At 43.9% G+C, this 107,273-nt stretch overlaps 2 protein-coding genes and 1 pseudogene across 8 annotated transcripts; 2 read left to right on the forward strand and 1 right to left on the reverse strand.

Annotated features, from left to right (window-relative positions):
* Window positions 1–31,761: 31,761 nt before the first annotated feature.
* LOC141514760 (methionine aminopeptidase 2 pseudogene) lies at window positions 31,762–33,253 on the forward strand (annotated as a pseudogene).
* Window positions 33,254–37,087: 3,834 nt separating this feature from the next.
* SPRYD3 (SPRY domain containing 3) lies at window positions 37,088–54,717 on the forward strand. Of its 3 annotated transcripts, none has more exons than XM_074225844.1 (11): window positions 37,088–37,178; window positions 39,327–39,473; window positions 40,476–40,551; window positions 40,994–41,118; window positions 41,505–41,640; window positions 42,566–42,754; window positions 51,188–51,337; window positions 51,738–51,795; window positions 52,758–52,877; window positions 52,958–53,130; window positions 53,390–54,717. In XM_074225844.1, the coding sequence occupies exons 2-11, from the start codon at window positions 39,346–39,348 to the stop codon at window positions 53,522–53,524; spliced, it is 1,290 nt and encodes a 429-aa protein (XP_074081945.1). In that variant the 5' UTR covers window positions 37,088–37,178; window positions 39,327–39,345; the 3' UTR covers window positions 53,525–54,717. The 3 variants fall into 3 exon arrangements, with proteins under 3 accessions (XP_074081945.1, XP_074081947.1, XP_074081946.1); XM_074225846.1 differs by lacking the exon at window positions 37,088–37,178 and adding an exon at window positions 37,291–37,310; XM_074225845.1 differs by lacking the exon at window positions 37,088–37,178 and adding an exon at window positions 38,084–38,634.
* Window positions 54,432–80,634, reverse strand: TNS2 (tensin 2). Of its 5 annotated transcripts, none has more exons than XM_074225842.1 (29): window positions 80,433–80,634; window positions 68,091–68,199; window positions 67,533–67,570; window positions 66,588–66,626; window positions 66,202–66,240; window positions 66,020–66,069; window positions 65,199–65,370; window positions 64,473–64,523; window positions 63,732–63,854; window positions 63,567–63,631; window positions 63,256–63,339; window positions 62,303–62,415; window positions 62,154–62,214; window positions 61,763–61,838; window positions 61,406–61,535; window positions 61,179–61,244; window positions 60,955–61,071; window positions 58,877–60,091; window positions 58,508–58,664; window positions 57,754–58,343; window positions 57,440–57,529; window positions 57,110–57,235; window positions 56,847–56,939; window positions 56,618–56,695; window positions 56,367–56,444; window positions 55,983–56,151; window positions 55,792–55,860; window positions 55,657–55,686; window positions 54,432–55,482 (listed from the first exon to the last, which is right to left on the reverse strand). In XM_074225842.1, exons 1-29 carry the CDS (start codon window positions 80,487–80,489, stop codon window positions 55,344–55,346), a joined length of 4,224 nt encoding a protein of 1,407 aa, XP_074081943.1. In that variant the 5' UTR covers window positions 80,490–80,634; the 3' UTR covers window positions 54,432–55,343. The 5 variants fall into 5 exon arrangements, with proteins under 5 accessions (XP_074081943.1, XP_074081941.1, XP_074081942.1 ...); XM_074225840.1 differs by lacking the exon at window positions 80,433–80,634 and adding an exon at window positions 74,811–74,912; XM_074225841.1 differs by lacking the exon at window positions 80,433–80,634 and adding an exon at window positions 72,367–72,385.
* Window positions 80,635–107,273: the final 26,639 nt, after the last annotated feature.

Consider the following 107,273-nt stretch of genomic DNA (forward strand, 5'->3'; position numbering starts at 1 on the left):
TTGATCATCACCCCCATGTTGCTGTTAGGGTGTACAATGTTTTTCTGGTTCTGCTCATCTCACTCAGCATCAGTTCATGTAAATCCTTCCAGGCTTCTGTGAATTCCCATCCCTCTTAGTTTCTAATAGAACAATAGTGTTGTTCTATGACATACATATACCAAAGTTTGTTAAACCATTCCCCAATTGATGGACATTCACCCAATTTCCAATTTTTTGTCATCACAAACAGGGCTGCTATAAATATTTTTGTACAGGTGATGTTTTTTACTCTTTTTTTATCATCTCTTCAGGGTATAGACTCAGTAGTGGTATTGTTGGATCAAAGGGTATCCACTTTTTTGTTGCCCTTTGGCCATAATCCCAAATTGCTCTTCAGAAAGGTTGGGATGAGTTCACAGCTCTACCAACAATGTATTAGTGTCCCAGATTTGATCATTGTCCTTTCTGATCATATTGGCCAGTCTGAGAGGTGTGAGGTGGTATCTCAGAGATGCTTAATTTTCATTTCCCTAATAAGTAATGATTTGGAGCAATTTTTCATGTGACAATGGATTACTTTGATTTCCTCAGCTGTAAATTACCTTTGCATATCCTTTGACCATTTGTCAATTGGGGAATGGCTTGTTTTTTTGAAGATTTGACTCAGTTCTTCTGTATATTCTAGAAATGAGTTCTTTGTCAGAAATACTAGCTGCAAAAATTGATTCCCAATTTTTTACATTTCTTTTGATCTTGGTTACAGTGGTTTTATCTGTGCAAAAGCTTTTTAATTTAATGTAGTCAAAATTATTTAGTTTGTTTTGAATGATGTTCTCTATCTCTTGGTCATAAACTGTTTCCCTTTCCATAGATCTGACAGGTAAACTACTCCTTGATCTTCTAGTTTGCTTATAATATTGCTTCTTATGTCTGAATCTTGTATCCATTTGGATCTTATCTTGGTATAGGGTGTGAAGTGTTGGTCTAATCTAAATTTCTTCCATACTAACTTCCAATTTTCTCAACAGTGTTTATAAAAGAGAGAGTTTTTATCCCAATAGCTGGACTCTTTGGGTTTATCAAATAGCAGATTATTATAATCATTTCCTGATATTGCACCTAGTCTATTCCACTGATCCATGACTCTTTTCAATACCAGACAGTTTTGATGACTGATTCTTTATAATATAATTTTAGATCTGGTAAGGCTAAATCACCTTCTTTTGTACTTTTTTTCATTGAATCCCTGGAAATTCTTGACTTTTTATTTCTCCATATGAATTCACTTACAACTTTTTCTAACTCATTAAAGTAAATTTTTGGAATTTTGATTGGTAGGGCACTAAACAGGTAGTTTAGTTTTGCTAGAATTGTCATTTTTATTATATTAGCTCGACCTATCCATGAACAGTTGATGTTTGCCCAGGTATTTAAATCTGATTTTATTTGCATGAGAAGAGTTTTGTAATTGTTTTCAAAAAGTTTTTGAGTCTGCCTTGGCAGGTAGATTCCCAGGTATTTTATTTTGTCTGAGATTACTTTGAATGGGATTTCTCTTTCTAGCTCTTTCTGCTGAATCTTGTTAGTCATATATAGAAATGTTGAGGATTTATGAAGGTTTATTTTATATTCTGCTACTTTGCTAAAGTTGCTAATTATTTCTAGTAGTTTTTTAGATGACTTTATGGGATTCTCTAGGAATACCATCATGTCATCTGCAAAGAGTGAGAGTTTGTCTCCTCCTTCCCTATTCTAATTCCTTCAATTTCTTTTTCCTTCTCTTATTGCTGAGGCTAACATTTCTAATACGATATTGAATAGTAGTGGTGATAATGGGCATCCTTATTTCATCCCTGATTTTATTGGGAATGCCTCAAGCCTATCCCCATTGCATGTAATTCTTGTTGATGATTTCAGATAGATACTGCTTATCATTCTAAGGAACAAACCACTTATTCCTACACTCGCTAGTGTTTTTAGTAGGAATGGGTGCTATATTATATCGAAAGCTTTTTCAGGGGCAGCTAGGTGGCGCAGTGGATAAAGCACCGGCCCTGGAGTCAGGAGTACCTGGGTTCAAATCCTGTCTCAGACACTTAATATTTACCTAGCTGTGTGGCCTTGAGCAAGCCACTTAACCCCATTTGCCTTGCAAAAAAAGAACCTTAAAAAAAAGAAAAAGAAAGCTTTTTCAGCATCTATTGATATGATCATATGATTTCTCATAGGTATGTTATTGATATAATTAATTCCACTAACAGTTTTCCTAATATTGAACCAACCCTGCATTCCTGGGATAAATTCTACTTGATCATAATGTATTATCCTAGCGATAACTTGTAATCATTTTGCTAAGATTTTATTTAAGATTTTTGCGTCTATACTCATTGGGGAGATAGGTCTATAATTTTCTTTCTCTGTTTTAACTCTTCCTGGTTTAGGTATCAGCACCATACTGGTGTCATAGAAAGAGTTAGGCAGAGTTCTGTCTTCACCTATTTTTCCAAAGAGTTTATAAAGAATTGAAACCAATTGTTCCCTAAATGTTTGATAGAATTCACTTGTGAATCCATCTGGCCCTGGAGATTTTTTCTTAGGGAGTTCAATAATGGCTTGTTGAATTTCTTTTTCTGAGATAGGGTTATTTAAGTTTTTAATTTCCTCTTCATTTAACCTGGGCAACTTATATTTTTGTAAATATTCATCCATTTCACTTAGATTGTCAAATTTATTGGCATAGAGTTGGGCAAAATAATTCCAAATTGTTACTTTAATTTCTTCCTCATTGGTGGTGAGTTCACCGTTTTCATTTATGATACTAGCAATTTGATTTTCTTCTTTCTTTTTTTTTAATCAAGTTGACCAGAGGTCTAACAATTTTATTGACTTTTTCATAAGACCAGCTTTTGGTTTTATTTATTAGTTCAATAGTTTTCTTGCTTTTGATTTTATTAATTTCTCCTTTCATTTTTAGAATTTCTAATTTCATATTTAATTGGGGTCTTTAATTTGTTGTTTCTCTAGTATTTTTTGTTGCATTCTTAGTTCATTGACTTCTTCTTTCTCTAATTTATTCATGTAATCATTTAAAGATATAATATCTCCCCTGACAGCCACCTTGAGTGTATCCCATAGATTTTGGTATGTTGTATCATTATTGTCATTATCTAGGATGAAATAATTAATTCTGTCTAGGTTCTTTTTTGATCATGGTTTTCAAGTAGCCCATTAATTTTTAAAATATCTCTTCTGGATCTATTTTCAAGGTCAGTTATTTTTCCAGTGAGATATTTCACATTTTCTTCTAGTTTTTCATTCTTTTAGTTTTGTTTTACTGTTTATTTCTCACAAAATCAGTTTCCCTTTGCTCAATTCTATATTTTAAGTAATTATTTTCTTCAGTGAGCTTATGAATCTCCTTTTTTTTTGACCAATTCTACTTTTTAAGGTATTCCTCTCCTCATTGACTTTTTTGGACTTTTATTCATTTGGCCCAGTATGGCTTTTAATGTTATTTTCTTCAGTATTTTTTTTTTATTTCTCCACTTAGCATCTGACTTGATTTTTATGGTTTTTCTACATCACTCTCATTTTTCTTCCCATTTTTTCCTCTATCTCCCTTACCTGATTTTCAAAATCCTTGTTGAGCTCTTCCAATGAGACCAATTCCTATTTTTCTTGGAGGCTTTGGATGTAGAGTTTGACTGTTATCTTCTTCTAGATGTGTATTTTGAGCTTCCTTATCCATATAGTAGATGTCTAAGTTCAGATTTTTTTTCCTTCTCTTTTTTGCCCATTTCTCCAGGCTATGACTTGATTTTAACTCTTTGTTAAGGTGGAGCTCTGCTTCCAGGGTGGAGGACACACTATGCCAAGCTTTTGAGAGTTTTTGCAGCTGTTTTCAGAGATATTTCAAGTTTTCCATTCTTTCTAGGTCTTATGATCTAAGGAGAGTTTTTTATTTTTTAGGTTTTTGCAAGGCAAATGGGGTTAAGTGGCTTGCCTAAGGCCACACAGCTAGGTAATTATTAAGTGTCTGAGACCAAATTTGAATCCAGGTACTCCTGACTCCAGGGCTGGTGCTTTATCCACTGCACTACCTACCTGCCCCTTAAGGAGAGGTTTTGACTACATTCCTGGTCTGTGTTCTGGTCTGTAGGTGACCATAAGCACCCCTTTCTTCCCTGGAATTGTGAGGAGGGGCACTAAATTCCTCTTCTTGGGACTGGGATCCAAGACTGTGACCCATATCTGAATGTGGGCAAAGCAACAGGGTCCTGACTCAGGGACAGCAAAGAGATCCCTGTAATCTCATTCTGACCCACTTACCATCTGTGGCCTGAGAGCCTGAAGCAACTGTCCTCTCTGCTGATTCTGTAGCTCCCAATGCTTGCTCATGATCTGCTAGGGTTGGGTCTGGATTAGACTGTACTCCAATCTCACCCTGGTATGGCAGAGTTTTCTTGCAGCACTTTCAAGTTGTCCTCAGCAATTTCTGGGCTGAAAAGTCTGAAAATTCCTGCTGCTACCACTGACCCAGTCTCCCAGCTACCTGTTCCTGAATTGCTGGGGCTGGTCTGCAAAGGTCAACCATGCCACCCTAAATTCTTCTCACCTCCATGCAACAGACTCTTCCTCTGGATCTTCCAAGATGTCTTGGGCTGGTCAATTGTTTCACTCAATCTTTTTGTCAGTTCAGAGTCATTATTTAAAAGTATTTGGAGTGGTTTGGGGGAGAGCTTAGGTGTGTCCCTGCCTTTACTCCACCATCTGGATTCTGCTTCTCCAGAAGCTTAGATAAAATAAATCCAAGGGGAGACCATCAGGACATTTCAAATGTGCACAGTTTACCAACCTTTGTTTATCTGTTCAAACCAGCCAAAACTTTGAGGACATTATGAGGTATAGAATCCAGGTGTGTCACCAAGATAACAATATGTTTAAGAGAATAGAATTAATGAAAGGAGACCATTTATGTCAATGCATATAGGTAGACTATATCAGGACATAATTTTTTTTTTGGATTTTTTTCAAGGCAATGGGGTCAAGTGGCTTGCCCAAGGCCACACGGCTAAGTATTTATTAAGTGTCTGAGGTCGGATTTGAAGCCAGGTACTCCTGACCCCAAGGCTGGTGCTCTATTCACTGCGCCACCTAGCCACCCCCCTGGACATAATTTTCTTGATGAGAATTTTGGTAACAAAAACAGTTATGGCTTTAGAACTAGGGAATGCCTCAACCCACTAAGTCAACTGGTCAAAGACAAGAAGACAGTGTTTATAAAGACTTGCCCTGGGCATATATACAAAATCAATTTGTAAATGTTCAAAAAGGATGCAAACTTAAGGACAGCCTGCAAAGGTTGTGACTCAAAATGCATGCTGATTGATAGCCCTACAAGGTGGATCAGTGGCTTTTATGTGAGCTCCCAATGGCATGATACCTGAAGCAATTCATCCATGCCTAATTAAATCTATTATCCCTTGTGTGCCATTATGACTCCTTATGAATGAAAAGGCATATCTGGTGATAAAAACTCTGGGGGGGGGGGGGGAGTGGCCTACCTTCTTTAGTCACCAGACTCCAGAGATCCATTTAGCCTTGTTTTTCTGTTTCTACTTTTCAATGTCGGCATCACTTGTGGGGAACAGGGTACCATTGATTTATAACAGAGCTACTGGAAAAGAGAATGCTCAGTAGATGATGGAGAGTCATTGAGATGAAAGATTTAAGAAGGATTTTCTAGAGTAGCTAACTTTGCAGCAGCATCTGTCCAAGCATTCCCAAGAGAGAAAGGATCAGTTCTGTCTGTATGAGCAGAATAATGGATAATCACCAAGGTCTTACGAAGCTGATTGGCAGAATAAAGAAGATCTTTAATAAAATCTGTATTTGTAATACCTGTACTCGAGAAGGTTAAGAACCCATTTTGTAATCACAATGCCATGATGAGCAAACCATTCAATTTGCAAGAAAGTCATTGAATTTCCTAGAGTCACAGTTAAACTCCTTAATTCTAGAAATAGATGAATGTTGAGGTTCTCTGCCTGCATATGATTTTACTTAATTAAGTTCTTCAGATGTAATTAACTACTTAAAGTCTTCATGACCTAGCTGATATTATTATTAGTATTTGTTTTTTTGCAAGGCAATGGGGTTAAGAAATTTGCCCAAGGTCACACAGTTAATTAATTATTAAGTGTCTCAGGTTGGATTTGAACTCAGATCCTATTGACTCTGCAGTTGATGTTCTATACACAGCATCACCTAGCTGCTCCAACTGATGTTATTTTTTTTTTACAAGAAGCATGTTGAAATATCACTACTAGTGGTATCCCAAAGTAATCATAAAAAAAGGAAAAGACCCAAATATATTTTTATATTTATAGCAGCTATTTCTGTAGTGGCAAAGAACTGGAAAATGAAAGGATGCCTACCAATTGGGAAATGGCTGAAAAATTGTGAAATATGAATATGATGGAATATTATTGTTCTGTAAGAAGTTATGAATAGGCAGACTTCAGAGAAGCCTAGAAAGATTTGCATGAACTGATGCTAAATGAAGTGAGCAGAACCAGAAGAACTTATTTTATTTTATTTTTTTATTCTCATTTTGTACAAATGAATGTAGAGTATTCTTGTTTAAGAGTAAACGAAATACCCCCCCCCAAGAATATAGACTTGCTTGAGCAATAAAGTAAAGGGGAGAGAAAAAAATTAAAATTAAAATAGTAATAATTGTAGGTATGGCCAGGTGGCACAATGGACGAAGCACCAGCCCTGGAGCCATGAGCACCCAAGCTCACGTCCAGCCCTGTAGACCCAACAATCACCCAGCCATGTGATGTGCAAGCCACCTGATCCCCACTACCCTGCAAAAACCAAAAAGAAGAAAAAAAAGACCCAAAATAAAATAAAATAGTAATAATAGTGGGGGGGCTGGGTGGCCGACAGAGCATTGGCCCTTGAGCCAGGAGCACCTGGGTCCAAATCCAGCCTCAGACACCCAAAGATCACCCTGATATGCGGCCCCAGGCAGGCCACCCAGCCCCATTTGCCCTGCACCCCCCCAAATAATAATAATAATAAAAAATGTGCTTCAGTCTTTGTTCCAACACCAACAACTCTGTCATGGGTGGATCACATTCTTTATGGTAAGTCCATTGCAAAAGTTACTTCCATATTTTTCCAACGTTGCCATTGCTGATCGCAACTCCCTCCTTTCTTATTTCTCCACTACCAGGTACCATATTTTCTCTCTCCTTTTACTCTGACTCTGCTGTAGGGTAGCTGAGTGGTGCAGTAGACAGATCCCTGGTCCTGGGGCCAAGAGGCCCTGAGCCCCCATACTAACCCTTAGGCCCAGAATCCACCTGGCCCTATGGTCCTGGACAGGCCTTCCAATCCCAGCCCCTTGCAAGAAGTAAAAAAGAAAATGTGTTATATCTGACCATTCTCCCCCATGGTCCATCCTCTCCTCCTTTATTCACATCCCCACCCCCTTCCCCCTGCTCCCCGCTCCTTCTTGCTCCAGAGGCCTATACCCCATTGAGTATATATGCTGTTTCCTCTCCTAGTCACCTCTGACGAGAGCAAAGGTTCCCTCATTCCCCCTTGCCTCCCCCCTTCCATATCATTGCAATAGCTCATTGTAATAAAAAAATCTTATTATATGAAATATCTTGGCCTATTCCCCCTCTCCTTTTTCTTTCTCCCATTACATTTCCCTTTTTTTCTATTGACTCCATTTTTACACCATATTTTATCTTTGAATTCAGCTTACTCCTGTGCTTCAACTATAAAAGCTCCCTCTACCTGCTCTATTAACTGAGAAGGTTCATATGAGTTTTATCAGTGTCATTTTTCTATACAGGAATACATGCAGTTCATCATCATTAAGTCCCTCATATTTTCCCCCTTTCCTCCAATCTCCATGCTTCACCTGATTCCTGTATCTGAAGATCCAACCTTCTGTTCAGCTCTGGCCATTCCAAAAGGAACATTTGAAATTCCCCTGGTTCATTGAAAGTCCATCTTTTTCCCTGGAAGAGGACATTCTGCCTTGCTGGGTAGTTGATTCTGGGATGCATTCTAAGCTCTTTTGCCTTCCAGTATATTATATTCCAAGCCCTACGAGCTTCCAATGTAGTTGCTTCTAAGTCCTGTGTGATCCTGACTGCAGTGCCACGATATTTGAACTGTGTCCTTCTGGCTGCTTGTAATATTTTCTCTTTGACTTGGGAGTTCTGGAACTTGGCTATAATATTCCTAGGGATTGGTTTTTTGGGATCTCTTTCTCAGGGGGGATCGGTGGATTCTCTCCATTTCTATTTTGCCCTCTGCATTCCTGGAGTAATTCTTTGAAAATGATGTCAAGGCTCTTTTCCTGATCATGACTTTTAGGTATTCCAATAATTTTTAAATTATCTTTCCTAAGTCTTTTTTCCATATCAGTTGTTTTTTCACTGAGATATTTCACATTTTCTTCTAATTTTTCATTTTTTTGGTTTTGCAGTATTGATTCCTGATTTCTGGTAAATTCATCAATCTCCCTGAATTCTATTCTTTGTCTGAAGGATTTGTTCTCCTCAGAGAGTTTTCTTATCTCTTTTTCCATCTGTCCAATTTTGCTTTTTAAGGCATTCTTCTCCTCAATAACTTTTTCAACTGTTTTATCCATTTGACCTAAGCTGGTTTTTTAGCATGCTATTTTCTTCAGCATTTTTTTGGATTTCCTTGACTAAGCTGCTGACTTCATTTTCATGGTTTTCCTGCATCTCTCTCCTTTCTTTTCCCAATTTTTCTTCTAACTCCCTCATTTGATTTTCAAAGTCTTTTTTGAGCTCTGTCATAGCCTGAGCCCAATTTCTGTTTTTCTTGGAGTCTTTAGATGCAAGAGCTTGTGCTTCCTCATCTTCAGACTGAGTATTTTGATCCTTCTTGGGCTCATTTGCAAAGTATTTCTCAATGGTGTTCCTCTTATTTCTCTGCTTGCTCATTTTCCCAGCCTGGGCCTGGTTTTGGGGTGCTTCCTGAGCTTTTGGGACACTCCCACAAGGGTCTCAGTGTGTGAGGCTCTGTCCTCCCTCCTGGTCTGTGAATGACCATAAGCGTCCCCTTTGCCACGGGGCTGAGGTGGGGGGGTCCCTGCTGTTCTATGGGGGGGCCTAGACTGCGATCAGGATCTGAATGTGGTCAGAGCCCCAGAGTCCTGTTCCAGGGGCAGAAGACAGAGCTCTGCAGTCTCTCTTCACTCCCCTCCCTCACCTCAATGGGCTCATGCCCTGGAGGCTCCTGCTTACCTCCGCCTGTTTCTGTTTCTGGATCTGGGCTGCAGAAGGACCAAGCTGCTCGCTGTGTGCCCTGAGGGCTGGGCTCCACATGCTCTGGCAGAGGTCCCCCGCTGTTCCCCCACTTTGTGCCCGGTGCTCCCCGGGGCATAAGTCAGTAGACTCCCCCGCTGCTGTGAGCTGGGGCTCCCAGCGCCCTGGGGCTGCCTCTGGGAGGCTGGAGTTCTTTCGCTCTGGAGGCTGTCCCTCTGGTGGGCCGCCCCTCTGACCCCGGGGAGCAGAGCCTTTCTGCTCCTTTCCAGGTTACCTTGAGTAAAACTGCCTCTCTGGGTCCCTTTGTGAGATCTGTCTCTCAAAAATTTAGTTAGAGTCCTTAGTTTAGAAGTTTTATCAGAGAGTGCCTAACACTGGACCCTTTCTTGTTGCCATCTTGGCTCTGCCCCCCCCCCTTCAATTCCAGAAGAACTTTATATATATTAAGAGCAACATTGTATGATGATCGACTATGATGGATTTAGCTCCTCTCAGTAGTTCAGTGATGGAGGACAATTCTAAAAGATGAAACATGCCACCCTCATCCAGAGAAGGAACTAAGGAGTCTGAATATAGAGCAAAGCTATGTTCTCTTTTTAACACTTCGATGTAGTTTGTTTCTCATGTGTTTTTTTCTCTTTAGTTCTGATTCTTCTTTTACAATGTAACTAATAAGGAAATATGCTTAATATAGTTTTACCATGTATAACCTATATCAGATTACTTGCTGTCGTGGGGAAGGGGTGGGAAGCAAGGGAGGTAGAAAAAGCGTGGAATTCAAAATCTTTCAAAAAGATGAAAGTTGTGACAGCTAGGTGGCATAGTGAATAAAGCACTGGCCCTGGAGTAGGAGGACCAGAGTTCAAATCTGACCTCAGACACTTAATAATATTTGTGTTACCTTGGGTGAGTCACTTAATCCCATTGCCTTAAATAAATAAAAAAGTTTAAAAAAAAGATGAAAGTTGAAAACCATCTTTGTATGTAATTGAAAAAATACAATAATATTAAAAAACCAAGTGGCATGCTGAGCACTTCTTCTGGTTACTCTTATAGTGCAATTACCAGTCCAGTAGTACAGCTCTGCTAAAAACCACTTTACAACTGTCACAAATTAAAGTTCTATAATGATACCCAAAAGCAAACTCTCCATAATCAAGACAGGAAAAGCTTGAGGGTAAGGGAAAGATAGATGCAGAAGTTGTAGGGTGAAGTTTCATGGGAGACTGAAGAAGAGGGTTAACTCCTCTCAGATACTGAAGAGTTGAAGAGATGCTCATTGTCCCCTTTTAAAAGAAGCATCCATAGCTGAAAGTATGTCTTGATTTCTGAAGTGAGGTTCCTGCTATTGAGAACAATATGAAATGTGGAATTTAACAAAGGCAACAACTAGTCAAAATACAAAGAAGTCAAATATAATTAACAAAATCACACAGTCCTCTTTTTTGGAATATAAGGATTGTAAAAAAGGTAAGGAAAGAAAATCAATACATTGAATTGTACCTGCACAAATGAAGAAATAAATCTCACTCTCCCTTGATAAAGAAACTGGATTTCTGGCTGAAGAACCATCAGATGCTTTTTAGAGTTTTGGGGAGTCATTCCAATTTGATAACACTATGACAGCAAGTTTGACAATATCATCTGATGCATTTGGTAATTTTACGATTATTGTAGAAGTCTTACCAGTCTAACTTTTTTCATTTCTTTTTGAGGTGTGGTTTCCAAAGAAGCATGTACAAAAACCACAGGCAGGCTCTTATTTGTTACCACAAGCCACTCAATGGTCCTGCTGGAGCAACTCAAAAATCCTTATGCATGAACTTGGAAAAAAAACAGCAATTAGGTGAGGAAATCCAATCAAATGTGGGTAAGACAAACAGCCCATGAACTTGTGGGTTCCAACATTGGAGAAGAGAGTCCTAAGGAGGTAGAATTCAAATAGCTGAAACTCTACACAATCTATGGTCAAAGTGGTCAAGATCATAACGAATAATAGATAAAATTTTTGGAGAAAAAAAGAAATACTCAGTATTCACAGTTGAATTTTGAAATGAAACCTGAGGTCAATATAGAGGTACATGTAGTTAAGTAGCACAACCAGAAAAGAATGATTTTGCACAAAACAAATTACTGTCTCTCTGAAAATAAAGGAGAAAATTACATCACCATGGAGTAGAGAGGGAGCCAAGAAAACAAAGATGAAGGTTCTCACCAATTTCCAGTACTTGGAGTTACATGGTTTCATGTTCTATTTGTTGAGTATCATTCAAAATTCTTTGAAGTTCATGGATGTTTGTGATAATGTCACCAGAACAGTTGATGTAGAAACAAAAGGATTGGTTAATAGTTCAGGATCCTTCTTCTACAGCATTTAGAATAATTAGTGCCATTAGATTTTTCTCTAGCAAAGGAGTTAGAGTTGATTTCTGCCTGTCAGTCAAAGATGGCTTTTTGTGGTATGCTGAATGACTGAAGATGAATCCTGAAGGTTCCAGCAAAGTGCTGACCATCTTTCATGGAGAAAGAGCCTTCAGTATAGAACACAGTCTAGATTCTCCAGAGGCAGAGATCATTATGAGGCTTCTCAGCCAAGTCAACAACTGAGGTATAGTCATATAAAGGCTCCTGAGAGCACTATTGGCAGGATTGAGAATAGAAAATCATTTTAAGATGAGAGTCTTTTTTCCAAACAAAGTAAGTAAACTCATATTTTGCAAGCCTCTGGTCAGAAAAGGCTTGAATAGGATGGAATAACAACAGAGGTTCAACTTCATGTGGGTACTTTACCATAAAGGCAAATGCTAAGACCAGGTCCCAGGTCCTCTCTGCTAACCTATATCAGATTACTTGATGTTGTGGGGAGGAGGATGGTAAGGGAGGTCGAAAAATGTGGAATTCAAAAATCTTTCAAAAAGATGAAAGTAGGGGCAGCTAGGTGGCATAGTGAATAGAACACTAGCCCTGGAGTAAGGAGAACCAGAGTTCAAATCTGACCTCAGACAGCAGTGGTGGCTACTGCCCACAGGCAAGGTAGAACATCTGCAGGTACATTATTCACATTATCCTGTAAGCCACAACATGCAGTGAGGTCATAATGGTTGAGTTAGGATCCTTCAATCCACTCTCCTTCATTCATGTAAAAAATATTAATTTAATCTGGGAATCCTAGGGCAGGAGCAGATAGTAATGCTTTCTTAAGTTGGTCAACGTCACAAGATGTTCAAGATCAAACTCCAAAGGTTCAATAATTATGAGGGGGAAAATGGTTATTTCTCTCATATTTCCATGAATTTGGGATTGGGACTAGGGTTTTTCTGTTGTACGTGTTAATGGCAACATTGTTTTTCCATTGGCAATATTGTGTGATGTTCATCTATAATGGACTTAACTCCTCTCAGTAGTTCAATTAACAGAGACAATTCCAAAAGACTTGTGATAGAAAATGCCATCCACATCCAGAGAACGAACTATGGAGTCTGAATGCAGACCAAAGCATACTATTTCCACTTTTAAAAATTTGCTTTCTATTTTTTCCCTCATTTTTCTTTTTTGTTTTAATCTTTCTTTTGCAGCATGATTAATATGGAAATATATCAAATATGATTTTGCATGTATGATCTATATCAGATTTCTTGCTGTCATATGGAAGGGGAGGGAAGAAAGGGAGGTAGAAAAATGCGGAACTCAGAATCTTAAAAAAATGAATGTTGAAAACTATCTTTTCATTTAATTGAAAAAAGTAAAAATAAAAGTAACAACAAATAAACAGCCAAACAACCAACCAAATAAATAAATAAATAAAAGGACTAGAATTTTTCCCCCTTTCTACTTCTGTATTGAAGAGGACCACACTAAACAACCAAATTGTTGGAGGCATGAGATAAATGATTATTATTTTTTTTTTTACAGTGAGGGGTTTGCTGTGCAAGGCAACTTCTCACTTGCCTTTACCAGAGTCATTTCACCCCATAGCCTGATTTAGAGGAAATAAAACTATTGGAAATGATTTGGCTGCTGTGGAAATCACTTTGACTTAAATTAGTTTTGCTTCCTCTCTTGTCAGAGAGGCACCATGGGGCTTCATCAATGCTGGGCAAGCACTACCCTGTGCTATCTGGTGACAGAATGTAGCTACCAGGTACATCCTAACCTGTCTCTCCATGGGCTAATCATCAGTTTGGCTTTTAATCAGCCCCTATAGGTTACTCAGGTAGCTTTTGGATTACAGGACTGATAATGAGAAAGGAAAACTCAGGTCTGTTCAAAAGGTAAACAAATTTCTGTTTAGGTGAATTGGTTGATTCTGGGCCCATTGTGTTTTGCTCAGACAGTCTGGGGAAAAAGTGGATTCTCCCTTTTGTTTAGATTATCCTAGATGGTAATATGGGTATAGATAAGTTTCTTTGATGAAGCCTGTGTTATCAGTCCCAATCTACCAGACCATCACTACAACCAGTCCACTTCTTATTATTCTATTCATTCTCTCATTACTTGTTAACCAATCAAAGTTGATTTCCATCCTCCCGTTCACCCTCTTTGCCAAAGGCTTTATAAGTATTGAAGGTTAGAAAGATTAGGCCTTTTTGTTTGTTGAGAGAACAAATGACTTTGTGTTGATTGTAGTTGATAAAATTAATTATAATTTACTTAGAAACTTAAAAAGTTCTATTTACCACAATTGGATCTTTGGTCAAAGCAATAAGGTTTAGTAATCTCACTAAATGAGGGGGTTCATCATGTCCTGCTGTTCTGAGAATGGCATGTAGCTACTTCTTAGTTTTTGAAATAGACAATTGTTGAAGAGCCTATATATGCTTTTTGGAAACAGAATGTTTCCCAGAAGATAGGACTAACCTAAGATGTCATGCCTCAGGTTGACACTCCAAGTTAATCTGGAGACCTTATGGCTGCTTTAATGAAGCTAAAGAAGAAGATAGTGGTAATTACTTTGATAGATTTTGATGGTAGGTGATACTAACAGAAGGTCTTCAACATTAAGGTCTGTAAAAACAAACAAATCTAGATCTTGCTGCAAAATTTGGGAGAATGAAGTTGATCTTTTGACATGTCCTTGAGGCATTTGTCTACTGTTGATTGTTCAAAAGCAGGTTGGATGGGTATTGGAAATCTGGGTGAATGAGGAATGTTAGAAAAATGCAGAGCACAAATCTATGACAGAAAAGCATGTTGACTCATAAGGAATACAAAAAGCAAAGTGCTTCAAGATGTCTAGAATATAAGATCCATGAACCAAGGTAAGCTGGATATGGTCAAACAGGAGACAGATTAAACATTGACATCTTGGATGTCAGTGAACTTAAATGGATGGGAATAGATGAGTTTAATTCAGATGATCACTATATATACCAATGTGGACAAGAATCCGTTAAAAGAGATAGAGTAACTCTCATAGTCATTAAAAGGGTAAGAAAAGCAGTGAGAAAAGGTATAATCTCAAAAATGACCCCATGATATCTGTTTAAATTCAAGTCAAACCATTCAATATCACAGTTCTATGCTTTCAACCACTAATGAAGAGGTCAAAGCTGATCAGTTCTATAAAGATCTGCAACATCGTCTAGAAATAACATAAAAAGATATTACATTCTTCATAGAAGATTAAAATGAGAAAGTAGAAAATCAAAAGAAAATTGGAATAACAAATTAGGGGGGCAAATGTGGGGGCTGGAAGCCTATTATACCTTTTTCTCAGAATACATGGGACCTACATAAAAACTGACAATGAAGGAGAACAGAAAATGCAGAATCAAATGCAAAAAAGAGAAACATTAAATTTATTCTTTTCAGATCATAATGAGATTAAAATGACATTTAATAAAGAGCCATTGAAATGCAGATTGAAAATTAATTGGAAATTAAATAATCTAATCCTAAAGAATGAGTAGGTAGAACAATTCATGGAGATTTGGATGTTACAATAATACTTTGTTTCTTAAAAGAGTCAACAATAGGTTTAATACTTTTAATACTTCCTCAGTAGCAATAGCTGGTTCAAAAATTCACTTCAATACATAATAATTATTAACAGATACAAACTTTCAAATGATGTTAAGTGAAACTCACTTATTATTCAAAGTTTAACTTGTAAATATTTTTAATTTGGTTGGAAGATTCTTTAAAGTACAGTGCTTCAGAGTTTCAAAAAATACAATCAGCAAGGTTTTTAAGATTGAATTTCTCACATGGACCTCCTGAGAAAATTTTTCTACTCTTTTCTTTCAACAGTGAGGTATTATTATTACTAATTTCTAATTTAAAACAAAATATACCTCATATACAATTAGCAGTTTTCAAACATGTAGTAATATTATATAATGGATATATTTATAATCTCCCAGCATTGTTTAAAAGGATAACTTACCTTAACAGCTTTTCCTAGCTTTTGTTACACAAGAGAAATTTTTGATACCCAATAAATTCTCTTACAGAGAAATAACTCATCCTATCTCCTTTGGTAGTTTACTAATTATTTCCAGTGATATCTAAAGTCCAGTTTACAGTTATCCAATTTTAAGTAACCAAAGTCAATTAAAGAAGCAACAATAGTTCATTTACATAATATTTAATATATGCCAAGCTTTTTTCTTAGTATGTGAAGTTAGAGTTTCAGAGTTGTGTCTTCTGCAATATATCAGAATGTTTAGTTTTGATTTTTTTAAGTTATAATTTGAATTTCTGAAATATAACGGCAACTTGGTTAACTTTGGATACCACTTAGAGAAAGTATTTTTTTAAGATTTTATTTATTTTGAGTTTTTACAATTTTCCCCCAATCTTACTTCCCTCCCCCCCCACCTCCCCACAGAAAGTAATTTGCCAGTCTTTACATTGTTTTCATGGTATACATTGATCCAAATTGAATGTGATGAGAGGGAAACCATATCCTTAAGGAAGAAACATAAAGTATAAGAGATAGCAAGATCAGACAATAAGATATCAATTTTTTTCTAAACTCCATAATTCTTTCTCTGGATACAGATGGTATTCTCCACCACAGACAGCCCCAAATTGTCCCTGATTATTGCACTGATGGAATGAGCAAGTCCATCAAGGTCGATCATCACCTCCATATTGTTGTTAGGGTGTACAATGTTTTTCTGGCTATGCTCATCTCACTCAGCATCAGTTCATGCAGATCCCTCCAGGCTTCCCTGAATTCCCATCCCTCCTAATTTCTTTTTTTTTTCTTTTTTTTTTTTTAGTTTTTTGCAAGGCAAACGGGGTTAAGTGTCTTGCCCAAGGCTACATGGCTAGGTAATTATTAAGTGTCTGAGACCGGATTTGAACCCAGGTACTCCTGACTCCAAGGCTGGTACTTATCCACTACGTCACCTAGTCGCACCCCCCTCCTAATTTCTAATAGAACAATAGCGTTCCATGACATATATATACCAGAATTTGCTAAGCCATTCCCCAATTGAAGGACATTTACCTGATTTCCAGTTCTTTGCCACCAGGGCTGCTATGAATATTTTTGTACAAGTGATGTTTTTACCCTTTTTCATCATCTCTTCAGGTTACAGACCCAGTAGTGGGATTGCTGGATCAAAGGGTATGCACATTTCTGTTGCCCTTTGGGTGTAGTTCTAGACTGTTCTCCAGAAAGGTTGGAGTTCACAGCTCTACCACCAATGTATTAGTGTCCCAGATTTCCCACAACCCTTCCAACTATGATCATTGTCGTTTCTGGTCATATTGGTCAGTCTGAGAGGTGTGAGGTGGTACCTCAGAGATATTTTAATTTGCATTTTAGAGTAAGTATTTTAAAAGTGGCAGAGTATTTTGCCCTACTGAATTCCCATATGGTCTGAATACTAGTGCTCATCCTTGGCCAAAAGCCAGGTTTATGTTAAACACTTCATAATAATGTGCTTCTCCCAATATTCCTGGGAGGAAGTTGGAAATATTTGTTATCTTCTTTTATATAAAAAGACTGGTTAAATTCTTTAATATGTGACAATTATAATGTAGTTTTAGAATAAAATTTTCAATCAAATCTTGATTTGACTTGATTTGATTCAAATCACTAATTGACAATATTTAAACCTCATTTTTCACAAGGGTCCACTGTATTACAGAAAAAAAAATGCATGGTGGCACTCCTAGATCAGCATAAAAGTTTCTTCATTTCCTTAAATCACCCAAAGAGTCAAATCAGTTCATTTTATTTTCCTAACTTAACCCTACCAGTGTGCCCCAAGAAGACAGATCAAGGACACATCTTTCCTTACTCAGAGGCTTTTTCCCCTTTTGGTTGCAACCCCAGTAGGAAAAACTAGACCTTTTCAGTATAACTATTTAAATCAGAGAAAAGGGAAAATATTTTCTCTATCAATTTTTTGGTTAATTTGGATTTGCCAAACTTTCACTTGACCATCTAATGTCTAATGAAGTGAAGCGTTAAAGTAACAGATAAGATATGATATTTTGCTTTTCATTTACAAATGTGTGATCTGAAGGATGAGTACATTCATGGCAAACATAGTTTGGTGACAGTATTAAAACTAAAATCATAGTATAATAGAATCCTAGTCATCTAATATCATTGTAAAATGGAGAGGTATAAGTCTAATGAATGATAAAAAAATAAAAATACTTAGAAATAAAATATATTTAGATATAAAATATAGATATAGATAGATATGGAAAATCTTTTATATCTCTAAAAGAATCTTATTAAGAAAACCTTCAATGGAATCTCCAGGAACAATGATCAGAAAATGGCTCAGGTTTTACCTGTGAACAGTGGATTCATGAGTCTTTTTCACCTACCTTGATAGTTGTTAGAATAATCAGCAGGACTTTCTACTTCTGAGGAACAGAACCAAACTCATTTCAAATGAGTTTCAGAACACATCAAAGAGGGATTTCAATTCCGTATTCATATGTTCAACCTGATCAGAACTTTGGGGATGATATGGAGTGTGAAATTTGGGAGAGATTCCAGGATTAGAATACACATGGGAAAGGAAGAGTCAGTAAAATGAGATCTTTTATCAAGTCAATTCAAGACTCTGGCAAAATTTACTTAATCAACATCCTAGTTACAAAAGCAGCAGTGACTTTTAAAGTAGGGAAAGCTTCTACCTAGCAAGTCAGTTGATCAACTATAACCAGACAATGTTTTAGATGTCCTAACAAGGCTGTGTGTGTGTGTGTGTGTGTGTGTGTGTGTGTGCGCATGCATGTGCGTGCCACCCCCCATTTAGTTTTTGTAAGGCAATGGGATTAAGTGACTTGCCCAAGGTCATATAACAAGGTAATTATTAAGTGTCTGAGACTGGATTTGAACTCAGATCCTCCTGACTCCAGGGCCAGTGCTCTATCTACTAGCATCACCTACCTGCCCCTATAAAATCTGCTTTTTTTATTAAAGATTTTATTTATTTTGAGTTTTATAATTTCCCCCCCATCTTACTTCCCTCCCCACCCCCCACAGAAAACAATTTGTCAGTCTTTACTTTGTTTCCATGTTGTACATTGATCCAAGTTTTGTGTGATGAGAGAGAAATCATATCTTTAAGGAAGAAACAAAAAGTATAAGAGATAACAAGATCAGACAATAAGATATCTTTTTTTTTCTAAATTAAAGGGAATAGTCCTTAAACTTTGTTCAAACTCTACGTTCTTTCTCTGGATACAGATGGTATTCTCCATTGCAGACAGCCCCAAATTGTCCCTGATTGTTGCACTGATGGAACGAGCAAGTCCATCAAGGTTGATCATCACCCCCATGTTGCTGTTAGGGCATACAGTGTTTTTCTGGTTCTGCTCATCTCACTCAGCATCAGTTCATGCAGATCCTTCCAGGCTTCCCTGAATTCTCGTCCCTCCTGGTTTCTAATAGAACAATAGTGTTCCATGACATACATATACCACAGTTTGCTAAGCCATATAAAATCTATTTATAAGTGCTCAAAAGTATAACCAAGGGGAAAGCCATCAAAAGCTTTGGTCTTGAAGTTATATTGATTAAAGGCTAAACAACTGGGGCAATTTGAAGTTATACAGTCAGTTATACTGATTGAAGTGATACCATAACAGAATACTCCACCCACATCTAATTGAATCAATTATTCCCCCTGTGACATAATGACCACCAGAATGACCTGAAAGACATGTTTCCTGATAAAAACTCCAGGGATAGAGTGGTTTATCTCCACAAGTAACCCTGTCCCCAGAAAACTGTTTTGCATTGTAATGCTGCTTCCATTTCTCTATCATTGTAGGGAAGATGAAGCTAGTAAATATTATCAGGTTTGCCTGAAAATAACAAAGAATCATCAAGATAGAAAGCAAGTGGCTCTTGGTAGCTACATCCACATGGGCATTTCTAAGAGAAATGGGATCAGTTCCATTAATATGAGCAGAGCTCTGGGCAATTTTATGACAGAAAGAGGATCTCTAAGTCATAATTGGCAATAATTTCCCAGAGAAAATAAAAAAAATCCTTATTGCAACCACAATATCCCAATTACATGACATACTCTAAAAGAATAATGAGAGTCAGTAGCAAGATGGCAGGCCTGGGTGAAGGCAATCAGTTCAGTGCCCTGGGCATTGAAGTTAGAAGGGAATGAGGCTGCCTATATTACCCTATGATCAGAAACAACAGTGGTTCCTTTAAAGAATTCTCCATCATTCATAAAGGAGGAGACATCAGTATAGAGGATCAAATCTGGATTGTCTAGATGGATATCAATAAGGTCACTATGAGGCTTTTCAATGAAGTCAGCAATTGAGGAAAGGTAGGAAGATCAGGAAGCAATGTTGCAGGATTAACCTTAGGAGCACATTTTCCCTTCCAAATAAAGTCACTTCATATTTAGTAAGCCTTTATTCAGAAAAGGCTTGGGTTTGGTGATATAGCAGCAAGATCTCAACTTCATGAGGGCACTGAATGGTTAATGGATTTCCCAGAACCAGGTCAGCAGCTTTCTCCACTGAGGGCAATGACTGCAACAGCCCAGAGGCAAGATGGTGCCTCCACAGTGACAAAGACCCAGTGAGTTGAATAACAAGCTACAGGTACATGATAGGTCCCAATGATTGTGTGAGGATACATGAATTTACCCCTCCAAAAGAGTGAAGGGTTTACTGTAGTCTGGGAATCCTAGAACTGGAGGAGACACCAGTGCTTTCTTAATATTTTATGAGAAAGGGCAGCTGGGTGGTGTAATTGATAGAGCACTGATCTTGGAGTCAGGAGTACCTGAGTTCAAATCCAACCTCAGACATTCAATAATTACCTAGCTGTGTGGCCTTGGGCAAGTCACTTAACCCCATTGCCTTGCAAAATTTTTTTTTAAAAAAGCATTTTATGAGAGCAGTGACTTGCTCATGTTTAAGATTTAGAGGTTTAAGAATTTGTTCTTTGGTCAATGAAACAAGAGGGTTAGTTACTTCATGAAATGGACTTAACTGCTTCTTTGTCATAGAAACTTCCAGGTGTTTCTGAGAGAGGATCTGTATTCCGGAAGATAAAACAAAGCCAAGACACTCTATCTGAGTGTGACAGTAGCCCTATCTACACTGTACCTTTGATCTAGAGACTGTGTGTTCACAGTGTAGAGCTGAAGGAGAAGATAATGACTATTTCTCTGATAGATGTTAGTACTAGATGAGACTAGTAGAAGGCCATCAATAAATTGGACTCAAACTGAGTCTGTGAAGACAATAGAACTTAAATCTTGCTTTAAAAATTGAGAGAAGGGGGGGTGGCTAGGTGGTACAGTGGATAGAGCACTGGCCTTGGAGTCAGGAGTACCTGAGTTCAAATCCGGTCTCAGACACTTGATAATTACATAGCTGTGTGGCCTTGGGCAAACCACTTAACCCCATTGCCTTACAAAAAAAAAAACCTAACAAAAAAAATTGTGAGAACAGAGTAGAAGACAATATAGTTTTGAGGTAAATGAATCCAGGTCAATGTGGAAGTTGATTATTCCACATTGATATGAATAGGTATCTGGATTTGGGACTTAAAAGAACACTAAAAAATGCAGCACAAAGCAGATGACATCATGAGGAATGGAAGACACAATTATGGCAGGTATAGAGACCACATGCATCAATGACATGTAAATACTGAACAAACCTGGATAGAGGTCTGCCTGGTCTAAATTTTTTTTTTAGGTTTTTGCAAGGCAAATGGGGTTAAGTGGCTTGCCCAAGGCCACACAGCTAGGTAATTATTAAGTGTCTGAGACCGGATTTGAACCCAGGTACTCCTGACTCCAGGGTCAGTGCTCTATCCACTGTGCCACCTAGTGCCCCTAGATTTCTTAATAGGTAGTATAGGAGTATTGGAGAGAGATTTGCATGGACTCATAAACCCTTCCTCTATTAAAAGAATTAATGATGGGTACAATTTCTTCAATGGCCTCCCTAGAGAGGAGATATTGAGGCATTGATAGTGGCTTTCCCCCCTTTGTTGACTGGAACTGCTGAATTTAAAAGGCCTATATCAGTAGAAGTAGCTGACAAATATCATGGGGGAATACCAGGGCTACTGGTATTCATCTTGGATTGGGGCAACAGGAAAAAGTTAAAGGAGCTCATCAGAAAAATCATAAAGTAAATCAATCAAAAATGGAAATAAAGGGCTCAAATTATTTGAGAATTGTACAGTTAAAGCATTATCTAGGAGACTTGAAATAGTGGTAAATAATTTACACAGGACAACTCTTCTCAACAAGTTAGTAGATATACCAGATACCCCTAAGAAGGAATGCAAAACAGGGAGCCTACTTCACCTCTTGTGGGGCTAAGAAAAAAGCTTCACAAGGTGTTCCCTCTATGTTTATAGACTGAATAATAGTACAGTTGGAACTTGTATTTTTTTTTAAATCAGAATTGAGAGAATGGCTCTAGTATCAATAAGGCAAGTATATGAGACTCTGGCAATTTTCAGTGTTATACTCAGTTCTCTAGTGGGGCAGAGGCAGGGATAACAGAGGCAAGGATATTGGAAATAATACTATTCCCTCCCTCTCTCCAACATCTTCGTGCAAAGAAGTTTCCCTGTTGTTCATATTCTTTCATGTTTTGTTCCTGGACCCTTCTGTGCCCTTTGTTCACTTCAATTTGATTTCGAAACTGCCTGAATTGGTTCTTCCTTAATGAAGGATAATCTTGCCTTTGAGATCAATTTAGGTCTTTTCCTTTGATTCTAGTAACCTGAGGGGGCCCTAAGGGTTTTTCATGCCAGCCTGGGCAGTACTTGAGAAAGCAGTCCTTGATTTTATGCAATAATTGATTAACCAAGACCACATTCATAATCCTTGCATCCTTCTGATTTAAGGGATCTAATGTAGAACACTTTCCATTATTACATAATAGATTCTCTTGAGATTTTCACACTTTCCCTCAATTGTCTCCTGAAACTTAATGAAATTAACAGGACTCTCTGCAAAAAAATTCTATACCCCCTGAATAGCCTATTGGATCTGGGCAGGTTGATTAGGATCCTGGCGGGGGTGTTGCAGATCTTAAGGTAGTATATTTCTTTGATCTCTTATACCCACAATTTTTCCATTTTATAACTTCAATAACACCTGCTTTTTTTCTCCTGGAGATAATAGGGTCTACATGAGATCAGTCACATCACTCCATATTGGGGTATTGGCTTGAAAGATAGCTTTAAATTGATCATTAACACATCAGGATCTTCATCACATGTAGGAGCACTTTTCCTTCAATTAGAAAGGTCTGATAGTCTAAAAGGATGATGCTCTTAAATATATATAAAATCATTCCCCCTGCTGCTTAGTGAACTTTATCTATAAGAAAAAAATAGCAACAACTTGTTCTGTTCTTTGGACTTTCATTAAGGGAGGCAGTGCTTCAGAAAAAGCACAAACAGAAGGGGCAGAAGGAGGAGGAAGACAATGGTTTGGTAAAGCTCAATAGATAGATGAGCGCTATTTGTCTTAGAAAGCACCTCCCTGGGGCAGCTAGGTGGTACAGTGGATAGAGCAATGGCCCTCAGGAGGATCTGAGTTCAAATCCCACCTCAGACATTTAATAATTACATAGCTGTGTGACCTGCGTCAAATCACTTAAACCCACTTTTTTGCCATGGGGAAAAAAATCAGCACCTCCTGGCAATACCAGTAATTTATCTGCTCTATGTTAATTTTGGAAGACTGTTCAATAAAATTCTTTAACTCTTTAAGATTAGGATAGTTGGGGCAGCTAGGTGGCATAATGGATAAAGCACTGGCCCTGGAGTCAGGAGTACCTGGGTTCAAATCTGGTCTCAGATACTTAATAATTACATAGCTGTGTGGCCTTGGGCAAGCCACTTAACCCCATTTGCCTTTCAAAAACCTAAAAAACAAAACACACACACACACACACACACACACACACACACACACACACACACACACAGATTAGGATAGTCAAAAGTTCCATACTTTGCCTAGAATCATTCCCTCAAACCTTTGTAGCTTCATACCAAAACTATATCCTCTGTTGGAGAGGGAGTCCACCCTTATCCCAGGCTGTTAAAAGTCTGCCTAATGGGAATCCTGTAGCTTATACTTGACCCCATCTGTCCTGTGAGCATCTCCAAACAGGAGTGGCACTCCTCAGAGGAACTTTTCCTGAGAGAACTAGACCTTTGACTTATTCTATCTGAGCTGTTTCCCACTGAAGGAGCTAGGGATGCATCCTGTTCTCAATTATGGATTGTAGTTCTTATTATGGAAGTTTTGCCTACATAGAAGTTCTTTCCTATAACTTACACTCAAGCATTTTAGGGCAATTTCTCAAAAGCTCTCAATTTTTTATTTTTAGGACCAAACTTCTAAGCCTAAAGGACCTTTCTCAGGGCCTAGAACCAAGTGGCTGATCTAGAGTCGTAAAGCTAAACTGTTCCCTAAATCCTTAAAGGTTTGAGAAACAGGAGTGAGTTCCTGAAACTAAGAGACTGCCAAGGAGGCCCTACCTGGTGGCATCTTATGGTCATTTATGATTATTCATTGTTTTCAGACTAATCACCCTTCTTTTCTTTTTTTAAATTTATTTATTTTTGCAAGGCAATGGGGTTAAGTGACTTGCCCAAGGTCACACAGCTAGGTAATTATTAAGTATATGAGGTCAGATTTGAACACAAGTCTTCCTGACCCTAGGGCTAGTGCTCTGTCTACCTAGCTGCTCTCATCCTTGCTTTCAAAGTTGGTATCACCAAGAGCTGCTCAAGACAGTCTTGATATGGATGTAACCAGCCCTGGGACCATAAAAACTGCTTAGGATCTTTTCTCCAATTAAAGGGTTACAGGGTTGCACTACCAGTCCTTGCTTTCTGTAACTGGAATCATGATGCCCTGTGCCTCCCATCACAGGTGCAGCTACCAGCAGTGTTGCCCTTTCTCCTTCATGGAGTGCTTATCTGTGCTGAAGCAATCCAGAAACCAAGTTTACAAACTACCTTTAGTTTAGCGCCAATTATACTTCAACCAGATTGATGTCAATTTCTCAAAGAAAAACTTCTAAATATCCAATTTTACTTACAAAAGGAAAAAGTAATCTATTTCAACTTTACTGAAAAAAGAAAGCCTTTTAGCTAGTTGGCTAGACAAAAAAGAAATATTCTCATTGCTGGTTTCTGAAGCAATATTTCTTTTAGAAAAGTGAAGAAAGTAAAGAAAAATTGGGAAGAAAAAAACTGGTTTATGTTTTTAAAATAAGATTATGGCCATTAGATATTTTTAAGTGCTCTGGAAGCTTAAACACTCAAAAAAATCAATTATAAATTTGAACTTCCCCTTTTAACTCAATTAGGGATCTTAAAGGAGAAGAATTTGGAAATAAATCAAGGCAGACTCATCAATCTGTAGCTTGGAGAGACTTACCTCAGACTCAGAGAATTTAGGTACAAACAGCAAGGGGAATCCAACCTTCCAGGACTAGAATCAGTTAGGGAGCCAGCATGAAAATTCCTCCAATGCATGTTCTTTTTTGGTTCCCTTCTGGTAGGAGAGCCTATGGCGATGGAAGTCCTGTCCTCAGGGATACCTTCATGGTTGCCAAGTATATGGGGATAATAACACCCAAACTCTAAAAAGAAAAACTGAGGCAGAGATCAAAAAGAGACCTGGACCCCTAATGACGTGGACTCCAGACCTTCCTCATGGTCTGAGGTGTCTCTGATCCCTAGGATCTTGTTTTTATTGGGTTTGATACCAGTTTTGATTCCTGAACACTCTGTAGGGATTACACAAAATATAGAATCTCATTGGTTGGGATCTTGCTTCAAGGGCCAAAAATGATTCATCAGCTAGAAATGGTATGTTGGGGGTGGGGGGAGTCTTGGGCTGGGTGAAGCATGGAATATTTCCACTGACTATCAGATGAATATGTTCTTCCTTATGTTAAGCAAGAGAAGATGATATAAGTCATAGAGAGGTATCAAAAATAAATTGGGGGACTTTAGGTATCACACTGCCCATGTGTGGTTTGGTCATGGAATTTGAACAAAACAGGATGAAGATATCTTTGTCAGGAAAAGAACAAAAAACATGGATGGTATTATTAGAAAGTTGACTAACCCTTCTGCTCTTTTCCTTGAACTTTCTGGTATTCTTGGTCCTGTTTCTTTAGTTTATCCTTCCCCCACCCTAGAGTTCTTTTCCTTCCTTTTTTTTTTTTTTTTTTTTTTTTTAGGTTTTTGCAAGGCAAATGGGGTTAAATGGCTTGCCAAGGCCACACAGCTAGGCAATTATTAAGTGTCTGAGACCAGATTTGAAACCAGGTACTCCTGACTCCAGGGGAGGTGCTTTATGCACTGCACCACCTAGCCACCCCTTCCTTTTTTTTTAATTTTAGAATTTTTTGATTGGTTTCAGAAAAACCAAAGAATTTAATAATTTATTTAGAAATTGTATTTAAGAATTCCTTAATCATTTCAAATATGTAATCAATGGGATAAGCATACTTCTTTTTAAAAAAGATAATATAAATAATTATTTTTTGGAAAGTTCATGACTCTATTTCTGGATAATAATATGTATAACCCTTGTTTCAAAGAGCAATTTGCATAATACATTCCTCATTAGTCCATAGTGATTACAAAATGTTCCTAACTTGCTTGAGGGTAGAACTAGATCTCTTTTTTTCCTACCTCTTAAGAATTCTACTCTCAAACAAGTGGGGAAGCATTGAGTAGTGTCCACCAATGAAGAGATTCTTATACAAATGACCCATTGGGCCAATGGTTATATTCACAGTATAGAAAAGTATCTGTCTAGAGATTAAACTCATTTCTTTTTATTCAAAGTTGACTTGCTCTCCTCATACTCTCAGGATGCATTCTCTCTGTTACAGTAATAATACAAGTGTTGAAGATAATAATCTTAAGAGCCTAAACCTCCATAGCTTCCAGGACACACCTAATTAAAGATCTTTTTCTATCTCAAAGAAAACTGAATCATGGGTCCTATCTTACAAATTTTTTTGTTAAACAAAAAGACAAAAAACACCAAATCATATCTGGGCTCATGAAGAGAAGAAAACAAATTCTTTCAAAAATGCTTTTTTAAAAAACTCAAGAACAGACAAAAACTTCCTTAAAAGTCTAATTTGGCCATCTCATGTCAGTAATTGCCACCTGTATTTGACAGGTTGATAAGACTAAAAAAGTGAATGAAAGTAGAATTACAAGTAGAATGCTATTCAGCAAAATTCCAAAAAATCTTTACAGATAATTGCTATCAGAAGAATAAGCTTAATTTTTCTCTGCAATATAACTACCAGAGCTACCTCTATAATTACCATATTGTTGCTGTTTCTGTAATAATCTCTGGAACCTTTATATCCCCTACTTTTAAATTCAAATTTGTCCCCTTCCCCCATAATCTTAATTTCTCTACACCTCCTCTAGAGAGTCCCAGTCTGTCTCCACAGATTTAAAAAAGTTTCAGTCAATGGATAGTATTCATGGAACTTGAATATTTTTGATTTACCTTCCCTGTATAATCAACTTCAGACCCTCAAGAAACTTTGCAATCTTGACCTTTAGTATCATCTATGTCCTTAAATGTAATAAGGTCAAAATTTTTGAGTTGTTCTATACTTCACAACCACTTTGGCAATTTTTCCAAACTTCAAAAAGACAGTCTACTATCTACCTGATACCATCTATCTGACTGCCATATCAGGTGAGGCAGGAAGGATAAGCTGCTCAGAGCAATCTGTGCCTCCTAATTGGGAAATCAATTCATTTCACTTTTAAATGTGTAAAGGTGGAGTTGAAACTACCTCACCCCATTTTAGGGAGATGAGAACACATCTCAACCAATCAATAATAGTGAGAAAAGTCTTTTGAAAAGCCATTGCATAAAGTGAACTGAACAGACTGAAAAATCTAAGTAACTAAGGGATTTCAAGCCCTTTGCATCCAATATAAAGGCATTCAGTCAAATGGAGTTAACTTAAACTCTTGGAAAGAGATCTCCTGGGAGGGAAGGAGAGGCCTCAGCTTTTACCTTGAGCATCTTTCCCTCTCTATTCCTGCCATCCTCTCTCCCCAACTTTGGGCATAGAAAGATCTTGGGAACTTTAAAGGACCTAAAGGATTTTGCTCTTATCTTTGAAAAAAATTAATTAGTATTGATTTATTTTATTTATATTAATTTAATTATAGGAGTTAGCCTTAATAGCTAAGTTGGACTAAAATAGTCTCTTGTCTAGGTTACTTAAAGGTTTAGTGAATAGATAGATAAGATTTTATCATTTAATAATAGATAATTTAGAGGAATAGAATAATCATAGGATAATAAAATGTTTTGCTGATGTGAGGCAATCGGGGTTAAGTGACTTTCCTAGAATCATACAAATAAGTAAATGTCAAGATAATCAGAGTCTGAGTTCTTCTTTCTGGCAAGTGGAGAAAGACTAGCTACAGATTAAGTTCTTCTTTCCAATTCTATAGGATAAATTCTTTTTTCCTTTAGTTAAAGTCCATTGTTATCCAAGATTACTAGAATCTTTTAAGAAAGATTGTGGTAATGAATGGTCATAGGATATGCACAGGCAGTTTTAAAGGGAAAAAAAATCGAAGCAATCTGTTAACATATGAATAAATACTCTAAATTACTAATAATTAGGAGAATTCTAATTAAAAAAAAAGACACAGTGGCATGTGTATGTGTGTGTGCGGGAGGGGTGGTTGTGTGTGACTGCTAACTGCTGACCACAAGTTCCTTTTTCTCTGTATACTTTCTGGTTTCAAAAAGTGTACCACCTGTTAGGCAAGGTCTTCTGGGGTAGAATTAAGAAAGCCTGGGGTAAGCTAACTGGTCAGGTGATCTGCCTTGTCCAATTGAATTATACTCAAAATAAGATTCTTTCATTTTATTTTTCTTTTGTGTTATAAAAATCAGCTCTGTAAATCATTCAGGTTCCTTGACCTCTAAGGAGTCCAATGACAGGTTCCAGGTTCCAGGTAGGTTCCAGGTAATTTTGTCCTCAGTTTTCTTTTATTTCAGATAATTAATTTTAATATCTTCCTATTCATATTCTACCATTGGTCCTCTAGGACAGTAGAGACTGGAGGCTGATGGTAGTGTCAGCATTGGGAGTAAAAGACCTGGACAGGCATTGACCATGGTTAAGTGGACCTTAAGCCCTGCAGAAAAGACTTCTAGCAATCCTTAGTGGTGTTACCCCTTTGGTATATGTGCCTTCTAGGCTTGGACCCACTCTCCTCTTGTCCCTGTACGTATTTGTGTTTTGTACCAATTATTTTTACTACATCATCTTAGAAATTGTTGTGGTTCAATCGTTCTTCAGCTGTGTCTGACTCTTCGTGACCCCTATTTGGGGCTTTCTTGACAAAGATACTGGAGTGGTTTGCCATTCCTTCTCTAGCTCATTTGACAGATGAGGAAACTCAAAGCAACTAGGGTTAAGTGACTTGCCCAGGGTCACACAAATGTATGAGCTAATAAATGTGTGAGACCAGATTATGAATTTAGGAAGTTGAGACTTCCTGACTTCGGGTGTGGCACCCTATATTCTTCACCATTTAACTTGCCACCTTAGTAAATACCTTTTTCTAAAATTAAGCTGCTTGACTAATTGATTTTCAACTGGTAATCTTGGAAGGAAGCATACTGGTGGGGGTTGAATGAATGACATTAGGTTACAAAGAAAACATCAGCAACTACTGCCATGTACCCACTTTCTCATTTTTGAAAAATCTTAATGAGGATGGTTTACATACATATTAAGGAGACCCTTACTGAAACTATGAGAAGTAAACAGGTAGATTATACAGATTTTTTTTTGTAGCAAATCACATCTTTTTATTGAACTTTTTTCAAATCACATGTAAAGATAGTTTTCAACATTCATTTTTGGTGTTTTTTTTTTTTTTTAGGTTTTTGCAAGGCTATGGGGTTAAGTGGCTTGCCCAAAGCCACACAGCTAAATAATTATTAAGTGTCTGAGGCTAGATTTGAATTCAGGTACTCCTGACTCCAGGGCTGTTGCTCAATCCACTATGCCACCTAGCTGCCCCTCAACATTCATTTTTATAAGATTTTGAGTTCCAAAATTTTTCCCCTCCCTATTAGACAACAAGAAATCTGATAAAGGTTATATAAGTATAATGATATTAATCATATTTCCACATTAGTAATGTTGTAAAAGTAATATTGGAACAAAAAGGAAAACTACAAGAAAGGAAAAACACAAAAAACCCAAAGAAAAAAAGTGAAAATAGTATTTTTTGATGACTCCATAGTACTTTTTTGGGATGTAGATAGCATTTTTCCAACAGGAGTCTTTGAAATTGGATTGGATCATTGTATCTCTAAGAAGAGTTAAGTCTATGACAGTTGATCACACAATGTTGCAACTACTGTATACAATGTTCTTCTCCCCCCATTATGCATTTGTGTTCCAATTCTTCCACATCTTCTCCAATATTTAAACAGATCACACATCTTTACAGTTACCCAACTGCCTAAAAGGCACAGAAAAAAAAGATCTTGTGTTTATTGACTACAAAAAGTCAAGCACAATCTTACCTCAAAGTTTCTCCTATGTATGTGGTAAAATGCTTTTGGATATCTGATATTGCAACCATGGAGGTTACTATTCATCCTTACTCCATTAATATAAAATGAATATCAAAATAAATTATGCAAGAAAGTAACTAAAATGTAAAATGTTCATAGTATTTGACCCTATTTGGCATCTTACCCAAGAAAGTCAAAGGTGGAAAGAAATAATTTATACTAAAATGTTCATAGTAGTACTTTTGTGGTAGTATAAAAGCTGGAAACAATGTAGGTGTCTATCAACTGGGCAGTTAGCATGGTATAAAGGATAGAGAGTTAAGCTTGGAACTAGGAAGACCTGAGATCAAAACACTGCTTCACAACTTTACTACCCATGTAATGCTGAGCAAGTTTAACCTTCCTATGCCTTGGTTTCAATATCTGTATATAGCACATGATTTAGACCTACTCTCCTAAATCCTTCTTGAAATGGCAGTTTGACTCTCCAGATTGGGGCTACTGCGTGTCATTCCAGAGTTCTAAGGATAGCTTTCTAATGCTATGTAGTTCATGAGCTTTTACAATTATGCTCCCTCACTGTTTATTAATTCATTTCAATTAGTCAGCCTAAATTAGCTTTTAGAAAGGACTTCACACTAAGGTCTAACTAATTTTTATACCACCTAATCTTAAGTGGGTACAAAACATCCCCAACCCCAAATCTGTGACACACTTTCCCACAAGTACCTACAGAGTCTAGGGGAAAGTTAGTTTGAGTTTAGAGAACTTGCCACAAAGGGGTAATTCATAACCCCTGAAAGTCATTTTGTTGGAGTCCTCAAAATGTTTCCATCAGTAAGGGCGTGGCTTTCCACTAGGCTTCTGTTTAGAGTCCTGAAGATGTTTTTCATAATTTGTTTAGTTTGTATACAAATCCTTCAATCCTCCAAACTTCGCACGATAGGCACAGGTCAGGAGGGGAAGAAGGTCATAAGGAAGGATTCAGAAGCTTGGCTAGAATTGCTCTCTTTTTCCGTCTACCAGATGCTCAAGTGTTCAGGTGAAGATCCACAGGGTATAACTGAGTTTCTTCAACCAATACAATTCTGCTGTGTGGCCATCATTCAGTTTCTTCCAGTAGCTTTCAAGGACTTTTAAAAGTTGCCTTAATGCCTTTGATTGGTTGATTCAGTAGGAGTTGCCCCTAGTAAAGGTAGTGTCTTAAGCAGGTTGGGACAATTGCCTTGTTCATACTTTGGTCATATTGCAGATTGATTAAATAGAGAAATCAGGGTGCCCCCTATCCTTACATTTAAATGAGACTGCATTGGATGGCCTCTGAGATCCCTTCTAGATCTAAAATCCATGATTTTATGATTTATAATAGCCAGCGGCGGCAGCGGCGCGGCGAGGCTCCGGGGGCGGCGGCCTCGCGCTCTCTCCGGTAACATGGCGGGCGTGGAGGCGGCGCGGGCGGCGGCCCCGGAGCCGCACCTGAACGGCGAGCTGGAGCCGGACGACAGGGACGACGGCGCGGCCGCGGCGGCCGAGGACACTGCCAAGAAGAGGCGGCGCAAGAAGAGGCAGGGGAAGGCTGGGGCCACGGGACAACAGGAAACGGAGGGAGAATCTGGGACTTCAGTGGATGAGGTAGCCAAACAGCTGGAAAAACAGGCCCTGGAGGACAAAGAAAATGAGGATGATGGAGATGGTGATGGAGATGGAGCAGCAGGAAAGAAAAAAAAAAGAAGAAAAAGAAGAAAGGACCGAAGGTACAGACAGACCCGCCCTCAGTTCCTATATGTGACCTGTATCCCAGTGGTGTATTTCCAAAGAGTCAAGAATGCGAGTACCCCTCCACACAAGATGGGCGGACGGCAGCTTGGAGAACCACAAGTGAAGAAAAAAAAGCATTAGACCAGGCCAGTGAAGAGATCTGGAATGATTTTCGGGAAGCTGCAGAGGCACATAGACAAGTGAGGAAGTATGTGATGAGCTGGATCAAGCCTGGGATGACTATGATAGAAATCTGTGAAAAATTGGAAGACTGTTCCCGGAAGCTCATAAAAGAGAATGGCCTCAATGCTGGCCTTGCCTTCCCCACAGGCTGCTCCCTCAATAACTGTGCAGCCCACTACACTCCCAATGCTGGGGACCCCACGGTCTTGCAGTATGATGACATCTGCAAGATAGACTTTGGAACACACGTCAGTGGTAGAATTATCGATTGTGCTTTTACTGTCACTTTCAACCCCAAATATGACACATTGTTGAAGGCTGTAAAAGATGCTACTAACACTGGAATAAAGTGTGCTGGAATTGATGTTGTCTTTTAGATGTTGGTGAGGCCATCCAGGAAGTCATGGAGTCTTATGAAGTGGAAATTGATGGGAAAACATATCAAGTGAAACCCATTCGAAATCTTAATGGACATTCAATTGGGCCATATAGAATACATGCTGGTGCCCATTGTGAAAGGAGGAGAAGCAACAAGAATGGAGGAAGGTGAAGTATATGCCATAGAAACCTTTGGTAGTACAGGAAAAGGTGTGGTGGTGCATGATGATATGGAATGTTCACATTATATGAAAAATTTTGATGTTGGACACGTGCCAATAAGACTTCCAAGAGCAAAACACTTGTTAAATGTCATCAATGAAAACTTTGGCACCCTGGCCTTCTGCCGCAGGTGGTTAGATCGCCTTGGAGAAAGTAAATATCTCATGGCTCTCAAGAACCTGTGTGACTTGGGGATTGTGGATCCCTACCCCCCCCCTTATGTGACATCAAAGGCTCCTATACAGCACAATTTGAGCACACCATTCTCTTACGCCCAACATGTAAAGAAGTTGTCAGCAGAGGAGATGACTATTAAACCTAGCCCCGAGGCCACCTCAGCAGCTTTCCCTAGGCTTTGTTGTAATACATTATACCAGAATTAATTTGCAACAAACATATTGTCTGTTTTTAACAGTGGACCTCTGTAATACTTTCCCATGTGTGAAAAGGAAGGAATTCAGTCAAAGGCAAGTCTTCTCATGTAACTAAGGCAAAAAGCTTTCAGGGGCTTTTAGAGAGATTTCACAAATGCTAAAACTGTTCACTATTTTCTGTTGAGGAGAACATACTATGATGCTCAATTTTTAGTTTGGAATGAGTTCTATACATTTTGTTTTGAACATTTAATCTATAAAAGATGCTTTTCAGATTTATAATTGATTTATTCCAATTTTGGTATATAAATATTTAGGATATTATTGATTAGGAACAAATAATTCAGAGAAAAACAGAGAAAAAAACTTTTATGAACTGATACAAATGCAGCAGAGCCAGTAGAACAAAATACACAATAAGTAAAATAATGTAAATGAAAAGAACACAAAAAGTTGAATTATGAGCAATTATAGTGATTAGTTATGGTTCCAAGAAGAAAAGTGGGATAACAGTGATGATACTACTGAGCTCATGAGCCCCAAGCTGAAGCACTGAGGTCAAGTTTGAGGGTCCCACCATAAGGAGATGACCCAAATAAAATATATTTTAAGTAGGTAGGATTAAAGGGGTGGTTACTTACACTGTGTCAATTGGTTTGCTAAACTGTTTTTCTTTTTTATTAGGAAGAACTCAGTGTGTGGGGAGCATATCCCAAAATAACAATGATTATTTCAGTTAAATAATATATATATATATATAATATATAAAACAAAAAGTTTTAATAAAATTTATTTATAAAATCAAGGTATAAAGCAGGAGACATATTCATTCACTAAATGTTTACCATTTTCATGGAAAAAGTCCAATGCAAGGGGTATTCCCTCTACTCGTCATAATTCTACTTGCTGATGATACTGAGTTAACTTCAAATCAATCCTAGAGATTTTTCTCAATGAGATCCACATCTGCTCAAGTAATCCACACAGCAAAAAAAACAAATGGATGAAAACTAGATCCTGCCATAGCGTCCCATATAATAACATGAGTATTCCCCTGAATCCATTAATAAATGCACAGACATATTATTCCTGAAACTGAGTATACAGAAGAGAGAAGATTGAACAGCTTAAGTAAAAATTGCAAAGCTCTTTCCATATACCCATCCATAGTCTTGACATGAAAATCTACCTTTAAAATAGTTTTATTGATGTCTGGCTGTTTTTACAGATCAATGTCTTGGCTACCATTAATTTCCTATACTGCCCTGAAATTGAACCCTCTTTTTTTTTTTGCATTTAAACAAAGAAAAGCAGTTAACTGAAAACAATCAATAGCTAACTGCATCTGAAAAATACCTGCAACATTCTGCTTCTATCTCTCTACTGACAAGATGAAAATAATTTCTCCAGAATCAATATTAGGAAAACCTAATTTAAAAAACAAAATAAAACACCAACAGTCTATCAATGATTGCTTTGAATCATGGAATATCATAGTCACTGAAAAATTAAAAATACTGGTCAAAAGATCAATGGAGTGGTATATACAGTAGGAATAAAAAAAATAGTGATATTTTTTTCCTCTTCCAATTCTGTGATTCTTTGAGGACCAAGAAGAGTATAAGAGGAATTAGAAGGGTAACTCTAGGGATAAGGTAGTGGGATATGTGTAAGTATACAGAGAATCACAAAATATTAAGGGCATTAGAAGAAGTAATGTAAGGGGCAGCTAGTCGGCATAGTGGATAAAGCAATGGCCCGGGATTCAGGAGGACCTGAGTTCAAATCCAGTCTCAGACACTTAATTACCTAGTTGTGTGACCTTGGGCAAGTCACTTAACCCCATTTGCCATACCAACCCTCCCCCCCAAAAAAGCAATGTAAAATGGAACTAGAGAGAGAGGAGGGACCTGGTCCCTCTGACAGCTCTGTAAAGTGTTTACTTATCTAGCTTATCTAGCCCTTCTACTTTTAACTATGAATGCTGGTTGATTGCTTAACTTCCCTGGTTAAGTCCAAGGGGGTATTACAGTACAGTACATGCAGTAATTAAAGGGGGTAGTTCTGTATGTAGAAAATACCTACAGAATCTATCTGCCCTACAGGAGATCTGATGTCAGTCCTTTAGTCTCAAAGAAAAAAAAAAGACCACAACATCAGAAGGTGATGCAGTGACTAGAATTGGATTTGCGTGAGGGGGTGCTATGCTAGGAAGCTAGTTTCACCTTCTCCTCCCCAGTCATCTGGGTCCAAAGGCCAGATATGAATCAGGAGATAGTCCTGGATTTGAGATAATCAGGTCTAAGAGACTTGTCCACTAAGCATCTGAAACTAGATTTGAACTCCCATCTTCAGGGTTAGAGTTCTCTATCCAGTTCACCATCTAGCTGCCCTTTACCATAGGGGATAATACAGGGTGTCCCACCTATGCTTAACCTAAGTTTAAAAACTAGACAGACTTTTTGGTATGCTCTGCATATGTAAGAGATGCTGCTGCTGTTAGCAGCAACCACAGTGACCACAGCAACCACAGCAACCACAACAACCACAGTAAACAACAACAGCGACCACAGTGACCACAGCAACCACAACAACCACAACAACCACAGCAGCCACAGTAAACAACAACCACAGAGACCACAGCAACCACAATAACCACAGCGACCATAGCAACTAGAGAAGCCACAATAACCACAGCAGCCACAACAACCACAGGAACCACAGTGACCACAGCGACCACAGCGACCACAGCAACCACAAGCACAGTGATCATAACGACCAAAACAACCACAATGAACACAATGACCACAGCAACCACAGAGACCACAGCGACCACAACCACAGCGGCCACAGCAACCAGAGCAACCACAATAACCACAGTAAACAATGACCATGGCTACTACAGCAACCACAGAGACCACAGCCTTGGGTTAGGGCGCAGATGTGTGGCTTTACTTGTAGAGCGACTCCCAGTCTGTAACTCAGTCTTAGGAAGTTTCCTAGAGGCCTCAGTATGGCACCAGTCAGACACGAACCCCGCTTTTCCTGGCTACTCTGCCACAGGCTATTAGGAATGTTACGATATGACTAAACCACGAAACTCCCATTAATTACATGATTAATGATAGATTTATTAATAAAATAATACTTACAGGGCCTGGAGTCAGGGAGTCTCTGTCACTACTAGCTGTGGAACCCTGAGTAAACCACTAAACCTTGCCTGCCTCAGTTTCCCCATTTGTAAAATGGGCTGGAAAAGGAAACGGCAAACCAGAGCCAAGTAAACCCTAAATGATGTTTTGGGCACTACTGGAAATGACTAAAAAAAAGGTTTCTAGCCTTCATTTTTCCCACGAGACGGGTGAATCGTGCTGGCTGAAGGCAGGGAGAGACTTGGGTCTACACCGCCGGCCCCGCGGCTCGCCACGTGCCGGCAGGAGGAGCGGGCTGGGTGTGAGCGCGCTTAGTAAAAAGCCTTACAAATGCTGGGGGAGGGGGCGTTGGGTCTGGCCCCGCCCCGGCCCCGCCCTCGGGCTCCGCCCCTGCCACCTCCTCCCGTCCGGCCCCCGGAGCTAGCGACTAACCCTGGCTGTGACGTCACCTCACACCGGCCCGCCGGTTCCTCGTCACGTGACAAAGGCCCAGCCTCTTTAAACCACGGCGGCGGGAGCGCCAGCTCAAGGCCCCGCCTTCGTTTCCCGCCCCTTTCAATCTGGCGTTTCCGGTTGGCCGCTTCAGGCGCCCGTCAGCGCCGTCTCGCTGATTGGCTGAGGTGGGTGGGCTGAGGGCGGGGCGGGCGCCGGGCCCCGTAGGAAGGGTGGGGACCCGGATGTCGGTGGTGACGGCCTGTAGCCGTGTGGCTGCGAGGGTCTGGCAGGCCCATGGAGGAGGACGGGGCTGCTGGGGTAGGCGGGGACCAGGGGGCGGGCTGCCTGCGGGACTGGTGGGCGGGTACTCGGCACCCCCGGCTCCGGACCGGGCCCCGCGGGCTGGGCGAGGAGGAAGCTGCCCTGGGCTCTGGGGGCCCTGCTGAGAGAGTGAGGGAGCCGGCCCGGTGTCTGGGGCGGTGAAGCCCGGGGGGAAGCGGGGCTCAACTGCTGCGATCGGGGTGCGGAAGTCCCGGGGCCCCAGAAGTGGGGGAGCCCCCATCTGCTGGGGTCAGGGTGCTGAAGCCCCGGGGCCCCAGAAGTGGGGGAGCCCCCATCTGCTGGGGTCAGGGTGCTGAAGCCCCGGGGCCCCAGAAGTGGGGGAGCCCCCATCTGCTGGGGTCACGGTGCTGAAGTCCGGGGGCCCCAGATGTGGGGGAGCCCCCATCTGCTGGGGTCAGGGTGCTGAAGCCCCGGGGTTCCAGATGTGGGGGAGCCCCCATCTGCTGGGGTCAGGGTGCTGAAGCCCCGGGGCCCCAGATGTGGGGGAGCCCCCATCTGCTGGGGTCAGGGTGCTGAAGCCCCGGGGCCCCAGAAGTGGGGGAGCCCCCATCTGCTGGGGTCAGGGTGCTGAAGCCCCGGGGCCCCAGATGTGGGGGAGCCCCCATCTGCTGGGGTCAGGGTGCTGAAGCCCCGGGGCCCCAGAAGTGGGGGAGCCCCCATCTGCTGGGGTCAGGGTGCTGAAGCCCCGGGGCCCCAGAAGTGGGGGAGCCCCCATCTGCTGGGGTCAGGGTGCTGAAGCCCCGGGGTTCCAGATGTGGGGGAGCCCCCATCTGCTGGGGTCAGGGTGCTGAAGCCCCGGGGCCCCAGATGTGGGGGAGCCCCCATCTGCTGGGGTCAGGGTGCTGAAGCCCCGGGGCCCCAGAAGTGGGGGAGCCCCCATCTGCTGGGGTCAGGGTGCTGAAGTCCCGGGGTTCCAGATGTGGGGAAGCCTCCATCTGCTGGGGTCAGGGTGCTGAAGTCCTGGGAAAAATGTAGGAGAGTAGATGATTTAGGGAACTTTTCCAGGGTCTAAGAATTTGGCTCTTAATATCCTGAGGGCCTAGATTTACAAGAGTGGGGGAGTCAGGGACTCTTAGTCCCTAGCACTGGAGTGTTTAAAACCTGATGTCTGATGTATTACAGAGATGAAAGAATGGGTGATTTAGGTTCTTTTAGTCCCAGGTACTCAGATTCTTAGGGACCTACCAGATATGGGGCAATGTAGTCCTGAAAATTGAGGTTGTTATCAGGACCCAGACGTGGAGACTTTGAAACTGAATAACCAGATATATGGGAGTAGGTCAGTCAAAGATCTTTGTTCTCTAGGGCTGAGGTAACTGCACCTTTGGGTCCTGGGTGATCAGAATAGACCAGATGTGGATAAGTCAGAGGCTCCATTCATTAGGACCAAGTATCTCAACTTTTGATTCCTGGGTATCCAAATATTAGGCAGGTAGGTGAGTTAGGGAACTTTGTTCTCCAAACCAAAGTATCTGAACTGTGAAGGCCTTGATGCTAATATTCCAGGGGAATGGGAAAAGGGGCCTCATTCTTTCAGGATAGGGCATCTGGGCCTGCTGTCCATATTTTGTGAATGCATGTGCTGACAGATCCTAAGTATTCTGTTCCCGAGTCCTGGCTGAGGTACCTCAGAAGTATAGTTTCAGGGATGGCCTAGAGTGCTCAGACTTTTGGCTGGATGTTACCAGAATCTAGTATAGGATCATAGGATTTCAAGCTGGGAGGGACCTTAGAGATCATTTAGGAAGTCTGCACCTACATTTGACAGATGCAGGTGTTGGGGATTTCTGTGGTCAGCACTGACCATACTCTTTAGGGGTTTGGGATATGAGGAGCAAGGTGATTTCCCTTTTCTTCTGCCCTGATAGTGAATGGGTTCATGTGGTTTGCATAGTAGAGTGTGGGACTTAGAGAACACAGCTTATTCCAGGAGCCCTGTGCATCCAGGCATTGGGATCATGCCAACTTATGCCCATTCTGCCTTGGCTACCTACTCTACAGTGAAATCCTGACTGGATCAAACCTTCTAAAGAGGTCTCAGTGAGAAAGCAGACCCCGTGCCTTCTTTTCACAGCCCCCCTCCCTGAGTCTCCTTCTCCCTCTTGATTCTTTGCTACCCCACAGGCTGGCTCACCTGAACAAGATGGATGACCTCAACCTGCACTACCGGTTCTTGAATTGGCGTCGGCGAATCAGAGAGATCCGAGAGGTTCGGGCTGTCCGCTACCAGGAGAGATTCAAACACATTTTGGTAGAGGGAGACACATTGAGGTGTGTTTCCATCCTTGATTTCTTGCCCCAGTTTTGGAAATGGAATAGAAACAGGGAAGTTTGCTTTCAGAGGGGATCCCTGAAGGATCAGTTTCATTGGGTGGGACTCCTGTTACATGTGTTACATGGTTTCTCTGGACCCTGCGTCCCTGCCTGATCTCAAAGGATAGGAAAGCATTGATCCAGAATCAGGATGCTTCCTACATTGAAAAGATCTTAACTTTTCTTGCTGATTAGATACCTGGTGTCAGGCAACCCCAACCTATCCCTGAGTCTCTCTGTCAGTGTCTCAAGGGTGAGGGAGAATGAGGTTTAACACCTTAGAGATGAGAGACTTCCTGATTTGGACAATTCTGTCTGTACCCAGAAGACATTGTTAGGTAGAACTCAGATGTATTCTTTCCCCTCCTCATGTCTTTCCTTTACCTTCTGCTCCTGTGTGTTTGTACGTGCTTTCTCTTTCTTTCCCTGCTTGAGTCCCTTCTATGTCCCTTTACCCAGCCCTAAGTTCTCTCCTAAAGTTGTTGCTGAAGGGGGGAAGGAAATAGGGTTATTTAGCCTGGAGAAGAGAAGGCTGAGGAAAGGGGACTGAATAACCATCTTCAAATCCTCGAAGGGCTTTGGTACAGAGGATAGAGACCAGCTGTTCTCCAGATCTACTGAGGATGGAGCCAAAGGAAAAGGGCTGAAGCTACAACATGAGGGATTGAGGTTAGATAGGGTTGTGAGATCTCAAGTGGGCCACTAAGGAAGACGTCAAATTCTGCTTCCCTAGAAACATGGAAGAAACCAGATCTCTTCTGATCTGGTCTGGGTTAGATCCTGAATGGGAGGGATGGGATGACTTCTAAAATATCCTGTAGTATACATCATGCTACATATGATCCAGGATTGAGGGGTTGATTTTTCAGTTCTTCCCCCTTTCTTTGTGTGAATTTTCCTTCCCCATAGAGTTGGGAGGGTAACTAAACTAATGGGTGTCCTCTTATTTTCTCTCCACAGTTACCATGGCAATTCTGGTGAAGTTGGCTGTTATGTGGCTCCCCGACCCTTGACCAAGGACAGCAATTACTTTGAGGTGATGGAGACAGTGGGTAGGGGTTGGTTGACCTTCAGTGGACTCCTTTTACCAAGTTCCAGGCCTAGTCCTACTAGGCTATTGTTTCAGGTCACAGGCTGTTGTGGTCCCTAAATCTGAGAAGAAGGTGACCTGGGCTCTTGCCATTTTTTCTCTTTTGACCCTCTGCTTCTCTCCCCCTCAGCTAAGCATATCATCTTGTAATCTTCCTCTCCATCCATCTTATTTCCAACCCATTTCCTGGATCCCCTACATCTTATCTCAGTATCTCTCCCTAGTTCCTTCCCCTTAGTGGACCATGTTTCTTCTTTAGCCCTTACAGTTTCCATTTCTCCTCACCTAAGCTCCTGTTGATCCCCTGATGCTTTTACTCACCTCATATCTAGTTCTTCTAACCCTTGGGTATCCTTAGCACTTGCTGATTATATTCTTTTTCTGTTAGGTGTCAATTGTGGACAGTGGGGTGCGGGGCACCATTGCTGTGGGGCTGGTCCCTCAGTACTATAGCCTGGACCACCAGCCTGGCTGGCTGCCCGATTCAGTTGCCTACCATGCTGATGATGGCAAGTGAGTAACTTACTTGGGGCATCAGACCTCTCTGCTAGGAACAGGGATGGTGGGGGATTTTGTGCTATGGGATGCTCTTTGAGGTGGGTGTGTTACCATCCCTGGAACATTGTAGAATGAGACTTCTCTTTTGGATACTGAGAGGGATCATTAAAAGGAATGGAGAGGAGATAGGATTTTTTCCCCCTGGGAACTGCCAATATAGACAGAAAGACAGGACACTGAAGGTTACCAAGATCAACATGGAAACTAGTGGCTGTGGATCTAGCAGAGTTGGGGTATGAGGAGAAGCTAGGGATAATGGACAAAGGGTGAGCCTGGGAAGGGTTCCCCTTGCTTCATGACTCAGCTCTTGCCTTTCTTTTTATTTATCCATCTGTTTGTAGGTTGTATAGTGGCCGAGCCAAAGGCCGCCAGTTTGGGACAAAGTGTAGCTCTGGGGACCGGATTGGCTGTGGCATCGAGCCCGTCTCTTTTGATGTGCAGACAGCTCAGATCTTCTTTACTAAGAATGGGAAGCGGGTGAGTGAGAGTCAATGCCCCTGGAGCCGGGGTGGGGGGAGTTTAACCAGGGCTTGTGGCTACCCAAGGTGGTATGGAACTATAGGTAGAGCCAGGAGTCAGCCTCTCCTAGTGACCCATAATGCAGCTTTGAGGGAATTGTTTGATCCTGCAGCTGGTTATCTCACCAAAGTCTTGAATTGCTTCTTAGTCCTCAGGCCCTTTTCCAGCCAGAGCTTTTTCCGCTGTAGGCTCAGATGGTAAGCCTGGGCTTTCATCCCAGTTTATAGGTGCCCATCTCTGTCTTAATTTTGGGTGAGACATCCAGCCTTTTTTGTGCCTCATCTGTAAAATGCAGATGATGTGTTTCTAACCCATCTCATGAGGGACAGAGATGTGTGTGGAAATATAGAGTATGATGTCAGGGAAATGGTGTTTGATTTGATTTCAGTAGATCTGGGCTTGGGTGGCAACCGATGTGTTTCATCCTCATTGGAAAATTGAGCCCAACACTGGCCCTGCCTGCTTCATAGGGTTATTGTGAGGAAAGTGTTTTGCAAAACCCTTAGCCCTGGAGAAATGTGACTGATTGATACTCCCTACAAAAGCAAGGCAATATTTCCTTTGCCTTAAACCTTGTGGACCTGGCCTCCTCTCTCTCTCTCTCTCTCTCTCTCTCTCTCTCTCTCTCTCTCTCTCTCTCTCTCTCTCTCTTAATATTTTATTTGTTTTCCAATTATATACAATAGTAATTTCTACCTATCATTTCTTTGGTGGGGTTTTGAATTTTACACATTTTCCCCCACCCTCCTTTCCTTCCCCCTTTTTCCCACAGAAGGTAGTTTGATAATCTTTATATTATTTTCATGCTATACATTGATCAAAATTGAATGTGTGGAGAAAAAAATCATATCCTTGATATCCTTGCTGGCCTCATCTCTTGCAGGTGGGCTCTACTATCATGCCTGTATCCCCTGATGGGCTGTTCCCTGCAGTGGGCATGCATTCCCTGGGTGAAGAAGTGCGGTTACACTTGAATGCTGAACTGGGCAGTGAGGAGGATGACAGTGTGATGATGGTGGACAGCTATGAGGATGAGTGGGGACGGTTGCATGATGTCAAAGTGTGTGGGACGGTGAGTTGGCGGACTACCTGTGGGGAGAGGGTATGGAGCAGTGGAATGAGGAAGGATTTGGTTATCCACTTGTGTCTTGTATGCTCCTCATTGTTAAGTCCTTTTTTTTTGTTAGCCCAGACTTTTTGTATGTCAGGTAGAGGTGAATGAATGTCCCTAGGTTGAAAGAGCAAGAAAGATCTTTCTATTTGGGATATTGGCAAAAGAATTTAAGGATCTTTGGATGATCGGGGGATTAATGTCAAATTATTCCATGTCCCAAAGTGCAATGCACCAAGCTGAATTCTCTGCCTCCTTCCTAAGACATACACTTATTTTAGGAGCAGGGTGAGTGTAAGAACTTGATTCGATTATTTTAAATAAATTTATTTATTTATTTATTTTTCCAATTACATGTAAATAGTTTTCAACAATCTAATATAGGTTATACATGTGTAACTATATTAAGCATATTTCCATATTAATCATGCTTTGAAAGAATCAGAACAAAAAGGAAAAACTATAAGAGGAGAGAAAAACATAAAACAAATGTTAAAAATTGAAAATAATATACCTTGATCTATATTCAGATTTTCCTTCACAAGTCCTTTAGAATTGTCTTGATTATTGGTACTGCAAAGAAGAGCTAGTCCATCCTAGTTGATTGTCACCCAATGTTACTGTTACTGTGAAAAAATTCTTTTGCTTCTCTCACTTCCCTCAGTCTTAACAGGTTTTTCTGAAGTTCCATCCCTTATGATTTCTTACAGAACAACAGTGTCCCATCACATTCTTATATCACAATTTGTTCAGCCATTCCCCAGTTGATGAATGTCCCCTCCATTTCCAAATCTTTGCCTCTCCAAATAAGAGTTACTATGAATGGTTTTGTGCCTGTGGGTTTTTTACCCTTTTGATATCTGTGGGATACAGACACAGTTGTGGTATGCATGGTTTGATTGTTCTTTGGGCACAGAGGAACTTGATTCAGTTCTTTGGCTCCTGAAATCAGTCCCATTTCTTTATATATGTCTTTCTTGGAACCTGCAGCATTAGGTTACCCAAGTCCCTCATTTATCTTGTCTGTGCTTAGAGGAGTATTTTATTGCTTATTTGGAGACAGAATACCTGGATTCCAGCTTATGGTTGTTGGCTTGGCTTTCCCTACTTAGTTCTGTCAGACTGTTCTGATCACCATTCTTCTAGACACAGAAATTCATATTGCTTTAAGATAATTTTGCATGGTTTTATATGCCTTTCTTCCTTCATATAGAATTCTTTCAATCACTTTCTAGATTTTAGATTGCTCTAGGAAACACATGGACTCTTGGAAATTATTAAATTTTTTTCCTCCTATCTAGATGCAATCTTTTTGCTGAGATGAGAGTAAACAGAGGTTGAACTCAAGGTCCCAGGTACTGGGTGGCTGCTCAGGACTCCCGTGGTGGCTTTTCCACTGTCTGAGAATAGGTGGAGGGATGTGACCTTCCACACAATTTAGCCTCACCTAGAAGCCTCCTCAGAAACCATGATGAACTCAGGATAATGTTATGTGATTGAAAGCATAGTAGAAGCAAAATAGAGTGTCCACTGTAAGAAAAGTCCCTTGCATATTCGAGTTCTAAGTGAATTGGGCCTAGGATAGATGAGAGGGCAGGGGATGCCTTTGCTGTATTGGGAATGGTACTGTCCATCTGGGACTAGAGGTTCTATGCTCTTCTAAGATGACCCCTTTGACCCTCATCGTTTTCCTTTCTTCCCCTCCCACCCTCATTTTGACAACATCTGCAAAACTGAATTTGGTACAAAGCCAGGGAGATATTTTCAAGTTTCCACCCCTGACCTTTCCTTAGGAAGTTTTTTTCCTGGCAACCTCTTGCTGCCCTCTCCTGCCTGGTCCTGTCCCTACTCCCCTCCCAAAGTACTCTAGCTCCTCCTAACCAATCCTTTCTAATTGATGAAGATCCTGTCCAGGTTTATAAATAGCCTTCTCTCCTTCCTGCCTTCAGCCCCTCCCCTTTTTCCCCCAACACCCCTGCAGGCTCAGGAACGCTTCCCTTCTGTTGTAGGCTGTTGAGCTTGGCTCTTCTCTCCTATTCCCACCCCTTCTTTGGGAACAGCAGTGCTAGAGTCCTATTTCTGATTAATTTTTTTCTTTCTGGCATTCACTGATGCCCAAGGCATCCCTCTCCAGGACCTTGGGCCACCACAGAATTCTTAACTGTCCTAATTCTTGAATTGCAGAGACTCTTTATTTTTCTCCCTGATCCTCACTATGATTACTTTCTTTCCTTTTGACTTGTACCACAGTGAGTTGTTAGTCTGTAAGGACCTGGGAGGAGTCTTCTTGGATATATTCTTGCCTCCTGTTTCTAAGGTCTTCAGAAGAAGAAAACACCATTAGTCTGCCTGTCTCTTTTATAACTTTTGCTGTCAGTAAATCCATATTGATATCAGCTCTAGAAGAAATGTTCTTTGAGACCTTGTTGCTATTTACTCTTGGTAGAGATAGAGAACAAGCACCTTTCCTCTATCAAATATCCTTTCATAGCAGAGATTCAGAACCCAAAGTCCACAGACCCCCAAGGAGCACTGAGAGAGGTTTCAGGAAGTCTTTAAACTTGATAGGCAATCCAACCCTAACTTGTCCATCCATCTGAGAAGTGTTCAGAGCTTTTTTTTGAGACCATGGAAGAGAACCCTATGATTGAAATCATGGAATAGGAAGGGAGTTTGGAGCTTAGGAGAAGGTGAGACTTGACCAGAGAAGGTAAAGGGACAGAGCCAGGAAGAGCTTTCAGCCCTGATTCTCCTGTCAGACTTGGAACTCAGAATTTTTGTACCTGCAATGTTAACATTTTAGTTCCACAGTTGCTATGTATAGCGAGTACTGCTAGTGTGTTGTTCCAGCTTCAGGTTTCTGCTCAGCTGCTTCATAAGATAAAGCCCAAGTCCTGTAGCTGAGTCCTTTCTTCCTTTCAGCAGCTGGGTTCACCTGAGAGAGAGCCTCTGCATTCTCTCTTCCCTCCAGCTCATTTTTGGGGGCTCCTCCCAACAGAATTTGAAACATTCCTCTTTCTCTTTTCCCCTATCTAGGGTTCTTTTATTAAATCCTTCAATTGTTGAGTACCTATTTTGTTTCTAGTTTGTTGCTATGACTATTTTGGCATATTAGTGATCATTTTTCCCTATCTTGCAGAAGTGGTGAGGTTGCTGGGTCAAAGGGAATGGTTGGATAATTTAATCTCTTTTTCTTGCCTAATTCTAAATTGTATTCTGGAAAAATTCCACGGACAGAGTATTAGTGTGTGTCTCTTCCCTCAACCTATCCGACATTGACTGTAAGAGCTAAAACCTTGGGGTTGAGTTAAATTGCATTATCTTGCTGTTTTTTGATTTGACCCAAATCTTCATCTGTTCCTGTTCAGGGTGAATCCTTTTGAAACTGTTTATTCCTATCTTTTGCTTAGTCAGTGATTCTTGCCCCCTGAAGTGAGTTTCAGTTTTTCCTCCTACAAAACCATGGCCCTAAGCTCTAATTTGGTCTGAGAATTACTGTGTTAAGTGGTAGCAAAAGACAGACACACCTGCCTTCTCCTTGCCTCCAGGCCAGTACTATAATGAGGTAATGCATGGGGAGGGGAGGGCTGCACAGTGCAGTGCTGGGGGATTAGGCTCATTTCATTCTTTCTTCCTGTTTGAAGGTCCTTTTGGCAACTCCTTAGCGACAAGGCAGTTGCTTCCATATACAAAGTGGGGTGAGCAGTGGCCCTACCCTGGGGTTGTGGGGTGTGGGGAGGGGTCCTCTCTGGAGACCCAGCCCAGGAGAAAACCATGTTGAAGCCTGACCTGCCTTGAGGAGAGCATGTTCATGATTTTTGTGCAGCTGTATGTGGGCCCCCTAGGGCACTGAGCCTTTACTTACTCCTGTCATTGGGGATTAAGGTCTGGGCTGGCAAGCAATGAGGGCAGGTGCCAATAAGGGAAGGGAGGCAGTGAAGCTAGGTATGGATTAGGAGGGGGTGGAACAAGGAAGGAAAAAAAGTTCAGAAAGTTCTTTTCTGCTCTGTGTCCCCTTTGCTCTGTAGCATTGATGGTCCTGTCTGGGCCTTAGAGGCTTTTCTAGAAAAGGATTGCTAAATGGTGGACCTGAGTGGTATACATAGGGGAAGGTTTTTGGCTTACTGGGACTGAGCAAACAGCTTTCTGGACAGTGGGATAAATTTGGGGTTCTACAGGAAGAGCTAACAGTTAGTGGTTGAGGAGTCAAGTAGTTGGGAGTTGATAGTGGACAGGACAGAGTCCTCTCTGAGCAGCTTCAATGACATCCAAGGGAAAGGATGCTCCTGGGGGATTGATATCTCGAATTCTGAGCAGTACAGTGACTGTTGAGACAGCCCTCTTGAAGGATTGTGTGGATTGGTTTTGTTAATTGTTTTCTTTTTTTTCCTTTTCTTTAGTGCTTTGTTATAAGAGATAGTTTTGGGGTAAAGCAGAGTAGAGGAATATATTAGAAAGAAGGGAGAATAGAAAAACAATTAAATCAGTGAAATCTAAATAAAGTATAGTACCCATCTTAACACATTACAGATACCAGCTGCTCAGTGACTGTTGGACTGAATTTATTTCAGTTCAATAAAGTAGAACACTGAAGTCTTTGCAGAATCAGACTAGTCGTACCAGAGGCAAAGGAGATATGCCTGGTGAGCAGAAAGAGGCTGCAGCATCAACCACAAACCTTTTACTAGGCACCAGTTGGGAATACAAAAGGAACAAAAGCGAATGATATTTACCCTCAAAGAAGTGGTTCTAGGGTTTGGGAGACATCATCAGTGTGTAAATTTATATTTATGCCCATGCACTCCTTGTAAATGCATACGTATTAAATCCAAGGTATACTGGAGCCTCCAAGGAAGCTCCATATTCTGAGACAGAGGGGAGGAGGCATGATTCTCAGGCCTGGCTAATGGCTATGCAAAGATATCCAAGTGTGGCCAATGACAACCTTGTGGGAAGTTTGGCTGCGACTTGGCAGCCCTATGTGAAGAGGAGGACTGTGATGGGCTGGCAACAGGGGGTCCAACAGATAAGTGCATGTTTTATCCCAAGTCATGTGGCTTATTTGAAAGGAAATATGATAAAACCAGTGGGTTAGGAAATGACTTTTGCAGCTGTGTGTTTTTAGAGAGGGGAGAGATGAGGTGAAGAGACCTTTAGGGGACTCTTGGGTCTATCAGAGAAGTGGAGACTGCCTGTGGAGAAAGGGCAGATCACCAATGGTGATGTTCACATTTGACAGAAAGGGCAACATTAAGACCATAAACATCTGGAAGAGAATGTGGGTTAGTTGTGTAGCAAGAGAGAGAGAACTAATCAATAAAAAAGCTTTTATTAAATGATTGCTATATGCCCAGGTGCTAGGGATACAAATACAAAATCAGGATAATCCCTGCCCTCCAAGAGAGAGATAGCACATGTAGGAGATTGATGGCCAAGGAGAACAGAGGGATGCTACTAGAGCAAGAGAGGAAAAGGGCAGGGGGAGGGAGCTGCCCCACTTGAGCAGACTTCTGGACCTGCCCCAGCAGTGACCAGGTAGGTGATGGCTGAGGCCAAGGAGTGCATGGGCAGCTCCTTACCACACAATAGTAAGCCAGAGGTTTACTTGAGGGAAGTCAATAACTCTTCTGTGGAGGATGTTGTCCAAGAAGTAAATTGGACAAAAATCATATGAGATGATAAGGCAGGGATGGATCACAGTGTGTACCAGTGAATCTCCAAACTGGTCAGGTTGGGAAGCAGGAGTGTCAAATTAAAGACTTTCACTCAAATTAAAGACTTTCACTCTCTCTGGGGACCCATGAAGGCAGAAGGGATCCAATCACAGAGAGAGAGAGAGAGAGAGAGACAGAGACAGAGACAGAGACAGAGACAGAGACAAAGAGACAGAGACAGAGAGACAGAGTATTTCAGTCATCTGTTTGTCTCTAGGAAATTAGGAACAATGTTTCTTGTGGTGTCCAGCTCAGTGCTCTGGAAATAACTTGTGTCTTCTCTCAGTTTCTAGATATTGCATAGAGCAGAAGGAAAGGTATAATCAGAAGAGAACCCTAACCTTCCACCACAGTGGTACTCTTTCCTCAAGAAATATGAGGATTAGAACAGAAGACTTAGGCCTACCTAGGCTTCTCTGTTTCTCTGTCCTCCCCATTTTTCTCATCCTTCTGAATTGGATAAAAGAAGATAGATTTTTAGGGTGCCATAAAGACTTGGGAAGAAGTTGTGGTTCTTCCTCAGATAGGGAAAGCTGAAAGTTCAGGACAAAGAGTTACATAGTGGAAGAAATAACTATTTAGATTTTTCAGCACTTGGGAGAGATTTGTGGATCAGCATTTGCAGAATACTCATCTATATTATTACATTCCAGATACATCTAGAGACCTTTTGATTTCCCCCATTTCCTGACTTAAGGGATTTCCTTAGCTCTTCTAGTCCATAAAGCTTCATGGTCCTTGGACAAAGCTACAACAGCTGCCCTCCCTAGGGCTGGGGCAGAGAAAATTTTGAGGCGTGTTTTTCTCATGGATCAGGATCTGGACTAGATGTCTCTTGGCCCTGGGACTAGGGAACGTTGTGTTTCCCACATTAGAGCCAATTGGATGGTGTGAGTTAAGGGTAGCTGTGGGGTCTCTCACTTTGTTCTGTAACATTGGGAAGAAATGATTGATTGGGAGCTACTCTTGATAAAAGAAAATAGCCCTTCTCAATAATTCCCTTCCTACTCTTCTGGCTCTAGAGAGTCCAGAGGAAAGGGAGATTTGAGTTTAGTCTGATGGGGAAAAAAGAAGTTCTACCTCAGAAGGAGAGAAAGAAGGATAGAGGAATACAGCATTCATGCTGAAGAGTCAGACTCTAGAAATGGAAGGTGTGGGGCAAGGAGCAAATCTTCTACTCTAATGGAACAGGAGCTGAATTGGGAGTGTCTGCTGGAAGAGACTGTAGAATAGCCCCTCCTGTGAGACTTGTGATAGAAGGAAGCTTGCTGATGTCTCATCCCCAGTGCCCCTCTTAGGCTGAGCCAGAGGTGATGGAGCTTTGGAAAGAGAAGAAAACTGTTCCCTTTTTCCTTCATCTCTGAGGAGTTTGAAGACGGGATGAAAAACAACTCTTCACTCTTAACTCCGCTATGCTTAGGGCATAGACTAGATAGACTATTTTAGGATTACTCAGGTAGGGTAAGAGACCTCAGTTCCCAGAGATGAGAGGATTGGTGATTTTCCTGGGGGCTATTTTTTTCTTGAAGGAAGGTGGCTCTCAGGGGGCAGTTCTAGTTAATTAAAAGGGATTAAGGAATCCCAGGTGATATTGGGAGATGAGGGTGAGTCATAGTCCTCTGTTACCATGGCAGCTGATAAATAAACACACCCATGGTGGGGGAAACTCCCCCCCCATGCCCAAGGAGTGCCTGCCATGGTGGGGTTGGGTAGCCCCAAGAATCCACAAGGCATCTCCCCTCTCCTGCTTCCCTTAGCAACTTGAAGTAGAGGTGAAGGCTAGAAAGAGGAATTTTGATTCTGAACTTGAAGATAAAGTAAGGAAAGGAACCTTTCACCCAAGAGGCAGATGCCAGAAGCCTAACTTCACATCTTGACTTTGACCTCTCTTCTGCCTTGCCTTAAATTTGAGTGAGACTGGAGGCCCAGGACCTAGATTCCCTTGGCTTCTCTCTGACCCAGCTGCAAACAGCCCATTCATTGCCAAGTAGAACAAGACCCTGAGAAATTGTGTCAATCCTAGCCCAGACAGGGTCAGTTCTTGACCTTCTTCCTCCAGTATCTGGAGTTGCCTGCTAGCCTGCCCCCATCCCCTTCTCCATTGCTGCTAGCCTGCCCCCATCCCCTTCTCCATTCTGACCCTCATGGACCAGACCAGCATCCTACATAATTTGCCCCAAATGCATTGCCTGGTTTCCTTTATAACTTTCCTGCATCTCTCTTCCCTAAACTTTAAGGCTTCTCAGGCTGACCATTGTCAGACATGGAGAAGCCAACTAGGCTGGCTGGTAGGTAGTGATAGAGGCAGGGTACTGTGGCTGTCTTTTGAGGCAGATTTCTCTAGGCAAGCTCAACCACCAGCCTTGGGTTTTGTGCTACTCCCCACACTTACCTAGTAAGACAAGGGAAATGTTGACTAACCCTAAGGAGGCCAGCCCAGGGAACAGGCTGGGAAGTGGCAGGGCAGGAGTGTTTTCAATCCTGGACTGCTGTCTTCCTGTCTAACTTTATCTGGTGCCCCATCTCCCAAGTCTGCTTCTTCCCTCCATTCAAGCATATTAGATCTCTAGTAGCTCACTCTACCCTCAGGGAGATTCAAGTTGCCCTGGCCCTGGACTCTGGGAAGTTGGGGGTGGGTTTTAGCATCAACCATGCTGCCATTGCCTGCTTCCCTCCACAGCTGCTCGAGTATGTGGGGAAGGGCAAGAGCATCATTGATGTGGGGCTGGCCCAAGCCCGACACCCACTCAGCACCAGAAGTCACTACTTTGAGGTGGAGATTGTAGACCCTGGGGAAAAGTGCTACATTGCCTTGGGGCTGGCAAGAAAGGTGAGGGGGAGACCTGCCAAAGAGAGGGAGGGCCAAGCTGGGTCCAGCTCCCCCCTGTGGCTTGGGGAGGCATGGAGGGGGGTTCTCCAGAGAAGATGGAAGAACTTATTAGATTTGCACACGTGTGCACACATATACACACACTTCTGTTTGTCAGCTCATCCAGAGTCAGAACCAAGAACCTGGTGCCCATAGGTTCCCAGCTCTTCCGCTCTGGTCCTTTGGCCTTGAGTACCCTGTCATTTCCCTGATCATTCACTCTGCCCCTGGGAAGTTTTGGCAGGGGGGTGATTGTCCTTTGGCATTTTTACAAGGTTCAGAAGAAGTGGGTGGGGGAAAGCTTGGGGAGGGCTTTTCCCCTTTCTGGTACCCTAGACCTCTCTTTTCCTGCCTTGGCCAGGATTATCCCAAGAATAGGCATCCTGGCTGGAGTAGAGGCTCCGTGGCATACCATGCAGGTAATTGGAGGGTCCGGGGTCCCTGGGTTGGTGGGGGGGGCATTTTTCCTCCCTCCCATGGTCTACCTTGGAGGCAGGTGGGTGGTAGGAACGTAAAATCATGAAGGGGAAACCTGTTTCTGTGCTGGCTGGCACCCTCACCCCTCTTTATGCCTTCTCCACTTCCTCCCCTCTGCCTTATTTCATTCTGTTCTACTCCTCTGAACACTTGGGTGTTTTTTTTTTCTCCCAGCCCTGAGAGCAGGATGGGGTGGGGGTGGGGGGGAACCTGGGGCCAAGCTCTGGGACATTCCAGGGCTCTGAGTTGGCTTTCTCCCCACCCCACCCTGCAGATTCCTCGTTTTTTTCCCCTTCTTTTCTTGTGTTTTGTTCCCTTTAAGCACTTTTTCAAAACTTTTTTCTTAAAGTGTCTTTTTTTGATATTACAAATCTGACAAACATCAACTTTTCCTTATATTAAACAACAGAAAATGAGGATTCTAGATGACCCCACCACAAATCCCTTATTTCATGTGGCATGGCTTTCTTTTACAAGTTTCATGTGGTAGTCTGAGCTTGTCGGGCTCCACCACTACCCTCCAGATCCCTACTGTGCTTTTGGACAATTTTATCTGGGGTCCCTTTGAGCACTGCACTCTCCCTGCTCACTTTGGGCTGGCTGCCCTTCATGCCAGTTCTCTAGGAGACTTAATTTTCCAGTCACTCAGATGACCAGTCTGGTGGTCTAGAAATGCCAGATTTCAGACCTCTATTTGACCACTACAAGCTTTAACTTCTCTGAACCCATGTCTTCATTGATAAAATTAGGACTGTGAAGCTCACATGCCTCACAGGATCCTCATAGGATAGTTGTAAAGGAAATAATGCATATGTAATCTCTTTGCAAACTTTTTAAAGTAACAGCTGAGTCTTTGTCCTACCCACAAATGAGTCTGTTTCGCTTCCTCCATCTTCCTAACCAGATGATGGCAAGATCTTCCATGGCAGTGGGGTCGGGGACCCTTTTGGGCCACGCTGTTATAAAGGAGACATCATGGGTTGTGGGATCATGTTTCCCCGAGATTACATTCTAGATAGTGAAGGTGAGTAGGGAATGGAGATGGGTGGGACCACTGGTGGGCATCAGGGAATGGACCAGAGCTCATATTCCTTGTTCTCTCAGGAGATAGTGATGACAGTTGTGACACAGTGATCCTGTCTCCCACTCCTCGAGCTGTCCGAAATGTCATGTACCTACACCAGGAGGGGGAAGAAGAGGAAGAAGAAGAGGAGGAAGAAGAGGAGGAAGAAGATGGGGAAGAAATGGAGCAAGAGCATGAGGGCAAAAAGGTGGTGGTAAGTGTGGAGCCAAGTGTTTTGAGGGAGGTGATGAAAGGGGCTTTGGGGGTGTTGAGATGTTAGGAAGCAGGGTGTGGCAGGAGAAGGTCAGAGGGAGGCGGGAGCTCCCCCACTGGAAGGATTGGGGAAGGGATGCTCTCACTTGCTGGCCTCAACCCGCCCTCTTGTGGCCGCTCTGCATCCTGGCCCAGCACTGGGCCTCTTGGCATCCTTTGCAGAGAATGCTTCAGACGCCACCTGCTTCATGTTCCCCCAGGTATTCTTCACCCGAAATGGCAAGATCATTGGCAAGAAGGATGCTCTTGTGCCCCCTGGAGGCTTCTTCCCCACCATTGGGATGCTGAGTAGTGGGGAAAAGGTCAAAGTGGACCTGCACCCTCTGAGTGGCTAGGACTCCTGTGGGCACTCTCTCCTCTTCCTCCTTCCCAGGACCATATACCCCATTGATGGCCTCTCCTTCCTTCCCTCTTCCTTCCCCTGGCCCTTGCCCTCCTCTTCCAGGGTATGAGGAGGGCTTCATATGTCTCCTGTCCTGGCTTGGCTGAGTGAGTGCCTGCTGGGCCAGGCAGTTCTCCAGTGTCAGCCTCTCTGGTCCTGGTGTCGCCTTCATCATCATTCCTTAGGGCCAAAGCCTCAATGCAACAGGGATGTACCAACAGGGCCATGCTGCCCCTGGTCCCTCTCCCTGCCCAGACCCCTGACTCCTGGGTCAAAGAAGGAAGCATCTCAGTTGCTGACTGAATAGGGCCAGTTTGTGCCTGAGTCTAAGGTGACAATATCCTTCCCTTGACCCAAGCCTGAGACCAGGCTGCTGCACAGAATGTCCAGCCATCCTAGAGCTTTGCCCCAGCCCAGACAGCTCTTGGAGGTGGGACTCACCCCCGTTGGGCTTGCCCAAGGATCTCTCTGCTTCCTTCCATCTCTTTGTCTACTGAATGTCAGTGATATTTGCTGCTTTGGTCCGTCCCTCCTCCCATCCCTGCTGGCAGGGCCTAGGCCTGGGCTTTTTGCTCGTCCTGTCCCTTGTCCCAAGCAGTCAGGGGACAGTCTCCGTTCCTTCTTCCATGGTCTGGAAGCCACTCCTGTGGTCCCATTGACCCCTGAGGAAACTCCTGTATTTCCCCAGTCCCACCAAACAGCTTGGTGCCAAGTGAATGGGTAAGATGGGGCTCCTTCCCCAGTGCCAGCCCTCCTTGGCTTTCCTGGCCCAGTCCTCCCCAGCTTCGTCTGCCCCACCCAGAGCGCCTGGGCTGCTCGTGGCCCGCTGGCCTGCCCACCCTTCCTTCCTGCGTCACCCTCCCACTTTTCCACCTGAGGAGTGGGCTGTCTGCTTGCTGCTTGTTCCAGTTGCCTGGTTTGCATCAGTGTTTGATTCCAGCTCTTCTGCTCTCTCCCCACATTCCCCTCCCCCCCCCCCTCCATGGGGGGACTGGAGGAATGGGACCTTTAGGGGAGGGGCTGAGCTGCTGTGCTGCTGGGGGCCCTCGACCTCTGGCCTCCCCCTCCCCTGCACTATGATGTATGAAATGTATGTACAGACCAGAGATGTTTATACGGCCAATAAAAGTGGAGTTTGCATATTTATCAGTGTGCTGGGTGAAGCTGGCATTGCAATGTGGGATGGACCAGGGACATGATGGCCCCTGGAAATGGCAAGGGGGGCGGGGTTCTGTAGGTGCAGGTATGGGAAGACAAGAGGGAAGTGCATGATCCTAGACTAGGCAGGGGGAGCCAAGGCCAAAGCGAGTGATTGGTCACCTGGTGAGCTCCTAGAACATCACCACCTCTGACTAAAGCTTATAGAAATTCTTTATTAGACAAAAATAGACTCTTTTTTTTCTTCATATAATCCCATCCTGCTTCCCCCCCCCTTCTCCCTCTTCTCTGCTCTGGCCTACAGCTGGGGAAGCTGGCCTGCCACAGCCCCTCCCAGGCTGGGCCCCACTGTGGCCTCTGACACTACCTCTGCTGCACCCAAGCTATCCCCTTCCCCTCTGCTCACCTACAGTCACCCTCTCCTGTGTTCACCTGTTCTGCGTGGCAGGGGAGGTGGCGGTGGGGGGTGGGGGTGGGGAGTAGTGCAGAAAGCCCTTTGCTTGTGCTTGGGGGCCGAGGCTGCTGTTTTCTTAATCTAGGTGAGGGGATAGGTCGGTGGGAGGGCTGGGAGAGGAGGGGTTCAGTAACAGAGGTTTGGCCTTCGTCTCCTCTCTTCACTTTCTCTGACCCAGCAGAACTTTGGTGATGAAAGTGACTATGGCAACAGCTGGCTGGTCCGGATCAAGCTCCGAAAAGAGATGACACACGTTTTCCCAGGGGCTGCCTGGCTTCCTGGCCACAAAACCAAAGATCCTAGGGAATTGGGAGGCAGAGATTGAGGTGGAGAAAAAGAGGCCTGGAAATATATTAGCTTTGGTGAGAAGCTTTGTCTAGGGGTTCCCAGCTGGCAGGGGTGGATATCTGGCTAGAGAGGAGGGACCCCTTGGGAATGAATGGACCCTGTGCTAGAGAACGGGATGGACTTACTTTGAGGTGGTTCCATCTGGGTTGGTCCATCTGCAGTGAAAGAATAACTCGTGTAAGGGCCCAGATGTAATAGTGAGTGTGGGGAAGTTATCTAACCTCCTTCCTTCCAGGACAATAGTGAAAGAGGGGCTTTACCTTCTGTCCTGAGGGTCTATGCTACAGAAAGTGATGCTGTTCACTGGGTAATGTCGCCGGAAGAAGAGCCTAGAAATGGGAGCAATGAGTTTGTGGATGACATCAAACTTGGGAGGACCCTTGAGATCAAGGTGAATTAGGCTTTGGGGGTCAGAGAAATAAAAATGGGGTTTGGGCTCATAAAAACTTACTTCCGAAGATGATCTGTCAGTGTGATGCCTTGGGCTGAGACCTTGAAGTGGACAGTGACTGGAGTCGGGGTGGGGCTGCAGTTCAGAGCGGCTGTGCTGGCACGGGCCACAGCTTGGGGGCCAGTCAGGGACTCTGTCTCCACGGAGGTCAGATATAATACGCTGCAGGCTGGTGGTGGCATCAGGGGAAGTGAGGGAGGCAATGGAGATCAGCAGAGAGATAGACTCTTAAACCAGAAGAGGCTGCTCCCTTGTCCCTTCTGGAGCTCAGGGGCTGGAGTCAGTCCTCAGGGAGATTTATTTTCTCTACTCCATTATCCCCCCCCCCCATCCCCTCCTTCAGATCCCTGAAAAGTATGGGGAGAAATCAGGGAATGACTGTACCTGCACCCTGCCGCAGGAGGTCTGATGCAGTGCTCATGTTGGTGTGCACTGAAACCTCAGGGGTCTTGTCCAGGGGATCTGGGATGGTAGAAAGAGAGGGAAAGGCAGTAAAGAAAGTAGTCAGAGGAGAGGAGAGGAGAAAGGTTCTCAGAACTATGGCCATCTTCCTCTTCGGGCTAGGAGCCAGGTTGGTTCAGACTTGCTAGTAGCCTAAAGGCTACTAAAGGGAGCAAAGTGAGAGAAGTACCCACCTTTACTGGGGATTCGGAGGCAGCAGGGAAGGGAGATGGGGACAATAGAGTGTTGGGAGACCAGAGCTGACAGGCTACCTATAGATTTGAGAAGGTGGTTAGTATCCTTGTTTCTCCTCTTCCCCCTCCTCACCTGCTTTATTCCCCACAATATTTCCCACTGTACCATCATCCCTAAACCAATTCTTGCCCCCCCACCCATTTCCCAAACCCATCTCAGGTTTCTCACCAAAGTGAGGTTCACTGGAGCACCCCTTGATTTTCACCCCTTTGGGTCCTGTCTCGATGAGGAAATGTCGGACCAGCTGTTCCAAGGGGTCACCTAAGAAGATGGGGCAAGACATAATGCTTATTTGGAGACTGGCGTTCTACTCAAGTTCTGTGCTCTTTACTCTTTTGGTTTCCCTTAGAGAAAAAAGTAGTTTTCTCCTGCTCTCTAGGGTATCCACCATATGGCATGCTTTTTCTGTGTTCCCCAAATCTCCAGTTCACCTTTGCAGGCCTGGGCATTGGGTGGAGGTGTAGCCACTTTGAGTGCCAGTCCATATGCCCCTTGGAAGGAATGACTGTCTCGTATCAGGAATGCACCGGGCTCCTTGTCTTTCAGCAAGGAGATGGCTGGGAGGTAGGAAGAATAATAAACAGTTGAGCCTTCTGTCTCTTGCCCCCAATCCCCAAAAATTCTTTATGTTGAGTGAATTCCCCAATTTTCCTTCCTCCCGACTCAAGAACAGTTAGGAAGAGAGGCAAGGGAAGGAGGTAGACATATGTGGCAAAGAGGACCTGGAGGGACACTGAGGCTTGAGAAAAACTGTCTCGTACCTTGGTCTCTGGACAGGTGTGGTTTATACCAGAACTTGGATGTGTCCTGTACAAACTTGACATTGCTCTGGCTCTCTTGGGCAGGGGGCTCTAGGAACACAGTGGGACAGTGGCTCTGATTACCTACCTCTCACTTGAAATATACCCCCATCTCCAGTCACCTCCCGCAACCCTCCCAAGAGAAAGGTTTTGCTCAAGTCTCTCAAAAATTATCTTCTATCAAACATTAAATGCCTACTATGGGTCAAGAATTCGAGTTTATATTCCAGTTTATGCTCCCTTCCCTGTTGGCATCCCACATCCTAGATGGGTACCTGGAGAACTGGGGGCATCATCTGGAAGCAGGGGAGCAAAGGTGACATGATGAATGGCCCCTCTGCCTGGAGGAGATGAATGCTCCCCTCCCCACAATCGCCCTGCCTGCTGTCCAGTTGCTGGTGGGTGTCGTTTCTCAGGCAGTGGGGGCTGGACAGTGCCATTGGAATCATAAGAAACAGCCATAGGAAAGGCAGGTGTGGGTGAACTTTGTGGGGGCTCAGGGGCAGCCACGAGCCAAGGCATCTGGGCAGGCACAGGTGTGAGGGGTGATCCATCTGGACTGTCTGAGGGAACCCGAGGACCCTGCCAGGTGGCATGACGGAGGCCAGGAAGTGTGGTAGGCACAGGGGTCCGGGGACTGGCACTGCCAGAGTAGATGCCCGGGCTTCTCTCCTGAGACCAGTCCCTGGGGGAACTGGTAGGAGATGTCGAGTGGAAAGGGCTAGACATCGGGGGATCAGTCCCACTGGTTGATGGCTCCAGAGTCTTTTCAGGGTTCCCTTGAGGAGCAGAGAGCGTTACTTCTCCTGGGTTTGTTCTCAAGGCAGGTGCCAGGCTAGGGGAGCAACTCTCTCGATTCTGAGGGCTGGGAAGAAATAAAAGGAGGGGCAAAATCAACATAGTGAACTTTAGTTTCTCATCACCTTTTCCTAGAACTTGTTGGAGGGGAGGAGCTCAGAAAACAACAACTTTTTGACCTGACCCCTCCCGGTACTACCTGCTGCCAGCTTCCTCCCATGGCCTCTGTACCTTTCCTTGCCCTGGACTGGGCTGCTGGTATGAAGAGGGGTAGGTGAGCCAGACAGATCAGATGGGGCACTCTCTACCCCCTGGACATTTGGGGTTGGATGGGGAATGGTGATGTGCCCACTGGGGCCTTCCTGCCATAAGCCTGGTTCAGGTGACTCTGTAGAAAGTAGTATATGAGTGACAGAAAGTAAAGATTGGTACCAAAGAAACCACAATCCATATTCCCCCTGGAGGTAGTATTCGGTTTTCTTATTGACCCTTCTCCATCCCATTCATCACAGGCCCCCCCCATGCTCTTCCCAAGCCTGTCCCAGGACCCTCCTCTTTGCCCTATCACCTTCCCCCACCTCCAGTCACAATGCTACTCACCTGTTGGTGCCAAGCTGCCTGTCTGAGGCAGGGGCCCGGGCAATGGGTACCCATCCCCTCCCTCCTCAGGAGGAATCTCGTAACTCAGCTTGCTGGATGGTGGGTAGGAGGGGCTTCCTGGCAAGACGGAGCCAGGACAGGGAGAGTGGACTCCAGGGCTGGGATACCCTCTGCTCTCACTGGGTGACACATAACCCCGGGTTGACCGCCCATATGTGGGGCAGTATCCAGGCATTGCTCCCCCAGTGCTGTATGCCATCAGGGTAGGGTAACCCGGATGCCCATACCTTCCTTCAGGGCAGAGAGCATAGGGGTACCCCTCATGACCATCTTCTCCGGTCTTTGGCTGCTTCAGGCAGTTGTAGTCAGGCACTGTAGCATGGTGGTGTCCGTAAGTAGGCATTAGCAGTGGCACTGGGTGCCGAGTCCGCAGAGGGTGCAATAGGGGCTTCCCTGGCTCTCCTGGCCACCCCTCACCCGCCTCCCTCTCCAGGCGGAGGCCATACAGGGCAGCTGTGGGCAACGCCAGCTTCTCTTCACAGGCTGGGCATGAGCACAAGGTGGACAGACCCCCATCCTCCAAAATCACCACATCTCGGTAGCCAGGAAGACGGTAGCCAAATTCCCCATTGGCCTGTTTGCCCAGCTTTGGTGGGTAAGGATACGGTCCCTCGGATAGGGATCGGCAGAGTTGTCTTTTCTCCAGGGGGACCTCCCCATAGCCCTGAGGGAGGGCCTCATAGCCCCCATAGGCCAGGCGCCTTCTTTCTAAGGTCCCCTCTGGCCTGTAGTAGCCACCTCCATTGGGGGCCCCACAGGGATCTCTATAGCCATGGTGGCAGGAACAGTGTCGGCTCAGGCCAGGCCTCTGGTTCTGGTAGACTCCAAGTGGGGCACCACTCCCTGGGAGCAGCTGGTCCTCTTCATCCAAAATGGCAGTCTCCCGGCCCACTCCCCGGCCCACCCCACCTATTCCACAGCCTCCCAGGAGTCGTTCCAGTTCCTGACGTTCTGCAGGAGTAGGGGGAGGTCGAGTGGGGGAGTCAGTTGGGGGCTCTGTGGTCAAGGTAGAAGAATGGCCAGAGTCACTGCTGACAGAGAGGAGTGGAGGTGGGGGGTGTTCCGGGAGGGGCCTTGGTGGGGAGGGCCTGGGGGCCCGCCGTACCTGGGCATAAGGGCTGCCATCCAGAGGTCCCCGGGTGTGGGATGGGGAGCCTATGGGGGAAAGAGAACTGGGCAGAGCTGGAGGGAAAGAGGGGCCCTCACAAAATGCAGAATGAGAGAGAGATTTTTGGTATATAGACAAAGTGGGAATTAGCTTTGCTTGACTCTGCATATTTGTTATATAGGCTTTGTTTTTCCAATAGGGGGTGGTGTCCTGAGGATTAAGAGGGAATAGGAAAGGGAGAAAGAAAGATTGGAGGGAGGGAAAGAAGGAAGGAAGGTAGGTAGGAAAAGAGAAGGAAAGAAAAGAAAGAAAAAACAAGAAAAGGAAAAGGGAAAAAGAGAGAAAAACAGGGAGGGAGCAAGAAAGGAAAAAAAGAAAGCATCTCAAACAGATGATATCATTAAGAAATGAGAAGAGAATGGAAGGAGGTCAGAAGGAAGCACAGACAAGCAGAATAGCTTTGAAAACTACAGGTTGAATTTATTATATGCTTTAAAAAAAAGTAAATGGTACATAACAGATCTCCAGGTTTATATACAATTTTCTCTTTTCTTTCTACTGTATACATGGAAATGTAAAATTTTATTTGTCATTTTTAAAGTTCAGAATTTTTTTTTCAAAGCATAAAAAGATAAAGGAGCTGTCAGTATGGGAAGGAAAAGCAAGGAGAAATCAATAAGATCAAGAGAAAAGAATAAGAGGACAGGAAAGGTGGTCATGAGAACCAGAGGGTTCTCAGGAACTGTAGAGAACTGGAATCACCCTCAAACCTTCCCCACTACCTTTCTGCTCTTCAAACCACCCCCACTGTCTTCTTGCCCTCTCATTTCATCCCTACTCTCCTCCTGCCCCCCTAACCATATCTTCCTGCCCCCTTATCCCTTCCCCAATCTCCTCCTGACTGTCATACCATCCCTACTGTCCTCAGGGTGTTGGTTAAAATTTTCATAGGAGTCCCAACGAACAGCTGAATCGGTGGTGTTGTAGTCAACAGAAACAGATGCATCATTTCTTGGAGGTTCCCGACCTAAGATGGGGGAACAGGAGTCTCAGGTTCAGAGAATGGGCTGGAAGAGGGAGATGGGAGGTGGGGGAACATGAACCACAGAATGAAACACCAGTTTGGATTCTTACCTTTTATTTTCTCAGGGCCAGAGGAAAAGACAAATTCTACTGAAGCTTGGAAGGGGAATCTCTCATCTGGGGAGGGAAAGACAAGAAGCTTGAGCAGAAGGGCCCTGGAGACCACCCTTAGCCACTTCACTCTTCCTCTGGGTGAGTCCTTCCCCTGCTCTCAACATTTCCAGGGTGTGCTCCCCTCCCTGCACCCCATGTCCTTTCCTCTTCCCCAGACTACTCACCAGTCCAGGCCTCATCCAACTGGTCCTTTGAGAAGGTGAGGTGAGGTCCATGAATGGTACAGGTGTGGAACTGAACCCGGAACACAAGGGTCCGCTCTGACTCCCGGCCCCCCTTATGATAGCACGTTACCTGATTGGGGAAAAGAGGGGGAAGGACCCTTAGCCACCCAGCCACCATGTCAGGTTACTTCCATGGCTCAGCCCCCTCCCCATCATGGGGGACCTCTTCTGGAAACTCCCCTCCCCCACCTCAAAATCCCACCTTCAACACCTGGACCCACAGAGCATCAGAACATGACTCTCTTCTCTCTGCCTCCCAAGACCTTCCCTTTATTTCCCCAGTGCTGCTGTTCTTACCAGGACGTCACCTTTGAGGAGAAGAGCTGGTTCCAGGTTGATGCAAAGCTGTTGGGGCCCTGGGTTTGAAATGTGACTTGAGGGGAAAATGAGATGAAAGCAGGTGTGAGACAGAGGACTGACCAAAGAGGGAGCTTAGTCTCTTTCTGTTTAATGAGTTGGGAACAAGGGAGTAGACATAAGGGACTGAAGGCTCTCAGACTGTGTGAGCCCAAATGCCCAAGTAGCTAGGGCCTGGAAATCTCTGGGGAGGATGGGGCAATTACAGAAATGGGACAGTCCTCTGGAGTAAGGAGGAGGATGGAGTGGGGAATAAGGTGGTCTCTAAGGAGGTGATGGACTGAGTTTGGGGAAGGGTAGATGGAATGAATAGGGTTTGATGACAACTTACTAGACTCCAGATGTATAGACTAGCTGCATTGACTGATAGATCTTGAGGAATGGTTGATAACCTGATGAAGAGAAGAAGAAGGTGAGGAGGAGAAGGCCAGAAAAGGCTCTGCCCCTCTCCCCAGCCACCCACACCTTCAGGGGACTCACCTGTGCCTGGCTCAAAAGCAGGTAGGATGGGCATGAGCACATGGTGGAGGAACAGGGGGCTGCTGTTCATTCTGATGGAGCCAGACAGGAGACCACTGAAGTAGCTGATGTACCTAGATGGGTCAATTCAGTTCATCATATACTGTGTACAGGTACTAGGCCAGGAAATGAGAGGGGTGAACAGACACTGTCCCTGCCCAGTCCCTAGTAGGGAAGGTGGTTTAGGTACTCAAATCATGAAGCTACAAGATAGAACAGGAAAAGTGTACAAGAGAACGGGGAGAAAAAGTCCCCATCTAGGAAAGGGAGGAGCATCTCAAATGGAGTGGCTAGGTGGAGTGGGTAAGGCACCGGCCCTGGAGTCAGGAGTACCTTGAGTTCAAATCCGATCTCAGACACTTAAGAATCACCTAGCTGTGAGGCTTTGGGCAAGCCACTTAACCCCATTTGCCTTGCAAAAGGTACAAAAAAAAAAAAAGAGGGAGGGCGTCATGGCGGAGATGACTGGTTAAGAAGGGAACTATATTCTACATCCATCTATATATTCTGCAAGGTTTAAGTTCTTAACTTTTTATGTATCATAAACCCCTTTGGCAATTTGGTAAGGCCAGCAGACTCTTTTCTGAATCACAGATTGGTTTTTATTTCTAATTCATAATTGTAGGAAATGCTAAATTTCCATTAGAGGTTAGTGGAAAAAAAGATGTAATTACCCCCCCCATCTATGATCCACAGATCCCTTAGGAGTCTGACTATGTTAAGAAAAATGTCAATCCTGGATTACCTCTCTTCTGGATCTCTTCTCCATCTTCCCTTCTGGGGCAGATGCTCCTGCTTCACTTAGAGACCCTCTGTTCTCACCCTATTTCCTAGCAGGCAGGCCCACTCCTCTGAGCACCCCACACTAACCCTTATCTGCCACTCCCTTCCTGTACCTGAGGGTCTCTGCTCACCTTCGTTGGGAGGGCTGGAACTCTGAGGCCATTTTGTCTTCACAGAATTTGCGCATGGTGAGAGTGGCCAAAGCCTGGTCTTCACTGGGAGGAGAGGAAGTGTCAGTGAGTGTAGGAAATGCTCTTTTCTCTCAAGCCATTCCCAGCAGACCACCTTTATCTCCATTTTATAGAAACGACTTGCCCAAGGTCACAGAGCTAGTACTGAACCATGAGGGCCCCATTCTATTCTGCTGCCTGAGGATGGAGTGAGATATCAATGGGTCACATCCTCAAGGGGAGGTGGGAAGAAGGGAGAGACAGAGGTATACCTGGCAGAGATCTTGCTGTAATGCATGTAAGCAGCCACAATGACACCCAGCTTGGCCTTGTTTCCCTGAAGCAAAGAGAGATGGAGATAGGGCTGGTACCTCAGATGAAGCCTTGGTTGGCAGGCCTCACCCCCTCTTGCCCCTCGCCCCACAGGCTGGGTGTACCTTGCAGTACAAAACCACCACATGCTGGGGGCTGGAGCTAAGCCAGTTTTCCATAGCCTTGCAAATAGAACACAGCTTGTCCAAGGGTGGTGCGTGTAAGTCGGGCCAGCCAAAGTCCTGGACCTGGAGGAGCCAATCATTAACAGTCATTTATAAAGTAGAAAGGAATTGTTCTAAGGGCAGGGGGTATCAAGAAAGGCAAAAACCAGACTGAAGGATAGGTATGAACGACGAGGGGCTTGGGGGAGTGTGATCTGTTTGAGGGTGGGAGAGAGGAGATCTTGGGATCTTCTATGCTGATTTATCAGATCCCCCAGCATCATAGATTTAGAGCCAAACGGATGTACAGAGATATACTCAAGGATAACTAATTCTCAATTTTTCAGTTGAGGAAACTGAGGCCCATGAGAAATGAAGTGATTAGACCCTATGGGCAGTAAAACGGCAGATGTGTGGTATTTGAATCCTGGCCTTCTCTCTGAATTCTAAAATTTGACATTTCCTTTTATCTGCAGCCCAGATCCTTAGTGTGTCCTCTCCCCCCTCCTCTCTGAACCTTTTCTCTAAGGCAGATCGTGGCAATCCTGCTCTGAGGGAGTCAGCTGGAGGGATTGGGTGGGGTATGCTTCTGTTGAGAGCCCAGCTTCTACAGGCCAGACAGAGAAAGGGGCAGGCGGGCCAGGTGTCCTCCAACTGGAGGCATAGATACCCATTTTGAAGGTCTGGGCAGCCCTCCCCTACCTTGGGGTTCAGCCGGTTCAGGTCATGCCGTTTCTCTGACAGGTTGAAAAGCTGCAAAAGACAGGGTAGAAGCAGGGAAGGGCTTGTGATTTCACAGGACCCACAAGATACACCTCTGCTCTACAACGTCCAGGCAGCAAAGAGCATTGCTTAGAGGCTGAGTGACTTGCCCAGAGTCATATCAATCAACCAATATTTATTAAGCACCAGACTGCTGAATGCTAGGGACACAATAAATACCAAAAAAAAAAAAAAATGAGACAGAAGGGAATAAGCATTTATATTTATACATTCAAATATACATTTATATATGTGCTACACACTGTCGTACACACTGTGATAAATATGATATTTGATCCTCACAACAAACCTGGGAAGTATTAGGTGCTGTTATTAACCTCATTTTACATCTGAGGAAACAGAGGCAAACAGAGGTGAAGTGACTTGCCCAGGGTCACACAAGCTAAGACATGTCTGAGGCTGGATTTGAACTCAGGTCCTCCTGACTCCACCCCCTGACTCCACCTCAAAGCCTTGCAAGCCTCTTCTCAAAGCTCTTTTTGTAGCAGAAATGGGGGCTTGAACCCAGATTTCCTACCTACAAAGCAAGCTTCAAGGTCACTGCCATGAAGCAACCCAAAGTCCTTAGCCTTAATAACCATGCCAACTATGCCAAGCCCCTTCTTCAAGGGACTTTCCAAGCCATGTCCTGGCCCTAGCCCTCACCAGGTAGTTGTCTCGATGTTTGGACTGCAGCACATGGGCCAGTTCCCGAAGGTGGCCTCGGTGCCTCTGTTCATCAAACCTCCCTGGGAAGGCAGCCGCCAGAATCCTCTCGGTCACATAGGTCAGGTCCAGGTCCCAGCGGCGCTCCATGAGTGGGTCAAGGCTGAAACTCCTAGGAGAGTGACCACAGGGAGATGGGCTTGGCTCTATCTAAAAGAACTTTCTATTGCTCCTCTAATTGGGATATAGTGAGCTCTTTGTCACTAGGAGCCAAAAAACAAAAAGGGGGGGCTGGTCGGGGATGATATAAAGAGCACCTACTCTCCCTGGGAGCTTTAACGTCTCTTCCAACTCCAAAATTATGGAGGGATTTGTGGGAGTTAGGGGTGTATGGGCATGGATGTTGGGGGGGGTCACCCAACCTGAGCATGGCAGATGATATGGTGAGGGAGGGGTGGGGAGAAGAGGGTATGATACCAGTGATCCCTGGGCAAGAAGAGAATATTATAGGATTCAGAGTTAGAAAGAGATCTAGTTCAGCTTCTAAATCTCTGGCCCAGGCAAGTGACTTAACCAAGGTCACACAGGTTTTAAGACCCAATCAGCTGGCATTCGAATTCAAATCAACCAATTCATAAATATTTATCATGCATCTAGTACTCTTTCTCCAGTATCCTTTTCACTACATCCTACTTAGAAAGCTGGGAAACAGATGATTAAGGGATGGGGACTGCCCACCTATAGCTGAGGAGGCAGGTATTATCTGATTAGAGTTGAGAGCTGAAGTGGGTTCAGGCCATTCTCTTCCCCCAATCCCATACCTGGGCAAGGTGCTCCGCTGCTTGGAATGATTCAAAGACTTGGTGGATCCCTGGTGAGGAAAGAAGCCTTGACTGGGACTCCCTAGCCTTCCCTCCTCTGCCACCCCCCCAGCACCCCATCTCCACCATCCATTTGAGGGTCACCCTTTTCTTCCCCTATTCCTCTTCTGCTGCTACCTTACCAGGTGCTCAATGCGTCTGACTGGGGCAGTGTTTCTCCGCTAGGAAGAAAAAAAGGCATTGGATGAATTAGTAATGGGACCCGAGGGGAGCCCCAGGTAGTATCTGGGGAATGTGTAACAAACTTTTAGCAAGTCACACAGACTGCTGAAACCTTAGTAGGCAAGTCCTTCCCAAGGATAGAACTGGGCAGAGCTGGGTAAGAGGGGACTTCTGACAGATGGGGAAGTGTCTATACCAGGAAGATGAGAAAGAGGGTAAGGATGGGTACCAAGATACTAACTGCTCCCTGAATGGTGCCCACAATCAATAGCCAACGCTATCCCAAAGGAGCAACCCACCCATTATATCTAGGGCTTTTAGCTCAGGTTTCTCTGAATATACTCACCAGCTCCACAGGAGGCAGGGCTTGGCATGTTGTGGTCACCTGGAAGGAGGCTTTAGTGAAAGGCGTACCTATACCACCAATGCCCACTCCCTAGAAGGGAGGTGATTGGGGATACCCCTGGTTCAAGGTGAGATGGCTGAGGGGGTTGTGGGCACCAGCTGAAGACTGACTCTATATAATGAAGCTGTTGCAGTCTCCCCTCTGGCCTCTCAGCCCCCCACCCCCTCAGACCCCTTGCTTGTTGCTCTTGGCTCCCAGCCCCCTCCCCATACAGACCCCCATTCATCCCAGCTAAGGGATGGGAAGCTATATATAGTACAGAACAGGCGGGCAGTGGACTAGGAGGGACACTGGTGTCTTTCATGGGGGAGAACCCGCCCCTGGACCCAGAGCTTTCCCCAGGCTGATTCCCTCCCCGTCTCCGCCCCCAGCCCTCTACACCCTTGATCCCAAAGAGGTGACATTGCAGGATGGTGGTGAATGGCTCTCTTCTTTCATCTTAAACACTTTCTGGGAGGTTGGGAGGTGGGGATGGGCAGGGTGGTCCTGATGACCAACACCGGTCCAAGCCCTGGTGGCCATTGTCTTTCAGAAGGTGAGGAGAAAGCTAGGCCTAACACCTGGAAGCCCACTCTTAGCTCCCCTTCCTCCCTGCTGGGACTCACCACCCCCTCCCCCCCTTCCTTCTACTCCCTGTCCACGGTCCAGCTGCAGCCTGGGCACATCACCAAGACAAACTCTCAATTCCCCCCTCCACCCAGCTCGTGACACCCCCCTGGAGGTGGAGCCCGGTGGCTCTTAAAGGGATAAACACAAGCATCCTCCCACTGACCAGGGGGTAAGGAGGCAGGATACAGAAGAGTAGTGGGGCTGGTGGTAGGAGGGAAGAGTCCTGGAGAAGCTGGAGGGTCAATTAAGCCCTAGATTATCTCTCTGGGGTCTTACCTTGGTCTCACATTTCCGATGTGCTGCTGCTTTGCAAACTGAAGGGGGAATAAAAATGAAGAGGAAAAAAGGAGGGAATGTGAAGGAAAACACTTTGGATTGGCCTTAGCTTTCTCGCTGACCTTAGAAGGAAAAACCTAGGGATCCAGGAGGATTGAGTCAACTGGGAAACCAGGGAGAAATATGGGTTTCCTCAAGAAGGGATATTGACAGGGATGAGAAAGGGAAATGATGGGAATGGTGGATGTTAGAAGTGAGAGGAGGAGAAGGATCCTGAGGACCATGGGCTGGGGCATAGAAGATTTCTGAAGGCAGGATGAGGCTAGTAGAAAATTGGGGTTTGAGGGGCTGCCAGTGGTTGACCAAGGTTCACTGGGGAGTTGTGCTGATTCTGGAGTAAGGTCACTTACTCCAGAAAGAGAGGGGCTGTTTCTAAGGGGACAGAAGGGAGGAGATTTGAGGGAGTAGAGAGAACTGGAAGAGGGGAAGCTGGGCCTATGGGGAAGGGGCTGCTCACTTTAGGTGGGGGGGGGAGGATGCCAGGAAGGATGCTCTCACCTCGGCACACCAGCCCGCTCCCATCAATCGTCACCTTGCAGACCGTACAGGCTGGTGGCTTCTTCCGGAAAACCTTCTCCCTAAAACTGTGTGGCTCAGCCTTCCCAGGCTGAGGACAGAGGAATGGACTCATTATAATTTGGATCAGATGCTGTCCCCAGAGTCTGGCCCTGTCCTTTCCCAGTCATCGGGTCTTCAACCTCTGCTCCTCCCCCATCACTCTATCAGGGTTGGGTTTGTCAACCGGAAATTATAAAGGGCTACAATCCACATTTTTCTCCTTTCCCCCAATACCTTTACTCTCCAAACCTTTAGCACTACCTTCCCACCTGGAAGATATACAGACCCCCCTTGGAAGCAGTTAATTCTGGGGAGGAGTCCTGGCCCTGGGGAGTTTTCAATCTCTCCCCTCTCTCTTCCTGGGGGAGGTGGAATGTTCTTGGAATCCGCTTCCTTTCATAACCTGGGGCTGACAACCTGGGCTCCTCCCAAGATCACACTTGTGTACATCACGTGGTCATCGATGGTACAGTGCCCTCATGGTACCTGCCCACCTAGTCAGGCTGGAACATGGGCACCCGGCCCAGGGAGGGGCCCGGGAGCTGCATAGATCTAACCCTGGGCCTGGGAGTCAGCCTGCCAGGGCCTCCCTCTTTGCTCTAAGGGGCCCTCTGGTTCAATGATCCTGTCTCCATTTCCTTTGCCCCAGAGAGTGCCTGGGTGTCTCTTCTTTTCCCTTCTTTTGATCCTCACCAGTTCCTGGAAAAGTCAACTGAATGTAGCCAGTAGAATCTTCTGTTATTTCTCTGAATCTACCAGTTGGGACATCTGAATGTCATCAGGTCCTCTCCCTCCCCTTCCCTCCCTCTCACCCCTGATCAGAGCAGCTGGCATGCCCTTTTGAACACTCCTTCTCCCTCTTCTCTCTCATCTCCCTGCTGGCTACCACCAACTGCTTGCCATTGTGACAGTGATATTTGCTTAGTGAGCAGTGATTGCAGTGAGAAGAGAGGAGGAAGGAAAGAGCTACAAAAGTGCAGTGTAGAAATTCAGGAAGACCTGAGCTCAAACACTGGGCAAGTCATTTAACCTCTTTGCCTCAGTATCCTCATCTGTAAAATGTACTTTGTAAAGTCCTGGCATATAATAGATGCCATATAAATGCTAGTTATTATTATTAAATAGGTCTAGGAAGCAGCCTGGAGCTTCTCAGCATGGGTGGATGCCTCTTAGTCTGAGAGGCACCATTCTGGTTCCAGAACTCTCCTCCCTCATGACAAACACTCAGAAATTTATACTGTGACCTGGCCCAAGTCACACTCCATTAGCTCAGTCTCCCCATTTGTAAAATGAGGGGATTGGGTTGAATGGTCCCTAAGATTCTTGCTCTGTTTCTAGGGGTCACTAGCTTTGCTTCTTATGGGTCCATAAACTTTTCCAAACTATGTGGACTTACCAACATAGACAATGCTTTAAGTAATGATAAAGTCACCCCCCAAAAAAAAAACCTCAACAACCAAAAAAATACTCTCTTGTCCCAAATTCAGCCTGCTCTAATATATCAAAAAAAATTCTCACAAATATAGAGCTGGAAGGGACCTGATGGGTCATCTAGTATGATCCTTTCTCATTTTACAGATGGGGAAACTGATACCCCAGAAAAGGGAAGTGATTGACCATGATCACACAGATATCAAAGGTAGAATTTTTAATCCAGTTTTTTATATTTAAGATTAATTTAATTTAAGGTAATCTTTGATTCTTTCAGTTCTACTGAACTGCGCTTTCCACAACTAAATTTCCATCTAGGTCATACCCCTACAGTCCAACAATACTAACATAGATCATTTCCTGTTAAATGACTCTCGTTTAGAGAAATGTTGGTGCTTTCATTTTCCCTGTCACTTGAGCCCTATGGCCCCCTTATTCTATTCTCCCGAGGAGGGGTTCCTCCCATATCCAGGTTTACAAGATTAAAGGCAAATTCTTCTTCTGTAGTACTAATCATGGATTGGAGGGCAATATTCCATTGACCCTTTGGGTCTGAGAGAAGAGACCCCAAAGGTAATGGCAGGTCACATCTTCTGTTTCTCTGCCCCATCACATTCTTCACTGTGTATTACCCAACTTGTCCTCAGCTCTGGTCCAAATATCCTCCCCTCTGACCCCCTCTCTTTTGCAATCCCCAAGAGACTGGATGGAACCCAGGCTGGAGTATTTCCACTCTGGGGTCAATCCCACTGGACTTAGTGGTTTCTGAGAGACCCAGACCTTCTGTCATTAACTAGGCCTACCCACAAGATGCAGATGAATATAAAAGTGAAGACTGATTATGTCCTTCAGCAAGAGTACAAATTCTAATGTACCCCTGGCTTCTCTCCCACATCCTAGGGCCAGGAAACTCCTTCCCAGTTCCAGTAAAATTCCCACTTCCACAGAATCCTTAGGAGGGAGCTGAGAGGAAAGAGTTGTCTCTGTCCAGTGCCCCAACTTGAATGGACGATGCAGCAAATAGTCCCAAAGGACTGCGGGAAGGGCTTCCCTGGGCTCAGAAAGTTGGGAGATGAGCTAAGTGACTACCTCTAACCCTGAGCTAGACAAGGGATTGTGCCAGTGCTTCCTTCTAGCTAGGGGATTTGTTCATCACTGCCACCTCCAAATTTCTGCAGGATCCAAGTACCCCCTGATTTGCCCACAGAAAAATTGCCCACCAGGTCAAGGGGAGGGGGAATTTAAAGGAAGACGGAGAGTCTGAGAGGGACTGGGTCAAGGGGCTTTGGTGCCCATTTCTCCTCCCAGATCATCCTCTGCCCCATTTCTTCCCCTCTGCCTGGAACCCTGCTCTAGAGAGAAATCCCAGCTCCCTCATTCTGTCTCTAGGGGGTTTCTCCCCATCACCCCAACCTGTCCTCCAGGTCCCCTACCCCGACCAATCCCCTCCTACCCTGCTCACAGCCCGGGCGCTGTCCCTTCTCCCCAGGGCTCGGAGCAGCCTCTCCACTGGGCTGCTGGACTTCATGTTTTCCTGGGGGGCCAGAGGCCTCCCAGGCTGGGATATATGGGGCAGAGCTGGGTGGACACTGGGTGTCCGTCTGGGCGGGGGAGCCAGGAACAATGAAATGACCGGGCCTGGGGCTTCCTGGAAGCCACAGGATGGAGGCGGTTGCTTCCCTTGGGCGGGGGCTGGGACAAGAAGTGGGGGGAGGAGGGTGGGTCTGGCTTGTGTCAGATGCTAGAGGTCCACCCCTGCTTGGAGGTGGAGGGGAGTGCTGGGTGGGAGGGGGCACAGCTAGGCTTCAGGAAGTGGGGAGGGCAAGAGAGGATGGGGAGTGGGGGTGGAGACAACGTCGGATTATATTCCCAGGATCTATCCCATTGGGTCAGTTCAAGAATCCAATCAGATCATATCCTCTCCATCAGACTGATATTAGCCACTTTTAGGGCATCCATCTGGAGGGGGTGGGGGTTAGGTGGCAGGGGAATCCCAGGATCCTCCTACTTGGTGAATGCCTATGTCAGATCCTAGTTGTCAAGGAGAATGGATCCCTTGGATCTGCCCAGAACTGGACCTAGTAGTCTCTCTGACAGGGATCCAGATCCCAGGAGTTCGTGAATAAAACGTGGAGCCAAAGGAAGAAGTGGGGACAGAGTGTCCCGGTTAGCCTAGCTTGTTCAGAACATTCTGTGCCCCCGGGGACTTCCTGGCCCCTCCCTCCATAGGCAGGAGGGCCATGGGAACCACCTTCCCTTCTTATCACCTCCTGGTCTCCCCCCCCCTTCTCCCCACTCCACTGTAGTCTGGCAGTTTGAGAGCAGGAACACAGGATTAGGATGAAGATTTCAGAAGTCCTGTACACCCGACTCCTTGCCTGGGGAAGAGGGGAATCTGTGATCTGATTGCACCAAAAGGGGCAGGCTATGGGGGCTGTAGGGGTAGTTTTTTGGGTTGAAGGACCCCTAAGTCCTTAACCCAGATCATCTATGTCTCCTCCTTTTGGTCCCAGAGTTCTTCCTGGCATAATTTCTTATTCTAAACTATATCCCTTAAGCACTCTGATCAGTCTGCCCCTGGCTCTCTAGTTCCAAGTCCTGGTCCCCTTCCCCACTTTAGCCCACCTCCCCCTTTCATTTCTCCTGTTTGGAGAGGAGAGCTTGCAGGTGGCCAAAGGAGAGCTCCTCATCTCTAACCCATTTCAATCTCTTCCCACCACTCCTTGGAGCCCACCAGTCCCCTACCTAATCCTCCCCGTCAATCCACCCCCCTCCCACTCGTCACCTTCATGGCTTCCCTCTGAATTGCTCCCCTCTCTTCACCCAGCTCAGCTCTAGAGCCCAGGAGGATAGGACCGGAGTCTCTCCCCCTCCCTCCCACCCTCCTCTACTCTCCCTTCCCCTCCCTACCACGGGCCTCCGGTCTCCTGGGAATTCCGCCAGCTTCCTGTCTCAGGAATGGGGTGGAGGTGGGGGGCAGAAGGGGGGAAATGGAGGAAACCCTAAATTAGTCCTTGTATTACAAGGGGTTCAAGACCTGGATTTCCAGGATTAACTAATTGACTGCTTTTACCCCAACCTGAAAGCTTTGAAAGCGAAGGACCTGAGCAATCACTCAGAAGAATGTGCCACCCCCTCACTCATTTGCATCTAGTTTGTATGGTATTTACTGAAGGTCAGTCTCTGCCCAAGTCTGCCCAAGCTCTCCTTTTGGACTGTATTCTTCCTACCTCTGACTCCTCAAGTCCCTACCCCCTCTCCCCTGAACCCCCCCCCCATAGTTGTCCCAAGCTTTATGTGGGTAAGGCACTGAATTTGTATATAGAATGCTATAGACTGGAAAGCCTCTTAGATTCCTTTTACTTTACTAACTGTAAACACTAAGAAGACAGACAGCTTGATTTATCTAAACTGTGTCTCCCCCAGCAACTACCAGTATTCTTCTTTCAGTAATAAATAAATTAATAAGTAATTAATAAATCTTTGTTGAATTAGACTGAATTGTTGCAGTATCTGTTCCAATTCCCTTATTTTACAGATGAAGAAACTGAGGTCTAGAGAGGGAGAAACGATTTGTTTGTCCCATTACCTCTTGCCTCCCTATTTTGAACTGGCCTATCCTGAAAAGTATCCTGGTCCTGAGCTCAAGGTCTTTGTTGCCCACTCCACTCTTGACTAACTCCCCCCTCTGTGTCATAGCAGCCCATACAAAAAATGCGGTCCCTTTCTGTTTGTGTCTCCCCCCACTTCCTAGATGAACTGGAAGCTGCTAAATCCAATCAGAGCTCCCTTAGGCCCCATGCTGAAGGATCATCTACTCAACTAAGTATGCCCCTTTCAGACAGGATGGCATGCTGAAATGGGGAAAGCAGGACTAAGGACCAAAATATCCAAAGAGGTTAGTTTCTCAGGCCTGACATTTGAAAGGGATAGGCATTGGATCTTGGGGTCCCTACCCCCCAGTCATTCTGGCCAGGGCTCAGGACATGCCAGGCATTGTGCCAATGTGGACAGTGGGACTGTAGCATGATATTATAACTAGGGAGAGACTGGCACCAAGAAGATCGGGTGGCAGGTGATTTCTTTTTTCCTTTCTAGTTCCTCACATCTCCCCTAAGTCGCCACTTTCCTTTTCCCCTTGGTCAGCCCACAAAAACCTGGACTCTAACTGTAGCCCTTGACTCCGCCCCTCCCCATCTTTAACTCCTCCCTCTGGACTGTCATCCTCTTGTTTAAGGGGGTCTGACTTTCATCTCCCTGGTGCATGGCATCTGGCCGTCAAAAACCTTCCAATATCCCTCTCTTTGAGACTGTAGCTCTGATAACCCTAACCATCTTTGCTAGTGTTTAGAAATGGCAGGAGGAAGTACTTCTGGCTCAGGCCTCAGTTTCCTCCTCCTGTTGGAGGGGGCTGGGAGGGGTATGAAAAGAGGCTCTCCCTAAGTGGAAATGCTCTGAGATCATCAGGGTAGCCCTGATTAGCATCTTCAGAAGAGAAGATGGGTGGGCCAGGAGGGAAAGCAGTCCCGCTGGATGGCGAGAAAACTCACCATGATGTGGGTGCTTAAGGGTTAAGGTAGGAAGAGAGCCCCCATGAAGCTCAGTTCTCAGCCGGACCTCTGCTCTCCCACCGATCCCTCCTGTCCTAACCATCCTTTCTGGGCACATTCCAGCGCCTGCCTGCCTCCTCCCTCCCCCGACTTGGCCCCCTCTCATGTTGGGCCAGGAAGTCTTTGGTTTGTTTGGAGAAGCCCCCTCCGTCCCTCACTCCCCCCTCCTGGAAATAGCTGTGGTTGGATCCAGAGGCTGAAAGCCCAGGCCCGGCTAGAGGGGAGGGGAAAGGGCGAAGGGGCCAAGCAGAGAGGGAGGGATCCAGGCCTTCTCCGGGCCTGGGGGAGGGGGAGAGAAACCAGCTCACAAAAGGGACTGGGGGATTGGAAAGGTGGGGAGGGGGTGGGGAGACTGCACAGGGGCATAGCTGCGAGGTAGACCTCAGCCTTCGCTTTACCGTCTCCTGCCTCAGTTTCCCCGAATACGGAGGTGGGGAAGGGGCGCTCTCACTACTCTCCAGGACAGCTGTAAGTCTAGGGCCGGGGAGGCTGCCCCGGGCCGGCTGTCAGGAGTGGGTGCCCCCGCGTGGGGCAGGGCTGCGGCCCCCTCCCCGCCCCACTCTCCTCCTCCTCCCCCCGGGTCCCGCGACCCGCCGTGACGCAGCCGCCGCCCACTCACCTTGGGGGGCCGCCCCGCGGGGCGGGAAGGCGGGGGGCAGCAGCAGGGGGAGCCCCCGGCCCAGCCCATCCCGCCGCCGGGGCGGAGAGGGGGATTGGGGGCGGGGGCGCCCGGCGCCGCCTCGAGCTCCCGCGCGGCCTCGGCCCGCGCCCCGGGTCCGCCGCCGCCGCCGCCGCCTCCCTGCCTCCCTGCCTCGCTCCCTCCTTCCCTCGCCCGGCTCCAATCCCGGCTCTCCGCCCCGCTCCCCGCCCCCTGCTCCTCTCCTCTCCCCACCTTCGCCCGAAGACTGAGCGGGGGAGCCCTGCCAGCCCCCCGGGCCGGGCCAGCGGGGCGCGGGGTGCTGCCGGCCTCCCCTGCCCCCGCGCGGCCCCCGGCTTCCAGTTTCCCAGGCGGTGGGGCGCGCAGACTTCTCCCTCTTCCCCAGCCGGGCCTGGCACCCGGCCAGAGCCCAGGAGCAGAGGCCCCGGGCCGGGCCGGCCGGCCGGCTGCTAGACCCCGGGAGTCTCACCTGGCTTTAGAAGACCTGGCCCCGCCATCGGGGGTCCAGGAGTGGTGCTGCCAATACAGACTCGGCAGGACATCAGGGAACGGTAGAGGGGCCCCCGAGGAGGCAGGGAAGGCCTCCTGGAGGAAGGCTGCCTTTGAGCTGGCCCTGCCAGGCCAGGCCGGCACTGACCAGCGCCAGCCATCAAGCCACTAAAGCATCCACAGCATTGGATTAGCAGAGAACCCGCCATTTCCGTGAGGTCTCAGAGTGAAGGATAAAAGCCATAAAAGTTTGGACTGGCAAAGAGGACAAGAGGTCTTTTTTTGTGTGTGTGTGATAGCCCCAAACTGGAAATTAAGAGCACGGCATCCTATTTGGGAATGCTTAGACAAATCGTGCCGTATGAATGGAATGGAACGTTACTGTGATGGGAGGCTAAGTGGGGCAGTGGATGGAGCACCGGCCCTGGAGTCAGGAGGACCTGAATTCAAATCTAGTCTCAGACACTTAATAATTACCCAGCTGTAGGCCTTGGGCAAGCTACTTAACCCCACTGCCTTGCAAATAAAAAACAAACTAAAAAAAAAGTTTCAATGAAAACTGGAAATACTTTTAACTCATGCAGAGCAAAATGAGCAAAGCCAGAGCAATTTGCAATGATGGTAACAATGTGATGAAAAAAATTCAATGTTGAAAGACTTCAGAATTCTAATCAATACAATGAATGATAAAAGCCATAGATCCAAAAGAAGGATGAGGAAACTGCTTACGTTGTTTTTTAAAAAATTTGTTTGAGAAGCATTCAGAGGGATAAATTAATATTTTTTTGAAATTTTGGTATATATATATACATATATGTATATATATATATATATATATATATATATATATATATATATATATATATATATATGTTGGAGTCATACTATGCAGTCAAAAATGACAAACAGGTCATAGGTCTGACTGTATTACTCCCTGACATGGACATCAGTGGCTCCAATTTATCATTTCCAGATGAATGACCCTGAGTTTAGCAGTTTCACAACTGACTTGTCTGATCTTTCAATCAATCTTATACTTGAGTCTGCACTGACAAACAAGTCTAAGGTACTAAATAGGGACGAACTGCTTAATTCTAATTAAAAGGAGGTGATTGTATGTGTTTCCTCTTTACCCTACCGTCAATAACTTCACAAAGTCTGAGCACAGTTCTTGATCTAAAGGGAAGAATGAAAAATAAGGAGAGGAATATACTGGGATAGAGGGAGGGTATGAGGAAGGGAAAGGAAGGGTAGGGACAATTGACATAATCAAGTTGTACAAGTATACACTTATACAAACAAGTAGCAAGGAATGGAGGAAGTGACTAACACTTGAACCTTACTCTCATCTGAACTGGTCAAAGGACAGAAGAACACATACACAGAGTTGAGTACAGACATAAATTTCACTTAACAGAGAAAGGAGGGAAAGATAAGGGAAAGGGCAAATCATAGGAAGGGTATTTTAAGGGAGGGTTTAGTCCTAAGAAAAACAAACTAAGGATGTACAAAAAAAATATAATTTCTTTTGAAGGGGCAAAAAATGGGAATTTGAAGGGATGCCATAAATTGGGGAATGGATTAACAATTGATATATAAATATGATGAAATACTTATTATGCTATATGAAATGTTGAAGGAGATGGTTTCAGAGAAACCTGAGAAGATTTGTCTGAACAGATGCAGAGTGAAGTGAACAGAGCCAAGAGAATAATTTATACAATGAAAACAATATGCAAAAGATAAATGACTAAGAAAGAAATCTTTCTTAGGTTAGGAACTCTGACCAATCATAATTCCGGAGGATTAATGATGAAACATTTAACCACCTCCTGATAGAGAGGTGAAGGGCTCAGGGTGCAGGATGAGATACAAAACTTTTATTTTTTTTTGCAAGGCAATGGGGTTAAGTGACTTGTCTAAGGTCACACAGCTGGGTAATTATTAAGTGTCTGAAGTTGGATTTGAACTCAGGTCCTCCTGACTCCAGGGCTGGTGTTCTATCCACTGCTTCACCTAACTGCCTTAATACATAATTTTACAGATATAAATGATGCAGAAAATTATATTTGCTTGTAACAAGAGTTTTGTTTTTGTTTCATTCAGCAGGGTAGGGGGAAAGTGTTGGGGTGGGAGGGAGAAAAGGTGAATTTTTGCTGACTGAAAAAAGTAATTTTTAAAATAAAATGAAATTGAACTTGGAGTAATGGAAAAACTAATGAAGGGTAATAAAACCTATCTCCTTCCCTTTTAGTGGAGAGGTAATTCATAGTTGTCAGTCTCTGTATCAGACCTTTTCCCTTACTTATTTTAAGGGAGAGCTTGATATGGATATGGTGAGTGGGAAAAGACTGGTTTACAAAGAACAAGTCATTTTATTCATATATATGCATATAGATTTCCCATACATATATATATATATATATATATATATATCTACATATTCATACATACACACAGGATAGGTAGGGATCTCAACAAGAGGATAACAAAGAAGACAAAAGCACCTAGCATAGGGAATAATTCAGTTTAGCTTGTGTAGTCCGAGATGAGTTGGTACTAACTTTAATTGTCTCTTGACTTTCCTCAGTTTTCAGTGAACTACAAATTGGGGCTTGTCTTATTTATTGTTTTGTTGATAGAGTAGATTTAAGAAAGTAATTGAGAAAATCATAATAATGCAGATTAAACTTAATAAATGTGTATAATGTACTCCCCCCATCCCCAAGGTCAACATTTACTAGCATACCACTGTTTTTAGGTTTAAGTCAAATGATGGTGCAGAGTTGAATTGAGTTGAAATGAAGGGAGATGAAGACCCAGGAAGTGATCTGTCTTCCTCTTCATGGCCAGGATATTCACCACTTTTCCCCTAGTTCCTCCTCTTATCAGGGACAATTTATTAAAAGGGCTTGGGAAAGAGATATGTGAAGGAAGAGTACCTAGAGTGGTCACCTTATTTCTCTGAGCAGGATTAAATCCTCTCCTATCTCAATCATTGGAGAATCTCTTGTTTTTAAAAACTTTATCCTAATCATTGCCTTTTCCTTCTCACATTCCAAAAGGGATACTCAAATCTCCCATACTCAAGAATTTCCTCAAGTCTAACTTGAATCAAAAAGTATAACTTTTTTGATAATGATAGTCAACTAGCAATTATTAAGTACTTAGTAGGTACCAGACATGGGATTTGAACTGAGTATTGCAGGATGCCAGGGAAGCCTGGAGGTGGGGGCCTAAGTGGTGGGGAGGGGGAGGTATTCTAGGCAAGGGGCAGACCATGTGATGCCCAGGATTCATAAATGGAGGGTGGAATGCAAGTGCAGGTGGAAGATGCAGAGCATGTGAGGCAAAAACAGCATCAGAAGTTTTGTGAGGAAAACAGTGAAGCTAGGAGTGTCTGGAGTCAAGTGAAAGAAGGTTGAAAGAGCATTTAAAAACCAATCCAGGACTTTGTATTTGATCCTGGAGTTTAGAGTATGAGGATGACTGGTACTTTAGGCATCTGGTTCGAGGACTGCAGAGGAAGAGACATTAGGCAGAGAGACCAGTTAGAAAACTATTGCAATAATCCAAAGAGGATCTGTACTAGGATGGTAGCTGTGAGACAAACATTTCTAGAACCATAGTTCTTTCTTATTGCTGATGTCACATCTGATAACTGAGCAGGTTAAGAGGCACAGCTTCTCTCTCTCTCTGTGTCTGTGTGTGTATATGTGTGTAGGGTCAGAAGGGGTAGTGTGTGGGATCTGAGCCATGCCAATCCCTGTAAGGAATGAAGGCTGCCTTCCTCTCACACTCAAGGTTCAATGCCCATCACTGGCCTCCGGGTCTGGTTCCTCCCTTATCTGCCATAGTTCCTTTTCATGATGAAAGTGAGAAAGTGTTTACCTAGGGTTTGTTGGGGAGAGAGCCCCTACCAGTTCTGCCTATCCCTGCCTCTATTCTGTCATTGTCTCTTTCCTACCTCATTTTGTCTCTGGCAGGGACTGAGAAATCTGGTATTGATTATGAAGGGGTGGGACTACAGGGCCAAAGCCAATTGGGCTGGAGAGTCCCTGACTCAGAGCTGGATTGGGGGAAGTAGCACATGGTACAGGGGTCACTCATGGGGCCTTAGAAAAGGAGCTTGTGGGTGTGTCTAGGTGACCTGTTTTCATTATGCCTAAAGGAGAGGGACCCAAAAATACCTGGTTCTCAATTTTGGTCAATTTGGTAGCACTAGAGAAGGGGGAAGGCTGAGGGGAGAGAAGGTATACCTGAGAAGATGAGAAAGGGTAAGGGCTTGGAGGAGACAGGAGAGAAAATCAGCAGGATGGACACAGGATGTAACAGGCTTTAGTTTTTCTGCTCTTGGTTATAGTTATCCAATAGCCTGATGTTGCAGTGGATAGTTAATGAAAACTTCTTCAAATTCTGCCCCACTAGCTCTATGACTGACCCTTGGGCAAGTTGGCCTCTCTGGCCCTCTAAGTTTCCTTCTAGTTCTTTCTGTGATTTAGAGGAAGCAACTTGAAACTATTTGTCCTACTTTAAGATTGTCCCTAATTAGCTGGCTGTGAGACCTTGGAAAAGTCATTTCCCCCTTTTGAAATTTAAGTTTTCTCATCTGTAAAATAGAGAACTTCAAGGCAGGAATTGATTATTGAATTGGACTTACATTCTCCCAGGACATTCTAAATATCTTGCTATTCCAGACCCCATTAGTCAATTCATTCATTCAATGTCTATTAAAGTACCATATGCTGTGCCAGTCTCTGGGGCTAGCTCCAGGTAGGGATATATCAGATAACCTGGCCTTCAAGAGATTCTATTTAGGATGGGACAACTAAAGTTAACAAGGAATCTGGGACCAAGGGGGTGCCAAAAGAAACAGTTCTTTAGCCAGAGAGAGGCTGGAGTAAGGATGGGGACAAGGGGGTAGTATCACACACAGGGTAGATAGGGAGTGGACCTTGGCTTCCTGGATTTCAGTTCAGAGTTGTAAAGAATCAAGAGTTAAGCGAGGTGTAGGTGGTGGTAAATTAACAGTCCATGGGAGGGGGTGTTCACAAGCTATTTCCTACCTCCCCTTCCCCCCATCTATCCTCTCACCTTGAATCCACAGAGGGCAGCCCACCTTGTGACAGCAGGAACAACCCCCTCTTCCATGATCTGGAGTATGCACCTATCTCCCCACAAGCACTCGTCCTGTTCCTTCAAAGATGGGTGAGGGTCCTGGGTTCCACTGGCTGGGATGGGGGGTAGTTCGGCAGAGGGGCTGAGAGAGGGAAACCGTAGAGAGGAGGGGAAGGGGCTGAGCTGGCTCCAGGGGCGGATCTACAAGCTGAAGACAGAGGCTGCATTGTCTGACAGGAGGTTGTCCAGCCTGGAGGGTGGAGAGCAACATAGCTACACCCTCTCCATCCCTTCTTCCCCACCCCCACCCCCTCCCTCTCTAGCCTCCTGGAGCAGGGATCTAGGGTAAGGAAGGTGGAGTCCCTTCAACCCCCACCCCTATGGGCCATATTGTTGCCAGGAGACAAAATTTATTTGGCAAATACACTTTCTAGGAACAGATGTGCAACCCAGCAGCTCCCTGGGAAACCAGATGCTGTTGGCTGATGGAGCTATGACAACACCCCCACACACACACACATCATGCTCTGGGGATCACCATGTCCTGGACAAGTGGAAAGAAAGTAGGCCAACTAGCCCAAACACCTATCACCTTCATTAAAACCAGTCCTATCCCTACAATACTCTCTTCGAGAGAACACAGTGGGTTTAGCTAATCTAATCCCTTCATGTTAAGGGATTGTGACTTTCCAAGCCACATAGGTGGGACAAGGACCAGGGATAAGGGTTCCCAAACTGGCCCATTCTCCATTCCTACCTATTATAATGAAAGTAACACGTACAAGTAGCTAAAATTGGATTTAAGAGCAGAAAGAGTGACTGAGAGGTAGCTGGTTGCACCACTGCTCCTCTTGAGGGAGGGAACCACAAATGTTGGCAAGTCTAGTGTGAGGAAGCCAAGAAACTCTGCCAACCAAGGAAGAGTCAATGGCTCCAAGGTCCTGTGGCTCTGATGCTGAAGTTTCCCAGTTCCTTCCCTCCCTAGTTTTTTTTCTAATCTGTCTTTTCTTGCTTCTAATACAACATTACTGTTGGAGAAATTCCCACTAATGGAAGGGCTCCTCTGATTTTATCATAAAATGGTACTTGCCAGCTAGAACCCTGGAATTTAGCTTTTTATATGCTGACCCATACAGAAAGTCAATTTCTGTTTTCTGTTGCAATGGAGAGGGGAGAAGGTATTGGATTTGAAGTTAAAAGATAAAAATTAAAATATGGTGAAAAAGAAGTCATAATGTTATAAATGAATGAAAAGAAAAACCTACTAGATTGAGAGAAAATTGTACATTTTATTCACAAACCTTGCAAGATACACCTTACAAGATACCAGTACCTCACTCCTAGGCTTGAGGCACACCTTAGTCTGAGGAGTCAGGTAATTTATTGTCCTCAGAAACTCTTTCCCCTCCTTCTTGGATGTTCATAGGCTCTCAGAGTTTGAATGACAATCTAAAAGGTCCACCCATTCCATGATATGCCCCTAATATGATCCCCCCCCCACATCATCCAGCACATGATATGGTAAAGAACCCCAATTGTCACAGGGGGTGTATGGGTTAATATTCAATTACCTAATTGCACAGACTCAGTAGCATTAGGTCAAGATCTCTAGGTCACTCTTGACCTTTGGGAGTTTGGTATCCCTGAAATGGGATTAAGGAAGACTCTTCCAGTCTTGTGATTGGCTGGGTCATTCCCCCTTTGTAATGGATTCCCTAAGGGCTCCCCTCCACACCCTGTGAAGACCAACACCCTACATTTCTTAAAACTCCCCCCCCCTTTTCTTTTTAATAACAACTTTGTCTTCACACTTCACCAGCAGTGTCTTCCTCAAATTAATTCACAATCCTCATACTTGATAGGACTACTGACTTTCCCTATCCATATCTTTATCTCTTCCTTATTAAAACTGTACACCTGTACTAATTTGCTGATGGAATCTTGTACTATGAGTTATTAACTGGATCATACATGGGAGATGCACACGGCTAATAGGATTCTCCTTAGGGCCAATAGTAAGATACCCAGTAACTGTTTCCACCATGAACCAGCAAACCAATTCATCCAAGAGGTACTAAATGAGCTTGTCCAGGTTTGGAATGGAACATATGCCAACTTTCTCATATCCCTGGTTATCTACTTTACCACCTGCCCATTGTCATCTATCTTTAGTCAGCAGCTTGACAAGTTCATTTTATGACAGACTACTTCTTCCTTGGCCAACAGGTAGTCTAGTACCAATCTATGTTGAATACTCACCTCACTTGTTTGCGTGACTTGGGTAGCCAGCAGGTCCAAGACCTTAGCTGTTTGATTGGTAATTATTTCAACTATAGCTTGGAGTCTTATTAGCCTATTCAGGATATAAATTGGGGTTCTATAGCCCCAACTCCCATCCTGTGCCCAGGTAGAGATAACTTCATGACCAACTCTTTGGACAACTGGGTCTAGGCAGTAGTCCTACAAATCCAATAATGTCCCTCTAGTGCTAGTTGGTCTTCCAGGAATAGTTTCCAACAAATGGATAATACTATTCCTCCTCTTTACTTCCAAGGGGCCCTCTTAAATAGGCCATATAATCATCATGATAATAGGTACATTTCCAAAGTTTCTGTACCTCTTTCCACTGCAAGTTTTTATACCAATGTCTTTAGAAAGGTCTTCCTGGTGCCAAAATCCAAAGTAAATTCCTGATTTTGTGCCATTGGATCAACCCTAAGAACAGCTAATATACCTAGTGATGTTCCTTAAACTATCTTTCTTGAAAATGGCCATTTCAGCACTTTCCTTGCAAGTCCATACTAACTCATAATCAGTTTCCCTTAACAAATGCCCCAGTTTATGCATCTTTACAAGGGATCAAGGTACCATCATTCATCTCACATGAGTCTGAGGCCACCTATCTTGTTGTTGAGTCCTGAATATATGTGCCCTGCTTCTGGACATGTCCAGGTATTTGCTACTCCCCAGGCAATTATCCTGGCCAGTCACTTATAAACAATAGTCACCCTGAACTGACTTCAGTCACATGCCACTAGTATCTCTCTCCTCTGGATCAGAATTCTGCACCACAATTGCACCTCTGACCAGGGACTGAGAATCTAGGCCAGACCCAGGGGTACCCAAGGCCAATTCTCAAACTGCTGTGAACTATGGCAAGTTCAACAGCCACACCAAAAGACTGGGCATTGACTTCTGCCAGCTAGACTCTCCTCCCACCTTTACTAACACCCTGTTGTCTAAATCAGAGATAGGACTCATTCCCTATACAGACTCACATAGTTATAATACTGCCACCCAATAATCTCCCTCTTTCTTTCTCAATGGAGAACATTTTTACCCTGCCTCCCCTTCCTTTCCTGTAAGGAGGTATGTCACACTTACAGAGTCAAGGGGAAGTTACAGATAAACAATGTACACATAGGTGAGAGATGGTGGAGATGGACTGGTCCAGTGTCCCTCCCCTCCCCTCCTCTCCTCTCCTCTTCTCTGGTCCAATGTTCTTCAGCAGCTTCTGAATCTGTTCCAAAAAGTCCTCTCCAGCTCTGACTCCTCGAGACCTTGTCTTCTGGTAGAGAAACTGCTTAACATCTTATTCAGATCAAAACATTTGTTTCCATCACAAAACAATGAGATTCTGGAACTTATTACAATTTACATTTTGCCTTATTGTCATATTGACACACACATAGTTGACTTTTAACACAAACTTCCATTAGTATTTTGCTACATGAGCAAACTCACAAGCTTGAGTCAATGTGATCATTCTCATTGGGAATTTGCTCCATACACATACATTCAACAGTTGTCTGTTCTAAAAGAACCCAGCATCTGACTTAAAAATAAAACAATTTTAACCTTTGCTCTCATTACAATAATGATTCCTTCTATATTTTTCAAGGCAATAGGGCTAAGTGGCTTGCCCAAGGCCACATGGCTAAGTAATTATCAAGTGTCTGAGGCCGGATTTGAACTCAGGTACTCCTGACTACAAGGCCAGTGCTCTTATCCACTGCACCACCTAGCAGCCCCCAATAATGATTCCTTAATGACATCCTTAACCAAAATGAATTTTTTCCAAATATTACCATATTTTCCTTTTTCCTAGTATACTTATCTAACTCACACTCCTTTCCTTAAACTAGAACTTGAAACTGTAATGATCCTAAGAATTTCCCATTCTTCTTACCAAAATATCCCCTCTAATACAAAAACTAAGGAAACTTAATTCCTATCTTACTTAGCATGTAGCTCATAGTAGGTGTCAGAACCAGACACCTAACCCATCTCTGGCTATTAGATGTAATTTATCTAAAACTTTCCAGGACATTAAAGGAAATTTCCTTTATGAGTATTGAATGTCAGTGTCCAGGCAGAGGTCACATGGGTAAGTCAAACATCTTAGGCCAGATTTATTCTTCTAGGTGAGACATTATCCACATGTCATTTTGGGGAAATTAAGTCAAAGGGGTCCAACCTCAGCCATACTGAGAAGTCGCCTACTTGGCTGCCCATCCCTGTCACCTGACATCTTGGTCCATTGGCTTCCTTGGCTCCAAGAACATGACATTTACCCAGTAGCATTTCTTTTTGTTGACCATCCTGGTATCTGACATAAGAGAAAATTAAAAGTCCTGTGATCTAAAATAGTTGTTTTACCTAGTTAGAACTTACAGTGAATGCAATTCACTAAATTCCAATTATAATCTTAATGGAGCCCCAATTAATGAAACCCCTACCTAAAGCTCGATTATCCTTCCTGCATCTTTGCCTAAAACCTGGTATTCTAACTATGACTGGCCCTATAGGCCTGTCTCCTACCTCTTACTAGAGACATTCCTTTGTCTGAAATCATATCTACTCTATCTCTATATATAAAGATGACATATCAGATTCCCCTTGGCTAGAGAAACTTCCTTCTAGCCTCTTGTATCTTACAACAAATAAATATCTCCTTTGTCCAGGAGATTGCACAGAGAAATATCAAATTATCTTTTGTTTATCTTTCCTATATCATATAGTGCTTTTACTTCAAAGTAAACAAACACTGCTTTGGAATATACATATATAGATCCAAAATATTCCCAATTCACATACATAGCTGGAAACTTCTATACAAAAACCTGCTTACCTACTATCTAGCTAGCCTCAACATACAAATGGTTATTTTTCCAAGGAATTGGGTTAAGTGACTTGTCCAAGGTCACACAGCTAAGCAATCACTAAGTATCTGAAGTCTGACCTGAACCCAGGTCTCCTGACTCCGGGGCTGGTGTTCAATCCACTGAGCCACCTAGCTGCCCCCCTAAAATATAATTTACTTTTCAGAATTCTTTAAAACCTTTAAAACATCTTAGCTAGCCTTAAATTTCCAGCATACATTATTAATTTCATTATAACAGAACAGAAATAAGAGTAACAGAGTAACACACAAATTACTAGATTGTACAAAGCAGTCCCTCCATTATTACATTTTTCATGAACCCACAGATCTGTCCCAGAAAGGGTCATACTTTTTCACATTTTCCTTATTGCCCTTCAAAGCAATCACACATTAATCCCAGGCTTTAACAATACAGTATTTAGGGGTAGCTAGGTGGCTCAGTAGATAAAGCACCAGCCCTGGAGTCAGGAGTTCCTGGGTTCAAATCCGGTCTCAGACACTTAATAATTACCTAGCTGTGTGGCCTTGGGCAAGCCACTTAACCCCATTGGCCTTGCAAAAACCTAAAAACAAAAAACATAAAAAATACAGTATCTAAATAATATTCACAAGAGATAACTAAATATTGCAAATATAATCTCTTTGCAGTTACAAAAGAATATCACATAACTGATAAAAACATCTTATTCATCAGTAAGTTACTTTACAATAGGGCCCACAAGTGCAATATGTTCAGAGCCACCCCATCAGATGCCTGCAGTTACCAAGAGATAAGTCCACATTCTTGACTTCTTTAAAATTAAACATGCATTGTTAATATATATCAAACATTATGGTTCTTATTTAAACATCTCATTTCCCTTAGAACAAGAGGAAAATGAATATCTCATGTTCTTTACACTTTTGTCTCTTTACCCAAATTCTCAGAATTCAATCTCATACATAACACATTTAAAACCCCAATATAATTACAACACAACCAACTTCCCAACAGTTAAGCTTGATAAAAACTTTAGAGTACCTTATACAGAGAATCCAGCACTCACATTCCAAATGCTCTATCCAAAATAAAAATACAATTGTTAGCATAATTAAACTCAACATTAAAACCAATTAGAGTTTTTTTTTCCAAAAGAAATCAGTGAACATCCCTGATAACCTAGGTATTTCTCTTCTTAGTAACCTAATACCACTTTTCTTTAACCCAAAGGTGTTACAATAGATTTTAAAATCCCAAACCACATAACTCCTTGCGAAAGTTACAATAGTGTTAAAATAGTTTAATCCCAAAATAATTTAACAATCTAGGTTATTTAATTCCTCCCATTCTGTACAAACTTTGTCAGAATGTTACAACACCAGAATCCCTCTTTTAAAACCCTCAATACACTTCCCAAAACTCTAGTTCAGAAACTTTAAAAACAATGCAAGTCATCACTCAGGCCACGTGGCCAGCAGATATTCATTAAACATGATTTCCTTTCAATAAAGGAGTCTCTTAACCCTTGGATCTTAAATACCTCTTCTTTTTTTTTTCTTTCCCAATCACACATCCTACCAGTGGAGGGTTTCCCTTTAAGTCTTAAGCACACTTGAGTTCTCTTGTCTCTTCTCCCTCCCTCCACGGGTGGGTGGAGCACTTAGGTAGACTCAGTCTAGGGTGCAAGTCTTAATAAGATGGTGGATGGGATCAAGACCACCACCTGTCCAACCCACCACCCCTTCCCTCAACCCAGGGAGAAAGCATAAGGATAGGAAATCTTCCCTCCTCTAACTTCTCACTCTTTCCCTTAAAGGTTCTTTCTTCTCTTGAACTTCCTCTAAACTCTTTCCCCAAAGCACAACTTGTTTTTTTTTTAAGAATGCCCTTCCCTTTTCTGTAACTCTGCACACCTAGCAAAGTACCCCAGTACCACTGAGTGAGGGAGGGGCTGATTTCCACGTGGGGGCCGCTGCACACTACTTCATTCTCCCCCACCTTCTGAAACTCCTGCGCCCAGCTCCCAGCTAACCCTCTTTTAAAACTTGAGCTGTGTCCTCAGACCCTAAGAGAGACTCACACAAGACATAGAACAAATACACACACTCCCGTGGGAACATTCAAACTCATTCACACAGCATTGGATAAAATCTGCTTCCTTAATTTAGAAAGCATTTCTTTTTCTCCTCTCTCCAGACTTTCCCTTTCCTCTTGGGCCCCCGCTGTTAGCCTGCTCTTTAGGAGCAGCCAAAGGATCCCACCTATGTTTTTTTTTTTTTTTACCTTTTTCTAACTTGCTTAGACATAATTTAGCATCCCCAATTATCCAGCATTCTGCAAATTCCACCACCTCTTTAAAGGTACTTTATGGTACACTGTTCATCACACCCAAACCTTGGCCACCAGACAGACTTGTCTTTGGATGGGGATTTGTGTCCATTCAGAATAGCAGTATCTGAAGAACTTACTTTTCTCTTTACCCTGGACAGCATCTTCACTGTCCCAGATAGCTCATTTCCTACCAAAAGGCCTCTTCCTTCCCTCCCTGAGGTGCAGTTTTGACCCCTGGCCTCCCATCTAAGACTTCCTTTTCTGGAATTGTCTAGAATCAGCCTCGAAAGATAAAAACTGAAGTTTCCCTACCTTTCTGGGTCATTTCCACAATGTTCTATCACTATCCCCATCAATGGCAGGGTTTCAGGTCCATTCAGAGATCCATCTGAGGGAACCCCAGAAAAGAAATGAGAATCTGGCTTGAAATCAAGCTATGAGGCCTCCTATCCCCGGCTCCTCTGGGGCTTCCTTGAGGTGTTCTGAAGATCTGGGACGAGCCCCCAAATTGTTATAAATGAATGAAAAGAAAAACCTGCTAGAGTGAGAGAAAATTGTACATTTTATTCATGAACCTTGCAAGATATACCTTACAAGATACCAGTACCTCACTCCTAGGAGTGAAGCACACCCTAGTCTCAGGAGTCAGGTAATTTATTGTCCTCAAAAACTCTTTCCCCACTCTCTTGGATGTTCATAGACTCTCAGAGTTTGGATGACCATTTAAAAGGTCTGCAAATTCCATGATATGCCCCTAATATGAGCCCCCACATCATCCAGCACATGATATGCTAAAGAACCCTAATTGTCGCAGGGGGTGGGTTAATATTCATTTACCTAATTGCACAAACTCAGTAGCATTAGGTCAAGATCTCGAGGTCACACTTGACCTTTGGGGTTTGGTATCCCTGGAATGGGATTAGGAAGACTCTTCCAGTCTTGTGATTGGCTGGGCCATTCCCCCTTTATAATGGATTCCCTAAGGGCTCCCCTCCACACCCTGTGAAGACCAACACCCTACATTTCTCACAATAACAACTATACTGACCCTCTACCAATAACTCCAGGCCCTTCATGTATAACCAAGGGAAATAGCCCAGAAGAAATGGGCTGGGACAACCTTGGAAAAGATATTGGGGGCAGAGCCAAGATGGCAATAAGAAAGGATCCTATCTTAGATGCTCTCTCATAAAACTCATAAGCTAAGGACTCTAACTAAACTTTTGAGAGACAGAACCCACAGAGGGACCCTGTGAGGCAGTTCTCCTACTCAAGGTAACCTGGAAAAGAGCAGAAAGGCTCTGCTCCCTGGGTTGGAGGGGCAACCCACCAGAGGGGTGGCCCGCCAGAGCGAAAGAACTTCAGCCTCCCGGAGGCAGCCCTAGGGTGCTGGGAACTGCGGCTCACAGAAGTTGGGGGAATCTCCCGAGCTACACCCCAGGGAGCACCAGGCAAAAAGTGGGGGAACAGCTGGGAGACCTCTGCCAGAGCAAGCACATGAAGCCCAGCCCTCAGGGCACACAGCAAACAATATGATCTTTTGGCAGCCCAGATCCAGGAACTGAAGCAGGCAGAGCTGGTAAGCAGGAGCCTCCAGGGCATGAGCCCATTGAGCTGAGGGAGGGGAGTGAAGAGAGACTGCAGAGCTCTCTCCTCTGTCCTCTGCCCCTGGAACAGGACTCTGGGGCTCTGAACACATTCAGACCCTGATTGCAGTCTAGGCCCCCCCATAGAACAGCAAGCGCCCCCCCACCTCAGCCCCATGGCAGAGGGGGGTGCATATGGTCATTCACAGACCAGGAGAGAGGACAGAGCCTCACACACACTGAGACCCTTGTGGGAGTGTCCCAAAAGTTCAGGAAGCACCCCCAAAAGCAGGCTAAGGCTGGGAAAATGAGCAAGCAGAGGAAAAAGAGGAATACCATTGAGAAATATTTCACATATGAGCTCAAGAAGGATCAAAACACTCAGTCTGAAGATGAGGAAGCACAAGCTCTTGCATCTAAAGACTCCAAGAAAAACAGAAATTGGGCTCAGGCTATGACAGAGCTCAAAAAAGACTTTGAAAATCAAATGAGGGAGTTAGAAGAAAAACTGGGAAAAGAAATGAGAGATGCAGGAAAACCATGAAAATGAAGTCAGCAGCCTAGTCAAGGAAATCCAAAAAAAATGCTGAAGAAAATAACATGCTAAAAACCAGCTTAGGTCAAATGGATAAAACAGTTGAAAAAGTTATTGAGGAGAAGAATGCTTTAAAAAAGCAAAATTGGCCACATGGAAAAAGAGATAAGAAAACTCTCTGAGGAGAACAAATCCTTCAGACAAAGAATAGAATTCAGGGAGATTGATGAATTTACCAGAAATCAGGAATTAATATTTAATTAAATACTTAATTAAAAACCAAAAAAATGAAAAATTAGAAGAAAATGTGAAACATCTCATTGAAAAAACAACTGAAATGGAAAACAGACTTAGGAAAGATAATTTAAAAATTATTGGAATACCTGAAAGTCATGATCAGGAAAAGAGCCTTGACATCATTTTCAAAGAATTACTACAGGAAAATTGCCCTGATATTCTAGAAGCAGAGGGCAAAATAGAAATGGAGAGAATCCACCGATCCCCCCGAGAAAGAGATCCCAAAAAACCAACCCCTAGGAATATTATAGCTAAGTTCCAGAACTCCCAAGTCAAAGAGAAAATATTACAAGCAGCCAGAAGGACACAGTTCAAATATCATGGAGCTGCATTCAGGATCACACAGGACTTAGCAGCAACTACATTGGAAGATCGTAGGACTTGGAATATAATATACCGGAAGGCAAAAGAGCTTAGAATGCAACCGAGAATGAACTACCCAGCAAGGCTGAATGTCCTCTTCCAGGGAAAAAGATGGACTTTCAATGAACCAGGGGAATTTCAAATGTTCCTTTTGGAATGGCCAGAGCTGAACAGAAGGTCTGATCTTCAGATACAGGACTCTGGTGAAGCATAGAGATTGGAGGAGAAGGGGAAAATATGAGGGACTTAATGATGATCAACTGCATGTATTCCTGCATAGAAAAATGGCACTGATAATACTTTTATGAACCTTCTCAGTTAATAGAGCAGGTAGAGGTAGCTTTTATAGATGAAGCACAGGAGAAAGCTGAATTCGAAGATAAAATATGGAGTCAATAGAAAAAAGGGAAATTTAATGGGAGAAAGAAAAATGAGAGGGGGAATAGGCCAAGATATTTCATATAATAAAATTTTTCTTTATTACAATGAGCTATTGCAATGATATGGAAGGGGGGGACACAAGGGGGAATGAGGGAATCTTCGCTCTCATCAGAGGTGGCTAGGAGAGGAAACAGCATATATACTCAATGGGTTATAGACAACTGGAGTAAGAAGGAGAGAATGAGGACAGGAGGAAGGGGTGGGGATGTGAATAAAGGACGACAGGATGGACAGGTGGGGCTGGGTGGCCTGCCTGGGGCCGTATAGCAGGGTGATCGTTGGGTGTCTGAGGCCGGATTTGGCCCCGGGTGCTCCTGGCTCAGGGGCCCATGCTCTGTCCACCACCCCGCCAGCCCTACTATTATTACTATTTTATTCTGGGTCTTTTTTTTTTGCAGGGCAGTGGAGTTAGGGGGGCTTGAATGTCACATGGCTGGGTGATAGTTAGGTGTACGGGGCCGGATGTGGGCTCAGGTGCTCATGGCTCCGGGGCTAGTGCTCCATCCATTGAGCCACCTGGCCATAACTACAATTATTACTATTATTTTTTTTAATTTTAATTTTTTTCTTTCCCCTTTACCTTATTGCTCAAGCAAGTCTATATCTATGGGGAGGAGGTGGTATTTTGTTTACTTTTAAACAAGAATATTTTATTAATGTAAAAAATGACTTTTTTGTACAAAATGAGAATAAATATTAAATAAAGAAAAGATTTTTAAAAAAGAAAAGATATTAAAGGGAAAAACCATGGGAAATGTCAGAGGCCATTTAAAACACTCTCAATTCCTAGTCCTCAATGAGAATTAAGTGAGATGCTACCTTCTTTCCAAAGGAACAGCAGTCAATTGCAAATTAAAAGAATGTAATAAACTTTCAGTACCTGGGGTTGGTAGGTGTACATTTACAAAAATTTATAAGCACTGAATGTGCAAATAAAAGAAGTTCAGCATTAAAAAGGAACTTTAAAGATTAGGTTTATTTGGAGAAAACAAAAAAAAAAAACCCTGGAAAAAAAAACACCACCAAATACCACAATTTTACATCATAAGACATTTCCCAGGTAGTAAGTCAAAAGATTACAAATCATTTTCATAGAGCATATCTTTATACAAATTTAATATGTCTTCAGGTGCTGGACACAACTTAAAGCTGGTACCTGGTCCAACACAGGGAGCAACAGGGGAAATGGAGAGAACAGGTTCTTGGATAAAAATATTTGGAAGGAAAGTAGAAATGAAGAGGGCAAACCCTACCTTATCAACACCTATGGCAAATGATTGTAAATGCTTAAGTCTTCCTATGCCTTCTAAATGTCTACTTCCAAGCTAATGGCCACTCCATGCCAATTACTTGTATTTAGTAATTTATTCAATTTGTCTACCTTTTATTTCCAGTTTATAAAATAATTCAATATACCCACTGCTGCAGCCATATAAATACGAGATCACCAACTCGGCTGGGCTGGGAATAATCTAAGACTGCCTGAAAAAGAATTGTGCAAGGATCAGAGACTGGGATGACATCCTCCTCTCATTGGTGCTAATTTTTGGGGAAGGGGGAATCAAGTATTTACACTAACTTGACCCTCGCAATGTTGCACATAGAATCACATACATTGCTCTTTTGTGATGCAACAGAAAGCAATGCTCTGTTCAGCAGTTCTCTTACAATAATCATTTATTCTCTCAGGGGAAGATAAAAAGCCACACACTGGTCTAGGCCACATAATAAATCTAAGTATTAGTGTGGGATTCAAGGGGAGAGAAGGACAACTCTTGAAAACAACAATCATGCAAAGGCATAGAGAAAGTGGCTGGGAAAAGGCTATAATTCAATAGCTTTTATGAATCGATTCCTTGGTCACCTCCTAATATAACATCTTCCAGTTTGCTGGTGCTCACAAGGACTCAAGGAAGCTAGTGCTGGCATAGACAACAAGGATTAACAGGGAGTACCAGGAGGAGTCAAAGGGGAGCAATGGACAGCTCTTTTGTTTGGAAGGAGTGTAGAAATGAAGAGGACAAATCCTAACTTATCAACACCGAGGGCAAATAGGATGCAACTGCTTAAGGCTGGACATACCTTCTAAATGTCCATGTCCTAGCTAACAGTTAATCCACAACCATTACTTGTATTTAGAAATTTATTCAATTTTATCTACCTATTATTTATACTTTATAAATGATTCAATATACCCACTCTTGCAGCAATATAAATACTATTTCACCAACTTGGCTGGGCTAGGCTGGGCATAATCTAAGACTGCCTGAAAATGAATTCTGAAAGGATCGGAGACTGGGATGACATACTCCTCTCATAGGTACAAACTTTTGGTGAAGGGGGAAGAGAAAGTATCTACGCTAAGCTGATCCCCGCAATGTTGCACACAGAATCACATACAATGATCTTTTGAGATGCATTAGAAACCAATGCCCTGCTGAGCAGTTCTCTTAAAGTCATCATTTATTCTCTTAGGGGAAGATAAAAAGCCACACACTGGTCTAGGCCACATAATAATTCTAAGTATTAGTGTGGGATTCCAGTGGAGAGGACAACTCTTCAAATCAACAATCATCCAAAGGCATAGAGAAAGTGGCAGGGAAAAGGCTACTATTCAATAACTTCTATCAATGAATTCCTTTTTTACCCCCTAATGTCACTTCTTCCAGTTTGCTGGTGCTCACAAGGGATCAAGGAAGCTGGTGCTGGCATAGTCCATGAGGAGGAACTACGAGTACTAAGATGAGCCAAAGGGAAGCAATGGACAGCTCTTTTGTTTGAAAGGAGAGTAGAAATAAAGAGGGCAAACCCTGCCTTATCAACACCGATGGCAAATGGTTTGTAACTGCTTAAGTCTGGACGTGCCTTCTAAATGTCCACTTCCTACCTAATGACTAATCCATGCCAATTACTTGTATTTAGTAATTTATTCAATTTACCTACCTTTTATTTCCACTTTATAAAATGATTCAATATACCCACTGTTGCAGCAATATAAATACTAGTTCACCAACTTGACTGGGCTGGGCTGGGGATAATCTAAGACTGCCTGTAAACGAATCCTGCAAGGATCAGAGACTAGGATAGCATCCTACTCTCATAGATGCTAATTTTTGCTGAAGGGGAAGAAAGTATCTACACTAAGCTGATCCTCTCAATGTTGCACATAGAATCACATACAATGATCTTTTGTGATGCATTAGAAACCAATGCCCTGCTATGCAGTTTGCTTAAAGTCATCATTTATTCTCTCAGGGGAAGATAAAAAGCTACACACTGGTCTAGGCCATGTAATAAATCTAAGGATTGGCCAGGTAGGTGGTATGGTGGATAAAGCACCAGTCTTGGAGTCAGGAGGACCTCGGTTCAAATCCAGTCTCAGGCACTTAATAAATACCTAGTTGTGTGGCCTTGGGCAAGCCACTTAACTCCATTTGCCTTCCAAAAACCCCTAATAAATAGAGAAATAAATAAACAAACAAACAAATAAATAAATAAATCTAATTATTAGTGTGGGATTCTAGTGGAGAGAAGGACAATTCTTCAAATCAACAATCATCCAAAGGAATAGAAAATGTGGCTGGGGAAAGGGTACCATTCAATAGTCTATATCAATGGATTCCTTCTTCACCTCCTAAGATCACCTCTTCCAGTTGGCTGGGGCAGACATGGGATCAAGGAAGCTGGTGATGGCAAATGCCATGAGGCAGAAATAGGAGTACTAAGAGGGGAGGAATGGACAACTCTTTTGTTTGGAAGGAGAGTAGAAATTAAGAGGGCAAACCCTAACTTATTACCACCGATGGCAAATGGGTTGTAACTGCTTAAGTCTGGACATGACTTCCAAATGTCCACTTCCTAGCTAATGGCCAATCCACACCAATTACTGGTATTTAGTAATTTATTCAATTTGTCTACCCTGTATTTCCACTTTATAAAATGATTCAATATACCCACTGTAGCAGCCATACAAATACTAGTTCACCAACTTGGGTGGGCATAATCTAAGACTGCCTGAAAACAAATTCTGCAAGGATGAGAGACTGCGCTGACATCCTCCTCTCATAGGTGCTAATTTTTGGTGAAGGGGAAGAAGTATCTACACTAAACTGACCCTAGCAAGGATGCATATAGAATCACATACAATGCTCTTTTGTGATGCAACAGAAACCAATGCCCTGCTGAGCAGTTCTCTTCAAGTCATCATTTATTCTCTCAGGGGAAGATAAAAAGTCACACACTGGTCTAGGCCACGTAATAAATTGGAGGATAAGGTGTCTAGTTGGCGCAGTGGATAAAGCAACGGTCTTGGAGTCAGGAGTAACTGGGTTACAACCTAGGCTCAGACACTTAATAATTAGCTAGCTGTGTCGCCTTGGGCATCTTAACCTGATTTGTCTTGCAAAAAACCCTAAAATATAAAGAAATAACTCTAAGTATTAGTGTGGGATACCAGTGCAGAGAAGGAGAAATCTTCAAAACAACAATCATTGAAAGGCATGGAAAAAGTGGCTAGGGAAAGGCTACCATTCAATAGTCGGTATCAATGCATTCCTTTTTGACTTCCTAAGATCACCTCTTCCAGTGTGCTGGTGCTCACAAGGGATCAAGGAAGTAGGTGCTGGCATAGGCCACAAGGAGGAACTAGGAGTATTAAGAGGAGCCAAAGGGGAGCAATGGACAGCTCTTTTGTTTGGAAGGAGAGTAGAAATGAAGAGAGCAAACCCGAACTTATCAATACCTATGGCAAATGCTTGGTAACTGCTTAAGTCTGGACATGACTTGTAAATGTCCACTTCGTAGCTAATGGCCAATCCAAGACAATTACTCATATTTAGTAATTTATTCACGTAATCTACCTTTTATTTCCACCTTATAAAATGATTCAATATACCCACAGGTGCAGCCATATAAATACCAGCTGATCAACTTGGCTGGGGTGGGCTGGGCTGGGCAACATCTATGACTGCCTGAAAAAGAATTGTGCAAGTATCAGAGACTGGGATGATAACCTCCTCTCATAGGTGCTAAGGTTTGGTGAAGGGGGAAGAAAGTATCTATACTAAGTAGAACCTGAAAAAGTTGCACGAAGAATCACATACAATGCTCTTTTGAGATGCAGCACAAATCAATGCCTGCTGAACAGTTCTCTTACAATCCTCATTTATTCACTAAGATGAACATAAAATACCACACACTGATCTAGGCCACATAACAAATCTAAGCATTAGTGTGGGACCCCAGTGCAGAGTCAAATCAACAATCATCCAAAGGCATAGAGAAAGTTGCTGGGGAAAGGCTACCATTCGATAGCTTGCATGGATGCATTCCTTGCCCACCTCCTAAGATCACCTCTTCCAGTGTGCTGGTGCTCACAAGGGATTGAGGAAGGTGGTGCTGGCATAGACCACGAGGAAGTACTAGGAGTATTAAGAGGAAGTGAAGGGGAGCAATGGACAGCTCTTTTATTTGGAAGGAGAGTAGAAATGAAGAGTGATAACCGTAACATATCAAGACAGATGGCAAAAGGATTGTAACTGCCTAAGTCTGCACATGCCTTATAAATGTCCACTTCGCCAATACACTCCAATGACTGGTATTTCGTAATTTATTCAATTTTTCTTCCTTTAATTTCCACTTTACCAAATGATTCAATATGCCCACTGTTGCAGCCATATAAATACTAGTTCACCAACTGGGCTGGCCTGAGCTGGGAAAAATCTACAACTGCCTGAAAAAGGATCCTGCAAGGATCAGACTGGGATGGCATCCTCCTCTCATGGGTGCTAATTTTTGGTGAAGGGGAAGAAAGTATCTACACTAAGCTGACCCTCACAATGTTGCACATAGAATCACATACCATGCTCTTTTGTGATGCAATAGAAACCAATGCCCTGCTGAGCCGTTCTAATAAAATCATTTATTCTCTCAGGGGAAGACAAGAAGCCACACACTGGTTTAGGCCACGTAATAAATGCCAGTACTAGTGTGGGATTCCAATGGAGAGAAGCACAACTCTTCAAATCAACAATCATCCAAAGGCATAGAGAAAGTGTCTGGGGAAAGACTAACATTCAATAGCCGGCATCAATGCATTTCTTGTTCACCTCCTAAGATCACCTCTTCCAGTGTGCTGGTGCTCACAAGGGCTCGAGGAAGCTGGTGCTGGCATAGACCACGAGGAGGTACTAGGAGTACTAAGAGGAGCAAAAGGGCACCACTGGACAGCTCTTTTGCTTGGAAGGCGTGTAGAATGGACGGCAAACCCTACCTTATCAACACATATGGCCAAAGGGTTATAACTGCTTGAGTCTGGGCATACCTTCTAAATGTCCACTTCCTAGCTAATGGCCAATCCACGCCAATCACTTGTATTTAGTAATTTATTCAATTTGTCTACCTTTGATTTCCACTTTATAAAAGGATTCAATATACCCACTGTTGCAGCCATATAAACACTAGTTCACCAACTTGGCTGGGTATAATCCAAGACTGCCTGAAAACGAATCCTGCAAGGATGACACTGACAAGACACCCTCCTCTCATAGGTGCTAATTTTGGGTGAAGGGGAACAAAGTATCTACGCTAAGCTGAGCCTCCCAATGTTGCACAGAGAATCACATACGATGATCTTTTGTGATTCATTAGAAACCAATGCCCTGATGAGCAGTCCGCTCAAGGTCATCATTTATTCTCTCAGGGGAAGATAAAAAGCCACACTCCTCTAGGCCACGTAATAAACCCAAGGATTGGGTGGCTAGGTGGTGTACTGGATAAAGCACCGGTCTTGGAGTCAGGAGTACCTGGGTTCAAATCCGCACTGAGACACTTAATAATTAGCTAGCTGTGTGGCCTTGGGCGAGCCACTTGACCCTATTTGCCTTGCCAAAAGCCCTGAAAGATAAAGAAATAATTCTAAGTATTAGTGTGGGATTCCAGTGGAGAGAAGGACAACTCTTGAAATCAACAAGCATCCAAAGGCATAGAGAAAGTTGCTGGGGAAAGGCCACCATTCAACAGCTTGCATGGATGCATTCCTTGTCCACCTCGTGAGATCACTTCTTCCAGTGTGCTGGTGCTCGCAAGGCATCGAGGAAGCTGGTGCTGGCATAGACCTCGAGGAGGTACTAGGAGTATTAAGAGGAGCCAAAGGGGAGCAATGGACAGCTCTTTTGTTTGGAAGGAGAGTAGAAATGACGAGTGATAACCGTAACTTATCAAGACTGATGGCAAATGGATTGTAACCGCCGAAGTCTGCACATGCCTCCTAAATGTCCACGCCAATGACTGGTATTTCGTAATTTATTCAATTTCTCTACCTTTTATTTCCACTTTACCAAATGATTCAATATGCCCACTGTTGCAGCCATATAAATACTAGTTCACCAACTGGGCTGGCCTGAGCTGGGAAAAATCTACAACTGCCTGAAAAAGGATCCTGCAAGGATCAGACTGGGATGGCATCCTCCTCTCATGGGTGCTAATTTTTGGTGAAGGGGAAGAAAGTATCTACACTAAGCTGACCCTCACAATGTTGCACATAGAATCACATACCATGCTCTTTTGTGATGCAATAGAAACCAATGCCCTGCTGAGCCGTTCTAATAAAATCATTTATTCTCTCAGGGGAAGACAAGAAGCCACACACTGGTTTAGGCCACGTAATAAATGCCAGTACTAGTGTGGGATTCCAATGGAGAGAAGCACAACTCTTCAAATCAACAATCATCCAAAGGCATAGAGAAAGTGTCTGGGGAAAGACTAACATTCAATAGCCGGCATCAATGCATTTCTTGTTCACCTCCTAAGATCACCTCTTCCAGTGTGCTGGTGCTCACAAGGGCTCGAGGAAGCTGGTGCTGGCATAGACCACGAGGAGGTACTAGGAGTACTAAGAGGAGCAAAAGGGCACCACTGGACAGCTCTTTTGCTTGGAAGGCGTGTAGAATGGACGGCAAACCCTACCTTATCAACACATATGGCCAAAGGGTTATAACTGCTTGAGTCTGGGCATACCTTCTAAATGTCCACTTCCTAGCTAATGGCCAATCCACGCCAATCACTTGTATTTAGTAATTTATTCAATTTGTCTACCTTTGATTTCCACTTTATAAAAGGATTCAATATACCCACTGTTGCAGCCATATAAACACTAGTTCACCAACTTGGCTGGGTATAATCCAAGACTGCCTGAAAACGAATCCTGCAAGGATGACACTGACAAGACACCCTCCTCTCATAGGTGCTAATTTTGGGTGAAGGGGAACAAAGTATCTACGCTAAGCTGAGCCTCCCAATGTTGCACAGAGAATCACATACGATGATCTTTTGTGATTCATTAGAAACCAATGCCCTGATGAGCAGTCCGCTCAAGGTCATCATTTATTCTCTCAGGGGAAGATAAAAAGCCACACTCCTCTAGGCCACGTAATAAACCCAAGGATTGGGTGGCTAGGTGGTGTACTGGATAAAGCACCGGTCTTGGAGTCAGGAGTACCTGGGTTCAAATCCGCACTGAGACACTTAATAATTAGCTAGCTGTGTGGCCTTGGGCGAGCCACTTGACCCTATTTGCCTTGCCAAAAGCCCTGAAAGATAAAGAAATAATTCTAAGTATTAGTGTGGGATTCCAGTGGAGAGAAGGACAACTCTTGAAATCAACAAGCATCCAAAGGCATAGAGAAAGTTGCTGGGGAAAGGCCACCATTCAACAGCTTGCATGGATGCATTCCTTGTCCACCTCGTGAGATCACTTCTTCCAGTGTGCTGGTGCTCGCAAGGCATCGAGGAAGCTGGTGCTGGCATAGACCTCGAGGAGGTACTAGGAGTATTAAGAGGAGCCAAAGGGGAGCAATGGACAGCTCTTTTGTTTGGAAGGAGAGTAGAAATGACGAGTGATAACCGTAACTTATCAAGACTGATGGCAAATGGATTGTAACCGCCGAAGTCTGCACATGCCTCCTAAATGTCCACGCCAATGACTGGTATTTCGTAATTTATTCAATTTCTCTACCTTTTATTTCCACTTTACCAAATGATTCAATATGCCCACTGTTGCAGCCATATAAATACTAGTTCACCAACTGGGCTGGCCTGAGCTGGGAAAAATCTACAACTGCCTGAAAAAGGATCCTGCAAGGATCAGACTGGGATGGCATCCTCCTCTCATGGGTGCTAATTTTTGGTGAAGGGGAAGAAAGTATCTACACTAAGCTGACCCTCACAATGTTGCACATAGAATCACATACCATGCTCTTTTGTGATGCAATAGAAACCAATGCCCTGCTGAGCCGTTCTAATAAAATCATTTATTCTCTCAGGGGAAGACAAGAAGCCACACACTGGTTTAGGCCACGTAATAAATGCCAGTACTAGTGTGGGATTCCAATGGAGAGAAGCACAACTCTTCAAATCAACAATCATCCAAAGGCATAGAGAAAGTGTCTGGGGAAAGACTAACATTCAATAGCCGGCATCAATGCATTTCTTGTTCACCTCCTAAGATCACCTCTTCCAGTGTGCTGGTGCTCACAAGGGCTCGAGGAAGCTGGTGCTGGCATAGACCACGAGGAGGTACTAGGAGTACTAAGAGGAGCAAAAGGGCACCACTGGACAGCTCTTTTGCTTGGAAGGCGTGTAGAATGGACGGCAAACCCTACCTTATCAACACATATGGCCAAAGGGTTATAACTGCTTGAGTCTGGGCATACCTTCTAAATGTCCACTTCCTAGCTAATGGCCAATCCACGCCAATCACTTGTATTTAGTAATTTATTCAATTTGTCTACCTTTGATTTCCACTTTATAAAAGGATTCAATATACCCACTGTTGCAGCCATATAAACACTAGTTCACCAACTTGGCTGGGTATAATCCAAGACTGCCTGAAAACGAATCCTGCAAGGATGACACTGACAAGACACCCTCCTCTCATAGGTGCTAATTTTGGGTGAAGGGGAACAAAGTATCTACGCTAAGCTGAGCCTCCCAATGTTGCACAGAGAATCACATACGATGATCTTTTGTGATTCATTAGAAACCAATGCCCTGATGAGCAGTCCGCTCAAGGTCATCATTTATTCTCTCAGGGGAAGATAAAAAGCCACACTCCTCTAGGCCACGTAATAAACCCAAGGATTGGGTGGCTAGGTGGTGTACTGGATAAAGCACCGGTCTTGGAGTCAGGAGTACCTGGGTTCAAATCCGCACTGAGACACTTAATAATTAGCTAGCTGTGTGGCCTTGGGCGAGCCACTTGACCCTATTTGCCTTGCCAAAAGCCCTGAAAGATAAAGAAATAATTCTAAGTATTAGTGTGGGATTCCAGTGGAGAGAAGGACAACTCTTGAAATCAACAAGCATCCAAAGGCATAGAGAAAGTTGCTGGGGAAAGGCCACCATTCAACAGCTTGCATGGATGCATTCCTTGTCCACCTCGTGAGATCACTTCTTCCAGTGTGCTGGTGCTCGCAAGGCATCGAGGAAGCTGGTGCTGGCATAGACCTCGAGGAGGTACTAGGAGTATTAAGAGGAGCCAAAGGGGAGCAATGGACAGCTCTTTTGTTTGGAAGGAGAGTAGAAATGACGAGTGATAACCGTAACTTATCAAGACTGATGGCAAATGGATTGTAACCGCCGAAGTCTGCACATGCCTCCTAAATGTCCACGCCAATGACTGGTATTTCGTAATTTATTCAATTTCTCTACCTTTTATTTCCACTTTACCAAATGATTCAATATGCCCACTGTTGCAGCCATATAAATACTAGTTCACCAACTGGGCTGGCCTGAGCTGGGAAAAATCTACAACTGCCTGAAAAAGGATCCTGCAAGGATCAGACTGGGATGGCATCCTCCTCTCATGGGTGCTAATTTTTGGTGAAGGGGAAGAAAGTATCTACACTAAGCTGACCCTCACAATGTTGCACATAGAATCACATACCATGCTCTTTTGTGATGCAATAGAAACCAATGCCCTGCTGAGCCGTTCTAATAAAATCATTTATTCTCTCAGGGGAAGACAAGAAGCCACACACTGGTTTAGGCCACGTAATAAATGCCAGTACTAGTGTGGGATTCCAATGGAGAGAAGCACAACTCTTCAAATCAACAATCATCCAAAGGCATAGAGAAAGTGTCTGGGGAAAGACTAACATTCAATAGCCGGCATCAATGCATTTCTTGTTCACCTCCTAAGATCACCTCTTCCAGTGTGCTGGTGCTCACAAGGGCTCGAGGAAGCTGGTGCTGGCATAGACCACGAGGAGGTACTAGGAGTACTAAGAGGAGCAAAAGGGCACCACTGGACAGCTCTTTTGCTTGGAAGGCGTGTAGAATGGACGGCAAACCCTACCTTATCAACACATATGGCCAAAGGGTTATAACTGCTTGAGTCTGGGCATACCTTCTAAATGTCCACTTCCTAGCTAATGGCCAATCCACGCCAATCACTTGTATTTAGTAATTTATTCAATTTGTCTACCTTTGATTTCCACTTTATAAAAGGATTCAATATACCCACTGTTGCAGCCATATAAACACTAGTTCACCAACTTGGCTGGGTATAATCCAAGACTGCCTGAAAACGAATCCTGCAAGGATGACACTGACAAGACACCCTCCTCTCATAGGTGCTAATTTTGGGTGAAGGGGAACAAAGTATCTACGCTAAGCTGAGCCTCCCAATGTTGCACAGAGAATCACATACGATGATCTTTTGTGATTCATTAGAAACCAATGCCCTGATGAGCAGTCCGCTCAAGGTCATCATTTATTCTCTCAGGGGAAGATAAAAAGCCACACTCCTCTAGGCCACGTAATAAACCCAAGGATTGGGTGGCTAGGTGGTGTACTGGATAAAGCACCGGTCTTGGAGTCAGGAGTACCTGGGTTCAAATCCGCACTGAGACACTTAATAATTAGCTAGCTGTGTGGCCTTGGGCGAGCCACTTGACCCTATTTGCCTTGCCAAAAGCCCTGAAAGATAAAGAAATAATTCTAAGTATTAGTGTGGGATTCCAGTGGAGAGAAGGACAACTCTTGAAATCAACAAGCATCCAAAGGCATAGAGAAAGTTGCTGGGGAAAGGCCACCATTCAACAGCTTGCATGGATGCATTCCTTGTCCACCTCGTGAGATCACTTCTTCCAGTGTGCTGGTGCTCGCAAGGCATCGAGGAAGCTGGTGCTGGCATAGACCTCGAGGAGGTACTAGGAGTATTAAGAGGAGCCAAAGGGGAGCAATGGACAGCTCTTTTGTTTGGAAGGAGAGTAGAAATGACGAGTGATAACCGTAACTTATCAAGACTGATGGCAAATGGATTGTAACCGCCGAAGTCTGCACATGCCTCCTAAATGTCCACGCCAATGACTGGTATTTCGTAATTTATTCAATTTCTCTACCTTTTATTTCCACTTTACCAAATGATTCAATATGCCCACTGTTGCAGCCATATAAATACTAGTTCACCAACTGGGCTGGCCTGAGCTGGGAAAAATCTACAACTGCCTGAAAAAGGATCCTGCAAGGATCAGACTGGGATGGCATCCTCCTCTCATGGGTGCTAATTTTTGGTGAAGGGGAAGAAAGTATCTACACTAAGCTGACCCTCACAATGTTGCACATAGAATCACATACCATGCTCTTTTGTGATGCAATAGAAACCAATGCCCTGCTGAGCCGTTCTAATAAAATCATTTATTCTCTCAGGGGAAGACAAGAAGCCACACACTGGTTTAGGCCACGTAATAAATGCCAGTACTAGTGTGGGATTCCAATGGAGAGAAGCACAACTCTTCAAATCAACAATCATCCAAAGGCATAGAGAAAGTGTCTGGGGAAAGACTAACATTCAATAGCCGGCATCAATGCATTTCTTGTTCACCTCCTAAGATCACCTCTTCCAGTGTGCTGGTGCTCACAAGGGCTCGAGGAAGCTGGTGCTGGCATAGACCACGAGGAGGTACTAGGAGTACTAAGAGGAGCAAAAGGGCACCACTGGACAGCTCTTTTGCTTGGAAGGCGTGTAGAATGGACGGCAAACCCTACCTTATCAACACATATGGCCAAAGGGTTATAACTGCTTGAGTCTGGGCATACCTTCTAAATGTCCACTTCCTAGCTAATGGCCAATCCACGCCAATCACTTGTATTTAGTAATTTATTCAATTTGTCTACCTTTGATTTCCACTTTATAAAAGGATTCAATATACCCACTGTTGCAGCCATATAAACACTAGTTCACCAACTTGGCTGGGTATAATCCAAGACTGCCTGAAAACGAATCCTGCAAGGATGACACTGACAAGACACCCTCCTCTCATAGGTGCTAATTTTGGGTGAAGGGGAACAAAGTATCTACGCTAAGCTGAGCCTCCCAATGTTGCACAGAGAATCACATACGATGATCTTTTGTGATTCATTAGAAACCAATGCCCTGATGAGCAGTCCGCTCAAGGTCATCATTTATTCTCTCAGGGGAAGATAAAAAGCCACACTCCTCTAGGCCACGTAATAAACCCAAGGATTGGGTGGCTAGGTGGTGTACTGGATAAAGCACCGGTCTTGGAGTCAGGAGTACCTGGGTTCAAATCCGCACTGAGACACTTAATAATTAGCTAGCTGTGTGGCCTTGGGCGAGCCACTTGACCCTATTTGCCTTGCCAAAAGCCCTGAAAGATAAAGAAATAATTCTAAGTATTAGTGTGGGATTCCAGTGGAGAGAAGGACAACTCTTGAAATCAACAAGCATCCAAAGGCATAGAGAAAGTTGCTGGGGAAAGGCCACCATTCAACAGCTTGCATGGATGCATTCCTTGTCCACCTCGTGAGATCACTTCTTCCAGTGTGCTGGTGCTCGCAAGGCATCGAGGAAGCTGGTGCTGGCATAGACCTCGAGGAGGTACTAGGAGTATTAAGAGGAGCCAAAGGGGAGCAATGGACAGCTCTTTTGTTTGGAAGGAGAGTAGAAATGACGAGTGATAACCGTAACTTATCAAGACTGATGGCAAATGGATTGTAACCGCCGAAGTCTGCACATGCCTCCTAAATGTCCACGCCAATGACTGGTATTTCGTAATTTATTCAATTTCTCTACCTTTTATTTCCACTTTACCAAATGATTCAATATGCCCACTGTTGCAGCCATATAAATACTAGTTCACCAACTGGGCTGGCCTGAGCTGGGAAAAATCTACAACTGCCTGAAAAAGGATCCTGCAAGGATCAGACTGGGATGGCATCCTCCTCTCATGGGTGCTAATTTTTGGTGAAGGGGAAGAAAGTATCTACACTAAGCTGACCCTCACAATGTTGCACATAGAATCACATACCATGCTCTTTTGTGATGCAATAGAAACCAATGCCCTGCTGAGCCGTTCTAATAAAATCATTTATTCTCTCAGGGGAAGACAAGAAGCCACACACTGGTTTAGGCCACGTAATAAATGCCAGTACTAGTGTGGGATTCCAATGGAGAGAAGCACAACTCTTCAAATCAACAATCATCCAAAGGCATAGAGAAAGTGTCTGGGGAAAGACTAACATTCAATAGCCGGCATCAATGCATTTCTTGTTCACCTCCTAAGATCACCTCTTCCAGTGTGCTGGTGCTCACAAGGGCTCGAGGAAGCTGGTGCTGGCATAGACCACGAGGAGGTACTAGGAGTACTAAGAGGAGCAAAAGGGCACCACTGGACAGCTCTTTTGCTTGGAAGGCGTGTAGAATGGACGGCAAACCCTACCTTATCAACACATATGGCCAAAGGGTTATAACTGCTTGAGTCTGGGCATACCTTCTAAATGTCCACTTCCTAGCTAATGGCCAATCCACGCCAATCACTTGTATTTAGTAATTTATTCAATTTGTCTACCTTTGATTTCCACTTTATAAAAGGATTCAATATACCCACTGTTGCAGCCATATAAACACTAGTTCACCAACTTGGCTGGGTATAATCCAAGACTGCCTGAAAACGAATCCTGCAAGGATGACACTGACAAGACACCCTCCTCTCATAGGTGCTAATTTTGGGTGAAGGGGAACAAAGTATCTACGCTAAGCTGAGCCTCCCAATGTTGCACAGAGAATCACATACGATGATCTTTTGTGATTCATTAGAAACCAATGCCCTGATGAGCAGTCCGCTCAAGGTCATCATTTATTCTCTCAGGGGAAGATAAAAAGCCACACTCCTCTAGGCCACGTAATAAACCCAAGGATTGGGTGGCTAGGTGGTGTACTGGATAAAGCACCGGTCTTGGAGTCAGGAGTACCTGGGTTCAAATCCGCACTGAGACACTTAATAATTAGCTAGCTGTGTGGCCTTGGGCGAGCCACTTGACCCTATTTGCCTTGCCAAAAGCCCTGAAAGATAAAGAAATAATTCTAAGTATTAGTGTGGGATTCCAGTGGAGAGAAGGACAACTCTTGAAATCAACAAGCATCCAAAGGCATAGAGAAAGTTGCTGGGGAAAGGCCACCATTCAACAGCTTGCATGGATGCATTCCTTGTCCACCTCGTGAGATCACTTCTTCCAGTGTGCTGGTGCTCGCAAGGCATCGAGGAAGCTGGTGCTGGCATAGACCTCGAGGAGGTACTAGGAGTATTAAGAGGAGCCAAAGGGGAGCAATGGACAGCTCTTTTGTTTGGAAGGAGAGTAGAAATGACGAGTGATAACCGTAACTTATCAAGACTGATGGCAAATGGATTGTAACCGCCGAAGTCTGCACATGCCTCCTAAATGTCCACGCCAATGACTGGTATTTCGTAATTTATTCAATTTCTCTACCTTTTATTTCCACTTTACCAAATGATTCAATATGCCCACTGTTGCAGCCATATAAATACTAGTTCACCAACTGGGCTGGCCTGAGCTGGGAAAAATCTACAACTGCCTGAAAAAGGATCCTGCAAGGATCAGACTGGGATGGCATCCTCCTCTCATGGGTGCTAATTTTTGGTGAAGGGGAAGAAAGTATCTACACTAAGCTGACCCTCACAATGTTGCACATAGAATCACATACCATGCTCTTTTGTGATGCAATAGAAACCAATGCCCTGCTGAGCCGTTCTAATAAAATCATTTATTCTCTCAGGGGAAGACAAGAAGCCACACACTG

The sequence above is a fragment of the Macrotis lagotis genome, chromosome 2 (assembly GCF_037893015.1).
Source record: "Macrotis lagotis isolate mMagLag1 chromosome 2, bilby.v1.9.chrom.fasta, whole genome shotgun sequence".
NCBI lineage: Eukaryota > Metazoa > Chordata > Mammalia > Peramelemorphia > Peramelidae > Macrotis > Macrotis lagotis.

Coding starts and splice junctions, on each gene's coding strand:
- SPRYD3 (XM_074225844.1), top strand. CDS start 39,346: ATGGATGACCTCAACCTGCACTACCGGTTCTTGAATTGGCGTCGGCGA. Junction 41,641..42,565: donor TTACTAAGAATGGGAAGCGG/GTGAGTGAGAGT, acceptor CATCTCTTGCAG/GTGGGCTCTACTATCATGCC. Junction 42,755..51,187: donor ATGTCAAAGTGTGTGGGACG/GTGAGTTGGCGG, acceptor TTCCCTCCACAG/CTGCTCGAGTATGTGGGGAA.
- TNS2 (XM_074225839.1), bottom strand. CDS start 71,109: ATGAAGTCCAGCAGCCCAGTGGAGAGGCTGCTCCGAGCCCTGGGGAGA. Junction 56,696..56,846: donor CTCCAGTGAACCTCACTTTG/GTGAGAAACCTG, acceptor TCAAATCTATAG/GTAGCCTGTCAGCTCTGGTC. Junction 55,483..55,656: donor CCAGATGGAACCACCTCAAA/GTAAGTCCATCC, acceptor CCAATTCCCTAG/GATCTTTGGTTTTGTGGCCA.